General features: G+C 43.7%; 7 protein-coding genes across 16 annotated transcripts in view; 2 read left to right on the top strand and 5 right to left on the bottom strand.

Annotated features, from left to right (window-relative positions):
- Window positions 1–3,360, top strand: part of nfil3-2 (nuclear factor, interleukin 3 regulated, member 2) — a 9,580-nt gene extending 6,220 nt beyond the window's left edge. For all 3 annotated transcript variants that reach the window (XM_079281301.1, XM_079281302.1, XM_079281303.1), the window contains exon 2: window positions 1–3,360. This exon is cut by the window's left edge and continues 993 nt beyond it. In XM_079281301.1, coding sequence (XP_079137427.1) covers window positions 1–1,351 — 1,351 coding nt within the window. In that variant the 3' untranslated portion in view covers window positions 1,352–3,360.
- A 23,268-nt stretch (window positions 3,361–26,628) lies between these two features.
- Window positions 26,629–42,586, bottom strand: LOC306786461 (ral guanine nucleotide dissociation stimulator-like 1). Its single transcript, XM_079281239.1, has 17 exons — window positions 42,231–42,586; window positions 38,823–39,112; window positions 37,942–37,986; window positions 37,603–37,802; window positions 37,322–37,479; window positions 36,981–37,229; window positions 36,768–36,871; window positions 36,304–36,388; window positions 34,187–34,258; window positions 33,597–33,683; window positions 31,961–31,993; window positions 31,457–31,578; window positions 30,816–30,905; window positions 30,445–30,574; window positions 29,786–30,109; window positions 28,893–29,007; window positions 26,629–28,799 (listed from the first exon to the last, which is right to left on the bottom strand). Exons 1-17 carry the CDS (start codon window positions 42,252–42,254, stop codon window positions 28,660–28,662), a joined length of 2,268 nt encoding a protein of 755 aa, XP_079137365.1. The 5' UTR covers window positions 42,255–42,586; the 3' UTR covers window positions 26,629–28,659.
- A 7,466-nt stretch (window positions 42,587–50,052) lies between these two features.
- LOC306787168 (choline transporter-like protein 2) lies at window positions 50,053–67,864 on the bottom strand. 4 transcript variants are annotated; one of them, XM_079282242.1, is made up of 22 exons: window positions 67,706–67,864; window positions 61,764–61,812; window positions 61,597–61,670; window positions 61,427–61,511; window positions 60,192–60,276; window positions 59,895–60,008; window positions 59,711–59,771; window positions 59,485–59,608; window positions 59,256–59,339; window positions 59,059–59,171; window positions 57,774–57,905; window positions 57,578–57,677; window positions 57,346–57,438; window positions 56,018–56,102; window positions 55,505–55,767; window positions 55,317–55,411; window positions 55,124–55,227; window positions 54,944–55,017; window positions 54,762–54,832; window positions 54,111–54,199; window positions 53,920–54,004; window positions 50,053–50,816 (listed from the first exon to the last, which is right to left on the bottom strand). In XM_079282242.1, exons 1-22 carry the CDS (start codon window positions 67,731–67,733, stop codon window positions 50,710–50,712), a joined length of 2,115 nt encoding a protein of 704 aa, XP_079138368.1. In that variant the 5' UTR covers window positions 67,734–67,864; the 3' UTR covers window positions 50,053–50,709. The 4 variants fall into 4 exon arrangements, with proteins under 4 accessions (XP_079138368.1, XP_079138367.1, XP_079138366.1 ...); XM_079282241.1 differs by lacking the exon at window positions 67,706–67,864 and adding an exon at window positions 63,102–63,363; XM_079282240.1 differs by lacking the exon at window positions 50,053–50,816 and adding an exon at window positions 50,920–53,428.
- Window positions 67,865–70,119: 2,255 nt separating this feature from the next.
- On the top strand, window positions 70,120–74,879 carry gcdhb (glutaryl-CoA dehydrogenase b). Its single transcript, XM_079281357.1, has 12 exons — window positions 70,120–70,207; window positions 70,456–70,571; window positions 70,771–70,803; window positions 70,939–71,079; window positions 71,169–71,231; window positions 71,504–71,674; window positions 71,767–71,896; window positions 72,638–72,854; window positions 72,962–73,065; window positions 73,173–73,298; window positions 73,756–73,916; window positions 74,040–74,879. The coding sequence occupies exons 2-12, from the start codon at window positions 70,469–70,471 to the stop codon at window positions 74,111–74,113; spliced, it is 1,323 nt and encodes a 440-aa protein (XP_079137483.1). The 5' UTR covers window positions 70,120–70,207; window positions 70,456–70,468; the 3' UTR covers window positions 74,114–74,879.
- A 6,225-nt stretch (window positions 74,880–81,104) lies between these two features.
- farsa (phenylalanyl-tRNA synthetase subunit alpha) lies at window positions 81,105–91,105 on the bottom strand. The gene is made up of 13 exons (XM_079281810.1): window positions 90,941–91,105; window positions 90,560–90,697; window positions 86,767–86,865; window positions 86,550–86,668; window positions 85,975–86,067; window positions 85,023–85,151; window positions 84,813–84,928; window positions 84,638–84,722; window positions 83,581–83,680; window positions 82,954–83,122; window positions 82,725–82,802; window positions 81,944–82,058; window positions 81,105–81,503 (listed from the first exon to the last, which is right to left on the bottom strand). Exons 1-13 carry the CDS (start codon window positions 91,085–91,087, stop codon window positions 81,398–81,400), a joined length of 1,494 nt encoding a protein of 497 aa, XP_079137936.1. The 5' UTR covers window positions 91,088–91,105; the 3' UTR covers window positions 81,105–81,397.
- Window positions 91,106–91,817: 712 nt separating this feature from the next.
- Window positions 91,818–107,389, bottom strand: ilf3b (interleukin enhancer binding factor 3b). Of its 4 annotated transcripts, none has more exons than XM_079281877.1 (18): window positions 107,335–107,389; window positions 105,854–105,949; window positions 103,769–103,992; window positions 103,456–103,630; window positions 101,159–101,306; window positions 99,677–99,768; window positions 98,531–98,626; window positions 98,064–98,181; window positions 97,845–97,942; window positions 97,651–97,762; window positions 97,425–97,538; window positions 96,924–97,129; window positions 96,667–96,843; window positions 96,295–96,576; window positions 95,661–95,793; window positions 95,489–95,536; window positions 93,314–93,730; window positions 91,818–92,673 (listed from the first exon to the last, which is right to left on the bottom strand). In XM_079281877.1, the coding sequence occupies exons 2-18, from the start codon at window positions 105,854–105,856 to the stop codon at window positions 92,519–92,521; spliced, it is 2,598 nt and encodes an 865-aa protein (XP_079138003.1). In that variant the 5' UTR covers window positions 105,857–105,949; window positions 107,335–107,389; the 3' UTR covers window positions 91,818–92,518. The 4 variants fall into 4 exon arrangements, with proteins under 4 accessions (XP_079138003.1, XP_079138004.1, XP_079138005.1 ...); XM_079281878.1 differs by having other exon boundaries at window positions 96,295–96,561; XM_079281879.1 differs by lacking the exon at window positions 95,489–95,536.
- A 1,327-nt stretch (window positions 107,390–108,716) lies between these two features.
- Window positions 108,717–113,611, bottom strand: LOC306787260 (prostaglandin E2 receptor EP1 subtype-like). 2 transcript variants are annotated; one of them, XM_079282364.1, is made up of 3 exons: window positions 113,391–113,611; window positions 111,449–112,362; window positions 108,717–109,742 (listed from the first exon to the last, which is right to left on the bottom strand). In XM_079282364.1, exons 2-3 carry the CDS (start codon window positions 112,313–112,315, stop codon window positions 109,464–109,466), a joined length of 1,146 nt encoding a protein of 381 aa, XP_079138490.1. In that variant the 5' UTR covers window positions 112,316–112,362; window positions 113,391–113,611; the 3' UTR covers window positions 108,717–109,463. The 2 variants fall into 2 exon arrangements, with proteins under 2 accessions (XP_079138490.1, XP_079138491.1); XM_079282365.1 differs by having other exon boundaries at window positions 111,575–112,362.
- Window positions 113,612–143,336: the final 29,725 nt, after the last annotated feature.

The raw sequence follows: 143,336 nt of genomic DNA, 5'->3' as shown, positions 1-143,336 counted from the left end.
CGATTCCTCAGAAACTGAGCAGTCTGGACGCAGCGAGGGCCACAGGGAGATGGTGAAATACTCCCCATGCGGCTCCCTCTCCGACATGTCTGACGGCTCCTCCAGGGACAGCCCTGAGCCGCTTCCTTTCGAGATCAAACAGGAGGGCGATAGGCTGGAGATGGACATCGCCAATGGCGGCACCACCACCGAGATCATGTTCAACATCCAACATGGTCTGGCCTCGGTGCCCACTCCCAACCAGATCCAGCAGAATTCTCAGGATCTGGAGGCTGCATATCACGGCCAACAGCAGCAGCACCACCATCAACAACAACAACAACCCCATCAGGAGCCTGCGACCGCTATCAACACCGTCAGCCAGCCTGCCCCCCACCCACCCGCTGCCCAGAGGAGCGTCATTCTCTATGGCTCCAGCAGCGCTTCCTATCCTGTGGACGCCCTGACGAGGCACCAGGACATCGATGTGCCGGCAGGCCAGAAGCAGAGCGGCGGCAGCAGCCAGACCTGTGCCAGTCGGCTGCCCCAGTATATTACAGAGAGCTCCATAGAGACACTGGCTGAGGTGACGAAGCAGCTGGAGAGGAAGACATTAGACTCCCCTCCATACGAGCTCTCAGACAGCCGTGACGAGGCTGGAGAGAGACAGGGGTACAGAGTTTGCCAACCTCCCCAGCAGCACCTGCAGCAGGAGCAGCACCAGCAGGAGAGAGACTCGTCTGCAGAGATCCTCCACAAACAAGTCGAGGGGGTCAACCACTCCTACATGTACCACCCTCATCAGCAGCCCCATCATTCATACCTCAGTGCCCAAGACGAAGAGCCACCTGTGCTCACCTACGAGGGCGGGCACGGGGATGAGGCTTACTACCGAGGCCAATCAAATACAAAGGACACGTCATCCAGCGATGGAGATCACCGCAGCTCTGATAAAGACGCGTCCACGGACGATGAGGAGTCCCCCTCCTTGTCTTGCTCAGATTTGGGCAGCTACCACAGCCAGCATCTTACCAGCCTCCACCATCTTGCCTCGCCTCTGCCCTCCTCCCAGGGCTGCCCTCAGGCCCAGGGCCGGGATCCCCAAGGGGAGGTGAAGGGCACAGCGTTGCCCCACAAACTCAGACTCAAACACCGGGCCATGAGCACCGGGAGCAGCGGGGGCAACTGCTCCGGCCAGGAATCCCCGACAACCCCTCCATCTGCCACACCGCCTCCCCTGCCCCAGCACCCCTACTTGTCTCTCACGCCGCAGCAGAACATTATGCGAGAGATCCCCGCCGGAGGGGAGGGGGGCAGGGCGGAGAGCGGGAAAAAGGGGACGGGAGGACAACGAAACAAGAGGCAAGATTAGGTGAAAGACAATGTCTCCTCCAACTACCCTGCCATCATGCCTTTACCCTATAATCAAACCCCCTCCTCAAGCCCTTGGGACCTCTCTACTTTCTTATCCCCAACGTCACCAGAAAGGCTGGACATCTTGGAGGGCTGTATCATATTTGTATATATTGTACAGATTTGTCATTTCTTACATCCTCTCCATACTTACAGAAGCACTTTTTTTATGTGATGAGAGGAGGAATGGAACTACCTGCTTTTCTACTTTTGTTATCGAACAAAAACACAGCAGAGCACATTGACATTTAGATCACAAACGAGAAGTTTTGAGCTTTATCAGTACTACAAATTTGGTACAAATCCGACCGTAGACAAACATACACGTGTGGCTATCTGCCTTAATCGAATGCAAACGTACACTGGGGACATTCCCTCGACCAAAGAAGCACCAACACTACAAACACCGAGTTCCATACCTCTTCCCAGACCCTACCTCTATCAACCCATACTCTCCCCAACCATCTCCATTCGTTCACGAAAGATCGCAGTCACCTTTATTTTTTAAAGAGCACTTGGTTTGTATATTACTGTGATATATGAATATATGTATCTATTAAAAATATATATTTTACAAAGAAATTTGAATACAAATTCAACGTAAAGCGAGACACCTGCAATGGTAAAAGAGGGTTTTTGAAAGTGACCATCATATTATGAATCACAATTAACGTACAACCACGTCGTCCACTGTTGCTACAGGACCCATTAGAATTAAAGAAAACGCCTCTCTCTTGATTGCCAAGCTTCAGCATTAATCATTCATTAATGCCGTGTTTACACAGAAATGGCCGTCCGGTTTGGTGCGCCAACAGCACTGAATGGAGAACACGTTGTTTCCTGAGGCGAGGGCCTCATTAAAATGTTTGGATTACTTAACCTTTAACCAGCCTTTAACTAGTCGGTGGAATTCACCAGCTGCAGGCTACAGGCCTTTACTTTATTTGAGCTTTATCAACCATATCTTGTTGTTGTTACCATTCACCGGCCCGTTGTATTTATTTCCTCTTCACTGTAGAAAAGCCCACGGGGACATAGACGGGAGAATGTGTACAGACCTTTTTGAGATGCATCCTGCACAGCTTTGAGCTTGAACTGTAATGGAGGTATGGGATGCTCGGGGGGGGGGGGGGAGTAGTAACTACAGCGCAGTTCTGAACGAGTCCCCCCGCTTGTGTAAAGACCCAAGAAAGACCCATTGCGTCACTGTACATTGCGTCACTGTACATTGATTGAGATGACACATGGTTTTGTACTGCGACCAAGCACAACCCCTTCGCATTGGCTCCCAGATAGATGAGCTGTTGTGAAACCAAAATTCTCAAAAACCTCCAATTTGTGCCAGGGTTGAAATTGCCCCGCAACAATCTGAGATTAAATGAACGAAGAAGACAGCCTCCCTTGTCTCCCGCGTGCCTCCATTAATCACTTCAGGCGGTATTCATCCCTTTCTCATGGTAGCTCTGCTACTGGACAGCGATGAATTGCCTGCGTTGGATCCTAGTTTAGCAAGTCTATGTACCACGTTTGGCTTTTTGGTGCTTGTGTATAAATGTAAAGTCCCATCCCCCCAACCCTCGAACAACACTGTAATGTTTATTTCATTGGGTTTGTATCGTCTTTGTTTCTTCGTCGAGGTGTTGATCTGTTTTCTCTATACTGTGTCTTTTCTCCTATTGACTGTGATGACATGTAATTGCGTCATTTCCCCCCCACCCCCGCCACCCTTTTTCAGTGTGTATTAATCAGTAATGTTTGTGGTTTTGCTGATGGTTTTATGAAAAAGACAAGGAGAGAAAAAAAAAAAAAAGGAAGAACAAACAGGCGAAGGTAGTGTGGTGTTTAGAGATTGGTGGTGGTTGGTCTGGTCGGTCATTACCATCGCTTCCTTTTGACATGAATATGTATGTAAAGACACTAATGTTCATTGTGGAAGATGGCAGAATTTCAAGATCGAAAAAATAAAATAAAAACAATGTTGACCTGATCAACATATCATGAAAATGGCCTGTTATTCTCCCAGTTCTTTCAGTGTGGTTCGTCACAGTGACACACCCGATAGGTTGTTACACACACTTAAATCATCAACTGACTTTTACAGCCCGCAAAGCAACAGCAACATTCAACTGAGCAGCCGTCTGTCTAAGAGCAACGACACAGTCAACACAGCAATCGCAGTCTGTGGGCAACGTGTACGAACTGGCAGCACGACTCGCCATCACGCTCTATAGGCCTTGTGCCAGAAGCACCAGTAATGGTAATGCATTACTGAGTAGTCACTGATTGACATGAGAGAATGAATCACCATCAGTAACCAGACAGAATAAATTAGGGCTATGCAGCATTACGACCGTCCTTGGTTGTAATCTTCATTTTATATTACCTTGAGGACAATTAGAATGCTTCTTTAACAGTATGCCATGTTATATAAGGACATGCTCCTGTTTCCTGTAAGGTTTTTGCTGCTTCTCATTTTTGACTTTTCTCAAAAAACGAAGGCAAAAACCTCAGAGGCACAACCTGTTTCCATTGTGTAGGGATAGCCCTGGTGTAGAGCTGACCGTCCCCCCGTGGGCAACTAGTTGTTGTTTTTTTGGCACCAGAGGCTAATCTGCAACGAGAGGAGCTTCTCAATGACACACTCTGCCCGGTGGGGACAGCGGACTCCCTGGCGAGCCTGTCTGATGTAACACTGGCCTACGTCTACTGACAGACGGGAGCCTGAAACGCATGAAAATATACCAGCAAATGTTGCCACGCGGAGGTGTACACTCTTCTGATCATAGCATCTGCACGTGAGACTCATGTAACTCACTGAGTGGACATTAAATGTACTCGCTAAAAATGGATAAAATGGTCTAACGTGATCCCACTGATCACCGGCCTTCAAAGACAAAGGATCACTTTTTTTTTGTAACAACTTGAACAAGTGTGTGTGCCCCCCCAACCCCTCCCTCCGAAATCCAGAATATTTATAGCCGAGGAGCAGCACAAACTGGGCCATGTTTCAAACTAAAGAGCCTAAAGACTGAACGAAGAGTAGGGCTGGGTCTGTATGGAGAAAATGACATAACTTTAAAACCAGGAAAAGTAAACACTTCACCATATTAAGATATCTAAAATCTAAGTCGATATCTGGTCTCATGTCACGGTATCGATAGAATATCAATAAATCGGAGAGAGAGTCGGCTCTGTGTGATGTACGGCACAAAGCTGGGACAGAGCCAGTCTGAGCCTCCGACTGTCCCACTGCATTCTTTGTATGGACACAGAACAAGCCTGCTGTGCTATCAAAGTCCACACTCACAGGCTATATGGTCCCATATTGTTAGGCAGACTATACAGCTTGTATATGAATAGTTAGATCCCTGAAGTCAATATTCAATCATCTGATATCTTGCCTTCTTGATACATCGTGTGAAATTGTACTGGTTCTATTCCATAATTGGCCCCGAAAATGGGTGGATTATTGAGTAAGCACTTACAGTTTATCCTTTAATCCATTTTACTTTCTTCCTCACTCTTATAAACCCAAAAACGGGGTCATGTACATAACGAGACAAAGGGCAGAGGGAGGAGCAGTGAGAAGGGGGCGAGGAGGAGGGGAGGGAAGTTAACCCAGTGCACTAACTTGATCTAAGCTCGCAAACAAAGCGCCTCTTTGAGGCCGACGCATCAATGCCCTTCACAATGTTCTCACACACACACACACACACATACCGATGCACATTCCCTCACAAAGAAAAAAACACATTTTGTACCCGTAAGATTTTGGAGATGCTCAGTAAACATTAAATTCCTCGGAGTAGCCACCCTTTTGTAGCATCCGTGGGATGCCAGGGTGACACTCCCTGCGAGGCACGGCAAAGCCCGGCAGCGTTTTGCTGCGTCCCCCATTTCCCTGATCTGACTTGAGCGGCTGCTGCGCCAGAGCAGCTCGCACAAACAGGTCAGGAGGAAAGTAGGTCAGTGTGAGGGTGAGAGGGAGGGAGGGAGGGAGGAGAGAAGGCGAAGCAAACAGAGGCAGCGCGCTGGAGGGTGGATCGATGGAAGGTTAGGGCTCCATTCGTGTCACCCTTGTTTGTCTCTGGCAGCAGAGATGCTCTTGAGCATCTCTGCTGCCGAAAACAGGGCTCTCGTGTTACCTGGATCGCAGCCTGGGGGGGGGGGGGGGGTTGAGAGGGTTTAGTGGAGCAGGAGAGGGGAGATGGAGAGTTAACGAATGACGAGAGAGCAGATCAGAAGGGTAAACAGGGCTGCAGAGATCTGGTTTGTGTCCAAGATGACAGACTAGAAGCTCCTGTCAGGTATTCTGGGGCAGGTTCCAGGACACCTGCGACACCAGGTCGGATTCCGGGTAATGCGACGGAAGAATTCCTTGGAAAGTACAGCCGAGTCCAGGAAACTCAAATACTCCACAAGAGTGCGTCTGTCATTACAATCTTCGTCGGGTGTCCGGTGACCGGCGCCGTTTGCAAATGAGGCGCAACCTCGGGCAGCAGACCTGCCGACCGGCCCATTTCTCACCTGCACCTGCACTCTGCAGCTTCTGAGCAAACACACCTGTGCACACAAACGTGCGAACACGCAGCGTGCATGCGTAGCCCTGATGCACACTGGTGTTGAGATGACCAACTTCGCTCACCGGCCTGAAGGCGAGCGTTTACTGAGGGTCTCATTACGAGGTCTCCTCGGAACCATCATGACATAAACAGAACAGAGTGTTTCTAAAAAAGAAACTGTGCTTTCTTGGAAAAGTACGCCGGTACTCGAAGCCAGTCAAGAATAACAAGCATATGAAGAAGTCAAGATGAAAAACATTTTCTTCTTAGATAACTGGCTCGTAGCTTGAGGCTTGGCACACATCGACAGGAAGAGGGAGCGCTGTTGGATCAGAGGCAGCAGCAATGAACAGCTAAAACATGTGAGATGTGAGAAGCAAAGTTAGAGGTGGGTGGATAAAAGAAGCGCTAAATGTGATAAATAATGTGTTGAGGAAGAGGTAAGGCAATGGGCAAAAAGAATCGAGTGTTATTGAAAGGGTAACAGAGGAAGATGGGCTGAGTGACGCATTCAAACTGGTCTGAAGCGGCCGGCCGAGTGAATAGAGCTGGGACAGGGAGTGGCCTGGCCCCGATTTAGCTGTGGGCCCACTGTAGCCCCCACCCCCTTCACTGCATTCACCATACTTTCTAGGTCATGCACACACACACACACACACACACACACACACACACACACACACACAACTTGTTGCACTGCAGCCTCAACCGTGCCTCCCCTCTAGTGCGAGTTGACTTAAAGAGAATCACAGGAATGTCAGACTTTGACAAACAAGTTAGTCTAAAACCTCAAAGGAATTCCAATGATGTGGGTCTACGTATGTGTGTGTGTGTGTGTGTGTGTGTGTGTGAGTGTGCATGACCTAGAAAGTATGGTGAACTTCAAAAAAATGGGAGAGGCTTAAGAAAAGAAAAAAACAAAACCTGACTGGGTTCAATCCACAACCTCTGATCTGCTTATTACTATATCAGTATGACCCACTTTTAACAGCATCTCCTTATATAAATATCTGGTGGGTCAAATGTCGCCTCAATAACCTCTAACCACCCACACCTGCAGTCCCCACAACCCGTCCTTCCCCTTTGCGAAGCAGAATGCAAAGACGCAGCAGTGGACCTGCCCTGAGTGTAGGAGAAAGTAGTCCAGAGGGAGAGACACGGCGAGAGACAAGAGCTGGAGACAGAAAAGACAGGTGTGTGAGCATGAACCTGCAATAAGCAAAGAGGGAAACGGTCCAAGGGGGAGGCGGCGAGGACAGATAATGAATGAGGAGGGAGGCCCAGATGGCACAGAGAGAGAGAGAGAGAGAGAGAGAGAGAGGGAGAACCCTGGAGGGAGTAAACACTGAGAATGTGTGTAATTCACCCCATGGGCTTCCTTCCTGTTGGGCCACAAGCCAATCAGCTAACTAAAAGAAAACAAACAGAACGAGGAAGGTGCACTCAGTGAAGGCCCAATCCCAATGTCCACACTGAAGGGCTCAAAGAGTTCGAGGCACATTACCACAGAGTCGGGGGGAGGGGCTGGTCCATAAAATCACATGAAATCAGAAGAATGCAAGCGGAGGCTATATTGCACACCATCGGTTATTTATCAACCATTTCTTTTGGTTTTGCTTATTGAAGCTGTTTTTGACGAAAGCAAGTCAATACATTTGACAATTACCTCTCGTCGAGTAAAGCAAGAGCCTGGAAGATGTTCAAATCGGCCGGTATAATGTAAAATATATTCTTTCTTTGCAGACGTCCACAAAATGTATTATAAGCTGCTTAAAGCTAGTGTAAACAGGTCATAATTCATCTCTAATATCTATTTATGTTGTTGTGAAAACTTCTCCTTCAAACAAGTTCTTCAAGTTTCTCACCAACACTACATTTTACGAGATTATATGTGAACACATCATGATAATGTTATAATACAAATTTTCACTGAACAGAGTCTGAACTGATCACAATGTAAGTGAACGCAACCTTCGTTCTTTAGCGGTGCTGCTAACGTTACTAGCTCTCTTACTGTCAATTTAAACATATTGGTAGTTTACAATGTAACATTATCAGAGATCGGCGACTAGAAATGCATAAATGCCGATGTCCTGATCGCATATTTTACTGAATATTGGCAGATAACTATCGTCAGTAAAACTGTATTTCACACTGTGATGGTTAACGTTAAACTGTGTAATTAATCCGCGGTTCATTTACGTGTCAAACCGTGAGGGGGCGATCGGTACGGATCACGGATCGACGGTGGTCCGTTACACCACTAGTGCTGTCCCGATCGTATTTATGCCAGTTTAAGCCCTTTAAGCCTCTCACGCTCAACCATTTACCAGGTGTCATCAGTTAAGTCCCTGAAGGTTCAGGACTTAAGGCTTTAGGGGGGGGGGGCATCAGGATTGGGCCCAGATCTCCGCCAGATTTGTCTGCAACGACCATTGTTGTATTGTGTGACTGAATAATTACCTCCCGTCTTGACACCAGTGGGCAGTAAGGCGTCGTAAAAGACACTTCGTGCAAACTCAAAAACAAGCCGCAAACGTCACACAATCTTGCCAAAAACAGAATTAAACTCATCAAGCCGTCTGCCCGCGTAACAGAGGCCAAGTTGCGGCGATGCACTCAGCAGTGTGTGTACTGGTACGTTAGCTGTTAGCCAAACACATCGACCAAAACACTAAAAGTGAGCCAACTGTTGCATACCACACTGTGGGCGCAAGGTAGCGGTTGAGGGTCGGCGATGCACTCAGTTAGCTGCCGGCCCCTACCGGCCCCTACCGGCCAGGGGCTGGTTAAGAGTTGTGAGTGAGGAGTCAGCAGGCAGTCAATGGCAGTATGAAACAGGCAATAAAAAGGTGTTTCGAGAAAGTGTGAGTTGCGGCAACCACGAGAGGTCCTTGAGCATGCAGCCAAAATATTATGCAGTCTGCCACAGCACAATACCAGATTAGCAGTGGTCGGACAGAGGTCCATACACACACTTGCGAGCGATCGCATGATTCTCCTGGCGGGGCTAAAAATCTGCTCGGCATACCACCCCGCTGCAGCCCCACCCAAACACACACACACACACACACACACACACACACAGACAGCAGCCGCTCAGCCCCACCGGCACCTCCCCAGCCAAACAGTGAGTTAACTCACAGACGTGATGTAAGAGGTGGGGGGGTTGACACAAATACCACAAATTCAGTTGTTTGTGCATTCATCGCAGCTCTGGCGCACCCCCGCTGCTGCTCCACCCGAGCCCTCCAGAGCCACCCACACACTCCCTGCAACACCAGATGCCACCGCCCAGCGAGTCACTGTCCCAGGTGGAGATGCCACCCGGGGTATCAGATGTTTTGAAAGAGGTCTGCTGTGCAACACTCATGCCTGACATATTGTGAAACCATCTATCTCAAACTTGTCATTTCAAAGACCAAAACAATAAATCATAGCATGAAAAACATGTTTGGCAGTAGCGGGTCAACATTGTTGATTACGCCACTGCAATAACACTGAGCACAGCTGCTGCCAACATCAAATAGTCTGGCATCGAGTGATGAGAAAGAACGAAATGTTCTTCCAATCACTCCATCACCTATTACACAATGACTTGACTAAGATCGTAATCGTACATGAAGGCTCTAATTCTCGGTAAATGTTGAGAGGACGTTCGGGGCGTTTATTGTCTTTTAATGGTTTGCCATACGGAACAAAGAGTGACTAAGTAAATGAAAAGGAGCATGTTTATATCGTGAGACGATAAGCCGTAATACAATTATTGCAAAATTCAGTGAGAGAAGACAATGGCCCTGTGCTGCAGCTGAAGGACAGCGACCGTATAACACAAGAGTCATAAACTGAGCTAATCTCACCTCAATATTGACTTGATAGCGATCAACCGTTTTATGACACACCGTAATGAACGCTTTACTGGTAATGTCTAATACCACGGAAACACGCGGAGCTACGTGCACGCAGATAAAATGTGTGTCAAGAGAAGAAAAAAAATAAAGCCAGTGCCAAAGCCTTCCCTGTTTTTCATGGGAAAAACATCACGCTTCTGTTTTGTTCTAATCTCACAACTTCTGTAGTAGTAACAAAGCTTCTTCTTCACTCTGGCAGCGAAAGCACTGATTTCACAGAGAGCATATCTCAGGACAACAGTGTGGCTGTGTCGGTTGGAAAGCACAATGTTGGGCAACCTGCCGCCTGCAGTTATAACCTGAGTAGCCTGTGTTACTGAGGGATCTGGGCAGGGAGAGTGTGGAATGTTTGTTTCGATTTCAGAGGGCTCAGTCAGGGGCCCCAGGACTGTATCGTGTGTGTGTGTGTGCGTGAGCATGTTCGTGAGGTGAGGGTTCACTCGCGGCAAATTACCCTCACATTGCCTCCGTTTTTGTTTTCAATTCCGCTGTAAACGAGGTCAGCAGTCACATGTGACACGTCTCAGCCGGAGGCGCAATGAGAGAACGGGAAAAAAAGACAGAAAACACGAAACATTCTTTCACCTTTTTAACGGATATTTCTGTGACGGCTTGTAACGAAGCCTCAAACTCAAACGCTCAAAGCTCCACCTGCTGACTTTTTGAGGACACGTCTTCGTCACCCACAACAAGAATGTTTTTCTTTTTCACCGAGCTACTCAGAAAATGGCAGTTGGCCATGTGTGCTATGCTCACTGTTGACTTTGGACGGGCCCCAGTGTTCAGTGACCTTGTGGAAATTCACACTTGCAGGTTTTGCTGGTGTGTGTGTGTGTGTGTGTGATGCGAGTGTTTACAGGCAATGGGAGCGGCAGGAACGAGGAAACAAAGAGCAAAACATTAAGTGCCACAAGTATTGTGTGTCATCTTGACATTCATTAGAGAAGAACATACTTGAGATCAGTTCAAACTGCCACATTTTTATGGAAGGAGTCGCAGGAACAAAAAGCAAATCACACTGCGTGCCCGCCCCACATTTATACACAGACAATGAACGCATGGTAATTTGTAAAATGGCCTTGTTCCAAATATAAGCTTAATGAAGTTGAATAGAACACCAACAAAAAGGAGACATCTTACAGTTTATTCACATTTATTTTTGTCCGTCAGCCAACCCATGTGGAATGGACAGAATGTGGACAGTGAATATGCGCTGCATCGATATTCAGCGTCTAGACCTTGTCATTCCCTATAAGCTCAGCACAGCGGGGGAGGGACAATACCTTACCACCCACCCCCAAAACACGGATTTGAGCCTGCGGGGGATGCTGGGCAGAGGCTATGTGAAGAAGCAAGAGCTTTCAGGTGCCAAGCTTTCATGGCAATGACAGCTTGTGTGCACTGACCACAATCAGAAGGGTGGGCCGACTGACGGCATTGCTTAGTTTGAGTAATTCAACGAAAGTTTATAAATCATTGTCTTTGCTAATTCCTTGTGTTTGCCTGCAATAATGACGGGTTTAAGGGGAGGGTTATGATGTCATTGTCTGCTTCTCTTCACCTGTAGGCTTTGACAGGAGGGTGTAACATGCATGTGAGCTCACGAACTCTCCCCCTAATCACAACCTTTTTTTGTCTCACGTCACGCTCACGTCTATGTCTGTTAAATCACACGTGGTTTGTCTTGCTTCACCAGTTTAAACAAAGAAAACATGAAAAGATAAAAGCCTTCACATCTTCGGATGCCTCGCGGCCATATTTAGAACCGAGACTAGTTATTCGCCAATTGGCCCTTTGTGGGCATCCACGTACAGGCGAGCCTGGCAAAATGTAGGTCAGCTACGCCCACTTTCTTCGGCGCGGCCCCGCCCTGCTCTCACCCTTCCACCAAATAACTTGACAAGCAAGCGAGGCCTCGGGTGAACCGGAGTGTCTCGGCGAAGCAGCTGAGAGGCTGTGGGGTAACAGGGGGGAAGGGGTTCGTGTGGGGGGGGGGGGCATGCCCTAAAATGCAGGTTTGGCACTCCTAACAAGGCTCGGTCTCTTGGCGACCCCCCTTCCCCCCCTCTCCTCCCCTTTTTCCTCTCTGACTTGTGAGGAAACCTCCTCTCTGCTCCAAGAATCCTGACCATATACAGCCTGTGAGATCACAGACCGACACAGTAGACCTCAGTCACGTGGCCCAGCTGGCTTTGATTCCACCTCAACGGCCGAGTGCAGGAACGTCGCGTCTCTGAGGCGACCCGTCTCAGGAGCGGCCGGTTTTTCTGTTTTCAACGCTGTTAATGCAGAAGCAGAAACAGGGGGGGCCCCCTTTTAAGGAGACGAAAACAAGGGTGCTATTTCATGTCTGGTACAGGAGAGAGAGACGGAGAGGATGATGAGGGGGATCTATATTTTCTCCTCAGACTGGAATGTGAGCCGTTTTGGGGCCCTCCGGCAGCAGCTGACTGCATCAGTGTGAGTGGGTGACTACAGCTTTCCATTATGAGCCTAATGTTCGGGGCAGCGTGTCACACACCGGGGGGGGGGGAGCGCACTTTCCACACTGGCAGACGGCGCTGCAGCTAAGAAGTTAAATCATTCAGGTTCATGCGTCAACGGCTGAGCAGCAAGAACATGTTTTAAGGGGGGAGGAGTAAAGTCACCGGTGAGCAGTTAGGCCCTTTCTGTGCCTCCTCATCTTCTCCGCCGTGTGACCCGGAAACCGATCTCAGAGTTCAATCGTCAACAACAGTCCCGATTCCTAAAATGCCTTTTGGTGAGCGAGGAGGCTTGTTTGGAGGAGCTTAAAGCGTGGGTACACCGGTGTGTCCTCAGCGGGAGTCCCGTGACGAATGAAAGAGGCAAGAATAATCTCAAACCGTGGAAGGACTTTACGAATGTAACAGTTCTTTTTTTTCATAAATTGAAGTTATTTGAGCCCTTCCCTTGATGACACCTTGATGTTACTTATGTTTTTGTCCTGCTTGTGGGCTACACGTAATTCAACTCTAACAGTTGCAATGTTTACACGTAAAAACAGCTGCTGACGTCACATAATTACAGAAAGAACATTTGCTCGCAGTCAGCACTAATTTGCTGTACCTCATGTCGTTATTTAGATAGACAGGACCGTGTTTGTTTATATAACACATATTCATATCACTTACTCAGAGAATATACACCACTCTCTATTTGTTCAGCACTTTTCAAACAAAAACGTTGTCATGAACAGTGAAAGCGGAGAAGCTAAGCCGCATTGGGTGACCTGTTACACAACTAGGAACAAAAACAGCGTTTTGTATGTAGCTGAAAGCACACAACAAAGCAATCTAATCCAATCTAATCCTTCGCTTAGAAAAGGAGACGCGGCTCGCGAACAAATGCAAGGATTCAAAGGCGGTTGTTTACATTGTGCGCGGCCGCAAACCGGGCGGACCGCTACGTCTTATTCCATCCACCTGCATATGTGCTGTGACCTGCATCTAGTTATCTGCTGCTGAAATCATGTAAGAGTTCAACGTTTCCTCATACGACGGTTCGTATGACGTCTCACGAAAAGTTATTCCTCATTTTTTTCGCGTTTTTTCCTACGAAAGTCCAGCCACGCGTGTCAATTGGCGCTCGTTAAACGCATACGGCCTTCACAGGAAACAACTCTTTTTAGGCAACAAAACTAGTTTGCTAGGTTGAGGTTAAGATCATTGCTTGCGTTAAAATAACCACAGACGTGCCGTAACTAAATTGCGCAAGTTACGTGACCAACATTTGACTTCTCGTTTCACACGGGGAAGGAACAGCGGAGTCCTGGCTGAGAGAAGTTGTGTGGGCTTTTGCGGTCTTTATACTTCCTCGTTCATGATTACGTGGATAACATACATAATCAGTATGTGGGATACCAACGAATTACGGTACGTTATTTTACGTAGGTATAGCTACGAATGCCGGATGAGACTGGCCTAAAGAGTTCGTACAGACACACCTCGGTTAGTCGGCCATATTGGAAGGTTGGGTCGCAGGGTATGATCAGAAAGGAGCAGTTTTGGGGCCTCGCTTATTTTTTTTAGCCAGATGAACATGGATGTGTGTGTCAAATCTCTCTAGAGGAGAAGTTAGGGGATCACCAAAATAAATGAGATACATCTTTGGGGCACCGTGGACATCGAGATCACATTTCACGAAAAAACCATCCAATAGTCGTAGAGACTTTTCAGCCTGGACCAAAGTATCGACCAGCCTGGCAACACGTCAACATTGCCGTCTAAAGAGCCACGATGAAGAAAAATGAAACTCCTAAAGATAAAAAGATCAGCTTTATGTTTAGATAAAAGTCTTCAGATAGGAGTAAGTAGGAATCTAGCAGGGATGTCCCCAGCTCTAGTGGGGCCCATAGGAACACATCATGGACGCAGGTGTGGGAGAGTGTCCTGCTGACTGACATGTTTCAGGACGCGTTATCCCGTCACATAGTGGCGTTGGCCTTCCTGCCACAGACAAAAGGACTGGGCCGTGAGCCCGAATTCCTCACAGGCCTCCATGTGGATCTGGTTTATTGTGCCAGCCCGGCATTAGCTCTCAGACAAAGACGGGCCTTGTACCTCAGTCCATGTCTCTGTAGCTCACCATCACTCTCTATCACATGCTCGTCTTCTCTCCGTCGCTCTCGTGTCTCTTCCTGAACCAAAAAACAAGCGGTCATTGTTTACGCAGACATCTGCAGTAATACTAGGGCACAGCGGCTTCTTGTGAAATAAGGAAACATGTCTTTGTTTGGCAATTTTGTTTTCAGTGGGTCTGTTATGCAAACGGCTTGCACAGATGAAATATTCAAAAGATAGGTGAAATGTCAAGAGGCTCAAGTTTGAATCAGTTTTCCTGGATTATTATCGTGAAGGAATATATGACTTTTGAAATACATTAATACAGCGTCGGAAATACACGAGGGCAAAAGGCAAAAATGCCCCTAAGAAATATAATTTTGCCCCTGATATCACGAGGAGAGGGGCAAAACATGGCTCTATAATTTCCTCTAATAATAATGATAATTTAATGAACTTGTCAAAAACATCGTAGCCTATATGATCCAGTCCAGTTGCCATAGAATGGTTTTGATTTTCGCCTTGACTGATGTTGCGTGTGCGTGAAGAACCGAACTTTCGAAACAAATAAATAAATGGAGCGCTTCTTAATCAGATCTGTGACTGCAAGACTGCGGTCAACTGAGCAGACACTTACATGTTAGTGCACCTATATGCTGAAATTCACAGTAAACGCATTCAAACGGCGCAGATCGGGAGCGAGCGAAGGACTTTGAAAGCTAGCTGAAAGATTAACGTGAGATAACATCCGGTTTCTTCAGACGAATATCCGGTTTTCAGAATAAGATGCCAACAAAGTATACATATTGCATAATGGGAATTAGATTAAATGAATTATATTCACATTAAGTATAAAACATGCTACCTGCATCTCGTGAGTTAAAGGGAAAATACACCTAAATTGTGCGGAAAGTGTCTCTATTCTTTGATTTGAGGGTTGCTGGAAATGAATAATACCTGACTGACAGTCAATTAAGATATTTTACTCAGTAAAAACTCTGAACTGAAGTTGTACCTTCAAATGGCACATTTTTAAAAATGTTACGGTGCTATAAAAATATCTTTCTCAATAATTCCATACAATGACTGATATATATATATATATATATATATGTATATGTAATCAAGGCATCGTTGACTTAATAATTGTTAATAGTTGTTTAAAAAATGTAATAATAACAATACATAACCACAAAGAAATAAGAATACAATTGAATATGATTGTCTGATTTATGTTTGTTTTTTGTTCAAAAAATCTCAGAAAACACTTTGAATCTGTAGACTACTGCCTAATAGTCTTATTGCCATTTCATGACAATTGCTCATATACTGTAAGCCTAAATAAGAAAAATAAGTATTTCAAAAAGTGCCCCCAATTTCCTTTAAATGCCCCTGGATTTCAGTCAGTGGGGGCAAAAATTGCCCCCTAAACATATGTAAATTTCCTACCCTGCATTAATATTAGATAACCAAGAAAGACGATTCTCACCGTTATTACAGTTTTTTTACTGACCACCGATTACAGTGAAATTACACCTACATCTAACACACACACACACACACATTCACACGTTGGCAAACATTAAAGGATTAATTGATTTCATAAAAGCTACTACAAGGAACTTGATTTTGCCGTACACTGTGGACGAAAGTGGAAGTGTTTCCAAGCACCAGAGTCCCTTTTGAAAACCTCTCATTTTAATGGAGCAGATTCTAACAGCGAGTCCCCGCTCAGTTCTGGTTCTGGCCTTCCTGTGCCTCCCTTCCCCTCCAGCGGGCCCAGCATTACGGTCTGGGTCTCCTGCCGGTTGCTAGATTCCAGCTTCATGAACCCACTTTTATTCCCTCAAACAATCAGTGTCACTGCAGCAGGTCCTCTGTTTTTAGTTCAGTTATTTAGACCTCAGATGATCGTCTCCTCCAATAATGACACATAAACAGAGTCAGAGAAAAGAGATAAAGCCCACCTGTCCTCGATCGTCCGCTCTCTCTCTCTCTCTCTCTAATATCTTTGTGTACAAAGACTATGTTATATGTATCGTCTTTGTAGCAACACATAGGACCTTGGTGAACAGACGCAAGTCCTTGTTTCGTGTGGATAAGAAATATTAAAGACATAAAGAGGGCACAAGGACTTTTCGATAAATCTGTGAAAACAGTTTTGGTTTATGGAAAGGTGAAGATGTCAGTGGGTTTGTTATGCCGTCATAGGACTTCATGTGTAAAGTACACTAAAGATTGGTGAAATGTCATCAACTCAACCCCATTTAAATCAATCTGGATCTAGATATACTAACTGTTAAGGCTTAAAGTGACACCAACACCAATAGAGCACTTAAATTGATACCCATTTGTTTCTATATCATTCGATACTCATCATGTGAACGACAGCATACAGTTGCGTGAAATGCAGGCGGCAACCCCCGGGTATGAAATGTGAAGCCAATGCAAAAGTGTCTTAAATTTGCATTCTATCTACTGGCCAGCAGGGGGCGACTCCTCTGGTTGTAAAAAGAAGTGTGATTGTATAGAAGTCTATAGGGAAATGACTCTACTTCTCTCTTGATTTATTACCTCAGTAAACATTGTAAACATGAGTTTATGGTCTCAATCTATAGTTTCAAGTATTTTTCAATGAAGCATGATGTTCATTTAATAAATTATGATCCATTTAGAGTCAAATAAAGCAGTAGTATGCTACCTTGTGATTGACAGGTTACCTCTACCAGAGCTGTATACGGCATATCTATGTCACTCATCCGCTGTTCAAATAAGGTCACTTCCGTCCACTATTTGCAAAAAAACAAGATGGTGACAGCATAAATGCTGAACTCTGGGCTTCAAAGCCGCATTCCACAAACCAATGGGTGACACACAACTACATCCACTTCTGATATACAGTCTATGGTAAAATGGCACCAACACATTTGTATCTCGGCACTCATCCGCCAACTTCGTCGAAACCACTGCGCTTAACTTCACCACACCGTAGACTGAATGGCTTGTCGTGGGCCAATCGCACGTCACATCAAATCGAAGACCGTCTGGTTTTCCCAGATCTGGGTACAAGAGGATCGAACGCGGGTATCGTTCCTCCGGGGCCACCATGAGGTGTTACAAGAGTGGTTCCAGTGAAATGAGTCAATAAATATTGATCAACATTATAGTTTGACCAACACCTGCAACACTACTGACACTGTCATCAGCCTCAGCTGTACTTCGTGTGTTCAGAGCTACTATGCAAATACAAGCGTGTTAACTCTTGTTAGTTTCTCTTTCAACTCCTCCTACATTTGTTTCTGATTTATGTCGTGGACAAAACACAGATACATACACGTATAATCAAGAACATATAGCACAATCTTTTCTGATTCCCATAACTCCATCATCATCATTCCCAATGATTATTTAGCTTGTCTTGTGACGGGAGGTTGCTTCCAGTCCCCGTGTCTGGCATCCAGTGGCACTGGCAGTACATTTTGCAAATTAAACTTTACGAATAATTATAGATAACAACAATAGGCAGGGCATGCCTCGAAGAAACAACCTGTCTATCTCGGTCAAACCATTCCTTACGGTTGATCAGTGTCAACAGGTATACACACACACACACATTGTACTCCTGCCTAGTTTATTGTGGTAATTATGAACACATGAATCACTGAGCAAAGTTACTCATCCACACACACGCACACACACACAAATCCAACAACAAAGCACACACCCATGGAATTTGTTAATGATCAAATCAGGGTCACATCTCAACAAACCAACAAACGTTTATACTCGTAGCAGCAGGAGTGACAGTGTGACCAAAGCGCGTGCGCGCACACACACACACACACACACACTCACACACACACACACACAGTATCTGTCGGTCCCTTACGCTTCTGGGAAAGAACCAGTAAAAGTGTGTGTGTGTGTGTGTGTGTGTGTGTGTGTGTGTGTGCTCACTTGTTGGTTAAGTAGGTCAGTCAGTAAGTCAGGAGTGGCAGGGAAGCAGTGCACAAACAGGCTAACTCCATTACCTCATACAGTGGATGAGTGTCAACAGGCCTATCCATCTGTCTCGAGCCGTCCTGGTTCAAGTGACTGGAAGGAGAGCCCCCCCCCCCCCCCCTGTAAAACCACACAACCGCAAATGTACCTGTAAGGAATGCACACAAACAATTAAAGAGAAGGGGGGGGGGATTTCTTGTGCAATAACCTCATGAACAACCCTTCAAGAGTGTGTTGACTGCTGACATACACACATACAGGAACTTACAACTGCAAGTCACTGAAGTCAATAAAATGATAAGTTACACTGAGGAAGTTCACTCGTTTAACTCTTGTGCGTCACTTTAAAAAGTAAAGTTGCTCTGATGTCCTCAGAGGACAAAGATGATATACAGTCATATTATTTTCCACTTTCACGGAATTAAAAGTCCTGATCATAACTACCAAATATGCATTCATTTTCAGAATTGTAACCCTTTAAATGACACGGTTGTTTATTAAAAATGACAAAATTATTAAATTACTTTCTGTATACTAAATGCTCGTTTTTGTTTTTGTTTTTTTTAACAAATTGGGATATTTCAATTATTATTATAATTATTAACAAGAACACCGAAACACTGCAGCGCTCCATATTACAGCAGCAATGCCTTTAGGAAAATAGCATGTATTTGCCCCACAGTTTGTAAACAATGACGACAAATGCAACTGTGTGTTTGACAACAGCAGCACGGCGGAGTGCAACAGCTGGTCAAGCTACGCAAGGAGCATTAATCACCGAACATCGCAAATGCCTTGCTGGGTGTATTATTATTTTCATAACTTAGAAATTGATTGTCTAAAAAGAAAGTGAACATAATATTTCACCATTAATGTTGAATAAATTATTTTTATCGTTTACAGCTACAGAAAGAGATCTTTAACCCTAACGGTGGCAGCATAAACAAACTGTAAACACAACACTAACAAGTGATCACTCTTTAAAGGTGACGTGGTGAACTTGTTAGTGTGCCATTAACACATTCAACAGATATGGAGCAATACAAGGATTCATTTAAAGTCATTTGTTTCTGGCCACATGATGAACGTAAGGTCAATATTCATTCTCCTTTTAGCTGAGTTTTGGTCTCCACCAGCTCCTGAGATAAACATCTGGCTCTTCCGCTGCTAAATGTTGAATGTTGGAAACTATTTTCACCAGCTAGTTGATAACTTTGTCTGTCTTCTGTTTGGTGCTGGGCAGGTAGTGTACAGTGTGTTTTTTTATAGCTTGTTCACTGTAAACATCCAAAAACCCTGATAAGAGCCGTGAGAGTGAACCACAATAGTAAAGTACATACAACCGAAACAATGAACAAGAGGACAGAAGCTGTGGGTTTGTCACTAACAGACTTTCACATAGAGGCAATCATTGTTAAAATGCAAATGTAAATAATAACCACTTTATAAACATGCTTGGAATACGATATTAATGGTTAATATGGCTGAGAGGGCTAAAATACATTTTTGTATTATTTCCTTGCTTTGTTTCCAACATATATCATGTCTTCCCCGAGTCTTTTGTTTTTTATTCTTTTTTATTCACGGGACCACTTTCTAAGAGCGCACCCTTTATAAAGAGTTCATAAGCTGTGATCATACTGTATATAGGAAGTGGATGAGTCACGGTGACGTCACCTATTGGTTAGTAGACTACGATTTTCTTCGCCATCTTGGTTTTTTTTTTTTTTTAAACTGTAGAAAATAATTGACAGATATATTATGAATAACGATAATTGGAAGTTGCTGACCTACATTTATTTATGGATTACGAACATATATTTTATACAACCCGTCATCCCATGTATTGTTCTGAATCACTTCTTATAACTGATCTTTAAAGCGTCATTAAATAATTGATTTACCTTTATTAAAGCCATTAGATTATTCATCATATCTTTACAAACCTTAATAAAGGGTGCCTTGTTGGAAAGTGGTACAGATGTATAATCACTGTTATGCTGTCAGCTGGTTAATGATTACCTTGATGTCCTAATAACAGAATCAACAATGACATAACTTGGATCAAAGTCGAAAGAAATGTTCAGCGACCTAACGAACGGGCGTTACCGCGTGTTCGGAACAAACTGCTGAAGGTAAGATAACAGAAGCCCGAGAAATCAAGTCATTGCAGTCGACCGAAAGCTGCACATACAGTCTTGATGCAGACGGACAGGAAAGAGGCAGAAGTGTGCTAAAAGCGTACACAGAGGAGTCCGTTTACAATAAGGGCCTCCCTGCTCCTCCTCGCCACTCAATCCTTCCACTAATCCAAACACCTGGAGGTGGGGGGGCATGTGAGTGGTTGCTCACATGCGGTCGGCACACAACGTGTAACAGTAACACCTTTACTGGGGCCAAGGCGGGCGGTTGCGTAATGCATACATAGACACACACACACTATACATGCACAGAGGTGGTCGGGTTAGCAGGTGGGGAGTAAAATGGACGGAGGGGATCGGCAGTATCAGCTGCCGTCTGTATCTGCGATTACATGCTGTGTTAAAGTGTGCCTAAACCGGTGGTAAACACGAAGGCTGCGTTTCCAGAAGGCCTCTGCGAGAGACAAAGACGGGTTAAGCTGGGATTTCACTTGGGAGCACGTGGGTCACTGAACCAGTAAAGCCAGGTTTTTATGACCCTCTCATGTAATGATGGCGATGACGGTTTACAGTGCGGCCGTGCTTGTTCAAACACTTCACTGCCGAATGACAGTCATCCTTAGCCTTAAGCAAATAACTGCGAGGGCGATGGTCTTTGTTAACGTCTGGGAACCTAGTAGCTGTTGTGAGTTTACAAAGAACATTTGCAGGTTGAGAGGCTTACATTAGATTTGACCTCCAATGCGGTCCTCGTTCACCTCTTTTTCTAAGAAGCCCGACAGGAATTTGTGGTAAAAGTCCTGCACAGACAGATCTGTATTAATAGCAGCCGAGGCATGAGCAGCTCGGACGTGTTTACATTGAGCTCACGTTGCAACAGAGGCGATGAGAAGTCCGCCCAGCAACAGAACAAACTGTGCGTCACATTAATTGTGTGAAATGTAAAAGGGGGGGGAAAAAAATAACAGCTTGTCTCCTGCCTCCGGCGTGTTGTTTTTTCCAAGAGAAACGAGGTTATCGACAGGTACTTAAACCGGGGGAATAATGGCTGCCATTGTCTGTGAAGCAACAGGCAGAGAGCTGAGGAAATGGGTGGGCTCTTGCTAAAAGGCTAAAAGGCTGCAAAAGCTGGACGAGAGTGGGAGAGAGATGGGGGGGGGGGGGGGGGGAAGGGGAAGGGCGGAATGTGAAGGCAGGGAGTGTGTTGCCATGTGCTTGGGCCTGTTGTGCCAGTGACTGAAACACGTCACTGAGGTGACTCACGCTGGAGGAGGCCGAAGCGCTGCACACATCTCCATTCACACACAAACCTCCATCCATTAAGGTAACGCATGCGAGGACGGCCAAGCCTCTAAAAATAGACACGAAGGACATGCACACGGACATGGGAGTGCGCATGACACACAGCTATGGAAAAAAAACACTCGATACTGCAGAAAAACACACGCACTAAAGCAGAGGAAATAGGAAAGGTACAGACATTAAGCTCTCCAAGTGAGCGAGGAGAAAATGAAGTCTCGCCTGATTGGCCCGGAACACGGAGGACGCATTTCACCACATCTCATTGACTTATGGTTCTCGTGCAGGTAAAAACTTCTTTTTTTTTTTAAAGTAATGAATAAATACATGGCTAAATGCCTGTACTTTCGTGTAAATGTTTACGTTACGCCGTTAACAGGTTACGCTTGTGCATGCGCGACGGCCATGATCCTTGGCGACTCACATGTGTGGCTTAGTGTTCCAAATGAAGAGACATTTGGCAGGCGGGAACAGAAAAGCAACCGCAAGCGATGCATCCGAGACGAACAGCAAGCAGCCAAGAAGAACATATGATGACGCCTCTCTTGCTCTGGGTTTCACAGTGAACGCGGTAGGAGATGAGGAGAGACCAGTCTGTGTTTTATGTCTGAAAACTAGCTGCGGATAGTATGAAACTTGTTTTGTTTAGTTTTTCACAGGTTGCACTTTATTCTTGTCTTGAAAAGATGTTTAGTGCAAAACAGGTCAATTGCAGCCAATTGCAATAAGCTATTTTTTGCCAAATTGTAGTTATTTTTTGCACAGATATGACTTTATTTGCATTGTTCTAACAAAGTGATTGCACATTTTATTTGTTTTTGTCTGATGGAGCAATCTGGTTTACTTAAAAGTGATTGCAATTTTCTTTATTCTATTATTTGAAAAAGCACAGACGGAGGAGTCACAAAATGTTTCAATAAAAATTCAACATTTTGTTACAATTTTGTTGGGGCGGTGGGGCATGAACATTTTTCTTCCTCCAAAGTGGGGCGCGACAGAAAAAGTTTGAGAACCACTGCATTAACCTAAAGTTAATCTTCTTGATATGCCTCCGACAAAAAAGAATAGAGAGAGAAGTAGAGGTAGGGAAAGATAGAGGTGGAGAAAAAAATCAGTCCATGATGCTACACTGCCGCTTCCAACAGCAGACAGAGCTTCGTCACCGGCCTCTCCAGAACGCTGGTCCTGGTTTGAAGTCGGACGGCGCGCACCAGCCCCTTTGTATCTGGTCTTGCATCCAAAACTTTCCCCATCATCCAAGATCCTCTTGGAGCTGTGGAGTCTGCAACAAGGACAATGTCTCCAGTAGTGAGGCTTCTTCTTGGCCTTGTCCATCTTTGTCTCTCTTGCATCATAGGTGGGTACTCAGAGATCCATCTCTTCCAGAAGAGTTCAGCCATGTACTGTACTTGCTTCCACCTTTTCCTGATGTATAGATCACTTTGATCAAATAAGTCCTGGTGGCATGATTGGTTTGCGCTTTAACATTACAATGTGGTTTGGTGTGAGAGCTTCGAGGTCACCTGGGTCATCTGAGACTTTTGTGATGGGTCTGTGACCCATCAGTCTGGCTGTTCTGAATCATGGCAAAATTCAAAGGGCTTTGGTCCAGGAATTTAACACACCAGCAGCTTCCCATCAAGTCGGCAGCTGGGAGCGGCTGATTCGTTCAGTGCAGTGACCCATTTCAGACAGGCAGCTTTTTACCTTTTCAGTGAAGTCACAGAACATTGTCATTTTTTCTTTGAAGTACTGATTTTGCCTTTAACTTCATCTTGAGGTAAAGGTAAGTTCACAAAATATGCCTACATGTCATTTGCATCTTGGTAACACTTGATGAACATAGAAAGCTCGGCATTCACTGAATTTATATTTTCATTTGATGTCATGAAGGCACTGATGTTTCTCATACACCCTTTAGCTTGTTTACGTTTTTGCACTCCTCTTTTGCTGGTACATTTCCGTGTAGAACTCCAAGCCTTTAGAAGTCATTTTAATGTTTCTTTTTGCTGAAGGCGTTTCAACATCCTTCGCCTGAACGTAAGAGATTTTGAACGCTTATTCTAAACTGCTTGTCGCACATCAATCAAATAACAAAAACAAAATATAATATCAAATAAATAGCTCAAACACTGAGCACAAAGGAAAAAAATATATCAAAATCAGTTTTCAATAGCTTGAAGACACAAAGATCATGATTTACACTGTTGAAATACTTCCTCCTATAGTTTATATAGGACGGGTGAAGCTTTGCAGTCAAATGAGTCCACGCAGAGAGAAGCAGCAGCACCTCATTAGCACTGATGTAAATGTGGAAATCGTGCGATTAAAAATCTCAAAATAGAGCAATATAACTGCTCCGGCTCCACATGTGAGCTGCCGGTGCGTGACGAGGAAGCCGCCTCAAGGCAACGCTTACGTCTGGAGAGGAAAAAAGATCGACAATCTACGTCCCCACGTCCATGTCAGCCGTGAATGAGTCACGTGGGCAAATTTAAACGGGCGCGGAAACACATAAATGTCTGCATCGAGGTGGGGAGTCATTTTTAGCCCCTCATGCATAATGCACGAGTCCGTGCGCATATGGCACAATCTGCACCCTGCCAAGATTATCAAGGGGTGTCATGCTGATTCAATGTTGGTATACATATAGGCGTGTGCTTTTTTTTCTGTGTGTGTGTGGGGGGGGGGGTCCTGTACCTTCCTCTTCTGAGAACGGGGAACGAGGTTTATCAACAGTGTGCAGAGCTGGTGTTGATGCTTTGTTACAGCTTTTGCAGCCACTGGAACATGTGTAGCGTATATATAGGTTGTTGAAAACATGGCAGTAACTCACTGACCTCCACACACACACACACACTGTCGGACGCACACGTAAGCTGCCGACACACCTTTCTTCCTCGGGCTCTGAGCTGTAAATTGAGCTGAATGCCTCTCTTCTCCACAGGCGGTGGGGGGGGGGGGGGGGGGGGGGGTCGAGCAGAGATCAGAGGAAGCTGTTGCCTAACATCTTTGCAGCCTCCACGCCCGCGCACACACACAAACACACACCTGTGCGCAATCAGCGTGGTTGCGAAACAAACAAAATATTACACCAGAGGTGCGTTTGGAAGAGGCGAAGACGAGGCCTCTGCTTACACGAGCCTGAACTTCAGACCGGTGGCAGTAAGGAACTTGAGGGTCGTGACCTCCAATGGAAAAGCTACGAGTGAAGCGTCCTCACGCGCGTCCGTCTAACCCAGAATTTAAATAGTCCGTGAACCCCATGAGGATCTTGACATCCCATTTAAGAGGAAACAAAACGCTAAAGAGGCCCGAGACAGGCGCAGAAATGACTTCTGACCTCACAAGCTCAAGAATGCAAGCGACTGCGAAATATCCCCGACTTCCTCAAACACTCTCAGGTCAACAGAGGTGAAGGCCGTCGATTATATTGACAGCCAAAGTCCTCGTCTCATCAGTCCTCATTAAGAGACCGGCTTGGCACCGATTTCCTGTGGCGGATAAGAGCTGGAACGTCTCGTTCGTGGATCCCTCAGGGCTGTAAGGGCGGCAGTGATACGGGTGTGCACTTCCGAGGCTACATGCAGCGTACACACACACACACACAGCCAAACTCACGACCGGACATCCCAAGCATACATAATACATGAGAAAGTATGAGATGAGGGGTAGTGTCCCTTTTCTCCTCTAGAACTGCTGACCTGAGCATCCCCTCTCTCTCACACTCACACACACCACAAGGCAGGTTCTAACCTAATGAATTCAAACCCATATCCATCTGCTGAGTGTGCACCTACTGCAGCCAAGTGCACTGAGTGGCTGGATGGGCCGGCAGCACTCGATAGAGGACAGATTCTCTTTGGGTCAGTCTTCTACTGCGCAGATCATCTGATCAGGTGAGCAACCGAGCAGCTGCTCCATGAAAATGTTATTATGTTTTCTATTTATAAAAGAGGCTAATAAATTCCCCTCCATTCAAAAGCCAACGTCACATACAGGTTTGACGGAATGAAGCCGGGCCCTGAGGGTTCCGAGGTCCTGGCATACCTCTGTGGTGTTTAAAGCCACCTCAGCACTTTTACTTCCATACAGAACCAAACGTGTGTTTAGAGTTAGCCGACTTAGCTACCATTGCTAACATGCCACTGCTCCCGCGTGGCGTCTCGATGTCATTACAGTTTATTGGGGAATTTTGCTGAGCAGACAGCTCTCTCGCGCCATCCTGTGGCGACGTTTAATACACTTTCACCGTGGAGAGTTTTGTAAATATGAGGTGGACTATTTTAGCCACTGTACCTTACTTTTAAATTAGCAAGCTTAGTTAGAGGCGGCTAGCGCGGTGTCTTACCTTTGAGGAGCAGTCCGTGTCCCTGTGTCTGTCTCGAGGACATCGTTGGGTCTTTACTGGCGAGGACAACGCGGTTGTAGGAAGATTAGTCCACAACGTTACATTTATTTTTACATTAATATCAGCGCTGTCCACAGTTTTAAGTGTTTAAAACACGTCAAAGAAACAGGCCGCGATGCACCACGCGCGAGCGACAGTAGGGGTCAGTGACGTCATGTGAAACAGGAAAACAAAACCTGAAAATAAAAGTCTCCATGAAGCATTTCCTGAGTTGTTCAGTTAAAAAAATACTTTATTCAGTTAAAAACAAAAGTCTGTTTAGTGAATACAAACAGAAACAGAAAACGGATTTTTCAGTCAAAATAGACTCGACCCTGCACATTCTGAGACAGTTGTTGGGTTTTTATGCAGAACATTTTTATGGGACAAATATTGGAAGAAGTTTAACGAAGTTCACATTTGCATTCTATATAATATATCCTTCTAATTCCAATACATACAAATGTACCGACTAATCTAATATTCATGAAACTGATATTTGATATTCATTTAATCAAAAGTATGGTAGTTTCATGTCTTAATATTTTTTAAATGGACCTCAAATTGAACCTATGAAATCCATTGAAAACAAAAAAGGTTGAAGGCCGTGGGGTGGTCGAAAGATCTGGAAAAAGCGTGGAAGTGAGCTTTAATTTAGCCAACTATATTTCACCATGTTTTTTATTATTGCTTCTGTATATAAATCTTGTATGTAAATCCTGCTGTCTGTATTTCAGTTATTGATTGATTTTATTATCTACGTTTTATTTTGAATTTGTACTATTATTTATATCATGTTCTATATTGCCTATGCTGCATTTATTTTTCAATAAAAAAAAAGATTTTTTTATTAATTTGACTTTTTACTCAAATTTCTCTTATAAAATAGAATAATTATTTTCTCCGGGCTGTTACAATTCGTTTTGGCTTTCATTTGGGTTAAAAAAAAATATCTTGAGCTCTCATATGACAAAAAAACTGACACGTTGTCCACATGTGACAAGGAGTGAACATAAGAAGATAGAAAAAGAAAACTCGTTCTTGCCCCAACACTGATCCAAAGATAATGTTGATATCGCATTCAGGAAACACTTAACCCATGACTGGCTACATTGTGCTTCACAGCAGAAACCAGTCAGACAAATAGGACTGAAAAAGTGTTTATTAAACCGATTATTTCTCTTTCTTTTACAACTGTGACGCTTAATTCCTGGATCCCAAGAGTGAAAATAAGTGTTTAATAAGAGACGGGTTTTACTGTTTCAAAGTCCCAGATCTGTATGGAGAGCGTAGGTAGAGGAGATCAATGAGACCTCTGTTTCCTCCCTCTATGCCCTTGAGCAAGGCTCCTGACGCTCCGAGGGGGACGTTCAGAGGGATACAACTTGTGTTTTTACCAAGTGTGTCTGTACAATGTGCAACTCCTCCTCATCGCAAAGAGTCCCTGGAGCGCTAAGTGTGTTGAAATCTGGAGACATTGAAATGATTACATCTGAACTTTAAGCCATTTAAGCAGCCGCTACATCCAGGGTTCACAAGTCTGAACCAAATGTGTTTAATACAATTTAAGTTTAAAAAAAGACATTACTATTGAAATTTTAAATATTGTCATCATTAATATTTAAAATATCCTCAGAATTCATCAGAAAACAAGGCAACGATTACCTCACTGATCAAAGCTCAATCAAATGAAGGTGCAATCAAAACGAACCACAGTGAGAATAAATACAAAACACGAGGAAAACAATTATTCTAAACTCTGTTCGCCGTTATTGTCGTCTTATTTTAGAGACATTTGAACATGTGCATCCGGTCCCGTCCATCAAAAACGTCTCTGCTGCTGCTGCCATGGTTACCCCGACTCAGGAATGCCAACCTACCAGTCGGGGCCGCTCGCTTCACTCGATGAGGATCACAGCGAGCGGGAAGCCGAGGCTGAACTTCCCCCCCCGGGTACACGTCTCCCCCTCCCCCACTCCACAGACGGCCCCGGCGCACCCATCGCCTCCAGAGTGGCTGACAACCGACCCCAGGAGTTCATCGTTACGTTCCCTTTTTTTAAACCACACAGGTTATTATTGGCGGACAGCTGCGTCGGGAGACATTTCTCAGCGTTCCTGTTAGGTCAGCGATGCAGGCACGCGTTGACATCTAGCAGCACCATGCACTGAGAAGCATTTGAGAACACATCTCTGGGGGGGAATAAAAGTCAAGGAATTTTTGATCCAGATGTGTCTTCAAGCATCCATTTTCTGTTGAGGCGAGAGTTCTTCTTCATAAAGTGCTTTTGCATCCTCTTACCATTAAAAATGTCACATTTTTACCTTCTTTTTAATCTAAAAGAAGAAAGCTGGACCATCTTTGGTTTGGAGACGAGAGGTGCTACTTCGTGTACCGTCCCAGACTAGACGTGGCCCTCAGCGGTTTCTTCTGGCCTTTGGGGAACTGCCGCAAAAGGAAGTCAAAGTTCGACACCGTGGACATGGCATAGAAGACGTTGGCTTTGTCGGGTATGAGCAACTCTGAAAAACAGAAAAGAGAAATCGTCAAAAGGGGCACTTTCCCTTTTTTTCCAGCCTAACTTTCAAAGATTCTTTTGATTCTGTCTCACTGACCTCGTTCCTGAGAGATGACCTGAGTCAGGGTGAAGTCCTGCCAGTTCATGTGCTCAAGGTGATGCTTCTCCAGGGCCCTACGGATCACCTGGGTAGTTTTGTCCTGGCTGGTCAACTATGAGAGGCAAAGAATAAAAAAAAGTGGCATTAAAAACACACCGTAGTGAAGTTTTTGCTTGTGAAAGTCAACTGCAAGCATTGCACTTTCTGTGCACCGCTCTGGCTTGATGCTCGGAGAGTACAGTAGAAGTATTCAGAGGCTTTATTGAAGTCCGCCTTCACGCCAAAATGAGTTGCGCTGATCGTTACTTCACTTTGATGTTTGAGCTCCGCCGTGCAGAACGACGCATGTGCAGAGTTTGACACTCGACGGCTGTTTAATCTGCTGACGTGGGGAGTTTATCTACGCTCGCCTTAAAACTCAGTTCAACACGTGCGATGAACAGACATGATCTGTGACATCACAACTAGTTTAGAGCCAATCACAGTCCAGCTTGCAACTTACAAAATGTGATGTGTGATATGGAAACCTGACGTCTACAGCGCACACACACACACGATTTTTGATCATTCATTTCTGTGTATGTGTGTGTTTGTATATATGTATTTTATCTCTCTTTTTTGCAATTTAACTACTACATTTCTTCTGTATATTTTGATCTTTTTTTTAAATATATATTTTTAAAATACAATTTTGTTTTTTAGACCTCAGTTGCAGCCCTATTGACATCGGTATTGTCTCCAAAATGTATAAGTACAAACAGTACAATAAGTATCAAAAGTAAAAATGTGCAAATTAGAAATAAAAAAACTACATAAAATCTCCATCTTTGGATATGAAAAAAGAACACAAAGTGGTGAAGAGCTTGTATTTTGAAATCAGTGCTACTCACCAGGATGCTTTTGTACATGTTGCCGTTGTTGTGGCCCAGGTCCACGCTCACCCGCACGATACAGGAGTCAGCCACCTGGCGGTTGTACAGGGGCAGCGAGGTCATGGACACGGAGCGCTTGTGGTGGGAGGCCGGCGTGGGCTTCGGCCGAGCACTGCGGCAGAGATCAGCCCGGCAGGAGGAGGAAGAGGAGGAGGAGGAGGAGCTGGAAGGAGTGGGGGAGTCTGTGGTGGAAGCGGCGGAGGAGCAGGGGGAGGATGAGGAAGAGGAGGACGAGAAGGTAGAGAAGGCTTCGGACACATTGTTGCAAGAGCTGTGGAAGCACTGCGGAGAAGAAAGCGAGAAACATGGTGAAAACATTTGTATGCGCAGTGGAAGTGAGACGAACCCTCCTGCACGCTAGCTTCAATGGCCCTTTAGAGAGGATCTTTTGTGAAGGGAGATTACGCAAGTTTACCGGTTTCGAAAACCATTCGGAGTATTATACTCCTCTTTAGAAATGCTTTGGGGCTTGTTTGACTTCTCCGAAAAAAGAAGAAGAAAGAAACTATTATTTGTGAAGCGTAAATAGTGGACGTTGTGCTGAACACAAAGGCCCTTATGGGACGAAGGCGTGTGCACAGCCGAGGACAAAAGTGAAGACGACAAACAAGGTTTACCTGCAGTCTGATGGAGCAGGCCGTGTTGGGGGAGGACAGATCCTCCATCTCGGACCCACTGGATCCAGAGGACGAGACGCTGATCTGGTCCGCGGGGACTTTTTTAGACCCGTCGCTCACCGTCAGGAGACTGAGGACAAAAGAAGTTCAACGTGAGCACGCATCAGAGACAAAACCCCACGATGATAATGCCGTTTCATACATGATCGTATCATATAATAGACCCTATTCTTATGTATTGACACAGCACACAACAATTCATGCTCAAAACAATTGATTCCTTTCATGCTGAGGCAATGCAAATACTGTTCCGACCGGACGTGGCTTGCGTGCGTTTGAACATTCAAATGCGACCGCAGCAGCATACTCACGAGGAGAGCTTCTTTGAGAGCGTGCGGTGGCTCCAGGGGGTCGGCGAGCACACGTCCAACGGAGGCTCCAGCTCTCTGGACAGTTCGTAGCTGTGTGACAAACAGAGATGAGAACCTACCATCGATTTCCACGCACTGAGCACAACGTTGGGCTTGTTGCTAGTGTTCTTGCTGCAGGCATTTAACCCCTGAATACTCTTCTCTACGGCCCAGTTGTGTTATCTTGTTGAAACATTAGTTGTGGTTTTCTTGCTGCATCACCACCACAGTTAGGTCACATTAGTTTGTATCGAATTGTTGCATTATAAATGTCAAATGAGTGCTTTCTTTATGACGAGGCTTCGACAGTGACTGCGCTAAATCTCAACAGATAACGAGAACTGATTTGCTGACCATAAGTCGGGACTCAATATGACGGAACAATGTGATTAATGCGTACTGCACCTAACAATTAAATTATCAAAGCAACGCACCTTTATTTGTCCATTTGTAGATTTTACTCTTGAATGACAGATGAGGAATGTTTACCACGCATCCTTCAGATTATGTAACTGAACTTTTATTGGGCTTTCTGCAGGCTTTTCTCTACTTGTGATCCGCTCGTGGGCATGTCGTGCGGAGGTGGAAATAAAGCGTCTCACCTCTCCTGGTCGGTGAGCAGCTTGTGTCCCCGCAGCCAGGCAGCGATTCTGGGGTGATGGAGCAGGTTATACTGGGAGCAGGACGCCTGCAGCACACGGATCTGTGACAGAACCTCAAACTCCTGTAGGGAGAGAGACAAGCAGAGTGTTAGAGATGTCCTGACTCCCTACACCTGGTTTACAGGTTTATCAGGTTTACCTGGAGCAACGAGGTGAGACATTTCAAAAAGTAGCCAATGCTGCAGTAAAGTGTTCCTTGATGAGATATGTAAATGTAAAAAAAGGTCTCTAGCTTTCAGCGTGTCATGTGCCGAGGAGCCGGCCGGGAAATGTCCCTCTCAGTTTACTTTGACAATGCAAATATACTGAACGTGCCCAACTGCACCGTCATATAGTGCTGACAGAATGTTACACGGACACATTTGTACCTTTTTGACGACAATGGAAAAAAAGAATAAATGAAAGGGGAATGCATAAAAGATGACAGAAAGAGGAACCACTTACCCTCCTCCTCTTCTCAAAGTTGATGAGGCCACCCTGTCAAAAGAGAAATACTGATTTATTGCATTTACCAATGAATCATTGGATCAGAAAATGAACAAAAACACTGCGGTAACACTTTAACCTAACATCCCCCCAAGCAGTATATCAATGATTAGTACATGGTCTATAACACATTGATATGTTGTTTTAAGCATAAATAAGAACCTTTTTTGAAATGTTTTTTCATGTATTTGTTTGCAACCCACGTGAATCATCTAGAACTGGTTAACTCCGTTTTATCTCATTCCAATTATTATGCCATAGAAATATTATTTGAAAACAGCTTTATAAAACTTCGATAAAAACCGAAGTAACTGGACTCTGCGTTTGTAATTTATGGATTTGTTTTTGTGTAGACACGAGCACAAAGCAATAAAGCTATATCAAGCTAGCTGGTGATATAGCCACTGTTAGCCTTAGCTAAAGCTAAAACTAAATGTCCTCATGGCTTTTAAAAGAACTCGCATCGTGGTCATTTTATTCCACATTCCTAAATGAGTCAGTAACTAAACAATGAAGAATTAAAAAAAATCCTCAACTAAACTCCCGCTAAAAGTAGCTAACGTTAGCTTAGCAGAACTCAGTAGCTGACATCCCGCATTTGACTCGAGCCATGACATTTGGTGAGGTAAAGCTACCTCTAGATCAGTGATTCTCAACTGGTGGGTCGCGACCCACGTTTTCAGACCAAAAAGGTACAATGAGTGGCCTTTGCCTGACAAAAATAAATAAATAAATAAATAAATTGTGATTTTATTTTGAAGGGCATTTTTTTATGCAGCGGAATTATTCCAGCATTTACGGGACTTGTTCAGCGGTGCAGGAAAAACACGACCAATGTGTTGTGAATCACATCACGTGAATATATATGAGTATTCTGACAAGTTTCCTGACTTGAGTGAGATGTACAAACACCATGACACACGGGGAGAGACGAGGATACAGAGAGCAGAGCAGGACTGTTGTAGTGTGAGATGTGAAAGTCAAATCATAGGACGATTTCCAAAAGAGAGAAATGTCCAGAGAGACCAGAGTCATTAGACTCTGACTGGACAGACTCATAACACTAATTTCTCTTTTTAGAAGATGAGAAAAACACAATATTGTGGCTTTTTCACTTCACCCTGAATGGACTGAATTCAAAGCTGCAGGGCAATTCAGTTACGTAATTCATTTTTTAATCCAGCCGTTATTTTACTTGAAATGAGAAGAGCGTGTATTCATGTATTTCTATGTATTATTTATAATCCATCCAGTTAAATTTGAAAAACGAGAATAATATTTGTTAAAATATAATTGATAGACTAGACTTCTTGAATATAGATATACCCAAATTATATATATATATAATTTGGGTAGTGGGTCCCGGCTTGTCATTAAGGGGTGATGGTGGGTCCCGCAGCCAGACCAGTTGAGAACCACTGCTCTAGATGATATCTAAATTAATTAAGACCTAGCAAAACAAAGTTTAAATACTATCTACAGATGCTAAAAAGGGGGATTAAGTAAAGTTGATGACATTTTGCGGTACGGTACATGCCAAACTGTTATCACGGTCAAGCAGAGGGACTCAGGTTACTCAGGCTACATCAAGTACCTCCACTGTGTCCAGCAGAGCAGTGTCCAGCATGGTGAGGACGGTCAGATAGGTGCCCAGGTAAGGAACCAATCCACTGGAGGTACTCTGCAGAGAGACACGTAAGCACACTACCCATTAGGGTTACAGAAGTAGTTTCCTGTGTCACTGTGTCTGGTTATTTGTGTCTTTTGAATCCAGCCATTAGCTTTTTCTTTTTTCCACTAAATGGGTTGAGTTTGAACGACATTCACACAAGATAAGTCCCAGTCGGCCGCACTGTGGGCTCATGTTATGGCCCAGGAGAATGTGCGTAAGACTCATAAAAGATCCCCATGTAGTCTATTATTACCGTCCTATAATCCTGGTGATCTGGGACCATCTGAAACTTGTTCAACACAGAGCGAGGGCTAAAGATAGGTTTGGGTATCTGCCATGCCAGAGACACTCTGCCCACACATGCTCTCCTGTGGCTTTCAGAGTTATATGATATGGAATATTTCATGTGTAAACAAAAAAATTATCAAACTGTCAAACACTCCTGCTGTGAAACATTCGAAATATGGCAGAAAAGGAATGTTGCTTTTTCTTTCTCATTCTGTATGGCTTACCATATGTCTTGGGATCGGACACCGCTTGGATATCTTTGGAGAAATTTTATCCACGGTCGCTTGGCCTCCGTCCTGTAGAAGTAGGTCAGACAGAGCTATATTCAGTTATGATTAAAACAAAAAGGTATATAAACATTCAATTACATGCATGCACACAAGCACGTACAAGGTGGACTTTAAATGAAGTTTGTCGTTAAACTGTAAACTGGCTTATGCAGCAAGTTCTTCAAGACAATAATAAGACTTATTACACATTAACTTGGATATCCTGTTTAATCATTATCTTGCGAAAGGGAGGGAGGCCACAACTAAGCATTCTCTCTTAAGTCTTTGTGAGTAATATCTGTCAAAAACAGTGATTAGGCTATCAAACAAATGCACGAGTGACTGTGTTCACAAAGATAAAAAGCCTCCCTATTGTTAATAAAAGACACCGCCTGAATACAACCACATTGAAACGTGAAAAGGAGGTGAACAAGTTAACAAAAGTGAGGCGTATAAAATGATTTCCCTGGGAATAAAATCCCCTTTCAATGTTTTTGTGAAGCAGTAAATACTAGTGAAGGTTGCTCGGCTGTTGTATGCGGAGAATACAGGCCTATCTACTGTATGATCTATTAACCTTAGAGCCCAACTAGACACAAGTGGCCTCTGACGCAGTCGCCTAAAGGAGACTTCATAAAAGAAAAGAGGGAACACGGTGCGCTTGAGGCCTCTAGTTTCCCATTAACAATTCTGTAAATATTAAACTCAGAAATTAATGAGAAAAGAAAAAAATCCATGTGTAGAGGAAATTCATTGACAAACATGTTTTCAACATGGGAAACATTCTTCGTGACCTGTTATTTGTACAGTTCATACCCTGTTGTGTTTATGGTCACAAACATCTATATGCTACAAAAGTATTATCTATACCTTTTCACCTCAGAAAAAGTGATATTACTAAATCAAAAGTTGTAACATTTACACACCAACTACAAGGAGTTTAAAAAGCTTTGGCTATTATAATCCAATTCCTCTACTTTATAGCTGGCTAGCATTGGCTTGCGACGAGCATGCATGTAGCAATTGTGGATGAACTCCCTTATACAAGTAGGTTAGCTAGCTTAGTAGCATAACTTAAAGAGAGACTCTTAGACAATTACTATGTGAAGCATCCTGCAGTCATTATCAAACTACTCTTAAGCTATATTAGTTTGCTAGCTAACGTTACTGTTGTTGTGGATGGACTGTTGGCGACTAAGTCAGCTTACTTTGCCTTATAGCGGGCTAATATTGGCTTGCTAACTTACTACCAAGTAGCTTTAGAGCTTTGCTAGCTTTCTAACTCAGTAGGCGAGCATAACTAAGAGCGATATACTCTAAAATGTGCAAGTATACAGTATGTATATATATATATATATATATATATATATATATATATATATATATATATGTTAGGGGTGTAACAATACGCGTATTCGTATTGAACCGTTCGGTACGAGGCAATACGTTTGAATTTTAATTTTTTTTTAAACCTTTATTTAACCAGGTAGTCCCATTGAGATTAAAAATCTCTTTTGCAAGATGTAAGTAACAACACTACATAACATTAAGGAGCAGTTTTAGTTTTTTATGCTTATGTGTTGCTAAGAAGACACCCCAGAAGATGGGTCACTCAGGTATAGTTCCATCATTGTTAAAAGTCAAAGAATAACTTCATGATGTTAGTTGTAATGAATAAATATATTTTAAAATCAAGTACATTTCTCTGCCATTTATAGTTTTCTACTGTACCGAAACGTACCGAACCGTGGCTCCACTGTATCGGACCGAACCGTGAATTTTGTGAACCGTTACACCCCTAATATGTGTATATATATATATACAAACACACACACACATATATAATTAGATGGTAATTATGATAAACAAAAACTGTTAAATTATGATTTCGTAAAAATACAAATTGATATTTTGAGAATAATTAGGAAAATGGTGTGTATATATTAGCAACATGAACCCTTGATTCTGATGAGGGTTATTTTGTCCATCAGGTTTGCATGGACATGGATCATAGTCACTGTTAACACTGGAGTAAACCTATCTTTGTGTGCAACTCATGGTTTCCTTCTCACCTCCACCAGGAGCTCTCTGTTGGTCAGAACACAGTTCTCATCAGGGAAGGTTTCCCAGAGGTTATCAAACGTGGCCATGCTATCCCTACAACAAGAACAGAGACAATATGTAGTAAATATGCAGCAACTTACTCCAAAACCAGGTACTTTAATAATCAACTATTATATAACTGTACTTGGTCCTCGACCAGATGTTTACACCATAAAGAGAACAACATGAAGTTATGCTTCAGTTACCCATGACAATATAATGGCTTACTGGATTGTCCATGACCCTGCCTACTGAAGAATATAGGTAACCAAAAGGCAAGGACATTTGCTGACTTGCATTGTCTGTGACATTGAATTGCACTTAATGAGGGCTCAACGTCCTCATTAAAAGGACGTTTATGTAGAACAGAATATGAATGTAACCATAGAGACGGGCAAAAGTTGCCTTTGAAATGGCTATAACCCAACCCTACCTGCTGACAGCAGCCCAGGTCTTCCTCAGCCTGTAAACTGCGTTAGACTGAAGGGCCGACAGGATCGCCTTGAGAGAGGAGAAGTTCTTCAACAGACGACAATCCTGCAGAGGAAACAACTTGCTCTCAGTGGATTCACTTCAAATCAAATAGCAATGGTACCCGTGCTTTATGTTGATCACCGTTCTCCTTTTATAAAGGAATTCGACTGACCTGGGCTACTCCGATCCAGTTCTCTATGATGCGGGCCCTTTGAGCTGGTGTAGTGGGAGGCCGGCGGGAGGAGGTGGGGCTGGAGGTGGCGTCTGTCGGCTGACAGAGCAGGGACATGATGACCTGGTTGGTAACAGCATTGAAATGTGCAACGGTGGCTCGGATGGTTGGCGACATGTTTTCCTTCTTGTCTCTTTGCGACCACACACAGCCCAGACACTGGTATGGCACCACTTTGACAAACAGAGCCTGAAATGCCATGAGACCCAGTGAGCTGCCTTGAATCATCAATGTTAAACAAGAGAATTGTGGAACATTTCAAAATAAATTTGACCACGTACAGAGTCTGTTCGGGTGAGCTGTTCGGCAATGGCTCCAGTGGAGAAATCCATGATGCCACCTGGATCCAGAGAGTGTTCCCATCCCGAATCCTCATCACCAGAACCCTCCTCATCTTCCTCCATGTCTGCCGGGGCAGGACTCACATTTGTCTCGACTTCTGCTCAAGAAACACACAGATCAAGAAAACAGTGAGCCTGGCTTTTTGCAGGACGATTTGGCTTGATGGCCCGTGGGCAAAAAGCCTTATAATTTTTGGTCATGTCACGTGGGGGAGGGTCACCTTCTATCTGCAAACTCTTGAGCAGGGCCTCAGCTTGCCCAGCCAGCGAGCTGAAGTTGGGCTGGCTGCGCATATTGTTGTGAACTGCGGAGCTGATCCTCAGGTGGTCCAACAGCAGCCTGAGAGCCGGGTGCAAAGGACGATCCCTGAAGTCCTCGCTGTACTCATCCAACCATGTCTGGACAAAGGCCAACAGAGGGCTGAGGAGGCAGCGGAAGAATCATCACAGTTTAACTATTTAAGCAACACTTTAAGCCACATTGACGTAATAATAATTCAAATATTAACCAGATAAGGGTTCAAGCACACTGTAAACTGAAACAGAAGTCATCCACCTACCTCCTGTAGCATTCACTGTTGTACAGACCGGAGACAGCATTGTCTCTTTTGGGAGAAGAAAAAAAAACAGACATTCAAATAAATTATTATTTACTCCCGTCTTGGAGCCAACCTAAGCCTGATCCCGTTACATGCCCACCACAGTCTAAAACTGCTGTGTGCATAATTGTTGTTGTTGAAAGCCTCAGGATAATGAGCACCTGCTACGTGCTTATTACGCCATCAAAGCAGGCAAGAGATGGTCGCCTTGTCAGGTAAACAATGTATAAAAAGATCCTGACACAACATGGTGACTTTGCATATGCGACAACCCAAGTTGTTTTCCCAGATGCTAGCACAACGGAGATGGTTCTTCACCACGTTTGAAAAGGAGCCTGAACTTTCTGATTGGGGAAGATGACCAGAGAAAGAGGCTAAGCTATGCTAAACTGTTCGTATTCGGTAGTGGCTGAAAGAGTAATAGTAGCTTAACCCAAAGGAGAGAGAAACTGAAGCAGATTGAGTGTAAATTCAAATTTGAATGAGTGAGAACTGAAATAAAATGCATCATCAAACTGACCACTAAAGGCATAATTTGACATTTTGAGATGTACGCCTATTCGCTTCCTCGCAGGGAGTTCAATTTGAGGATGGACACTCTGCTGTCTGTATGCTAAATATAAAGCTACCGCCAGCAGCCAGTTAGCTTAGCATAAAAAATGGAAACAGGAGGGAACACTTAGCCAGTAACAATATCAATCTACCAAAACGTAAGTAGAATAAAGCTAACTAATTATTGTCATACTTTGGACCATTTTCAGTCTTTGTGCTAAGCTAAGCTAACTTTTACTATTTACTATACAGACATGAAAGTGGTATCAATCTTTTTTTCAGCATCGTACCTCTGGAACAGCAGCTCTATGAGCTTTGAGGTACCGGTGAAGGTTCTGTATGTGGAGAGGAAGATCCTGCCGTAGTCCTGCTCCTGGCTGCCGGGGTCGAGGAGGTGGTTCACCAGGAGCTCCAGGGTAGCAGCCTTCAGACGCCGCACCTTGCAGGTTCGGTACTGCATGAAAGCGCAGCACGGACTCTCTTCACTGGGTTCGAGGGAGGAGGGGACGGGCTCCCGGCGCAGAGTGACCCCATAAACCGCTCCGTCCTCGAACTCCTCGCCCCACTCCTGCACTGGGTTCTGGGGATGGCAGAGGTGGGAAATAATGTGGGTGTGGCTGCCAATCAATGTCCTGCTTGTGTCCTAAAAATATACAGCTACGGGTCACAACACCAAATATGTATGTATCTGGGATTGTTATCGGTCAAAACAGTGGGGTCAGAGGTTAAAAAAAAGAAGGCAAAAAAAACCAGCCAGGTGAACCAACACAAGCAAGTGACTCGACATCCCACTGAGACTCACACTAATCCCATGAGAGCTGCAATGATTGTGCAATATTTGCTACGGGCTACTCGTACCCATCATTCTGGGCCTAGAGCGACTGCACAAACAGTTTTAGTGTGTAATGATAACAATCATCAGATGCTCATTTCCCTGCTACACAGCCATCTGAAATTTCCCAGAATGTTGTAGGTTCATAGGAGTGTTTATGGACAAATAGAGGACGATCAAAGGTTATCACGACATAAGCAAAAGTATCAGCGAGTTTCATCATCAGTCGTCCTCCAACGACCGATAAAAAAAAAAGAGCCTCGGAGGTTTGTACAGGCTGTTGCTACAGCACCAAGTGTCGTGATATTGTTCAGACGTTTCTTTCTTTGGGTCGGACCTTGTTTGATCTCAGCGAGAGCTATTAATCAGTGTTGGAGCGGTAGCTCCTCCAGAATGCTTAACAGCACTTGACACGACAGGGCAACGGGGTTGCAGAGCGCCTCGTTCAGGCTCCCATTTTATGTGAAGTATACCGGCACAACAGCTGCGACACATAATTTGTGAAGACTGAACACCAGCTGCATTATTAGGTCAGTGCTGGCAAAGCGGGGTAACAAGACTGAAATGATGTCCCTTTCAAATTTCTTTCCATTTTTGGTCTTTGCGGCTGATTTCATCGTCAAAATCGAATTAAAGTCGGACATACCTGCAGAACGCAAGATATTCATTTAAGCCTAAAGACACCCATAGCTGCCATCTTTACCATCATTAAAGAAACAGCCTGACTTTTTGTTTCTAGTATGCGAGAGAAGGTCCAAAAATGCTGCATACTACATTTTCCATATTGCAACTTAATGGCATCTTGAGTCACTCTGTGTCAAATCTGATTTTCAGTTTTTAGTTTACATTGCATTTCAGATTTTGTATAAAAGACCACAAAAATAGAAAATATTTTTGCTGAATTTTGAGGAATTAAGTCCCCCCCCCCCCCTCCCCCTCCCCTGGGAATTATGTCACTTTTGTGCAAATGTGTTAGACAGGAAGCCATTTTTAGAAATATTTTCAGAAATGTCACTTCTGGAGCCATGCAGTTTGGTAAGGGCACAGACAAAATGGTGTGCAGCAGATCTAAGTGATTGAAAAGCACAAGCAGATGTCATACTTTTCATTACTGGCCCCTGGATATGGAAGACAAAGTGTAAAATGGGAGGTTTTGGGGCCCCAGGCAGTCCCTCAAAGTATGGGCGTTTCAATAATTCCAGTCGTTGATTGATGTGCCAAATTTCAGGGGATCTTACAGAAACGAAATTCGTGAAACGGCAAAATATTCAATGTGTGACTCATTCCTATAGGATCATGAATATTTGTGTGAAATGGGGAGTTATATGTCTGAAGATATCGAACCCTGAAAATGGCTTCCTGCCTAAGACCTTTTTTTTAGGGTGCAACAGTCCCAGTTTGGTCTCAAACAGCACATAGTGTACAAAATGTACAATGTAAAGAAAAACGACCTGCTTTGACATTCCACTCACCCTGCCTGCTGAAAGCCCGTCTTCAAAAACGTTTCAATCCCAAAGCATTGCTCAGGTAACCCTGATGACATCACCGTGACATCATCAGGGTTATTTTTCTTCCAGCTGTTTTCACAACAAGTGAACTAAACATGAGCAAAAATCAGTGGGGGTCCCTTTAAATGCCTCGTGCGTTATATAATAATAACAGCAGGAGTCAATGGCAGGTCTTACAGGACTCCAGTGGTTAACACCCAAATGATTCACAGATCTATAAAGATGCCCTGGAGTGAAAACAAGCAGACATTCAATATTAGTTCATATGCTGTATTTAAAATAGAAAATCAATGGTGTCATGAGCTGTTCGATCTGAATTATTCCATACAAATACACATCTTCTGGAGAATATGTGCAAACAGTCAGGAGATGAGAGAAGCGTCCTTCTCTCTCAGCAAGCATTTAAAGTCGGTCATCTTGATGAGGGGACTCACATCCTCATATGTAAATGATCATTTAAATGACTTCGTGCAAGGAGAGGAGTCTCAGGCTGCCGTGTCTGCCGGTGCCGACAAGCATCACACAAAACCCCATTGTCTCCCAGAGCTCGTTTGTTCGCTGCACAAATACGAAACTGTGCATTGTGTCTGTGGTGGTACCAAGCACTGCACTTACAGCCAAGTCTACAATCAGAAAACGTATCCATGAAGATGCGATTGTGTTGCCTCTGCAGCATTAAATATGAATGAAAAAGCAGATCATGGAGACAGAGTTAAACAAATGGAAGTAAACACCGTCAGCTTGTATTAACCGATTACCCGCTGACCCATGACATATTTTAAATATCAGTTATGTTTCTTCCCAGCATTCTTCATTGTTACACAAAATAAAGTTGTTGTTTTTTTACTAAAAACACACTTCATTTACAGCAAATGTATTCTGCAAATTAAAAAATCAAGCTAAGATTTGTTGTTGTTGTTGTGCAGAATATTGATTTTACATAGATGGCAAGGATTCTCCAGAACAACATTACATGTTTCTTAAAAAAGAACTTCTGGGTGTTTCAAACATTGACAGGTATTCAGTCTTCAGGGGGGGGGGGGGGGGGGGTGTATAATGGTAATACAAACTGAGGTTAGGCCTTTTGCAGTTTGAGTGCAACCAGCTCATTCCCACTCAAATTTAATTTACAGGGATTAAAAAAAAAGAAAAGAAGTATTTAAACATGAAGAGTGAGATTGAACTAAGTCGGACTTGTAGACCCAAATATCTCTTCTCATATTAATCATAAAAGCACCATTTATTCCATTACACAGAGTCCCTGACTCGCCCTGATTGGCTCTGTTGCAAATACATTACACAACAAGAACTCGACTGTTTAGCTGACTTCATTTCTGGATCACATGTAGTTGTCTTACCATTGTCAGCTCCCATTTCCCCATCTCGTCCGGTGTCCTAAGGAGCGCTGCTTTCCATCTTGACAGGAAGAGTTGGACTGAAGGAAAAAAATAACTTCCACCTCGCGAGACAGTGAGTTTATGGCTGCATCTTGATATAATAAAACCTTTTTTTTGGGGGGGGGGGGCGGTTAAATATCTTGTTTGGAACTACATCGATGCGCCTGTATTACAATCATGAAAGACGACTGCTGCAAAGTATTCGCTACATTCTCATGCGTGCATAGAAAGGTGGCTGTTCCCATGTGACGGGTCCTGTGAGGGAGCGAGAAACTAGACGAGGTCTAAACTGCTCCGACTCGTCCTCTCTCCTTCCTGCTGACTGTGGCCTGTCTGACTGACGCTCACCGGGCTTGGTGGTGGGAGGCGGCTCTCTGCACCGAGAGATCGAGTGGAGGAGGAGTGAGAGGAGGAGGAGGAGGAGGTGTGTCTGGCTGTGTGCTTGTGTGGGAACAGGCCCAGTCCCAACGTCCCACCACTAACGCCCTAAACCCTGAACCCTCAGGGACTCACTGACGTCACCTCGTAGGTGGTTGAGTGTGAGAGACAACGTCAAAAAATATGATGTACAATTGTGGGTATTTATTTTATACTTTGTCCTCCCTGATTTAAACGTCTTTCAGGCTCTTACCTCACAAGATGAGAGGTAACTTGATATAATCTATTTACTCGTTTTTGTCAAAACAGCTTCAATGACAAAATCAAATATTTGATGAATAAATAAATAAATATCTTATGATTTCATGTTTATTTTTTGTTCCATCTTTAACCCTTAATGTTTCTGAGTCAATTTATTATGACAGGCTGAACACAAGTGAGCCGTCCTCTTTGTTTACCTTTTTTTTACTTCTCCATGCGTCCACTGGTTACCCCGTGTTTAAAGTCACATTGCAACAGTGGTGGGCCGTCAAGGTAGACAGAATCACAAAGTTATAGCTATTTTATAATTGAATCATTTTTCAAAAATACACTACATGTATTATAATTTATTTTCCCATTATCTCATTTTCTCATTGCACAGCTACTGTCTTTCTCAGTTGCTCTGCTTCCAGTGCAGCTTGTTTTAAGTAGAGCTTTTATCCAATCAGATCTCACCTCTGTGTCTCCAGGTAAGAACAGAGGCCAAGGCCTGCAGACTCACAACTGAATCCCTTTGCAGTTTAAGTGAATGGGGACGATATTGTTGATTGTCAAAGTCTTCAACCAATCAGATCTTTAGTTTGACATGTTGGGCGTATTCTTTGACATGTCAGAGCCTGCTAGCTGGCCTACAAGTACGTGATTGGTCAGTGGGCTAGCGTGACATGTGGCAAGCTAAAGTGTGGGGAATATCTTATTCCCTTTTGCCGAGAGTTAGACTCGAAGATTGATACCATCCTCATGAATGTATGGTAGAAAAATACAGCAAGCAGCAGCCATTTAGCTTAGCTTAGCATAAAGACTGGAAACAGCTAGCCCCAGTTGAGAGGTAGGCTACATGCTAACCACTGGTTTCTCTATTTAACCGGCGATGTTTGGAAAAGCCATGAGGTCTTTTACAGTAACTTACCGGATATATTTATGACATTATTCCGTCACCGCCCCAATAAGAAATGATTTCTAACCTGTTACCCAAGTCGCGACTGTCACAGATACCGATAGATAGCAGGCTACCATCTTTGTTTTGATACAAAAAACAGAGAAACAATTTGGGAAACAGGTTGAAAATCTATTTCTTTTTTATTCAGCAAACTAAATATTTTTAATCCAGATGGTAAGAAGAGTCTGAGCGGATTCTAGAACTAGGAAGAAGTATTTTAAAAGCTGCTAGCTATTACTAAGCGTATTATTACAGTTATTAGAATATACAAAAGAAGCTGATACAAAGCAGTTCCATTTTGTTCCAACTCAGTGAAGTGCAACATTAAAGTTTGCTTAAATGCATCAATGATAAGGATCCGACAATATGATATATTCACATGCATTCTGCATGATGAGTACTTTTACTTTTGATGCTTTTGGGTCGAGCTGAAATGAAAAAAAGCCTCTTTGACCTTTTTAGATCACATCCCCGGTCGTACTGTACACCAATACATGCTCGTACAAAATGATCAATCTCTGCCTATTTTGTTTCTAAAAATCCAATCATCTTTTGTTCCTGTAAAACAAAAGTGTGCTTACGTGAGTACCAACCAATTCCAACTAATAACATCATGACATCCATCAATCAATCTGAGACTTTTAGCGATAAGGGAGGTGTGTGTGGCGCCACAGTCCTTTGTCGCCTCAAATCACGCTACATTCTAAGCACGCCCACTTTTTAGCGGTCCAATCAAATGTGAAGGATGTGATTTAAATACCTTTTGTAACTTTACACCGCTCAAATATTCAGTCTCATTGGCCAATATGTCACAGCACAGAAGATAAAGACGTTCTAACTTCCATTTAATTGTAAATATTATTACCGATACTTCTGTACTTTAACTTTTGTAAATGTAAATGGAGTACTTTCATAACTTCACCGCTGAACTTGACACAAGATGTCTCCACCTTCACTGGAGAGTCCATTCTCAGAATGGAAAATCCTGCTTGTAGGTACACGTCCTACACTGAGATTTAAAGAAAGCACAGATAAACTTTCCTCCTTCGGTCGACGAAGTGAGGCAACAAAAAGCGAAACACATTTTTGAGTGAAGGGGGACTTGTTGTTGACTGACCCAAAGGAGGTGTCAATGCACCTTTCCATAGTTTAAAGTTGTTTTAGGTGACGGCATCAGCTAAAAGTGTGAATGTTCTGCTCTCCGGCTTCTTGAGATATACAAGAACACAAGCACAGACAAATGAATGACGGTTCAAAGTGAGAACATGTTGTCAGGATCATGTGACCGCTCCTTCTCATGATCTATAACACTGATAAGATAACAGCAGATACCTGAGAGATCATTATCAAGCTGCAGGAGTTTGAAATACAGCTAATAAACTTGGTCAACTTCACGGCTCCCCTATATCCCATCCAAATGCAACCAGAACATCAAACGCTAATGCTAATTTAAAATGCTAATGATAATTTAAAATGCTAAATGCTAATCTAGTTAAGGCACGGATGTCCTCGTCTCATCCCTGCAGGGAACTGAGCTGGACGTGAAAGTTGGACGAACGTGTAATGTTAGTGATGTTTTGTATACTCATGCACCACACGCACAGGGGTCATATTTAAATCTTTTGTATTCACAATAGCACTGACACAAGAGACATTCATGTTTCCCATTTACCTCATAAGCCGCTGACGTGAACCCTCTGACGCCAATAGGTGTGGTCCATCCCCCTCGAGTGCATTTCATTGTTGACAGCGCCGGTGTCACATATTAATTATCCCGTTTCGACACCTACACCTGCCATTAACAAGTCATCTCTGAGAATAGAATGTATCAAATATATTGTGAGTTCAATTGAAGGTCGTTTCCCAAGGCGTTAGCAGACAGCTTATTCTGATTCTGGTGTTATGAAGCTTTTTCTGCTTAAAACAGAGTCAATCCAGTTTGTTTTTCCTGTAGGTTTGAACATTATCAGTCGAGGTGAAGGACAACTTTGGCATTACAGTCACGCGAGCGGCTCTGTGAGGCTGTAGGTAAGCACAGCAGGGCTTTGAGCTAAATGCTACGGTCAGCGCACAAACATCAACAATGACAATGCTAACATACCGGTGTTTAGCACCTGTTTTGTTTACCGTGTTCACAGCTCTTAGTTTAACATGTTAGCATGCTAACATTAGCAAATTAGCACTGAAAACACAAAGTGCAACTGGGGCTGATGGGAGTGCCATTAGTTTTGCAGGTGTTTGGTCGTAATCCAAAGTGTTGGACAAATTGAACAATTTCAATTCACGGCGATTCATCCTCACAGGAACAGGAATGTACCAAGTTTCATGGCAGTTCATCTAATAGCTGTTAATACACTAGCTAAATAATAAAAAAAAGATCAGGGGATCACCAGGGTGAGTAGGATTCATCCTCTGAGGACCATGAATGTGAACATTTCATCCAATACTGTAATTGTTGAGATATTTCAGTGGTTGACCACTCAACTCCCAAAAGCCATGTGGCTAGCTAAAAAAGTATGCTACATACTACACAATCTGCAGACATTTCACTGTATGACACAATCCAACCTCTGCATGCCGTCGATCAAGAGCTCTTCACATTGTGTAGCTCCTGAGCAGCAGCCCGCTGGACATTACAATCTTGCATTTATTATTACTCTCCAGAAGTGTTGGCCAATGAATACGATCTACAAAATCTCAGACAATTCGGAGACTTTGGTCTCTGTGTTCAGGAATTCAAAGACTTCAGTTCAAGGCTGACGCACTGTGGTTACACAAGTGGTGAGGAATGCAGACGGACTGTTTTTCTTTTTTTTTTTACCAACACAGCTCAAGAGATAAATACCTTTTGAAACTCTGAGCATTCATGAGACAGGGGCTTGCCTTCAGGGCACAGCACAGACATACAAGTATGTTCTCTGATCACGCGTTCATCGCTTCAGCACATTTGTATTTGACTAAAGTAAAATGGAAACGTGTTCCGAGTAGCCGCAATAAAAATGTATCACAAGCTAATTCTCTAAAGCTAGAAAAACAAAACAATGTAAGGTGGCAGTGGTGGCCTGAGGTTAGAGGAGCGAGCTTGTGACCGCGAGGTCGTCAGTTCAATGGGAAAGTCTGGATAAATGGGGCGGGGAAAGCTTGCCCCCTCCCTCATTACCACCACTGAGGTGCCCTTGGGCAAAGTGCTTAACCCTCAACCACTCAGAACAGGCTGTGTGGATATCACGGCGTTCCTTGCAAAAGAGGGTCTTCAGTGAAACTTCCTTGAAGGAATAAAGGTTAAATAAATGACGAGTCCAACAATTGTATGGCCCCTTTTATATTGCTTTTATACAAGCTAAAACATGTGCCAGCAGGTGAAAAGTGATAAGACGTGACTCAGACCGCACCAACCTTCCACTAACATAAAAATGCTGGAAATGTAAACACACCAAGGTATCACACTATTGTTCAGGGTTGCCAGGGCCGCAGGGGACACATATCAAGTGCATACCAGGCCACTCTCAAGAACTCTCACTCAGTAAGCACTCCTGCTTGATGACTCAGCCACTCAGGCCGTTCAGGTGTTCTCCATGGAGACTGGAATGAAAGACACCCTTCACCGCGTCCTCTGACGCAAACCGAAAACCGCATCTTTTGTGACTCGACGGATGAATAATGGCTCTGTCAAACTAAATGAAATGAAGCCACAGTGCTCGCGGACATCGGTGTTGCTGATGAGTCATACTGTAATCCTTTACAGCAGAGGTCTTCAACACGGGGTCCGCGACCCCTAGGGGGTCCGCGGAGGTACTGCAGGGGGTCCGCGATATTTTTGGTTGATTAGACAATTACATTTTTTTTGTTTTTTTTCTTAACATGAATCTGCCCATTATTTTAATCGTTCAGTATTGTATGAAAGATAACAGGTATGTTTATGCATGGCAGTGGCACTAATAGGCCATCACTCATTTTCGTTTCCACATTTATGTTTAAAATGAAAACATCAGTTTGAATATCTTGTATGCATGATTATCATGCAATTGACAGACAATGTTGATGTTGGCATTGGTATCAGCTGACAAGGTGTGCTTATAAAAGGCAGTAGCACGGCCTCCCTACTCACTGTACCTTGCACATGTAGAAAATGAATACATGAACCTGTGTATTATTTGAATAGCTTAGTACTGAATGCACAATAAAGAGGTATGTTTAGACATGGCACTCGGCCCAGTTTAATATAAAACACAATTTTATACAATATATATAGTCGGGGGTCCCTGCTCCATCTCTCTATCAATTTGGGGGTCCTTGGCCTGAAAAGCGTTGAAGACCCCTGCTTTACAGCATATGGGATGATGGGACTTCATCGTGCAAAGATAAAAAAAGAAAAAAAACCATTGGTGCTCAATGAACGTGACCTTTGGGAGAGGTGTGGCACAATGGGATGGAAAAGCTACACAAAGAGATTGATTCCTGGCACACCAAAAAATTACCCACAATAAAAATGGGTAATGTTTCTGAAAAATAGTGATGTATAGTAAGTTGTTTTTTTGGATATCTGTACTTTACTTTATTGTGTTCAAATCAGGCCCATAGGAGTTTACAAGGCAGGTGTCCTTTCTCTAAACACTGACCTGATGCATCAAGTGGATATGTTTTGCTGAACATAATATTATGCATTGGCCTCTACATCCTCTAGTCTAATGAGCAGACTTATAAACGCACTGTTACAACTCCTTCATAGTGTCATATTGCTTTTCGGAGAATTATGATGATAAGTTCATCGTAGATGCAAAAGTATACTTATGTACAATATATTATGTTGAACATTGTTGCTCCTGGATGGATCACAGCCAACCCAATTATGTTCAACACAGCTCCATAATTCATAATTCTCAAAATTCTGACCCTTTGATTTTTTATTAACAGCATTTACTTGTACTTTCAATACTTAAGTACATTTAATATCAGAAAATTACTTTTGAACTGAAGTACAATAAATATCAGATACTTTAAGACTTTTACTCAAGTAGTATTCTAATAGCTGACTTTTTACTAGAGTAGTTTTCCAGTAAGGTATCTTTACTTTTACTCAAGTATGGCTTTTGAGTACTTTATACACCACTGCTGAAAAATAATCTCTCAGTTGTGTTCATAAAGAATAGAGTTGACCCACCAAATGCAGTCAAGAGGTCAGACAGCGGCAGGTGCTATTTTTGCCTCGTTCTCGTGGCAAATATGTTGACTCAGTGCGCGTTACTGTGAGGTTTTGGTGAGCCGCTGTCGTTAAACTGGTTTAATGGCGTCACTCATGTCCCCGCTGTCGCTGTTCTTATGTCATTTGCACATTTGGTGTCGCCAATTCACCAGTCAGCAATTTAGAGTCTGACACACCTGACTAACATGCCGGCACAGAGTTAGAGTGACAGTAGCGTCCACGCATCAATACATGTGACCTACTTGTTGATGAGGTGCTGATATGAGTCTTAGAAAGGTGGTTGTGATCTCAGCAGGGCAGAACTTTAAATAGATTACACACTCCACCTCATGGGCAACAGTAGAACAGCACGAAGCATTTTAAGGCTGTTGTTACACTGTGTGTTATATGTTAGTATTCATTGAAACTATAATTCTTATATCTCGTACGCGTTTTTAGCGTTGTTTTTTGTATTCTAAAGCACTTTGTACCTTTGCTTTGAGAGGCACTGTATAAAACCTATACAATCTGTAATTCAAATTCACACTCGATAAAAGGTGAGAGGCAGAGCCTTGTACTCCAGTGAAGGGCAGTTCAGAGCAGGCTTCAATTTGAAGCTTACGGTTCAGGACATATTTGTCATGCATTTTGAAAAATGTAATCGATTGGTGGCTTTTTGGGGAGATAATTCTTGCTGTAAAAATGTTAAAGCTGGCATATGGTTAATAAAAGCACAAATATCAAGGTCAGTACGTCCATCTTCATTACAAAAGACTAAACGTATTCATTAGAATTAACTTAAATTGACAATCACAGTCCGTAATGTAGTTTAAGCTTTCTTCATTTAGGTGAAAAAGTTCATGCTCACAGTAAAGACTCATCAGAGTTCGACTGACCGCTCTGTTAAAGTCTGCAGTCTTAACAACTACAGGACTGGGTTCAGGGCACTGATCCAAGAGCTGTTGAAGCGTTTGGAACGGAAATGAATTATAGTTTTTATAAGAAGAGTCGGTCTCATACAATTATGTAAAAAACTATGTTTATTTCAAAAAAACATTCTCAATTTACCTCCACAATGATGAAATAAGTGCTAAAGTATATTCCTATACATCTATTACAATATACATTTTGCTTTGGTTCCCGTTTATATTTCTCTCCATATGTTGGCTGGTAAAACACACTAGTCTAATTTCTAGATGTAAATGACCTCCACTATGCATGAGTGGCAGCGTAATGGCTTTGATAACAAGGTTAAATATTTATTCAAATATAATAGAAGATTACAGTTATAAAAGCGCAAAGACATCTTAAAACAACCTTAGCAGATTGCATATGAACTAACCTTCATGTAACACAAATATATTAAATGAAAACATGCTCAAATGAAACCTTAAAATACTTCAAATTTACAGCTACAGTCAAAACGGAAATTTTAAATTCCACAACGCTCTAAATTGAAAACCAGACGGTTAAAAATGGAACTGTCGAATTCGTGAGAAACACGTGAGAATGAAACATTTGGCAGTAACAGAATAGAATGGATGACACAGCTGATCGTCACCTGTAGGCCCCTGGTGACTGATGGTGTTCTTGTCCAAGCAGTCTTCCACTGAGCAAAGAAATAAACCACGGTCCGGTCCACGGTCCGGTCCACGGTCTCGCCTCACAGAGGAGCGGCTCTAGTGAGCCGGCTCAGTCTTGTTCTTCTTGTTCAGGACTTTGCGGAGGCTCTCGGACATCAGGTAGGGCCTCTCGGCACTGCCATCGTTCCTCTCAAGATCCTCCACTGGAACGAGATTCAATAGAAACTTCAGCACCAAAGGTCATCAGAGCCTCAGAGACTAGTATTTGTAAAAAGGACAGTCAATTTGGCTCGTTTCCACTTTGAGTTAAAGTTTAATTTGCATTTAATAAACATAAATCTTTGATTAATAGTTCGGACAATCACCAACAGCATGAATCCATTCAAAGTGTTTAAATTACTGCCTCAGATACTGTTTATTGAACTAACTTTAATGCCACGCACACACACTCCCTCATCAAGACGCACTGAATGAAAAACACACATTTAAAAAAAAAAACCTGTTTGGTGTGAACAGAAATGAAAGTGTACCGATAATGCAGAACTTAACACTGATTATTACGTTTGCATGAACTTTGAACAAACGGACACACTAAGGTGCAAACAGACCTGCGTTAACACTGTAAATTAGGCACATGAACGGCTTCAAGTTTCTATTGGCCCGTGGCAGTGGGCGGGACCATCAAAAGACTTTTTAAAATGTCAGTTTGTGACAGAAATGTCACAGTAAGCTATTGATACAATTGTTTACGTTTGCAACACGTTCAAAGTACCAGAAACTAACTGGAGACATTTCAAGCACCATGTCATTAAGTGTGGATAGACCTGGCTGTTAAACTGTCTAAACTAAATCTTAACACCTCAGATCAGAGACCATTTCATCATTTAAACCAGGCAACAAATGACCCATATTTCAATGCACTCATTCCCTAGACACATGCTTGATGTTCAATTGACCAGTCGCTAAGCCCCCCCCCCCCCCCCCACACACACACACACACACAACACATCACACATGCACGCACACGCACAGTGATAATTGTGAGATCAATCACTCGAAATTCTTAGTCATTTTTGAGAAAGAGGAGCCTCTGTGTCAGACAGAGACAAAATCAGGCTCCTCATGTCGAGACACTTTGGCAACAACTGACAACTAATCAAAGAGCTAATTAAGCTAACGAGAGCTAACGTGAGCTGGTTGAAAAGGCTTGAGGGGTGTGTTCAATGACAGTCGATTAGAAGCTGTCATTAGTTGGAGACCCAGTGTAATTTAAAAAAATACTGTTTTTATTGCATGCGTAATAATATATTCCTGTTACCCTGAGTGATGTTAGTCAATATCTATTTATTTTTAGGAGCAAAATTTACTTTAAAGGAAAGTTTTCACTGTGTTTTTGTTTGTTTTCATATTGCATTGCAATAGCCCATTTAAAGCGATCATATGCCAAACAACTAATCAATGCAGAGATTGTATGCTAATAGATAAAAGGACAATACAGTGCATGCTTTGGTTTTCCGACGTGCATCTATGCAGTGTTCTGAGCCGTCCGGATTGCAGCCGATGAAATAACGCTCATTACAGCCACGAGAGACTCAAGAGTTGACTTGGACTCGCGGAAAAATGCCGTGTGAGCATCTGGGACGTACGCATTACAGAAGTTAGACGTATGCGTTATTGCTAGCATTGATACAAGCTTGTATTTTTAATAGTTCACTTGTAACGATCGGATGAGGACTAACCGATGTGTTTTGTGAACATAATGGTCTCTTGAATAATGAGTTTGGCTGTTTTTTGGAAAAAGGAAAGAGTCGATACGTTAGCTTACACTCTGATGTAGCATCCAGGAAATACTGCAGTAACTGTGCTGTCGTGAACTCAACCTGTAACCCCACAAGATCATGTAGCATGAAATGCTATTTTGTGTTGGAACCATCAATGGGTAAGTACTACAGGTTGGAAGCTAGTTAGCCCAACATGCTAACGATAAACAGAGCTTCAGCCCTCCCACAAACCATTGCTTTTAATGTAATTATAACCGTCGCACATATTTTATATATTGTGTTCAGTTTGGTTTGTTGATCTATTTTACAGCATGAAAACTACCGGCCCTGATTTTCATGCCACTTGGTGGAAGGGTGTAGCCAAGGAAGAAACAATCTAATTTCGGCACGGATCCGAATCACGGGGCGGATACACGTAACGGCCTTGGCAAGAGTTCTCCGAGCACCCTTCAAGTTCATTACTTAATGATACCGGTAATTTCCAAACTCCTAAAGCTATGACTGGACAATCACCGGTCGGGGGAGGGTTTTAGCAAATGGTCAATTAAGAAAACAAATCCTTCAACTCTTGTTTTCCACGTTTCCTTGTGCGGAAACGAGGAGGTAAAAGGAAATATGTCCGACTCTGCTGTGAACAAAGGAAACACTGAATCTCAGCTTTAAAGGCAAGGCGTTCTGGAACTGTACTCCAATCTAACTCTGGGATGAGTGGGTTAAGTGCAAAGGAGGGCATTCACAAAGTTCCAGCTCCTTACTATCATCGTTTAAGATCTTTAACTATAACCATTTAAAAAAAAGTGCTGCTGGGGTTTTGCTATGCCCGTAAATCCGTGTCCTTTCCCACAAAACTCCTCTTGTCTAAGCCGCGTCCTCCTCCTCCTGATCATGCTTCGGCCGGACGTCTCCGTCGTCTTGTTGCCGAGCAGAAGACGAAGACGCATCCTCAGCCGCGTTCTTCCACAGAATCTCACGAAGGGTTGAGGACATGTAATAAGGCCTTGCGGCTGAACCGTCATTGCGCTCCAGGTCTTCACCTTATTGTGTGTGTGTGTACGCGTTAATGGATGGAACAGAAAATTTGTATTGAATTCAAGGTTTACAAAAAAAAAAAAAAAAAAAAAAAAGATGTTAAAGGGCCAGTAGGAAGGAGAAAGGGAGGGGGTGAATTGTGGGAAGTGAGAAAAAAGGAGACAAAAAAAGAGAGTCAAATAGCAAGCAAGCAAAAGGCACCCACAGGCATTTTAAAAGTTAACAGTTCAACACCAAGCAGCCACAATTTTCAGAATAAGAAACTGGTTATTTTGAAGTGTGGCACACCGTACTCATGCAATTTAGAATTTGTGACAGTCCGACACCAAAAGCAATGGGAGACTTGTGAGGAAAGAAGTGAGGAAAGTTCTTAGCTGGTAACGAATGAGCTTTTCTTCTTCTTCTCACTACAACAGATCTGCAATTCTATTACCCGGCGTCCACATGACCCTGCAAAATCTAGAAGTAAGACGGGGACGGCTGCAATGTTACTTACAGAAACAGAGGAAGAGGGTGTCCACACACATGGCGTACACGCTGAAGAATCCGTGGGCAATGAGGTAGGAGCCAACCACCACAGTCTGAGGGCGGACGAGAAGAGCCGTGAATCACACATGGATCCACCAATTCTGTTGTGCGACTGTATAACACTACTGTTCCTGGGAAGAAACGGAGCGGCACACTCACCAGGATGGGCACCCAGTAATAGTGGAGATGGGGGGCTGTATTCTCAAAGGCCTTCACTCTCCCAGAGAAGAAGAAGAAGGCAAAGATCCCTGTGGAAGAGAGGACCAAAAAAAAAAAAAAAACCTCAAAGTCAAATCCCCATTGACATCCACTGTATTTCCTCGATATTCCAGCCGCAGCCTGTACACACTACAAACTCCAAGCATGCTTTAAAGCGCTCCATGTTTCACACAGATTGGTTGTGAATAAGCAAATTATGTCGATATAATTTACATCTCACATGAAAGTCTATGGAAATCCATTCAGGCTCATTGTGTTTCTATTGTGTTAGTATTCCATTGAAATATGAAAACCGCTCAGTATTCCAAAATTATCGAATGCAAATTCGCTCATTATGACAAATTGTATAATTTATGAGGTATACTTTGCATTGACGTCTGCGGAAGCCCATTCAGTCCAGCTGTGCTTGTAATGCAGCAGCCTGAGTGAGCTCATTGTGGTGACCTGTGCAGTTAAAACTGTCATGCTTTAAGCTTCAATGGGATTTGCAATTTGTTGTATTTAAGGAGTATATGCAGCCCTATTCTCTATCTAGAATACTGCATTTGTCTAGTGAAATATTCAAGCATGAAAAAATAAAAACAGACTCACCCACGAGCCCAACGACGAGCAGTTTGCCCAAAAACAAGAGGAAGTCTGTCACTTTGTCTAAGACGGCCACCCTGGAGGGATTAAAGAGGATCACTGATTCTTTGCAAGAGGGAGACTTCCAATCTTATGAAATCAAACGCTTAAAAAAATTATGCAAATCCAAAACCCCCGTGTCCACTCACCTGATCATGTTCCTCATGAGGAGGAGGAAGGCATCTCTGGCAGCGGTGCAAAAGTTTTTGCCGTAGATCGCCACCTGGAGGCCGAACACACTCATTACATTCAGATGATTCAACATGACGGAGAACGATGCATTTCTATTTTAATGATGGGATGAGTACAGCGACTTAAAAACCACCCACCATGATGTAGGCATTCCTGTTTATGAACTTGACACATTTCTCCATACACCAGAAGCAGCACTTCAGACAGCACAACAGGAACTTGGTAAACTTATTGTGGGCTCCTGGGAATGAGACGGTGATTGACAGGTAAGTGAAGGTCTGATCAACACTGAATTCAAAATATGGCTCGTAGCCTCGAGCAGCAATAGACCTTTCAGCTTGTGGTCCAGATACTCCAGCAAAACCCTGATGATCTGGATGATTGAGAGGATGAGGGATCCGAACGCCAGAGTTCCCGTGTGATACCTGAAACAAGATAGGGAAAATTGCACGCGTTTTGCACCCATTATACTTCAAATGTTAGGTGTGAGATGATGCCGAAACGTCCTCCACACACACCTGAGAGATCTCCCCAGGGCAGAAAAGACCGGGAAGGCGGGCATGTCGTCCGACTTGTTGACGGCCCAGTAGTACGAGGCGAAGGCCCCGGCCAGGGTCATCTGTCCCAGAGCCGTGACGAAGTTGGCGCACCAGAAGAAGAGGAAGACGTTGTAGAACTGCAGGCCGATCAGGTACTTGTGGTAGGCGGTCTCTCCGCCGTAGAAGGCGAAAAGGCACTCTGAGTCGGGGCAGTGCGCTTTTTCCTCACTGGTCGAGTAGTTCTGAGAACGGCTGCAGGTTATATCAGAGACCTCGTACGCACAGCGGGAATCCACGAGATTTCTATTTAACGAGCCCAGTCACTCAATATGAGAAGTCAAGAGAAGACTCAGGGTTCAAAAGGTCACTACGAGGATCACTTATTAACAGTTATGTTGTCTTAAAACTGCAGTAAGATCAAAAAACATGCTGCCTGCAGGATCAAACATAAATCTGAAATTAAATTAAATTAAATTAAATAAGACAACTTACCGCTGGGTCACAGGTTTTTCTAGAGTGGTCGCATACCGTCTCATTGAACACTTTGTAGATGGGTTCATTAGAGGTAGACAAGAAGCTGATCGGTTCCATTAAGGACAAACAATCCTAACAAATCTCATTCAACATCCAACCGCTCCGTATGACATCATTCATTTTGGCACACTGTTGGTTACTGTGCTGACCAGCTCTACCACCTGGGCTGAATTACTTATCCACATGTGCAAGCTTATTTCTGCTTCATACAGTTGCGCACACACATCTGGGAGCCTCCAGCAAGGAAAACTAAGGCTGAATCGAAATGTCTGGACTTCACTCGTAGACTTTATGTAAGAAGTGGACGTCGTCAGCGTAATGTCACACAGTTTGTGGACTACAGTTCTGAAGCCTTGAGTTCGGTATTTTGGCCGTCGCCATCTTGTTTTTTTTTGCAGAAGTGCCACGAGAGGGTGGAGCACAATCAAATGCTGAATGCAACATTTTTAGGCAACCAAACACAATTTACTTTCATGAACTGGAAACGCACTGTGAAATGGTTAAAGTCGTAATACAAAAACCCAGACAACTCCCTAGCGACCTGTCAATCACCGTGTAGCCCCGCCTTAAAGTATACTCTGCTTCATGGTCTATTTGACTCGAAATGGACCATAATTTACTAAATGAACTTCATGCTGTATTGAAGAAGACTTGACACTAGAGATTGAGACATAAACCCATGTTTACTGAGGTAATTAATCAAGAGAGAAGTAGAGTCATTTTCTCATAGACTTCTATACAACCAGAGGCGTCGCCCCCTGATGGCCATTAGAGAGAATGCAAGTAAGGCACTTCTGCATTGGCTTGACTTCCAAACTTAACCGGCGTATTCCCAAGAAGTGCTTAAAACTGTTCAAATCAAAATCCACAATATATGAAGTTCTCAAGGTGGTTCAGTTGAAAATTAACTGGATGGTTACTTTGTACATTGTTTTAACCACACATATGGATCTACTATACTGCTGTTTGTCAAGGTACTGATTTATCATCTTTATAGTTGCTGATGTGCCTCTGAGTCACACATCAGTCTCGTATATCAAAGTTCAAGCTGTTACTTATCGTTCATGATGAATTTGAAACAACCTGTGGCAAATAGGCCACGGAGTTATGTTCTTTGAAAGCAACCGCTCCGCTGAAAGAGCTGCTGGTTTAATGGGCAGCTCCACCAGTCTTAATGCTCTCCACCTGTTGCTCTTGCGTGTTGGGCCACGCTCGACCACAAACAACAACAACAACAACAACAACAACAACAACAACAACGGGCTGACAGCGAGTTGAAAGGATACACAGCAGTAACGGCCCAGAAGGCGATGACCATGGCCAGGAGGACGAACGTGAACAGAGGGTAGAAAAGGGAACTCATCACGTGAGCGACGGCTCTGTGAACACAACATCACAACCAATTACAATCAGTTGTAATTTGATTACCTCATCTGTGCCATTAGTCAGACACTTTAATCCACCACTATGATCATTATCGATCCGTCTTTCCACTCCTCCCATCCTGTGAAGTCTGACCTGCTGGCTTCTTTGATGAGAGCGATGGCGATGAGGATCCTCTTCCTGAGGAAGATGAGCAGCAGGATGATGATGACTTCCACGATGGCCAAGATGATCACTAAAAAAGGAGAGAAGGGTCGCAGAGGGAGAGGTCACAAGGGTGTTTCACGGCAACGTGTCAGAATCTTGAGTCGAGTTCGAGCGGTGGACTGACTGAAGGCCAGCCAGGTCTGTCTGATCTGCAGGTAGACCGCAAAGTCCGTCTGGAAGCCCAGGTCCTGTAGAGTCACATTGGCGCCCGCCTCTCCCTTCAGGGCGGCGTACTCCATGTAGCAGTGGAAGATACCTGGACAGCAAGACACACACACACACAGAGTTTTAAAGAAGCAGCGTGCACGCCTACAGTTAGGAGAAACATACAGGAGTAACAGAATGGCAGCAAAGCAATGTGCTGCTGTGGAAGAGGCATCAGTCAAATGGATTTTAGACATCTTTGAAAAAAAGCAATATCAGTTTAGAGGTATTCTTTATTTACAGTATTTTCACCTCTTTACTTCGCCATCAGACGTCAGTTTGAAGCCGCTCTCAAGACTCCTTGGATAAAAACAGTAGTTTCACCTTGCAGAACACTGGAGTTGCTGGTCTACTGCTGCCTCGAACTGTTAGTGTGGATTCACCAAAGTCACAAACTGATGGAGGCAGCAGTGGACCAGCAACTCCCGTGTTCTGTGAGGTAAAACTAATGTTTTTGTCAAAGGAGTCTCGGTGGCTTAAACTGGTTTTGATCTTTTTAGGCGTCTAAAATCGGTTCAGCAATGTGCAGCAGCACATTGCTTTGCTTCTGTGCTGGTACTCCAAAATCGGTTCCAGTAGCCATCGACTGGAGGTAATACACGGACTATGGAGAAGTACCTCCTACCAGCCCACTTCAAAACATCCAAATATCCAAACGGAGCGATAGAGAACAGCAGAGTTTTGATAGCGAGGATGAAGATGTTGATTTTCTCCTCTCACCGACTGATGGATTTTTAAAAAACAACTTAAAAGCACATCGACTCTTTTCTCCATTTACGCTGCAATTTTCTTCAGCAAAAAATGGCATCAACATATTCCACATGGGCATGTGTAAATATCTCAAGCTCCACCAGATTAGAATGGAGGCCCTGCTCTTTATTCACCCACTGCCATGGTGGAGCTGAGCATCGATGATGGCTTTGTTTTTATCCATCCACCAGAGACACGTGTTTAACTTCAAGATGAGTCCCGATATTATACCACACACCAACACTAAGCAGGTTCGGAGTGTGTAGTTGGTTCACACTGGAAAAGTGAAGAGAAGAAGAAAACTAAAACTCTCGGCATAGATCCTAGAAAACACATTTTCCGGTGTGCTGTTGATGGACACCATTCTCCCACAATGCAATGCACAAAGAAAACAAAAAACAATTGTGTCGGCGGTGGTACAACCTGCCTTCTACAACGTGTGCTTTGGCCCTTACCATATCCTATGACCAGTATCACCAAGACAATCATGACCCAGACCATGATCCCCGCCAGGAAGCGCAGCAGCACGATGAAGAGCAGGCTGGTGAGCATCGTGAGGACCAACCCTCTACAGAGAGTTGGAAGGTGTGAGGAGGGAAGGTGAGCACGATGTCACACACACACACACACACACAGTAGGCGGGTGACTTACATCAGGATCCAGTACCAGGACTGTGTGTAATCCTCGAAGATTTTCATGACCACCTGGCGAGCCTCGATAACCACGGTGGCGTTCCTGCGGAGAGATTCCAGAGTGTTTCATCCGTTTTCAGCGCGACGGAGTTCCTCGTCGGGTGCGGTTTGTAAAATAAATTAAATATATCTCACGTGTCGGGCCGGGGACACGTACACACAGCTGTTTACAAGAGCGACGCACTCACTTGACTCCATCCACGAGATCCTTGGCGTCTCTCATGGTTCCGCTCCCGTCATCGAAGTGAGAGTTGTTTCCCACGGTTACCACGCCTCCTTTCTGTCCCAAAGCTGGGAAACACCGGCGGGTGACTGAAGGAAAGCAGAAATGAGAGATGAGGCTGGTTGATTGATGTGTATGTGCCAGCAATCTGGATGTATACAACATGTAATATCATTTTTGATCCAACTCACATGGTCTGCTGGGGGTCAGCATGGCGGGACAGAGACCTAAACTGAGGATTTGTGGTATACCCTGAAACACAGCAAACAGACATGAAGGAGTGCGGAAACCTTTGGACAATCTAAATAGTCGAGGCAGCACAGGGGATATTTTAGAGGAGGAGGCTTCAACTCAACAACTTGGCTTTGAACGCACCATTGCGTTCGTCACACCGTCCTTGCAGAATATCTTGTAGTCCTCAAAGTCTTTTCTGTTGGTGTAGGCTTTCACCAACGTCATGAACTTGTCGGGGCACTTCTCCACGCACATCTAAAAAAAAGCAAGCAGGACACAAGTTACATTGCGAGCGGGAAAAGTATTCATTGGTGCGGATGTTGGACGCAGAAAGCAGCACAGCAGGTTAAAAAACAACCGCAGGAGCTGTGCCTGGTGTCCAGTCTACACACTGATAAGGTTTCCCCAAGGACCAGAGAAGAATACGTGAGTTCACACCTGCGTGGTGGGACACTGGAACTCCAGCAGCACCATGGGGCTGGCACACTTCATGATGTTGAAGTAGAACAGCAGTGGCTTGTTGCTGTTAAGACACACACACACACACAAAATGGTCAGAGGAAGAAAACGCTGACGGGAGGTGTTAAAGCCATGTCTGTGCATTTCTATGACCAACAGTGCACCTTTCTGTTTTTGGCTACACACAAACCAACATTATGATTGTTTCCTTATGAGGACGGTGCATCCATAGATATACAGGTACAATGGTTTTCCATGTGGTAAAGGGCGTGTAGGAAAAGTAACATAGCGGCACATTTAATGGAAATGAACCAACCCGTCTCTTCAATGGCATTTATGTGGAAGTTTGAGATCTCTTCAATGTGACAGATCGGTGCTCAGCTGTTTCCTTGTGTCCACATTTGACACTTCGATGCGACCCGCCTGGTCGGATAGTGATCGGAGATTCTTTGTGGTCAAAGGAGCCGCAGTAAAACGGTGATAAACGCATCGAATTTCCCAAAAAAACTCGACTCAGTAAAAGCAAAATAAAACCTTTGCTGCTTACGCTTCCTCCCTGCAGTATCAGCTGACTTGTTTTATTAAAGAATAGCCGCCAATGAAGCTCCGCTTATTCTGTGATGAATACCTTCTTTTGACATTTTTTTCCCTCGGTTACATTGGTATTTAAAAAGGATTTTATTTTGAAATGTTAAAAATCAGTTTTCATCAGCAGTAACTTAATAGGACTCAGACAGCAGGTCTCATCTGGGGCTCCAGTCCGGCCTTCCTCCTCTCTTCCATTTGCAGGGAGAAGACGAGTGTAACCACGGCCGCAGAGAGGGGAGGAGTTAGAGAAGGTGCTGCTTATGACGGAGGGATTCTGGATTCATAAAGTGGGCACTTTAAACCACAAAGAGTTAAATTTGAGTGTGCTGTGCTTTAAAAAATAAATTAGAAAAAAAGATGATGAGAGAATACAGAGTTTGTTGCCTGTAAAGCCATTTTCATGGGTTAAAGTGTGAAAGATTGTTAAATAATATGTTCCCTATTTATTAATTGATCTTTTTCTTGCAACGCTTGCATCAACTAATTGTATTCTGCGAAGAGTATTTTTGAGGTAAAGGACGATAACGTTTGTATATTTCACCTTCCCACACATTCACACAGTCGCTGCACTGAAGCTCACACCATTCAGCAAATTAATTATAATCATTGCGTGGAAAGCAACTCACGCCAGTGGGGTGCCAGCCTGCCCGCAGAACTGCCCTCGACTGTCCGTGGGATAGATCACCTTCCTGGGGTCGCCCTGGGACCAGGCTGGGAGCACAGAAACACAAGGTAAAGGTCAGATAAAAACCTCGATTTGTGTTAGAAAAGTTTTAGATTGTGTTTTCTTTCTTACCCAGTATTCCCACTGCGATATAAGCCAGTACGGCAATAATGAAGAGGATGCAGCACACGATGTCTGTGCAGCCCCTAGAGAGGACAGAGCAAAGGGTGAGGGTGAGGGGGGGAGGGTCGAAAAAAGAAAAACTCTTTGTGATACCCAGAAGCCACACCCCCTCTCACCTGTTCTGGATCGGGCCCTTGAAGCTCGGGTCATACTTCCTCGGCTCGCCTGCAGAAGGAAAAGAAGAAGTGCATTTGTCACTCTATGCAAACCGACTACTGATCTCTACAACCGTACGTGCAACACCATGTGTTCAAAATAGAGATGCACCCGGGTTATTTTTAAAAGAGCAGTGGATTTAAAGTTAAGAGACGGTATGTCTCTCCCCCCCCCATTCTTCTGTCAGATTACTTTTCACTCCAGGCAAGACACGCCTGGCAACACAACAAATTCCTCCCTGGTGACTAAGCAGAGGCAAACCCATGTGCTAGACGGAGCCCACACTTTCGACAGTGTCGTATGTTCATTTAAGTTGAAACTTTGATGCGATATACTTTACTATCGTGTCAAATGATGCTCTGTGGGTTCTGATAACTATTCAGGTACGTTTGCTGCAGGTTACCAGAGGTCAGCGTGTCAGAAGCAGCAGAATAGAAGCTTCTATTATCCGAGCAAATTCATCTTTTGGCTCCGAGCTAAATTCATCGTGGGAGCGTTAGCTTCACTTAGCAGGTCAGTGCTCTCCAGGGGCAGACATAAGAAACCAATGCGACACATTAGTGATGGAGAGCAAAGAAGAAAGAAAAGTCACAGATGGGCAGGCAGCACAGCCACCGCTCCAACACAAAAAGAATATTGGTTTTATATCCAAATGAATCAATATCTTGGCTGCTTTTTCAAGCACCACCACCACTTCCTGTTTAGAAGGAGCATGGGTGCTGCCGTTCATAAACAGGATGCTACGTCCGTGTCGTCACTCCGGGGTGCAATGTTGTTGCCAATTTCAAAGTCAAGTTGAACTTGTTTTAATATTTTCAGAGATGAATCAAAAGGTCAGACTCGCCAAAGGAGAGGGAGGCCTCGTTCAGGTTGATATGTAGCTGTAGGAACCAGTGAAAGGCTTAATGAATCATGGATTTGTTACAAGTGAAGCCTGCTCCCTGTAATGATTATCCAAACACAAACTCATGGCGCAGTAATATTTGTGCAAAGAGAGAAAACACTGATAAAAGGGCTCCCAGATCTCGCACACACACACACCTGTATAATCAGTGTTAGCAGGCTCTCCACACACACACACACACACACACACATTCCTGCCCCGCAGCGTTGACATGCTGATACTGACACTCCGGTTTCTCTCAACACAATTTAGACACTTGATGAGACGGATTCCTCGTTCGGGCTATAGATGAACCAATAATCCCTTGTTCATTTGACTTCTCTTCGATGAATGCAGAATGAAACAAGAACAGAGCTGAGAATCAGCAGAAAACTGAAGCAAAGAGAGCGGTTACCATTCTTTCCGTAGAACTCTCCTTCTCCTTCTCCTTCCTCGGGCATGTTGATTCCCTCTCTCTGGGTCAAATGTGCAAATGCACAGAGAGCTCTCTTAACTCTGTTCTACAGACACTTCACTTCTTTCTCGCTCTCTCTGCCGGTACGAATGAGCGGGAGGGAGAACACGGGTAGTGAGGAGGTAGAAACCAGTCCAACCTGTCCCAGTGAATAGCAGTGAGTTCAGGGCAGCAGCCAGCAGACTCCCCCCCCCTGTGTGTTAATGCTGAATCAACTGCCTCTTTCCAATCTGGGCCCCACCTGTGCATCTCCTTTTATCTCCTCCCACTTCCAAAGAAAGACCTGTCTGTCTGTCTGCTTTTTCCACTTTGTTTCTGTCCCTAAAACAGGCAAATTTACTGTTCCACAGGAAGTGCGAGGGAGAGGGAGAGAGAGAGAGAGAGAGAGAGAGAGAGAGAGCGAGAGGAGGCGTGGGTGTGAATGTGAGGGTGGAGACTAAAGTCAAAGTCCTTAGATGTTATCAGAAACATGTGTTTAGAGACAACAAGGAGGAACTCCGCCTGCACCGCTGCCTCCAGTGGTGTTCTGTGTAGCTGCAGAGGAAGAGGGGGCATGATTACATTCTGGATATTTAATTCATTTTGTTGCATATTTTTTATAGATATACTGATAATATTAGGTTAAAAAGAGCCATAGTTTTGATGTTGAATAATTTCCATTAAATTGCCATGTGGAGCAGCTGAAATAGGATCAATTGAAATCTCTTCCTCCTCAAAGTGGTTTCTCCCATCTTGTGGGGACATGGCAGTATTGCACTGGGGCCAAATGCTTTCAGGCACTCGAAACTTTGGACCCCTCTCTGTTCTGTACCCAACCAGAGTGTGTTAGATGAATTCATAATTCCAACAAAGAGTCCACAGAAGGACTAAATGCCACAGATGTTTTTAACAGATGCTGACAAGAGACTTTCATTCCAGCTGGAATGGCTGAAAGTTTCCAAACACTCTGTTTTTGGTTCAGGGCCAATGTTGCTGTGAATGGGAATTCCCTGCTGTGATTTCCAGAACGCAACAAACTTTTTTTCAACAAGTGACTCTGAAACAGAGGCCGGTAGCTTCAGGGGGAATTCGATTTCTTGGACGACGATACGAGAGTTCTTACTTCCATCTATTGTCCTTTCACTGTTGGACGGATGCTACAGGTTCGACGTCGATGTGCAATTAATCCTGAGCCGTTAGCTTGGACCGGCTGACAGCGAGTTGGGACGGTGCAGTGAGCGACGTGTGGTGCAAAGTAAAACCAACTATTCTGTTTTGTAAACAGGCTTAAATAAATTATTGGTAATATTTTTTCCTTGGTGGCAGTGAGCGATTGTTTTTATCTGTTAAAAGCTCTCCAAGGGATCTAATCTAATTCCACTGAGCCACCGCTGTGCAACCAGACAACCTTTGAGCCTTCACTAAAATCATGAAAAAAAACACAGATGAAATGTGCTACATGTGTCAGAGCTTTGATTTAATTATGAAATGCCATACTGTCTTTTTTAGGGACAGACAATCTGTCTTCATATTGTGCTTTTGTTTGTTTACATGTATCTGGTCATTGGAGAGCACTGTTTTCACTGAAACAAAATCAAAACTGAAACTGAAACTCAACTTGATGTCTCGCATTGTTTCGCCTTGAGTTTCTTCCTCTGGTACAGGATTTGTTTTGTTCATTGTGTTACGTGTCTTTCCCCTGCTTCATTTTCTTGCCACCGCTCTAACCGTCCTGAGTAGCAGAAATCCGGTACTGTACAGATGTACAGTATCTATCGTCTTGTGGTTCCTATTTTTAATCATGCTCCCCTTTTTGGTAATTCCATCCTATCCCTTAGACGCGGAAACTTAATTCTATATATATTGTTGTCAATCAGCAACAATACTGAGTATGCTAGTAACAAGTTGCACTTCATTGATATATTATTAGCAACACCTGTTTTATTTAGCAGCAGACATTGTGACTTGTGAAAGCAGGAAAAGCTCAGGTGGAGCTTATTACGTTAACGATGACTCCATCCCAGCAATCAATACTTTGTTCCAGTGTTTGACAGGTATACATGTTGTGCAACAGTACAATCATACTTTAATTGTTTTTCAGGTCCTGGGAACTAAAAGAAGCAGAAGAAATGGTCAAATAAAATAGCGGGAGTAAAAAAGAAAGTAATACAATCGAGACATTAAAGGGCTATATTTAAAAGGATTGTGATTTCATAGCCAGATGGCACAGACGGAAGACTTTAATAACATCTCAAGGTTGCTGCTGCGCTCCCACATCTCTTTCGTTGCAGTAGGAGGGTGTGGAGTGTGTTGGAAAGGAAGCAACGCCACAATCACACACATCCTCGGTACACCCACAGTAAAATGTTGTATCCTTTGGCACATCTTGTCTCGTTATATATTGGAGTCCATGTTTCTCGAAAAAGTCCTGATAGTTGGATCTGCCATCCAAACCTACACCAAGTTACACCAAGTGCGGTTGTTTCTTTAACTCAGACACGGACGACAGAAAGTGAAACCAAGATCCAATTCATACATTTAGGCTGAATCACACAGAATGAGCAAAACAACAAGTGGCCAACAGGAAGCCATTCTCTAAACAACACATACTATCTGAGACTTCAGTCCTCGGACACAATTAATGCACCGTCCTCACCACAGCAGAAGACACTTCGAGGGACATTTGAGAGATATAATAGCTGGTAAAATTCCCAAAAGATGTGTTGCTTTCGTATTAACAAAGAGAAATATTTCTCAGGGCCAGCAAGGTCAGCCAAGATCAACAAACAGAGCTACAGACCGGTAAAGAAACGCACTAACGAGTGAGGGCGGCTCACTGGGGTGGTCTCGCTCTCAAAATCCAAATGACTGCATTTGTGTCGCCTCCTCTCCGCCAAACTCATCCTCCCAGACCTCAATAAGCAGTCTCACACTGCCCCGGTCATGCCTGTTGTATCTCAGGCAGAGTCTCGTGATCCTGTTCGGGTTGTTAGGGTATGACGAGGACGAAGCGCTTTGAAGTGGAAGCGTGTCGGCTGCAATGACGGAGATGTTTTTGGCCGTTTGTTAGTCGCGGGGAGGAAAAGCTGTAGCATGCAGGAGCTGAAAGGAAAACTGAATCAGGACTAAATCTGCACATGTAGCGCACGTAAACTCGAACAAACCGCAAGGACCTGAAAGAGAGACCGGAGGAGCTCAGCATCGGGTTTCAAAACCACTCTCCTAAATATGGCTTATAATTACTAATCTGCACCATGGGCATGGCTGCCTGGAATCCTGTCATTGAGGTTTCTTGTTATGTCTCGGCCTGAAATTACTCCAACATGTGAAACTATAGATGTTCCTGCAGAATGTTCTGGAGGTTTAGATTACTGTCATTGTGTCCTTTTTTGAGCTGGTTTCACTCTATAGCCTCGAGACGCACTGATAAATATTAGTCTTTGCACTGAAGGTTTACTTCTCTCAAGCCTCAGCCGTCTCTTAAGTGAGTTTGTGGCCTGAGTCACAACCGTCTTCTCCTTTAAGGTCCAACAAACACAATCATGTATTCAGTGTGGTGCTGCCTCCCGGGGAGGGGTTGGTAATGTGAGTGATGGTGTGGCGGGCGGACGGGTGGAGAAGGGTGTGTGCAGAGAAGAGAAAAAAACACAATTAAGCCACATCGTGAAAGAAGCCAGCGGACAGAAGAAGTGCCTCCTGTTGTTTTCATGCCTACTCGTCAGAACATCCTGCTCGACATGCTCAACACGTCGCTGCAGAACAACATCAATTGCAAAATCTTTGTTTTTGAAGTATCTCAATACAAAAAGAAACAATGTAATTTGCCCGAAAACGAATTGGTTTACGCTTTGTGAAATCCCTTGTAAGAAGCAAAGAGCTGCACATCTCACGTTGCATGTTCTCAATATGCAACAATGCATCTTCACTATTATAAGACATATTTGTGGTAAGCAGGACATAATTAAAAAGCAGTGGCAATCCAAACATCAAGGATACTGTTTTGAACAATACAGATGTAAATATATGGATATTATGCATTCTTGTGTGACACTAACAGACGTCCACCACATGCCTCACACGTTTGAGGCATTTTTCTAATGAGCTCCATAGATAGCTGGGCGTCAGCTATAAGCTCCTGTTGTTGCCATACCAGTCTGAGGAATGTGGCAGCAACTGGACAAGCAGCGGGTAAAGCGGGACATTGTACACACAATGCACGAGGCACCCTGTACATACTGACCTGGCTTTTTAAAACAAAAAAACCCGGCATATACGTGCACTGAATATGTTAATAAAAAGGGAACTCACAATTTTCAGGAGCGTACAAGTTAATATTTAGGTTTGAGTAAGTTAAAAAAAAAAGGGAAAGTGGTCGGCTGGTAGCAAACTAAACACAAAAGCACGTCTTACTGTAAATACTGAAAGTATTTGCAGTTACCACAAATATTACCGTTATCGTCTTGCGCCAAAAATAAAGTCTCTCACGTTGTTTACAGTTGTAACGTTAGTTCGCAGCTATCCCGGGACGAGGCAGAGCGTGCCTCTGTTGGACTTTAAATAATTACCATATTTCGGTTTCTCCTCCAGTTCCATGATAACGGAGTGTGTCTTCCGAGCCAAAGGTGTTGTTTTATGTTGTTTTATGTTTTTATTTTCGGCGACGACTAACTACAGCATACTTCCAGTCTTGGCGGAGGCTCCCCTGTCTTCTTCTGACACTTTGACCACCCCAGTAGAAGTCCGCTCCAAAATCTGCAAACGTTCAAAGCGAGATTCCGCAAGAGGAGAGAGCTGGCCAATGAAAACGCAGGACACCGTGATCGACAGGGCGCTGAGCCAATCGCTGAGTCAAGGCGGGAGTTTACGTTCCTGGACTGGTTAAATTCTCGTACCGTTAACTGATACAGACATAACTGTCCAATGAGCTGCTATAACCGTCTAACAAGCGTCAATTACAATTAAACTCAATATTTTATGTGATATAACGAGGTATATGTCACTTGTGTTTGTCAATCCTACTCATTCACAGCGGAAATGAATTTACATCAAGCCAAGAGTAGAGTAAATCATTGGCATAGCATAACTTTTATTTGCCTGATGAAATTCAAGACATTAATTATAAAATCAAATCTATTCATTCATTATTCAACTTACATGCCTAACATTGCCTGGTATGACTCTGCACTCTGTGAGTCAGCACGGCCGCAGAGGAGGAAGAGAAAATCCAAATAGTAAAACAAGAGATACCACAAAGTAGAAATCTAAATGTTACTTTAGTGATAATACAGAGGTATTATGTGCAAAATGTAACAAGCGTCTTTCATGTAAAATCATTCACGGACACTCAGAAGATTATATCAATGTAATGCATGGATCGTACCATATTTGGGTAAACATCAAGTGCAGTTTACTCACAGAGCATAGCCTGATATTAAAACTGTGACAATGGTTCTATCATGTCTTCTGTGGCTCTGGAGGGAGCTGTCTGAAAAATATAACCCTGATGATGTCATCATAGGCTCGGTGACGACAAACTGGGCTTGGAGACGACACGTGTTTAAGCCAGTGTCACAAGCTGGGGTGGTGGAGTTTGAAAGACACTGGCCTTTACCAGGCAGTAAAAACACCACTGGGTTGCATCATTGAACGTGTAGAATCCAGAGAGTTTTAGGATGGACTCATCCCAGTGAGCACCAAACCAGCTTTCAACGTGGATTTCTGGTTGAAATTCAGTCTGAACACCCAAGACCTATTTTCCACGTCTTTTCAACTGGCTTGAATGCGGTTACAACATCGACGTGTCACAAAATACCAATATGTTTGAAAGTATTGATGGTTTGTTCAGTTGTAAGAGACACAATGGTTACTTTGAACGTATTTCTCCAAAATCATATTACGCTGGCCGGTGAAAGGTGGTCTACACGAAGATGTGATTTCAACACATTTAATGTTTCATATAAAACGTCGTAAATATGGAACTACAGACTCTGTGCTGCCAACAAGAAGCTCCCATGATATGGTGATGAGAGCAGAGCACATTCTGTCTGTACGTTCATGTAAAATACGTGTCTGTGTTTACTGCTGGAAGTTTGAGACTAAAAGTCAAGATATCTCAGGCTTTGACTTTAACAATCGAAAAATGTATGTTTGATACAACTTTACTGAATTGCAATACTAACAAACTGCTGCATATTCCATTGAATATGTAAGCTACGTGTTGTAGCTGCTACAGATGGAGACAGTGTAATGTATCATGCTGTATAGTTGTAATAGTTGTAGGAGAAACTATTGCTGTCAGATTAATATGGTGGAGCAAAACATTTGTTTGTCTATGAAAGAAAATGATTTAAAGTTGTCTTCCTTTATTCATGGGGGATTATTTGATTGAATGCTGCACCCTTCTGGTTTCGTCGTTTGCACTTCTGGGAGAAGGGTTCCATTGCAAACATTTTGTTGTCCTCCTGCACAGAAACTTTTAAAATGTTCAGACAACTTGTCCCTGAGTAGCTCTGTTCATGACAGCGTGTGAACGTCTGCCAGCAGAGAGGAGCGCTGGGAACAACTGTGTCTGCTGCCAGGACTGGAGGGAGGGCTGAACTTATTGGGCAAATGGCAGCAACCGTCAACCTCCTTTGGCACTTTATAATTCTGGGAACTGAAACATGATTACAGCCCACACAGCCACAAGTATCCGCTCCTCCTGCCAATGAGCCAATCACAGTCGTCTGCAGCTGCTGAAGTTTCCCCTAAAGGCAGCCATCTTCGATGATGATGATGATGGACGGCCACGAACACACATTCAAAATGTTTATGTCACAGTCTCAATCAGTAATATGCACTTCTGCTTTCACATAGAGAACATGATTGGGTATGTGAAAAAAAAGTTGGTCGTGGTTTAATCACTGGCATATGGTGGCACGTCCAGCTTGGCGTGCTTTACGTGATGACGTCGGTGGCGTGCTTTACGTGATGACGTCGGGTTGTGTTGTGCGCCGAGTGAGTGCGCCATCAACCTTAGTGGCAAAACAGGGAAGCCAGAACACGGACTGTCGTCCCACTTAACACAGGTGAACGCTCCTTACACGACTGACAGCATGTTTCTACTGCTGTTCTCAACGCACAGCGCTCACACAGTACGTCGTTACCGTGGTCATACGGACGTTACGTCGTTTACGCCCGAGTTACTAGCTAGCTTTCGTGAGCTAGCGCTGTTAGCTTGTAGCTACAGTTATGTCAGTGGACACACAGGGTCACGTTAGGTGAGCTATGATAGCTTAGCTATGAATGTGAATGAATTATGGATTTCTTTGAATAGATTCCTCTTCATCATGGCATTGAGAAGCGCCGTGTGTCGTCTCTTGGCGAACTCGCACAGATGTGCCATCATCTCAGCCTCCAGAGCACAGGGAACTGCAGCGGCTTCCAGATGTGGTAAGTGCTGTGATACCAAGTCTTTCCATCCAGGTGGTTTCCGTGTAATTTGTTGTGTGTAACTAAATTCACCTGAGACAGTAGTATAATTATACTACATAGGACTTGTAGTTTGCTGAACTATTTTAGATTTCTAGGGAAAACAGTGCTATATCGTTTCTTGCCTCATCATCATTTTTCTGGTTTGAATCTTCCACAGATGCCGAGAAGGTTGAGGCGAAGTCTAAAACACGTAGGTGTTAACGGCTCCTTATTTCTGAAATGGTCGTCCGACGTTATGTTTTGAATTTGAGGCGCTCACCACAACGTGTTTGTATCCGCGGTTGAAAGGTTTCTGAACCGTAACCCTCTTCTAAATGTCTGACAGCGAAGGTCCAGTTCAACTGGCGCGACGGCCTGAACCTGGAGGGCCTTCTGACGGAGGAGGAGGTCATGATCAGAGACTCCTTCCGGACCTACTGCCAAGAGAAGCTCATGCCTCGCATCGTTATGGCGAACAGAAATGAAGGTGCGAGACCGAATGAGATCTTGATATTTTGTTTGTCGACACACTCTTAGTTGGAATAACGTCACAGCTGCTTGTGTTGATTCCTTCAGTGTTCCACAGAGAAATAGTGTCAGAGATGGGAGAGATGGGGGTCCTGGGCCCGACCATTAAAGGTGAGTCTGCTTTATGTTACAGGCTGTGAACACAATGGATAATAAATGTGTGTTTATTGTAGCATTTCTTTGTGAACTATAAACTGTCTATTTGTACTTCTGTGACTGTCTGAGCTGGACTTTGGCCATGTGCACAGCGGACCTGTGTGTTTTGTTTGTTCTCTGATGAAAGTTTTTCAGCCCATTAAACCTGACTTTACTTCCTCACTTTGATTCTTTGAACGTGAGTTTGATGCTTCACGGTAACTCCTCTCCCCGTGTGTCACGTGAAGGCTACGGCTGTGCCGGGACGAGCTACGTGGCCTACGGGTTGATCGCCAGAGAGGTGGAGGCCGTGGACAGCGGCTATCGCTCCGTCATGAGCGTGCAGTCGTCGCTGGTCATGCACCCGATCAACGCCTACGGCACCGAGGAGCAGAAACAGAAGTACCTCCCCAAGCTGGGTGAGAGGAGGAAGCGGCAACCACGGATATGAATGCGTTAGTCACAATGTGAGTGACTGAGCTCTCGGTTTACTCCCCTCTGTCTCTCCCAGCTCGGGGGGAGATCCTGGGCTGCTTTGGCTTGACGGAGCCAAACCACGGCAGCGACCCGAGCGGCATGGAAACCAGAGCCAAGTACAATCCATCCAGTCGCACCTACTCTCTCACCGGCTCTAAGACCTGGTGAGTAACAATGAAATCAAACAAATACCATCAAAATAGAACAATAAGAGATGTTTCTAGAGCAATGTGAAGACCTCAAGTCAGGATTTATTGTCATCGCAGGGTTTGGACTTTGCAGTTTTACTCATGACGTTACATTAACAACTCTTACCTTGCTCTGTGATTGAAGGAAGAAATCTAAAATACATTGTAAACCAGTGCCTGGTTTGTTTGTTAACCCACTACAGACTCTGATGACGTCAGTAATATTAACACCCAAGTGAATGTTTTCATGTTGCATCAAATTAGGCACTTTTTTATTACGTTAAGAGCAGACGCACGTGTGCGCCGTGTTACTTTGAGTCTTTGGAGGATTATTTCAAGGCGGCGCGGAACAGCTGCATCAAAAATAGAGGAACCGGTGCGATGCGTCTGATGGGGAAGAGCTCATTTAAGTTGTCGAACCGAGCACCGGTATGTCTGTAATGACGTGGTTGCATTAAGTATCTGATGTGAATATCGGGTATATTTACACGAGTGTTCTGAATGAATTCTCTGTAAAGCGCACGGTACAGAACAAACACTGACTGGTGATCTTAGTATTATGTTTTGTTTTCTAGTCATCTGATAAATTGTTTAACATCTGATGATAAAGTCTTCAGATGTGAAGTACAGCTGTAAAGTACTCACCGTTTACTCTGTATGGTATAAATCCGGCCTACCAGTGTGCCTCCCTAACGCTCCCTTTGCCTCCACCCTCAGGATCACCAACTCCCCGGTGGCGGACATCGCCGTCGTCTGGGCCAAGTGCGACGACGGGAAGATCCGCGGCTTCATCTTGGAGCGCGGCATGAAGGGCCTGACGACGCCCAAGATCGAGGGGAAGTTCTCCCTGAGAGCCTCCGCCACCGGCATGATCGTCATGGACGAGGTGGAGGTGCCCGAGGAGAACCTGCTGCCCAATGTCTCCGGCCTCGCGGTGAGTGGAGCGAAAACAGTCCGGTGATGCTGGCGATGTGTTTGTGGAACATGGTTAACTTCACACCTTTTCTCTCAGTGTTTTACTCACATTGCTGCTGCTTCCAGGGTCCCTTCGGCTGCCTGAACAACGCTCGCTACGGGATCGCCTGGGGCGCTCTGGGTGCGGCCGAGTTCTGCTTCCACGCAGCTCGACAGTACACACTCGACAGGTCGGACGTCCCAGTTGTCTCTGCGATGTCATATTTTCCATTTCACTTTTGATTGTTTCTTAATAAACATGTGGCTAACACGGCGCCGTTGTTGTCGTCTGCACCAGAATCCAGTTTGGCGTGCCGCTGGCGAGGAATCAGCTGATGCAGAAGAAAATGGCCGACATGCTGACGGAGATCACCATCGGCCTGCAGGCCTGTCTGCAGCTGGGAAGGCTCATCGATGCTAAAAGGTAAAGACGACTTCATCCTCTGAAGGGGTGTGACGGGGTGTCGGCACTTTCCTGAGGGGCCCAACCATCAAACACTGTGACCTTTTTCAGGTGGAGGAGGAGGAAGTATTCTCTCCTTTGGTTCCCAACAGGGTCATAAAATAGTTTGATGGGCTGCTGTGTCTCATTTTGGTGTCAGGTACAGACTTTGCAGATCCAACTAAACACAAAGTGCATCTGAGGCTGCTGGGATTTATAAGTTTTGCAGGTATTTTGTCATAAAGCAAAAGTACCGGAAAATGAAAATTTGACCAGATGGTGGCGCAAGATGAAAGGGTTAAAGGGATCACCCAAGTTATTCTAATCCATCCTGAGAGAAGTAGTTTGTAGTTGTTGAAATAGTTCCGCTGGGACCAGAGCGGTTGACGCCAGAGTCTGCCGAACTAACGCGGAACTAACGCCGTTGTTCTGGTCCCAGAGCGGCTCCAGAGATGATCTCCATGCTGAAGAGGAACAGCTGCGGTAAAAGCCTCGACATCGCCAGGCAGGCCAGAGACATGCTGGGAGGAAACGGCATCTCCGACGAGTACCACATCATCCGCCACGTCATGAACCTGGAGGCGGTCAACACGTACGAAGGTGAGGAGGATGAGAAATGCTTACACACACACAATAACGTGGATGTACCAATGTCTGATTTTGAGCAGATTATGCAATTATTTACATTTGATAAATTTGATCATGGTCTGTCTCCTCCTCCAGGTACCCATGACATCCACGCCCTGATCCTGGGCCGAGCCATCACAGGACTGCAGTCCTTCACTGTGGGCAAATAGAGCCGACCTTTAATCGCCAAAACAACAGGAAGCCGCCGGCAGAAATGTAACTCGCATGTCACCTCATGAGTTCCCATCTGTATAGTGACGATGTTTGTTGTCACTCAGATTCATTCAGAAGTTGATTTTTCCAACTCCAAAAAAAGGCTATTTTTCTACTCTCAATCACAACCCTATCAGAGATCTCCTCAGCTCCCAGAATGCACCGGTGTACGGACAAAGTCAAATTCACTGTACAGACTTTCATGGACTCTCTTGTCGTGACGCATTGATGGTTGTGAATGAGGTCACGTTCTAGATTTGCTGCTGGTTACTTTAACATGATATTATAAAAAGGAAAAGGCATAAACACACTTGTTGGAAACATGTGAAGCGTTTCTATGGTGTGAGAGAACATCGATGAAAAGGTCAGTTACTACTGTGAGACATTTTGTCACTAAGACGTCATAACTTTGCGTGGTTTGCCAGGAGTCAAGGATGGAGATCAGAGCGTAACTAAATCAAAGTTATTTAAGTTTAAGGAATGTGAGTTTGATACATTAAGCCACACCCCTCCAGCCAGCTGTTCGTCCACTGTCAGTACAAGAGGGAGGGGTCGTGAGACGAATAATGAGGGAGGAAAGAACAGTGTTCTGCTTTGTGTTCACATTTTGGACTTTTCTCTATTCTGACTTAAAAAGTGAAAATTCAAAGAATCTTTAAACTGTCTTGACGTGTCATAAATCTGTCTAAAAGAAGTTGTAATTCTGACATAAAGCAAACACAGATTTGTACTAAAGTGTTGTGACTTGTTTCATTATGAAATATTGTGTGAAACTGGTATTTAGAAAAAAACATCTGAGAAGTTCAGAGAGGAGCTGCTAATAATAGACGTCCGTTTGATCTTTACCATCGTGTCGTATTCAATAAGCACATCAGTGTTTAAGTGCAATCTTGAACTGAAAAGTCACCGCAGCTGTTCAATATGCAGCGCAGTAAACAGGACTGTGTCTCACTGCCTCTTGTGTAAAGTAAGAGACTGTAGCAGCTCCACGGGGGGCCTAACACACTAAATACTCAAAAGCTTTCTATTGCTGATAATTCAACTTTGAACAATGAAATGATAAGCATGTGCAAAAGTCAGATGTCAGTCGGTCAATTGAGATCCAACACTGTTGATAGGGAAATGAATAATCCAATAATAACTGCCATCAGGAGTCAAGTGTCCTCCCCTGGGGTTGCACCCTGTCCACATCATCCTATTTGATTTCTGCATGTGAATACATGCACATAGAACGCAGCATCCACCTGCTTCAAGAGGACAGGAAACATCACTGGTGCAAGACGTTCAGTGATATCACCTGTGCACAGTGGAGGGGTTTCAACTGACCGTAGCATGAACAGGTGTTATCTGGAAGATCCAGCGTATGGTGAGTTAGCATCGAGGCAAAGCCTGCACCACGAAGACAAAAGAACACTCCAAGCACTGAATTCAACAGACTCCACCCTGAATTGTTTTCTCGAGATACTCTACTGTGACTTGTTTCTTGGGAGTCCAGTGAAGTAAATCATTGAGAAATAGAAACCAACAAATTATCTGATAATTAGGATTATTTTCACATCACATAATCAACTGGACTATAACCTCAGTGAAGCTGAGGAGCTCCGTCATAATGGACTGAACAGTCAATGAATCGTTTGACATGACAAAACATACTAACCCTCTGACTGCACTGAAATGCAAGATTAGGATTCGGTATTAGTGGGTATGAGTGTGAGATAGGTCGAGACATCTTCAATTTAAATCGGGTTTAGTGGACGCGGATGATTTGGACGTAGATCTTACTTCCTGGTGTGAATTGGTCCTGGATGTGGATCTGAGTTGAAATCATCAATCGTACCAACCTTCCAGCAATCTTGTTCATCTGCAATAAACTTAAATTCTGCAAAGAAGGCACCAGGTGCGAGCCAATCAGAGGCAGAGTAGGGCGGGGCTTCACGGAAAGCGGCTTGGAGGGCAAAAAAAGATGTTGTGACGAAGACCTTTGAGCACATCTTTGAGCACATCTCATGTCAGCTGCCCCCAGCTGTGGATCTGACCAAGACTTTGATGAGGAAAGCGTTGGTTGGTCTGCTCTCAGTGGCGCCCCAGGCCTGCCCAATGTGGTGCCAGGCAGGGTCTAGCAGAGGGTCTCACCCTGCCCCTTGATGCACCAACAGGTCCTGCCTCCGGTGGTGGGTCCCATCCCTGGATGCATTTCTGCCAATTTGTCGAAGGAGCCAATCGCGAAACTGCAACGGAAAAAAAATGTCATCCCAAATATGCAAATACCACCCTTTTGTAAAAGTCAGTTTCTTTCATTATTTGTATTTATGTATTTATTTTATTTCCATTTATTTATTTTATTTTCTATTATGTATGTATTCAGTATTTGCTAAATTATTATGACTATTATTATTATTTTATCACGTGCCTTGTTTTTGAGGACTTATGTCAGGGACTGTTCTATTCTGTTCAAAATGTAAAAATTAAATATAAAGTAAAAATTTAAATTTTAAAAATTAAAAAAAACATTTGACAAATAAAAAACAAGGTGAATGCATTTATAGGCCTCAAGAATTCATACAATTTGTTTTGGTGAGAAACGTTGAATGTAAACATAACTTTTATTTGTTTGCAAAAAAAACCCCAAAAGACTCCACAGGTCGCCTTAAAACCACTTCAGCATAAACAAGATGTCCAGCTGCTGGGCACCACTTGGGCCACATCAAGGAAACTCCCTAACCGGCTTGGACCGGCTCTCACATCGGAAACAAAGGGCCTGATTGATTTTCCTACGAGGTGATTTCTTGGTAATTTGTGGGAATTAAGGACACGACACCGGCGCGTGCACCTGTGTTTAGCGGACGGACTGGAAGGCAGACGAGTCGTCCGAGTGGGCGGAGCTGACAAGTTTATACCCGCCGGCGAGGAGGGCGCGCGCTCTATTTCAGCACCAAGGACAGAGGCAGAGGGGGCAGAGCGGCTCGCGCACTGAACGCGTCACACGAGGAACACGAGCAACTTACCTGCTGAACTCTTGGCACTCAGTTAACCGACAATTAGCATTCACTCACACATTTGGATGGATTTGGAGCTTCGAAATAAGGTTAGAAGTGAAGTTCAAAGTATTAAGAGTTGTTACTCAAGTTCCTTTTTTGTCTTTTTTACACATTTTCTCTTTCTTCTTTGTAGGAATTGACCATCTTCTCCTGACCATCTCTCTCATGACTCCAGGTCTGAGTGAGGAGGAAGAAGACGAAAAGAAGTCGCTGTCGGTTGGAATAACACGTCCCTAATCATGAACGGCAACGTTATACCCGGCTCGAACTTCACCATTCCAGCGAAGGGTTACGTGTTATTACCGCCCACAGAAGAGCCTATGTACAGGCAGTACAAGCCCGCAGCGAAGGACATCGTCCCTCTGCCCAATGCGGTGTTGTATATGCTCATGGCGGTGCTGGTAGTCGTTGGTGTCGCCTATGCCATCGTGGGACATCTCATCAAGGATCTGGCCATTGATTTAGCAGGTAATCGCTGACTGAAAATTAAAGTTGTAAGAGGTCATTTAGAGTTTTTAAGTCAAGTATTTAACAGAGAGTGAAGTGTATGGATTTACATTCTAATATCTCATACGAGGCTTCAGTAGCCAAGCTGTTGGTGATCAATATGATAATAATGTGTCTAATCACATGGACCCACAACAAACAACCCTTTATTAACATGTTCATTTGAGCTTAAACTGGATGTTATTTATCACTATTAATGATATAAATAAGTGGATATTGTTACAATATTTGTTGTGTGTTTAGGTTAGTTTGGTCAAGGTTGCATTTGCGCTAACATTACTTGTAGCAGAAGCATTTTCTGTTATTTATCCGTTACTTTTAGCCAACGAACATTTATCTATTTAATTTAACATTTGCTAACTATTCAGCGTTGTTCACTTATTCATTTTAGATAATATTTTACATTTTAACCTCGAGGCTACTTTGAGCTAACTATTACGGTTCTATTTAGCTAATGTAACGTTAGCTATTTCAACTGTTTATTCATTTCATTTAGCTAATTAGCATTATTCACCATTTCAGTCATTTCAGCAGCTTTTTCACCATTTAGCTAACTTAGCTTAACCGTTTACTCGCTACTTTAAGTTAACTATTTCAGCTACACCGCCATTTAATTATACAATTAACTGTTTCAGCTATTTATTCATTACGTTTAGCTAAAGTTAACAGTTTGAACTTACCTGCTCGCTTGCTAATTGTTGTAACTACTTTAACACTTGGTGTTCAGGTGTTTCAGTGGACTCAATACGTGAATATCTTTTTTATCAAACACATATATCGTTAACTTTAAATCAAAAACAATTCTCTCCAACAATTTGAGCTAACGTTACTCTACAGTCTGCAGAAGTACCGTTACCCCCTGAGGTAGATAATGTCTTACAGATATAAGTTATTATCTTTACAGCAAACCGTACCCTTTCATTATTGGTGATATTAAATCAATAATCTCTGTCTGTCTTATTTAGAGTGTGTGTTGGGCCCGACCGGTGATGAAGAGGAGAAGGAAAATAACCCCCAGACCATGGCCTCCAGCCAGCCCCCTGTAGTGCACCCGTTCGCCTACAACGCCTTCCACGTGTGGGACCAGGACGGCGTGGTCATCGCTCTGCCCCTGACCGAGAGCCCCCAGGTCAGCCCCATGCTGCTGGCCTCCATCCCCTACATCCCCTCTTTCCTCCCGCACACGCACAGCCCAACGAGTCACAGCTCGCAAGCGTTATTCAACAGCCCGGGGCCGGTCCAGGACCTCAGCATTTGACGGTGACGGAACAGGAACAGCCTTGAGGATGAGGTGTTGGAACCGACAGCACACATAAAACACAAGCAGATATGACTTTTAATGCGTTACAGAGGAGGCCGGTAAGATACGGTTGTCCCAGTCTCATGTCGACTTCCTTCTTACATGTTAAAGATTTCTCATAATTACGCAACCTGACTGGAGATTGTCTCACACATCATGTCAACAGAGAAGTCAACCCCCTGAGGGGAACCCAAGGACAAGAGGCCTTAGCTGAAACATGGACATTGTCTCTGCGTGCCTGAGTTTCATAGAGAAGCTGTTAGACGTGTTGGATTATGTTCACAGATAGATATTTTCTTTCTCTCAGAGTATAAAGTGTGTCCTATTGACGGATCCTGGATGTTTCGTCTGTTACTCTTGTTCTTGCTCCTAAGGTCTACCATATGCTCTGCAAAAACAAAACAAAGGCCCAGCAGATCAGACTGTTTGGCGAAGGTTTTCTACATGATCAGAGTCAACAAAGACGTGTCCAGGCTGTAAAGCAACCAGCTGGCCGTCTCCCACACTGAGAGTAAAATGTTATTTCAAGGTACCGAAGGATTAGTTTAAGAGGGAGACTTAACGGAGTTCCAGCAATTCAAAGTACAAAACACGACTTAATCCCCGCGGCCTTTACCTGCAGCTGTCACGCTCACTCACGGATTCGCCCCCGTTGCTGATTTGCAGAGGCCAGCGGCGCGGCTCATAGCACATAAACTACACGTTATGTGGCATGCTGGGAAAGGGAGACAATTTCTCATTCAGAACAAGCTCACAGCAACTTCTATTCTCAGATGTCATGTTATTAATAAATCACTTAAATTGAATCACAACTTATTTTGCAGCTTCGGTTTGTTTGGCTGCTTTTATTTCAGTTATGAACAAAATTCCAATCCAATTTTTAAAGCTCCAAATTGGTCTAAAACATATTTGAAATGCAGAACTACAAAATCCAAAACAGTGGGCATGGTCTACGGTACTTGAGTTTAGTAATTTAAAAAAATTATTTTTGGGAAAGAAACTCATAATCAGAGGTCAAATATTCTTGGAAGTTTTGATGCTTTGCAGCAAATTGAACCCAGAAAGTGAACAACTCAGGTCCAGCTGATGTCATGTGAGATTAGGAAGTTACTTTCAGCGCTGAACCGTCTCTGAACTTGAGGAGCAGTGAAATGAAAACTTCACAGGGCGCCTTCATTGGAAGTGAGATGAATTGCTTTCAACACATGGCCCGATATTGAAACTCAGGGAGACAAACGTTACAGGACGTAAGGTTGTTAAAGGAGGTGTGAAGATCAACTGTAATCCCACAATCCCAAACATAGCCGCAGCTTCTTTTCCATCACAGACACGACAAACCTGCGATGCAACTGGATGTAAAAACGTACGATAATATGAATCTGTAAATCAACACAAATCCAAACATCTGGACGTTTGAATCATAAATTTACATTTGCGATCTGGGTGGTTTAGAGACATTGAGGATTCAAAGGTTTCGCATTCTAAAAGAACTTAAATATACTCCAACTATATCAAATCACGATCCATTCATATTATAAATAGTTCTCTACATCAGGTGTTTATCAGATACTTAGAGGTCACAGTCCCGTCACCCTGGTGCGTCTGCTGCGTTAGTTATAAACACACAGACAGCAACAGCTCACTTAAACGTTCCTCAACCAGCAGCTGCAAAACCTGAACTTAAATCCTCACTTTCAGTTAGAATCAAACAGTTTGTTCTTGTGGTAGGAGGTGCTTGATACCGATAAGCTATTCCACTGAGACAGCATGCTAAGAGCCCAACCATCATTCATGTTGTTGAATACACCTGGGCCAAAAACAGACATCCGCAAGCTAGCAGTCTAGCATGGCAGCTAACCGCTCAAACGAGACTCGTCATGTGCAGCACTTTTGAGGTTTCAAACCTTCTTCTCGGTCACGGAGCAGCCAGGGGAGGAGGCGGGACTTGGTTGGTCCCGTCTTTGTAGGTCCAACCTCACAGCACCAAGTCAGACAGGAGATGTGAAAGATAATATTAACTTTCATGTTTTAAGCGTCGTACAGAACCTCAGATCATAACACGTCACGTTTACGACAACAAACACACAAGTCGGCTTGTACTGGTATGTTGAAAAAGTGTTTTATTTTTTCATGTACGAGTAGAAACTGGGTCACGGTGACGTAAAGGAGAAAAGATGACGCTGTTCTCGCACTGATGTGTTCTCCAGTAATAAGTTCATACAAACGCTGCTCCTGTGTGTTAAAAGGCCTTTGTAAAACAGCTTCCTGTGGTCTGTCTCAAGAGTTCAGGGATAAACAGACCCTCCTCCTGCTGCAGACCAACTGGCTTTTACCAGCCCGGCTCCGACCGGGAGCAGCAACTGAGTTGAGGCGGGGGGGGGGGGGGGGGGGGGGCCTCAGGACTCCAGTCGACATATGGGGCTGTCGTAGACCATCTGCAGGTTCACCTTGTGTCCCACTAGCTCCCTGATGTTGTTGATGCCGTATTTGATCATGGTGGGCCTGCGGGTCAGAGGAGAAGCTGTTGTTGTTGTTGTTGTTGCGTGTAAACGCAGCCATCACTGAGGCTAAAGTGTTTGTTGTGTCCTATTCCAGGTCTGATGTGTCCGAGCAAAGACACAGCTCAGCTCACTCGCTCCATGTTAGCCATGACGGTTAAAACTTAGGATAAATAATGTGAATTTGACATTGTTTCTAAGCAGGAATAACCCTGATCAGGTAATGACTCTAAACATGTGAGATGTGGGTCAGACAGACGGGAGCTCTGTGGCTGCACAGCGAGAGCACTGAAGACGTCTGTAGACGGACTGGATCGCACGCCTTTATCCTCTTCAATGGAATGAGGTTAACATCGAGGTGAAGTCTGTACAGACAGACATACAGATGTGCTCCTGGCTGTAAAATACAGACCAGGTCAGTTTTGTGTGTGTGTGTGTGTTCACCTCTCCAGAGACAGCCCCCAGGCGATTACAGACACGTCCTCAGGGAGACCCATGGGCAGCAGCATCTCTGGTCTGAAGACCCCGGAGTTCCCCAGCTCCACCCACTTCTTCAGTCCTGCATGAACGGAGACAGATTACACTCAAAGTACACACGAACCACAAAAACAGAACGGCCCTCTAACAGGCAGGGAGAAGTTGATTCACGGGATTAAAGGTTTTCAGGCGACAACAGATCGAAAGGTTCATTTTTAGGGGGGTTATTCAACCTAAAGCTACGATGTTCCTAAAAACACTCGGACTGCACAGTCCCTGTGATCAGCTCCACAGAATGTGGTCTTTGTTGTAAGTAGTTTTACATCGATTATTTACAGTCTGTGTCTTTGTCTGTTCATATTTAAATCAATACAACACGTTGAGAGCAGTAGCAGCGAGAGTCAGAAGCAGAGACGGCAGCTACTGTGACCTTGTGACCTGCTAAGCTAGTTAGCATTAGCAGGTGTTTACTTGGGGGCTTTTCCTCAGTCGTGATTGGATTTAGCTGCTGTCTAAGTTAGTTACGCAGAAACAAAGAGTTTCACTTCGTTTACAGGCGACATCTCGGGCACATTTAGTTCAAGACATTTTAACTCGTGTTTGAATATGTAGTTACTACTGTTGACCTTTGTAGAGCAGAACACCTTTAAATGTTTCATACAAACAAATAATAACATATTATATATATATTTTTAAAGCCGGCCCCCGGTATAAAGAGCTTGGGCCACACTGCTGTGGAGCACTTTACCTTCGTGGTAGCTGAACACTTCCATGCTGGGCTCTGTGTACGGGTTGTAGGCAGGCTTGAAGCGCAGTTTGGTAATTCCTAGAAAAGGAAACAAGGAAAGGACCGATCAGTGTGGCGTGAAAAAAGAACAAGACAGACAACAATCAGCAAACCTCAGTGTTCAGACCACTGCGTTTGATGCCTCTAGTAACACAACGTAGTTCATGCAGTCACCCCCCCCCCCCCTCACCTAGCTTGGTGAAGAACTCGTGCAGGGTGCCCATGAGGTCCCCCAGTGTGAGCCCGCGGTCGACCACCATGCCCTCGATCTGGTGGAACTCGGCCAGATGCGTGGCGTCCAGGGTCTCGTTCCTGAACACGCGGTCAATGGAGAAATACTTGACGGGGGTGAACTTCTCCTGGTGGGGGGGAGAGAAGAGCGTCACGCGTACAGTACACAGCATATACTGACGCACGGTCAGAAGTGTGTGGACGCCTGAACGTGGTTGGTGAACATCTTAGTTTAAACTAAGTAAAAAAAAATGATATTCCTGCTGCTGAGAATGTCTGAAGTTTGCTGTTTTCTTTTTATAATTTGTTTTGTTTTTTTACACAAGATTTGTAATGAAATGGAAATGATTACACGGAAATGAAAACAAAAACTATTTATTTTCAATGGTGAGCAGAGGATGAGTTGGGAGAAGAAGCTGCTCTGGTGACGTTTTCTTCGAGTCTCCTTTTTCACGACACGGTTGAAGATTTCAATCCTATTAGTATCTATTTTTGGGAACTTGCCAAGCCGTGTATGTGAAGCAGCCACGTCGTCAGCGTGGTTTAAAAAGTCCGCAGTGACTTCCCGGGCGTTAAATCGACTCACCTGCTGAGCCAGTTTGTACAGCATGCGTGCGCTGACGGCCGTGGTGTGAGTGCGGAGGATGTTCTTCTGAGCCTCCTCGATCTTCCAGTCGTATTTGTACCTGAAACACAGCAGCGCATTAGTCACAGGCTGTGTTGAGAGCTGTTTAAAAGGGGAAAGGGAAGAGCAGCTGCGTGTCATGTGGATGTCCGATCAGTGTTGGTGGTCAATGTAGTCGATCGAGTCCTTTATGAGTGTTGTGTTGACTGAGAAACTTTTATCACAGGAGCGACTATGACTTCTAGAGATCAGGCTCATAGGCTTCCAATAACAATCGCAGATCAGATGATCCTTAAATCAGTGGAGACCAACTTCTAAATGTTTTCTTTTACATTGTTATAATCATAAAATTCTAATTATGGATTAGGAAATAAAAGATTACATATTTCTATTGAAAAATGTGTAGTTTTAATGCTGCATCAAAAGCTGCTTAGAGCTCGTGTTAGGTGAAGTTAAACAGATAATTCATCTCGAATATCTATTTTAGAACGCTGTTAAAATATCTCCTTCAAACAACTGCATTTATTCAGGTTCCCGCCAAAATCGACATTTTACAAGATTACATTTGAACACATCGTGACAATAGTCCAATACTCATTTTACTGAATGGAGCATGAACGCATCATAGCAGAACTCAATGGAACCTCTGTTAGCTGTTGCTGCGAACGCTACTAGCGCTCCTCCTGCTGATTTCACACGGTTACGTTGACTAGAAAGCGTCGATGCTGATCTCCTGGCTGCATCTCTGACTGAACAGACAGTAAAACTGTATTTCACACTTTGATTAAACTGTGTCAATAATCCGCGATGAGGAATCCTTCCGGATCAACGACAGTCCGTTACGCCACCAGCTGCCAGCGGTCACAGCGAGAGGGAGAACGTCTTCAGTGGATACAGCTCACACTGAGGGTGTTGTTGCTTCACTCGACTACATTTCCCATCAACACCGGCTGGACATTCACATAAAAAAGGTGCTGAATCGTCCCTTTTTAAAATTTGACCGATGCTCGTGTCTCACCCTTGTGAGCCGTAGCCTCCCTCTGAGTGGACCTTCTTCACTCTCTCCAGGTAGTCCTGAGGGAACTCATGGGCGAGCGCTGGGTCTGGGGAAGAAAACGACATGTTGCGGTGTAAGCGATCATGAACAGTGACTTGGACACAGTCGGGAGCGACAGAGAGAAACGGAGCCTCACCGGACAGGAAGAAGGTGTCGTGCTGGTCTCGGGCCGGGTGCTGCTGGGGCTGGAACAGGGAGTCGAAGTTCCAGAAAGAGCTCTCTATGAAGTTGTTGGTCGGCATCTCCGTGAAGCTACGGGAAGCAGAGAGTCAGTGTGACGTTTTTATTTGTTTGTGTGCGTGTGTTTTTTGAAGCGTGATATTTGAAGCGTGAGCTGCCCGCTCACCCCATCTCCAGGAAGATCTGCCTGAACTGTGTTCGCACCTTCATCAGTGGGTGCATGTGGCCGCAGTCCGGGGCCACGCCCATGGCCTCGAAGTTGTAGGGCTTAAACTTCTTCTCTTTCCAGCTGCCACTGCAACACAACGCGAGCGAGACGATTAGGGGGGGGAGGAGTCTGAAAAGGGGGAGAGGGACTGACTGCTGTGACCTCGGCTGTTTGTCCTTAATTCTTCATCGTCAGCAGGTTTTAACCGACGACACGTAATATTTCTCCCGACTTGTTTGAGCATGTTTTTAATCTGCAGCTGAGGTGATTGAGAGCATCACTCGGCGCAGAGAAGTAAAAGCAGCGGCACGCTGAAATATTTGGGGCGGGGGAAGAAGGAACATCTGGATGCTGCTTTTAGCTAAATCCCCTCTGTGATGCGATTTCATAAAAAACGTTTAATTCCGCTCGCATTTCAATGCCTCATCCTCAGCATGAAAACAGCACAAGCTGTATGATGAGCGTGTCTGTTATTTATTTATCTTTGCTTATTTCCTATTTCAACGTATCGTACAGACACAGTGACGATTTTAAGGTTTCAGTTAATTGCCAATTTAGAAATGGAAGAGTCAGTGTTTGGTTTGTCTCTTCTGGGCTACCGTAGGAACATGGAACACCGTGTTGTTGAGGTGGTCAACATGTCCGTCTTAAATGAATCGTTTGCTTCCGTTACGTCGGTTTGGTCGTGTCATATTTGTCGTGGTCGCGATCATTCTGTCCAGCCCTGCCTTTAGCGCAAAGTCCTCGTCTTTGGACTTGCACCCTTTTTATGGGCGGAGGTTTCTCTGTGTCCTTCTGTCCGAATCCCTGAACACACCGTCACTGACAGACGGAGGAGGGCAGACGGGACACACTTTTTATTAATGTTGTGTTTACATTTTAAAGTGAAACTAAACGGGACTGCACTCACTTGGCAATCATCTCAGGAGTGAGCTCTGTCTCCTGTTTGGTGATGGTGGTGCTGAAGGAGCTGCCCTTAGTGATCCAGTACGACTTCACCGTCCTAAACAGAGAACAAACATGTTGAGACGTATTTTCTTTTCATTGTCAGTGGTCAACATGTCCTGATAATATCTTCCCTCAGGAGAAGGATGCTCGCTGACATCGGCTTAGTGCATCTGTAGTCTGGCTGCAACCCAGAGCATATTCCAGTAGCTTTTATGTTTCCCCCATGTGCATTCTAAATGTACGGTTCTTGACTTGCTGTTCTCCAGAAGTAGAGGAGTTATTACAAACGTCGTTTGAATATTTAGATATCAGCAACAACAGATTCAAACTGCAACGTGAAGTCTTCTTTTCCCTCCATTTAAGGGCATCGGTTTCTTTATCTGTAAATTATCTTCAACGCAGTTATTGAAAACTGAGAACATATACAGATGTGGTCCCAACATAATTCTGACTCATGTAGGGTCAACACTGATCCACAACAAACCTTCTACTGCCACCTACTGGTGGACAAAGGTACACAAAGATGTGAGGACTTACACTTCAGAGAGCAGCTTTCTCTTCTTCAGCTCATTCTTCTCTTTCTCTTCCAGCTGAGAGGAGTTGCCTCTCTGAACCAGGAGCAGCCTCTCCCTGACCTGGTCCTCTATGCTCTCCACCTGGAGGGGGGGGAGGGACGGACCACACACACTTTACTTAGAATCCACCGCTCACAAAGGGCCGTGATAATAAGAGTCGATGTCGTCTTGACGCGTACCGTCCTGAATATCCTGGGGCCGCCCTCGTGTGCCTTGTCCACTCGGATCCACTTGCTGGACATGGCCTTGCTGAAGCCGATCTTCCCGAAGGACAGTTTCTGCACGGGGACGGGAGGAAGAGCAATGTCGGCGGAAACATCAAACAGCATGTGCATTATGTGTTTATAGAAGAACAACGAGATGAATGAACCCCCACATGTTTTTTTCAAGTTCTTGGATTTTGCCTTCATGTTGGATGTTGAAACTTGTGACTGTAAGCAAACGTTTCCACCTTTCCTTTATCATTTCATCTCCATGCTGTCCTGTACTTTCTGATAAATCATGGGAGCAAGAAAGTAACAACGGGAGAGGGAGAGAGCGTTTAACTTCAAGTTATAAGTTACATCTATGAATGTGTTGACATTTTAGAGAGCGTAGAATTTTATTCATCTTTGAATTTCCTATTTCAGATAAATATTGTTTTTAGATCCAGTGTCAGAGGCACCAGGTTTCATGTGCATTCCCCTAAAATGGAAACACGAGCGAGCACTTGCTTTTATATTATTCATAGCTAATATGTACATTTCAACAATTAGTGAGGCATCCCGTCACCATTCAAATTCCACTGATCCCAGTTTCAGGACTGCACCTCACAATTCTTTTTTTTTTTATTATCTGTTAATCTGCCAATTTTCCTGTTTTATCCCATTTTGCCTATAAAATGCCAGAAGTGTGAAAAACAATATCATAAATTCCACAAACTAAGGTGAAATTTGGAAATGTCTCGTCAGTCCAAAATCCAAAGATCCTCAGTTTATCAAGACAAAGACAATCGTAAAATCCTCACATTTTAGAAACTAGGATCAACAATCCTTTCAAAAAAATATACTAAACAATTATTAGATGGATTTTCTGTCAGTATATTGAAGCAATACATCAACCTTTTGAGATGCAGGTTTAGGAAACCTTCCTGCAGTGCAGGATTCAGAAGAGCATACACCAGGGATTCTTAACCTTTTTGACCTCGGGGCCCAACTTTTCAAGCACAAAGTGGCCCGGGGCCCATTCAAATATTAACACTGTATTAGTTTAACGAATTGATCTCACATGGTTTGATTTGTATTCAATGACTATATTAAATCCACTTACAGTTTAAAAAGCAAAACCCTTGTCAAATAAATGAGATGATACAATGTGATGATCACAAAGACATTTATTCATCAAGTGTATGTAAACCTGCATACACAACAAGAAGCCCAACAGGCTAACAAATCATGGAACAAATCAAGCAATACAAGAACAAATTGAAAGGCTCAAGTCAGGCTTATTAACTCAAAAATAATCAATAATTAGATTTCACTAAAAGAAAGAAAAAATGAGGGACTCTCAAAAAATCTGAGAAAAAAATGGAAATTTGATAAATAATATGTGGTAATAACATAAATACATTCAAAATAATAAGTTTCAAATTAAATAAAACTATAAATAAAATTTGAATAAAGTGCAAATGAAAATATAGCCTCACGTGAACTCATATATGTGTCCACCTCTTAATGAGACACTTGGGCCTGCCTCTCAGACACGATCAGATCCAGTCTGGGTGGAATGGGGGAAAGGCTCACTCTCAGAGTAGCCTCCAGTGTTGCTCTGAGTCTGTTTCGGGCTTTGGTCTTAGTTGTGGCCACACTGGAGAATCCTGATTCACACAGGTATGTGGTCGTGAATGGGAGAAGGTGTTTCACAGCCCTCAGTGCTAGACATGGGTACTCCTTTGAGACAGCAATCCAGAAGGAGCCCAGGTCCAGTTTGCCCCACTGCAACTTTAAAGTGCTGTCGGTGGAAACTTCCAGAAGCTGGGATTCCAGATGTGAGGGCAAAGCAACATCTTCTTCAGTGGGATCCACAGAAAATGGGTCCAAAATCCACATGTGTCCGTCTCTGGGATCCTCAGGAAAGTAGTCATCGAATTTCTCTGCCAGTTGTGAGAGGTGCTGAGAGACTGAGTCACTGATCTGCACCTGAGGAGAGTTTTCCAAAATGTCAGACAAAAGTGGAAACATGTCCATCCTCTTTTCCTGGGCCCTCTTTGTCCACAAAGCAAGTTTTTTTTGGAAAGCTTGAACTTTGTCTGCAACAACAAATATGTTGGTATTTCTCCCTTGAAGTGAGATGTTCAGCTGGTTCAGCAGTGAAAAAATGTCACAGAGGTAGGCAAGTTTAGCTGTGAACTTTGTGTCAGCATAGTAATGTGCCAGAGGAGATTTTTTCTCAGTGAGAAAAGAGAAGACCTCATTCCTCAGCTCAAACAAACGACTGAGGACCAGTCCTCTTGAGAGCCATCTCACCTCACTGTGATAGAGCAGCTGGACATGATCTGCTTCCATGTCCTCACAAAGCTTGGCAAAACATCTGGAGTTCACAGCTCTACTTTTAATGAAGTTGATGGTTTTCACACTCACATCCATCACCTCATGGAACTCTGGGGACATATTTTTAGCTGCAAGGCTTTCACGGTGGAGAAAGCAGTGGGTCCATTTAGCTTCTGGTGCACGATCAAGTATCTGCTTGACGACGCCGTTATGCCTGCCGGTCATTGACGCTGCACCATCACTGCACACCCCAACACAGTTCTGCCAGTCCAGGCCGTTCTCAGTGAAGTAGTTATCCATGCAGCCGAAACATTCCTGAGCCGTAGCTCGTGTTGGTAGCTCTCCACAAACAGTATGTCTTCGTGCAAACTACTGTCCCAGCGATAGCGAACAAAAACCAGCAGCAGTGCGGCATTCGTGACATCAGTGGACTCGTCTAGTTGCAAAGAGTAAAATGGGCTACTTTTTATTCTTTCCAGAAGCTGAAGCTTTATGTCTGAGGCCATGTCCGCGATACGGTGACTCACGGTGTCGTTTGAGTGGGATGGTCAGCAGCTTCTTTGCAGCAGCCTCCCCAATCATCTCACGGCACATATCCACAGCGGCAGGCAGAACCAACTCCTCCGCTATGGTGAATGCTTTCTTACTTTGTGCCACACGTCTGGCTACGAGGTAGCTGGCTTTCAAAGCACATTTTGAGTTACCAGTCAGTGACACGACAGACAGTTTCTGCATTTGTAGCCCATTTTCCTTTCTCTTGAAAAATTCCACCGGCTTTCCCACGAGCGTTGGATGTTTCGTCGCTACGTGTCGCTTTATTTTTGAAGGCTTCAGTGCTTCGTTTGATAGCATTAGCTCACATTCCACACACTGAGCCCTCGGCTCTGCCTCGTTGCCTCCGTTCACAAAGCCGTACTTTATAAAGTCAGGGTTGTACTTGCGCACACATTTATACTTTTGGGGGGGTATGGCACCACTGTCATCGTCATTTTTTCTTTTTAAAAACGTATCCATACCTTTCGCTACAGGCTAGCGGCTAGCTGAGTGTCTTCTTCTGCTTATTGCAGCTTGTTAAACAACTGACTGACGCATTACCGCCACCCGGTGGTGGGAAGCTATATCGTAACTGAGCGTCTCATGGATAACAGTGATATCTCTGGTGTCTTCAATTGATAACCTATGCGGTCCCGCGGCCCTCGCGGCCCACAGGTGAAAAACTGAAATTGTTTCGCGGCCCTCTAGGTGGCGCTCGCGGCCCACTGGTATACACTAAACTAGTAGAATGACGCCCTGACATTATTTAGGCACGCTTCATGCCTGTTACATGCTCGCGTGCTATCCTTCCGCATTGTGTTTACACCTGAAACACAACCAGAACCCCCACCAGAACCTCTTCACTTCCAGCTCCGCGGATGACCCGTCCCTCCCGCCTGTCAACACTCACCATGAGCTCGCTCTGTGCCAGACCCTCCGGCGGGACGGCGCCGAAGACCCGGGCTTCGTGGCTGCCCTGCTCGGCTATCTCCGTGCCCTCACCCGACAGCTCCCAGTGCTTGGAGGAGCGCAGCTCGGCCGAGATTAACTGGAGAGCGGGGGACAAAGTGAGACTTCAAAGTGTGAATATTCATGCTAACTGGCTAAATTAACTGTGTTTTACTCCACTGCTTGTCACACAATACAAAGCTAAACTAAAAACCGGTCAGCCCGAACAGCTCTGACTGACACTTGTCTCTTTAACGTCGACGTTATTGCATCAGTCGCACTGTATGCCCAATGTTGACGCTGACGGTCGGACATCCGCTGCCGCTCAGCCCGGGAAACTCACGTCGCCGAGAGCCTGCAGACTCTTCACGGCTCCGACGAGGACCTGGTGGTCCACCCCGAGGCTGTTGGCCGCTTCGACGCTGTCCACGCCGTCGTCCGCCTTTTCAATGCGCTGTAGGAGCGTCTCCACCACACCGGTGTCCGCCATGCTGGAGCCGTGCGAAGCCCGAAAGAGACCGGAGATGACGTCGCGTTACCGAAGGCCGAATGTCTTTGAGTAGCGAGACGTCAAAAAGGTGGAAATGGTTTACCGTAAATACTATAGTTAATTTGTTTTTGTGGTGCCCTTTTAGTCCTTTTTTAATGAATGAACTTTTTTGCTGTTACAATATAATTAAATAATAATTTTACAGATGTAAATTTCTGATATTTAAATTGTATTAGCCTAATAATAAATTCAAAGTTAAAAACCTAATTAAAGGACAGTCACAAAGCTCAAAGAGTACATTGATTTGATTAATTTCAATCTGAATTTGAAAAAATTAAAGACTTGTATTTAGTATTTAAGTCTCTATATGACTTGGAACTCCTCCCTATTTTAACAGTAGCCCATCACAACTATATAGAGCCGCTGAAGTCTATATTATGTTATTTTCATAATTTACCTGTCTTATAGATAAAACCTTTTAGTTTTACCCCTTTCTAATAAGACATTTCATGAACTAGCCGTATCAGTTGCAACTAATATTAAAAACCCATGTTTTAGAGATAAGTTATTAGCCATTAATAGGAGCACGTTTTGGGTTGCCAGGTTGTGAAAACTGTAGCTGGTGAGCCCTTAACAGTGAAGTAAATCATGGTTAATCTGGTCATTATTAGGTCATGTATTTCCCACTTTATAATAATAGTATCAATGGTACAAATACTTGGTATTTTAATAAAGACTTATATTCAAAATAAAAATAATTTTTAATACAAACACTTTGTTCTACATTAACAGGAACAAATCCAACCCAATGAAAAAGCTACATTGAGCAGAAATGTGGATGTGACATCAGAATGTAAGTATAATTCCCAGGAATCTCCAAAACACTTCTTAAAATAACTACATCACATCAGGTAAATTACAAAATAAGCCAAAATTACAAGCAATGCAGAACAGAACAAGCTATTCGGGGTCTAATGAATTATTACAAAAAAGTACAACATGCTTTGTAGTTTTAAAACTACAAGATTTGACTAGTTTCACAGGAGAAAAGAAAATGGCTGTCCCCACACAACTCTTCATAGTAAAAGGTAACAGAATCAGAGCCAGTGAGTAGTTTGAAGAATCAGCCTTCAATATTTAGTGATGAAGCAGAGGACTGGAAGCATAGATTTAAAACAAATCATAAGAATAACCTAAAAACACAAGACTAAGCACTGACCAGACCACTGAATTCAGCCGCGACTCATCTCTTGACTCTTAAAAAAGTCCACACAACTCTATTTGTGTCCCACAATGTGCCACATTTAAACCCAAAAGCACATAAGAAGCAAAAACGGAAAAAGGCAGAGAGCACAGGCAGTCGCTTTCTTTGGAGACGGCTCCAGACACCGACGCTTGGTGCCGAGGATTCACAGGCGGAGTGATTAGAGTTTATCTGTACTGGTAGTTCATGCTGCCGTCTCCCCTGCCGTAGCCCACTGGGTTCTGGTACTGAGAGTGGTTGGTGCCGAAGCCCTGGTTGTTGTTGGCTCCTCCACCTCCTGCTACTCCCCCCTGTGAGTTGTAATTGGACTGGTTGTTGAAACCTACGAGGAAAGCGTGTGGTAGTTAGTGAAAATATTTTCCAAAAGAAAAAAAGGTATAACAACATCTTCTATCTTATAAAGATGGAAAAACTGCAATAAATCATATTTTTGGCCACTTATGGGCAGCGGAAACAAGCATCGTTGTGAACACGTATGTTATTACAACAGAATAGAAGACGGAATCATTTAGTATGTAGTTATACCGAGAAAGATGTGGTAACATGAAGTATACCATAGCGTGAAAAGGATCTTCTTAAAACAAGAATATCTTCTCGTTATTCCAAGAAATATATTATTTTATTTTAACGATAATAAAAATGTCAGTTTTAATTTTTTTGCCACATCCAAGGTCAAGCATGTCAAAAAACCCTAAACAGGGTAGTGTCTTTTCTTTAGGCATTGAATGGATTTCTTTCATTTTAAACAACTGAAGTTTTTAAACAACAAACCAGCTCATCCCTTTCAACAAGAAATGTTCGTTTTAATGAGACACATCGGTTTTCTGTTTTAACGTGATATGGACTTTCTCGTGACAAACAGATGCAGTGCTACAGTACTGCCATCACGCTGTTGAAACGTAAAATCTAATTCTGTATCAAAATTGTTTCGACCATGAACAACAACAATCCCCTTAACTCGCCTTCATAGCTGTAGTCTTGGCTGCCTCCGGCGCCCCCCGTCACCTGGCTGGGGTAGGCGGTGCTGTACGGGTATCCGCCCGTTCCCCCCTGGTTCTGGTTGAAAGTCTTCCCCTGCCCGTAGCCCTGGACGTACTGGTTATAGGAGCCCTGCCCGGGGGGGTTGCTGGACTGGTACCCCCCTGTGGCTCCACTGTTCGCCCCTGGGGGACCTGTAAAGGGTGCCTTCCCTCCCTTGTTCATGGGGGGTTTCTTTTTGGCAGTTCTCGCAGCGGACGTGGCGGTGTAGGCGCCGTCGTTCTGGTAGTACGAGCCGTAGGAGCCCTGAGCTGATCCCGGCGCTGGGCTGGCTGGGGGGCCACCCGACGGGCTGTTCGATGCCCCGCCTCCTCCGTTCGTGCCACCGTTGTTGTAGTAATCTGGGAAATAACAGCATGGCACAATCTTAAAATGGGCACGACTCGGCATATTTTGAAAAGCTACTACTTGCATACACTCGACATGTACTCTGGAATTAATTCGGAGTAACAGTGATTAATGGTGACGTCACATTTATTTATAAAAAAAAGAACATATAAAAGCAAGGAGTCTTCCCTTCCCAAACATTCAGATTCCCCAATTCACAAAGTCTGTGTGTGTGCAAACCTAGTGGCAAACAGCCTCAGTTCATCAACGCCTACTGCTGTTACAGATGGGATACTGTGACACGGCCAAAGTTAAGACAATCATGCATTCAGTGGAGCCATGACTCAACAGTGTAGCCGATATGACACAGAAATGGCAGATTCTACATAAAAAACAGATGAAACAGACATCTCAATCGTGTTTGGAAGGGACAGAATATGAAAATGAAAAAAACAAATCATGTTCACATTTTTCTCAGTATTCTCATCTAAGTAAACAGTTTGGAGAGAGAGAGATGTAGAGAGAGACAGAGAGAGACAGAGAGCGAGAGACAGAGAGAGTCACAGAGACAGAGAGACAGAGACAGAGAGAGAGACAGAGAGAGTCACAGAGACAGAGAGAGTCACAGAGACAGAGAGTCACAGAGACAGAGAGAGAGAGACAGCGAGAGTCACAGAGACAGAGAGAGAGACAGAGAGAGTCACAGAGACAGAGAGAGAGACAGAAAGGACAGGCTGTTGCAGTCTTGACAATAATCCAAAAGGCAGTATGTTGTCCAGCTCCCACAGGCCTTCAGTTAATCGTGATCCAAATAAACGGAGACAAATCCCTCTGCCGGGTCTGACACATGGAGTCAATCGACAATAAATCAGCCCTGTGGTTTGGGCGGGGGTGGGGGGGGTCCAGGCGCTTAGGTACATCCACAGTGGGTGACTTATGTCTACACGCATGCAGTGGCAGATCGTCTCCCCCGAAGTGTCACGACGTGACAAGTGGACCGGCAAGACAAGGTGGAGGGGGGGGTCACTTTATTCCCAGGCTTGCGGACTTGACGGTGAAGACAGTTCATGATGCTGCTGGAACACTACTGAGAAGTTTGTCCTTTTTTTGTTGTTCTCCTTTCTACAGGACAGTTTTTGATTTGTATAAGACTGGGGAAGATCTATGTCGCAAACTCGTGGTAGCCATAGCAGTCTGAGACAAAGTCACCTAAAGAGTGAGACAGGGCAGAGAAGGGGGGGGGGGAAATATCAAAATTAGATTGGTTTATTTGGATTTTTTTTTTTAAATTTCTGCCATAAAATAGGCAGTTGTGTGACTCATTTGGTCAGGGTTTTTTTAGTTGTCTTTTTTAGATTTCTCTGCTCCTGTCACGCTCAGGTAGGTCAGTCCTCAGAACGAGCTGCCAGAGGGAAGAAATGGGTTCTCATAAGGGAGGGGGGGTGGGGGGGGGGTTGTCAAAAACAGATTCTATCCTGTGGCTTAAAGCAGAGAAATGTAAAATCATTGAACTGGGACCGTCCCAACATGGTTTATCATGACGTGGTCCTGTTTGCACTGCAGTGGAACCGTCTTCTAGAATAAGCCACGTCCTCTAGTTCTGTAGCTATGAACACAGGTAACAGTGTTTTCTTTACGGTCCGGGCCAGATGCACCATCCCGCCCCCAGGACACAACATCCATTTCTTACATGAAAGCTTCACTGCAGCCCAGACAAAGAGCAGCTATCCAGTCAAACCAGGATTATCATAACGGGTGAAATGAATACTCACTGTATCCGGAGACAGTGTTGTTCCCGTAGCCGTATGTTCCGAAGCCACCTGGCCGGATGACACTCAGTTTAATATGCCGACTTTAAAGCCCCCGTCGATCTCAATAATGACGTCTTCTCATGTTTTACCAGAACACAGAGTACGTCTGCTACGGTGAAAGCTGTGTTTTTACCTCCTTGGCCGTAGCCTCCTCCGTTGTTGAAGCCCCTCCCCCTCCCACGACCTCGCCCCGCTCTCCCTCGGCCCCTGGGCGAAGCGGCGTCTCCGGCCCCGGAGGCTCCCATCATGCCGAAGCCTGGCGCGTGCTGACGGGGAGACAAACTGAAATCAGACGCTGAACAGCAATTTTCCTCTCTGTGAGGACGTTCAACCCCGTAAAGCATCACGCGTTAAATAATTAGATATTCTGTTTGGAAAAGAAAAGAAACATATTTGAACTGATTTCAGCATTTATGGCAATCTATATACCTCAGATTTTACATATACATAATATGTATATATACACACACTATACCTAACATATATACACATGCATATTGTCAATAACAATTGGCTTTATTTTTATTGATTTATTTGGATATCTATATTTTATACTAAATACAATCATAACCATCACATTCTCTTCACAAATGCACATAAAGAGGATTTTTATACATTTTTATTTAATATTGCACCGTACACAGCTTCCTAATTTATTGAATAGTTCTTCTTGTTATGGTTTACTTTCCCCGACAGCGTCATATTTGATAAATACCTTTAAAACACGAGATCACATTGTGATTTAAACCTGGAGAGTTTGTTCTTACCATGGGCGGCCCTTTTTTCTTTTTAGCGGCCTCGGCCATGGAGCCCTCTGGGAAGAGCCGCTCCAGAGCGGCCAGGGCGGCGTAGGCCTTGGCCACCTTCTTATTGGACCCCGACCCCTGGAACTTCTGCCCGTCGATCTCCACCTCCATGACGAAGCGCTTGTCGTGGCTGCCGCCGGTCTCGGAGATGAGCTCGTACTTCAGACCGCGCCGCTTCTCGTTCAGCTCCATCACGGGGTTCTTGCCGTGCTTGGTTAGTATTGGTCCCTGTTGGCGAGCGCTCTGACAGTTATAGAGACATGGTCAGTAATAAAAAATATATAAATAAATCAGCCCAAACTTCTCGCCGACACACGGGGAGGAGCATTGTACCTCTGCGGCATCAGCGGTGTCTGCATTGGCGGCTCCTGCGGCGGCAGCGGTGGTTTCGATGGGTGCTACGACTGGCTTCAGTTCCTCCACAGTGACCGGTACTACCACCTCCTCTAATTTCACCGACTCAGCGGTCTTTAGTTCCACTCCTGTGGGCAGGCCCATGTCCTGGAGGACCTGCAGTTGTACACACGGAGTCATCGTAAATATAAAATAAAAAACTTAAATTATATAGGGGAAAAACAACTATTTCTTACCTTTACAGCTACGTGCAGCTTGGCAGTGCGTTTGGACGGACCAGACGCCTCAAAGGTCTTGCTGTCCACTTCGACAGCCATGGTGAAGACCGGGACGTGAATCGGGCCGGTCTGAGAGATCAGCTTGTACTGGAGACCCGGCTTCAGCTGATTGAGCCTCATCAGAGCGTTCATTGCCTGGGGGGGCTCCGCCTTCTCCTCTGGAGCTGGTTTAACAGCAGGACATACGGTTAGAAACTTACCTGTTGCATAGATTATATCTCATCAATCAGTTCATTCATCATTTCAACGATACAGTCACAAAATGATGAAAAATCACAAGTTCTAAGAGGTGACATTTTCTAATTGAAAAACCATTAATCTATTATCAAAGTTGTTTCTTACTTTCTGTTGATTAACAGACTAATTCAATGAGCACAGCTGTTTTCTTGGTTCATTCTGATGTAGGAAAACTTTCTTTCAGTAAGTTTCAACAAATACAGGAGCTGAACGAGCTCTTACATTTCTTCTGCAGCTTTTTCTTCTTCTTATTTGGACTCTTGTCATCAATTCCCTCCTCTTCCTCGATGGGCCTTTTCATTGGTGGGGCGTACGCCGTGCTCGGTGGGATTTGCACTGCAACACACACACACACACACGAGGCATTGCATTGACACCATAAATCTAAAAACAAAATAACCGACAGTCAGAATTGTTTGAGTGTCACAGGTGAGCCGGCCTGGTTTACCTGTGTAATCAATGGGAGTCTCGCTACGGGGTTTCTTGGGCATCTTTGAAGGGAGGGGATCCATCCCAAGCACTTTGTGAAGCTGTCCGAAAGCCGACAGCCTTAAGGCATGCTGAAGGAACGAGAGACGCCACGTCAATTCCACGTTCACTACATTGTGAATATGCACACGAAACAACTGGTCTCTCACTCACTTGTGCGCTCGCCGTGATGTCTTCTCTCTGCTGGTGGTCCAAGTGACCGATGGCGTCTGTGGCCTCCTTCTCACACGGATCAGAGATCCCAGCACCGTCTACAGCGAGAGGGAAACGACATAAGGGAGCACTTAGAAGTGATAAGAAAGAATAAATAAAAACGCAAATAAAACTCAAATTAAAATTTAAAAAAAGAGAGAGAGAGGATGCTTCACATACATATACCATCCATGAGGATGCCTGAAGCCAGACACTCTAGAACTCTCCGCAGAGCTTCCCCTGCCCCCATGGGCCGGTTCCCTGTGCCGATGGCTTTCTCACAGATCAGCTCCAGCGGCTGCAGAGAGGGGGAGAGAGAGGGAGGAAGGGCGTGGGAGAGAGAGGGAGACGTGTCGTTTGAGGGTGCTATTTTTAAGCTCGGCTACTAACAGAGAGATTTTAGGTCACTGCGTTAGACAGGATCTCAGCAGTTTAACAACTGTGACGGTGGCGTCTTTTTTGCTGTATCCAGGCAGACAAAGCTTTATCAAAAGAAAATCTGAATTCTGACAATAATATAATAATAATAATAATAATAATAGCTTTGGGGTCTTGATAAAACTCCATCCTACATATCTCTAGGTTCCCAGAAGCCACATTCACCTGCTTCATAAAGACTATAAAGCTATACTGAGGCTCTCACTCACCCAGCCACGGAGCGGGGCCCATGTGGGGACGCGGGCGCAGAGGTCCCGTAGGATCCGGATGACGATGACGCAGGAGCGCAGCCCGTTGGCTCTGGCCTGAGGACACAAGCAGGGAGGGGCACGGGGAGGACAAGCGGCCTTAGTCGACGAGGACGACCATGTGAGGCCCAAAGCAACACTAACGGCAAAATAAATGAAAGTCAATAAAAAAGGAAGCCACACAGACTGGAACAGCTTAGCTTTGTCATTATGGATAATGATAGAACAATGTTTGGAGACCCTAAACATGATCAGTCGCATTCGCGGCTGGATAGCCGGCGTGGTTATCAGACGTGAGACAACATGCTCATGAATTACGTTTGAAGTGTGAATAAAGACACCTCAAACTCAATGCCAGCTTTAATGTGCGATAAAGAAATCTATGCTCCTGTGCGTCGTCATCGAAAGGCGTTAGTGAAGTCAGTGGTAGCTTCAAAAAAAATTAAAACTGGAGGTGCAATAGTCCTGTTGATTTTGTGGCACACAGAACGACAGAAGAGCCAGGGGAAAGTCGAGGCCACATACTCTGCAGAGATGGAGCACTGATTGTTACGGTGTGAAAGAGAAAAGATGACACGCACACTAGAATGAGTTATTATCAACACGGCCCACTCCTAAAAAACAACAACCGCGTCGTCAAAACTACAGAAGGGGCAGCGGGGCTCTACGAGCGGCTTGTAGAAATGTGAAAACAGCGACACTCACTCACACCAACACTGACATGAGAGAAATATTACACCTGGATACACGGTGTATTAGTCCCAGATGTTTGTTGTTGTTGAGTAAAGCAGCTGTGAGGGAGACTACGGCAGACAGGTACTAAAAAGCAGCATTGAACTTGTTTTAAAGAAAAGAAACAAAAGGCACGGCAGTGGAACCTGTTAAGTTAGCAAAGCAACGCTAAAACAGTGTAATGACAAAGGTTTCCTAAGAAACACACATTCAGATCATCAAGTATTACTACAGGAAGTACACTTCAAAAGAGTGAAGAAAAAGAAGAAAAAAAACAAAAAAACATGGAACGCCCAAATCAAAAGACAAAAAGAACAAACGGCATGAAACCAAAACTACTTCAGTTTTAGAGACAAATAAAGACAAGATCCAAACCTGGAACCACTTAGCGTGGCGGAGAGACGCCAAGGCAGTTAGGCATTTCTGCCTGTCCAGAACTTCCGGGGGATCGTTGACTGAAAGCGATTCTATTGGCAGGTGGAATAAGAAGACAAGGTACAGTTTGACCAAGGGGAGTTCTGTCAGCCGGCCAGGGGGAACACAGGCAGCCTTCCCAGACCACAGGCTGGAAGGGGGAAGGGGAGGGGGACCCCTCCACTGCAGAACCACTAGTCGCTCTCAACCTCCCAGTTAATATCGCTTTTGTACGGCCCGGCACACACAAGGTTGGACTTAAAACCCACCAGAACGACAGAGTTGTGAAGTGGGTTGTAACCTGACTTAGTAAAAAAAGACAATAAAAACGTCCCTGTCATCACAAAATGTGCATTTCTTAAGGGCTAGTAGGTCATATCAAATGGGAGGTTGTCGTTACGTGGTTGTTTCAGAGCTTTTTTTTAAGGTTCTGCTTTTCCTTTTCTGCCGTTAACGGGAGGCAGAGCCCCTCCCCTTTGCCCCTACACTGGGTGCGCTGCACTTTGCCCCTTCCGAGACAGAGAGCGGCCAGTTGGTCAAAGGTCCAGCGTCCCTAAAAATTGACAAACTAGAAGGCTTGACAGAGAGAATCAGAATTGGAACCACAGGCAGAAGTTATCAGATGCACAAAAAGTGGGGTATCAAAACAAGTCCACACTGCAGCAAAACTGATGGCTTAAAATAAGAAAGAAAACAAAAGGAAACCCAAACTGGGCATCACTGTTCGCACGGGGCGACAGATAAGGTCGAGGCTGAACACCTGCTGAAACAGATCCTCACCACTGCTTTCCAAAACAACGGCGTCTGTAATTGTACAGCTGCAGTCAGGCTCAATGATTACACGCACATCTCCCATGATGCCTTAGTCTGTGGCTTTCTAACAACTTGGGGTCGAACCCCTGCGTTTGTTTTGAGTGTGCAGAATCCCTCGTCGTTATCTGTAGCACCCGAGCATTCCCTGCTAATGAACACCAGAGACGGTCAACAGCCCGCTGGTGGGTCCAACGACCGCGGACAGTTTCATCACATGTTCTGCTACTCATTTTTGCTGCAATGCGAACCGTTCACCATCAATGATAAGACACATGCAAACAAAGTGGTCTCTCTTTTTTTTTTTTGGGTTAACTTCTCAGTAAGCCTTCATTTCGTTGGTGCCCTTGGTCGTTAAAGAAGTCAGTAAACTACCTGCCCTATACTGTATATTGGGCCATCAAAAATGTACAATTACATCACATGGAACTACGAGAGAGAGAGATGGAGAGAGAGTCTAGGTAGCTATAAGCATAGCGCAGTTTCATTACATGACGGTGCATTCTTGTCCCCCGGCTCCATTGAAGGCCCAATAAACAATATCTATCTAGCCTGGCTGCCGGCCGGACCTCCCTGCTTGGAGGAGGTGGCGGCGCTGAAGAAGCACCGAGGCCCCCGGGGGTCGGAGCTTACCTCCGGACACGGCCCTCTCGATCTCCTCGCGGACCAGTGGGGACGTCAGGTGGATGGTGAGGGTGAGAGGGGGCTCCTTGGTGTTCTTGATGACGATGCTGGCCTCGAGGATGTCCTGGGTCACCGCGTACTTGTCTTCTGTGATCGCCTGTGAGAGAGCAACGCGTTTAAGGCGCGACAAAGGCCGCGTTTGTGTTGAAGATTAGACTATTATGAAAATAAGAGGATTGTTATTATTTCCTTCATTCTTTTTTGGGACCAAATACATTCATATTCGGTCTAACTAGGCCTGGTATCATATGAATGAGAGCCAAGCAGAAGAATTGGCAGACCGATGATCCAATCAGAGAGCTATGGTATCGAGTATCGGTTTAATGTATATGCACACTGATAAGTAACAAAACAGAAATATAGTTGTATCGAGCCAGTGTCAACATTACATAGATTGTCCGCCAGAGAGCAATGACCTGGTTATTTTTATCCGTAAAACATCTCGCTTATCTGTCACAATTATTCAACAACCAACGATAAGTGATCTTTATTTAAGTTGATGTGTTTTTTATGTGGAAATGGATATACCGTACTTTTCGGACTATAAGCCGCTACTTTTTACCCCACGCTTTGAGATAAAGCAGACTATGAAAACACATATATTACTCGCATGCTGTGGGGTGGGGGGGGTACAGTTAGGACAATGTTTAGAAAAGTGTAGCATTCAGCGTGTTGTTGAAAGCATTTGTCACGTGACAAATGCTCCATATGGTCCATGGTGAGACGGCGGAGAGAGCGCCATACAGCGATCATAGTTCATTGATTGTTGGCCACAATTGTGGCAAATCTTCTAGATATCTTCCAGATATGATCTTAGTTCATGTATAATTGTGTTTACAATGGCTAGTATGATGATAGTCTGCTTTATCTCAGCCATTCGTTGTTATTCAGCCATGAAGGTACCGTACATGATGTGGTGTGTTCAAGGACCCAAATGCAGACTCCGGACAGCAAAGTTATATTGCAAACCTCAAAAACACGCACACAAAAACACGCATTACGCTGTCCCCTTAATCTAGTACTATCCCAGACTTTCGGAAGCCGTTGGTGATGGTGGATTCTGTCACACTGTTCCGCGCTGTTAGGGTCCACTGGCAGACTCGAGAAAAAGCTGATCTTCTCATGCAGCGTGTGGACGTTGCTCATAGCTCTGAATAGCATTTACGGCTAACTGGCAACAACAGCTATTCAGAGCTATGAGCAACAACAGGTATTGCCTCATTGCTTTTCGTTTGGTAGCCGTGAGAGACCTTAGTCTGCAATGCAAGTATGTCTGCATGAAAAGATGTACAAAGATATATTATATATTCGCTAATGCTAATCGCGGTTAGCATTTCCCCATTGGCCGTAATGTTAAAATTAGCTTAGAAGCTAGCGACATGTTATGATGTTCATAGAAGACAACTTTAGTACGGTACTGTTAAAAGCATCTTGCTGTTCAACGGGGACACCTGCGGCTTATAGACCAGTGCGGCTTATCTGTGTACAAATTCTTTATTCTGTTAAAAATCAGCTGGCGCGGCCTATATACCGGTGCGCTCTATGGTCCGGAAAGTACGGTATGCAAATATATTGTCTCGTAAACACTAAAACTAACATCTGCATCGACCTCACAAACCCAGCATCAGTTTGACTCTATAATGAAAACGTTATCACATTTATTCAACACACTCAATTATACTTAGTTTAGTTTATACTCGCCATGGGGAAGTCGGCGCGTGCCAGAAAATGGCGTGATCGCGGCCGGCGTGTGGAGCGCTTGGCCGTGCACCTGAATTTTTGTCAGTTGGCGTGCGCGATCACGTGACCGTAGTTCACTGATAAAAGCACTATCTACATGTCTGGAGGTTATACAACGAAGGCCAACTCATGTTCAGATGCTTCAGAAACAGCAGGTGTTATACATTTATACATATATATTTTGCAGCAAAAACAAATTGTTTCGGGATATTTAACCTTTGTTTGTTTTTTAATAATGCATCTAATACTTGACATGTTTCTTTACAGGGCTTGTATTAAGGCAATATAGTAGTCCATGAATATGAGACAATTACAATCCCTCCTCTGCATTGTGGAGGTTGGTTGAAGGCGTTTCGCCGGTTACATCTACAGTCTCTGTGCATATCTCTGGCGTGCACTTGTAACATAAACCATTCATGCTCAGAACTCGCACGCCGTCTGCGGATGCTCGCGCTACGGTGCCAAGCGTGAGTATAACCAAAGCTTCAGCTGAGCCGTGTTCTCACCTTGAGCTGCGCCACAAGGTTTTCAGACACTTTCTTCAGCAGGTTGATGGTCGGCTTTTCCTTACAGAGGAGCACCAGCTCCAGGTCCAGGTCCCCCTTCAGCAGCAGGCCCTTGGCAACCAGGCCCACCCTCATTACGCCACGCAGAGAGCGCGTTGCCTGATCTCTGTGCTCACTACACAGCAGACACATGGGAGAAGCACAAGAAAGACAAAGACAGTGGTTTGAGAAGAGGAATCGAGACATGTCTTACTGACTGACTCATTGTCCTCACGGCTGAACATGAGGAACGGCAGCCCCGACATCTCCTCACCTCTCCTTATCGGTGTCTGCGCTATCAGAGTCCGACTTGGGGGACACCTTCTCCTGCTTATCCAGCCAGTCGGAGACGGCCTTGAGGGCCCGCTCCATGTGGGACACCATGTTCTGTACGCTCTCCAGCTCCTCCTGAGTCGGGTAGATGACGGAGTGTTTGGCCATGACGTGGCGGTCATCGTTCATGAAGACTCGCATGGAGCGGTGGCGCATTGGAGGGGGCTGGGGGGGGGAGACACGAGATCGTTAATGCAGAAGAAAATACCAGAGTGGTTCGTGCTGCGCCCGGGTTAGCAAAAACAGACACGGTGCTTTGTGAATTAAAACAAAAGATCATTACTATTTACCGTACTTTTCGGACTATAAGCCGCTACTTTTTACCCCCCGCTTTGAGGCGTCGGCTTATAGTCAGGTGCGCTTTATATACGGATTTTTCCGTAGCTTTTCTCCGCCACAACAACCGCAACTTCCGGTTCCGGTCTAACACAACATTTACTAGCTCCCGACACAGAACAGTTGCTACCAGCAACCCCTCTGCTACCAGCTGTTACTGACAGGGTCGCTACAATATGGATGAAGTACCTTTGACCTACCTCTCACTAGGACTGTTAACAAAAAAGGTTGAACGGCAAGATGCTTTTAACAGTACATGTCCGACTCGCTAGCCTCTAAGCTAATTTTAACATTACGGCCAATGGGGAAATGCTAACCGCGATTAGCATTAGCGAATATATAATATATCTTTATATATTCTCGTTTATATAGACTCGTTTATTCCATTTTTCCCCCCAGTTCTACAAAACTTGTTCTACAAAACTTGTTAAAGAGTTTTTTTGTGTGTGTGTTTTTGAGTGAGAGAAATAAATGTTTTGTAGAACAAGTTTTGTAGAACTGTTTAAAAAAAAAAAAAAACGAGTCTGCATTTGGGTCCTTGAACACACCACATCATGAACCGGGGCAAATCCGCCCTTGAGCTTGTGTTGTCCTCCTCATTGCGCTATCCCCTTAATCTCATAGTATCCCAGCCTTTCAGAACCCACTGGTGATGATGGATTCTTTCACACTGTTCCGGGCTGTTAGGATCCACTGGCAGACTTGAGAAAAAGCTGATCTTCTCTGCTCATAGCTCTGAATAGCATTTACGGCTAACTGGCTTGGCCAGTTGTTGCTAGCACAACAGCTATTCAGAGCTATGAGCAACAACAGTTATTGCCTCATTGCTTTTCGTTTGGTAGCTTTGAGAGACCTTAGTCTGTAATGCAAGTATGTCTGCATGAAAAGATGTACAAAGATATGTTATATATTCGCTAATGCTAATCACGGTTAGCATTTCCCCATTGGCCGTAATGTTAAAATTAGCTTAGAAGCTAGCGACATGTTATGATGTTCATAGAAGACAACTTTAGTACTGTTGAAAGCATCTTGCTGTTCAACAGGGACACCTGCGGCTTATAGACCAGTGCGACTTATCTATGTACACATTCTTTTTTCTTTTAAAAATCAGCTGGTGCGGCCTATATACCGGTGTGCTCTATAGTCCGGAAAGTACGGTACATAGAACAGAGACCTGTATCTAGGAAGCAGGATTATTGAGCTACCTGGATAACTAGACAGAAAAAAGCAGATCAGCTCAACTTCAGTCCATGTTGCAGTTTGGAAAATGTTCTAGGTGTTATTCAGAACAGTTATTAATCCTGCTTTATGGGACAGGCTTATGGCCGACCTGCAAAACGCTCATTCTCTTGCCTATGATTAATAATAATAATACAAAAGAAAAGCAACAAGGTCTCCTGTCTGGGCCTAGCTTCTAACACCCGTGATTACACAAGCCCCGTGTACACATAGGCAGCCAAAGCCAATTTAGAGGAGAGCGGTGGTGTAGAAGCTGGAGCATGTGTTCCTAAAGCCCCAGGCAGACTGGAGAGACGCTGGCACCAGCCCTGTGACTTAAATTAGAGGCGCCGCGTTTATTTGTCCCGTTGCCAGTGATATCCCACGCTGAGGCAAGTGTGCCCCGTGCTTTGGCTGCTGCCAGCCTATTGTCACGCGTACAAACACAGAGATGCTTAAATTAAGTCATTACCATTGTTGTTCCAGAGACCGTGGCGACACCCTTATCCAGTGAACCGCAGAGTTGAAAAAGATCTTCTCTGCAGCCGATGACAATGTTGCAGTCCGTCTGTACAGCCGGGGGGGGGGGGGGGGGGGCACAGACACACATTTTTAACATAACTTAAAAAAGGAGAGGGGAGGGAAAATGTGCAGCCAACTAAAAACTAAGATAGCTCCACGGGGGGTGAATGGCATTTTTGATTTGAACACTGAAACGGGTAAAACCCTTCACACTCAGCCACTGACGACCTTCTCTTATCCATCAGTGACATAAAGTCGATACTAGCTGGAGTAACTGGGGAGGATTGTTGGCACGCCAACGCATTCCTCGGGGATTAAACACAACCAGACTTTCCCAGGTAGAAAGGCTGCAACTTGTAATAAATCAGGCTTTTAAGCACACATTCCTCTTCGAGTGAGCAAGGCGTGGACATTTTTCAGATTCCTAGCAGGCAGGTGTGTGATCTTAAAACGCAGTGTTCCTGCTGGACTTATACGTGAAACAGACAAGTGAGGGCTGTGCTGCTCGATGTGATGGATCTCCGAGTAGAGGTCAACACGAGTCATCCACGGATGACTGGCTCTTCATTCCGTGGGGCCTCAAAACAACAACAACAACGTCGAAGCCATGTGATCCGGGAGAGTTAGTGGGGTTAAGTCAACAGGCAGCACATCGCACTCATTTATCGATGACACACCCACCGCGCGCCAGCGCTGACTTTTTAAAGATAATTTGCAGCATTACAGATGATTTACGATAGTTTACAGTTGAGGTAAAGAGGGTGAACAATAACTAGTATAAACATTGCTCCCTATTTTTTATGTTTTAGTCAACAAGTTGCTAACATGTAGCTCCTGGACCAACAAGCCGCCGGCACACCTGTTAAACCTACGTTGACACACAATTTGTGTTCTTCCAGGCGGAAGAGTGAGTTCCTAAGAAATAGACCCCGCAGCTCCATCAGGGGAATATAAAAACAGACGCCATTTTAATTCAGTGCAGAGCTCGACTGGTCCTCGGCAGCTAGCTAGCTAGCAACCTAGCAACCCCCACGAGAATAGAAAACGGATCAGGCATCGTTTATAGCTGCGCAGACATGCTCACCGAGCCGCAACACACACAAACACCACGTACCGGTCATGTTTGTCGACTGGGGGACTATGTAGAAGTGCAAAGACTCAACGGTAGATTATGTTTGGACGTTGGTCTGTCACGTAAAGACAGCAAAATGGTCGAGGAGACAAGACCGAGACCCCATTGAATGTTCAGCTAACAGTTAGCAGGTTAGCTTAGCCGAACAAAGCCAGATGGATACATTTATGACGCACATATAAAATAAACACACTAAGAAAAAAGTAACAAGCGTCGTTGGTTCTCTTAGCGTTCAACGGCCACATAATACCTCATTCAGTTTGTGTTGAGGGATGAATTTATGTATTTTTCTTGCTCACCGTGGTGTCGTTGCTGTTTATGGACGGCTGCTACACGCTAGCTCCTCCAGGAGTGTGCACGGAAACGCCCACGATGTGAAAAACGATGACGCTCATTGGACAGAGATTACTGGCGACTGCAAATGCAGCCAATCGGGAAAGGGGGAACGGAACCAGGGGGCGTGGCTAGTAATAAAGGACTGAATTTAATCGTCTCGCTGCAACTGGCTGCCTTGCTGATCGCATCAGTTAAAACACGATCATTACACCGGTGTAGCCTTTAGATCACATCCGTGTATTATTAGTGTGGGAATTCTCCAGTTTGACCCCCAAGGATGTTGATTGACTCCTGATTATTTTAAACACACTGTGAGTGACCACTTACTTTGGGTGCTCTGAAACCCATGTGACAATTTATTTACACAGTCAGTGTGTCTTGTCTTGAATCATGGAAGATTCACATTCGTACCCTGATTCAGAGCATAAAGGCATCACATGACAGCAAGTCAGCTCACATCCTTTGTTTTGTTTTGAAGGACCAGCAAAGAACAAACACAAATCTGTCACTACTAAATGACACATGAAATAAATAAGAATAGATAATCTTGTGAAAGATATCAGTGATTCTTGTATGCTGACTCAAAATTTAGTGCAACCAACTGCAGGTGCTGGAACAAAAATGTGCAGCTCACACATGCTGGGTGGGGCAAGTTCTTCAGGGGTTAGCAAAATGCATTGTCTGTTTTCATATTATGTAACATGTGAATCCCGCCAACCAGTCCCATCCACTGGTCTTACTTGCAAGTCAGCGTCATCGTTTCTGTGTTGGAAATCTCTTTTCCGAGCAGGTTAGGAGTTCACCTGTGGAGTTCCACAAAGATCCATACTTGGTCCCCTTGTAATTAGTCTATGTTTCTATTTAGCCAGATTTAGTAAAAATGTCAAACTTAATTACCATGTTTATGCAGATGACACTCGAGAATACTTTTCTCTTTCACCAAATATATCCCATTGATGCTCATTGTCAATGCTATTTTAGCAGATTGATGACAGAATGTGTGAGAATGATCTCTTGCTAAGAGAAATCTGAAAGACATAAATAATTGGCTGATGATCTTAGACATTGTGCAAATAGCACTACATTAGATTAGTGAGCTTTAAAGGTGTTGTTACCTTAAGATGGAGCCACCAAGCTGTTTCCTCGTTTCCAGTCTTTGTGCTAAGCTAACAGGCTGCCAACAAGACGAGACATGAGAGTGCCTTGCCTTATTACTCAGAATAAGTGGATTACTGGAAAAATAACCTGATCTCGACAAAAGCTTCAAAACAGGGCATCAATCATAAACCAGAATGAGACGAAACATTAACAGATAAACATTTATTATCCAATCGTACATTCGCTTTTGTTAACAATATCACATTCAATTAGCTTTTGCAGCTTCACTTCAGTCCCGATTGACTCGCGGAAAAATAGTGCAGACACATTTCCAAATAATCAATCAATAACAGACGCACGTTCACATTCATGTCACAGCACAACATTGTGTTTTTCACATCTTTAAGCTGAGGTAACAGCACAGATTCTTTTCTTTTTTGGGCTCTCTTATGTGAGCATTTATACAAGTCATTGACTTTTACACTGTTGTCGGAGAACAAAGCGAACGAAACCCTTTGAGTTGAGATGTTTGCTTTAAGACGATAGATACAGTCTCCACTTCAACAAAAAAAAAACGTTAACACGTTATCCTTCAACCGACGGAATCCTTTTCATTTACGTCCACTCTCGTCGAGGACAGGCTGCCGTGCATGTTGCATTATGGGCCATGTTGCAATCTGATAAACACTATTAGCAGTTCATAATGAGCTGTTTTTCTTGATTCATTTGTAGCATAACACTGGCTCATACTGTACATACAACAACACAAGAGCTGGTCGGTGATATTTCAAATCTGGAACACGTTCCATTTGTTTTCGTTCCCAACACATTTACTTCACCTAAACCAGAGTGGCTGTCATTCCCACCAGACAACCCTTTTCGTAGGAAACCTTTCAACACTGAATTTGAATCCAGATGATGGACTGCTGGACTCAGTGGCGATCCCGCTGCCGAGAGAAGACCCGTCTCCTCTCTTTCCTCCATATAGGTCCATTTAAATGTTACCAACACTGTTTTTTTTCTCTGAGCTCTGAAAGGAGCCCACGTCCCAGCGAATGGAGCGGAACGTGCTCCCCTTGAAACTGGCCTTTCTCTTGGTGATGCGGTAGATCTTCCTGAGGACGGCGCGCCGCAGCAAGATGTAGACCCACGGGTCCAGGATCTGGTTGCAGGTCGCCATCCTGACACCTATCACCATCAGACTACTGTAAGCGTCTCTGTCACCGGCAGGGAAGCCACTGTAGGACTTTGTGGCTGAGATCAGTGCAAAGACCTGAAAATAAAGAAAAATTTAAACAAGTTTAGCTTCATCTATTAAATTCATACAAAGATCTTAAATTGAAACTCAACAATATATATTGTTTAACCTCTTAAACCTCACTCATTCATTACAATATTATACCATACAGCTTCACATTGTTCAAACCCACAGAACATTAATTAACTGAAATTTGGTGGAGATCCGAAAGTTTCCAACAATGCCAAATATATCAGTCTGAAACTTCGGGAAATGTGTATAAAATTAAACAAAAGATAATATCTTTTGTTTGGAGCGTATATAAGGGAATATATACATTTGATGGAACGGAGCAGCCATAAAATATTCATTTGTAAACGTCATTTAGCTCCAATAAAAGAGTCGGAACAAAAAGATTGTAGGAACAATTTGCCGGACCTTAAAGATACAATGAATCGAACGGTTCGTGTTCAGGGGATTGAAAAAATAGTTTGGCAGAATTTAAGAAAAATACATTTCACAAGTCGTTTTTTTTTTGCTCAAGGGCGGTTCTAGGGTAGTCCAGAGGGGGCCGATGCCCCTGAAAGAGTAAGCCTGGCCCCCGCTCTGGCTCCGCTGACTGTGGCAATTATTTTCTTACATTTCCCCCCCCACATTTATCCCCAGAGAGGTGAAATTGTAATTATTCATAACAATGATAAATTGGTCGTTAGAACTGAATGAGTATGGTTGTGTTTATTTCAATGTGCATCATAAGTATTTTGAAAAAAACAAACCTATGGGTTAAATTCATATTTATTTCGCGCTTAAAGCACTCGGAGCACTTTACAACACAAGTAAGTGTTCATCCATTCACACTCCCATTCATACACAAGGGGCCATCTGTCCCTCAGGAGCCACAGACACTCACAGCACTTTGGGGTTCAGTATGTTGCCAAAGGACACTTTCAAATGTTTACTGCAGGGGCCAAGGATTGAACCACCGACCTTCTGCTTAGTGGACTACTGCTCTTTCTCCTGAGGCAACCATTATCCAATGCCCCCCCCCCCCCAATTGAAATGGTCTAGAACGGCCACTAACCAAACTCTTCTCAGTGTTAAAGGTGTCATGGACAGACATCCGTCAGTGCTCATTATTGTGAATTTCAACGTAACTTCCAGATGGACTGGAGGGACTGCATTTACAAAAACACAGAAAGCAAACAGGCAGTGGTGCTACTCTGTTGAACTTGTTGTGGAATTCAACACTTCCTGTTTCCTGCTGTTCTGAACCGCTTGGCTGTGGTGATGCAAAGCGGCGAGCTGTACATTACGTCCGTTGTGCGATAATAAGCATTGCACAACCGGATTATTTGAATCCTCCTAAACAGTTTCAACGTTTAATTAAAGGGTCTGCTCATCACTTTGTCCTTTGGTATGAAATGCCATGTATAAAAATCTACGAATGTTCTGCTGTTAAAAATCAATCAGCTGCAGAGAATTAATGTAGTTTTAAAGTTTTAAAGTTTTAAAGAGAGAGTATGAAATCTCACGCAAATAAGAGAAGGAATTAAATGTTCACTGTATTGCATTTTAGGGGGCATGCAGATGATTTTAGAATAGATTCTTAATATGTAATATGATGTTCATGATGACATGTTTATCTACATTAAACAATTAGTAAAAACACAACAACTTAGTTGCTATATCTTTGCTATATTTTATGCTGATAAAGCCCAGTAAATGTTTTCCCCAATGCTCACCAGCAGAGGGCTCCAGCAGATGCAGGAGGTGACCATGATGCCAACCAGCTGCACCACCATCTCAGTGTCCTGGGAGCCACCTGAGCCCCGTCGTGAACACAAACTTTTCTTTAGCCGGGCTCTCACCAGCGTGATCCCACTGACGGTGTTGCACACGAAGGCCGAGGCCAGGGAGCTCAAAGCCAGTCCGGAGAAGAGCGTCACGAAGGCCAGGTCCTTCGCTCCGGTGCCCTCCATCACCCTGATGAAGCACCACGTCCCCGGGTACTGGTAAGTGTAGGCGCCCAGGCTGAAGAAGGGCAGGAGGGCCACGCACAAAGCCAGCAGCCAGATCAGGGCCAGCGCCATCTTTGTCCGCGCCATGGTCACCAGACGGGCGTGCAGCAAAGGCCTGATGATGCCCAGGCAGCGCTCGGCAGCCATGGCGCAGCCCAGGAAGAGCGGGCACAGGCCGAAGAACACCATGCAACTTCCCAGGAACAGACAAGACCAATCCGGATTGGCGGAGGCGTTCTGAAAGCTGGAGACGGGGTTCGCCGCCGACCCGGTGCCCGCCGAATATCTCCTCAGCACGAGAGCTCCGAGGATGACGTGTCCGGCCAGGTCCGTTGCCACCAGGGAGCTGGCGAAGAGCAGGAACGTGGCCTTCGAGCGCCGCCGGAAGCGGTTGTAAGCCTTGGCGAGAATGATGAGGGCCACCACGTTGAACAGGATGCCCAGAGTCATGGTGAGGACGGCGGATGTGGGTTTGTTCTGTGGGCGGGTGGCGTCACATGCCACGGCCTCCACCTTCTTTGCCCCATGGGTGTCGTTGAAGAAGGGAAGGGGGGCGGTAACGGAGGAGTTGTTGTGCTGCATGGCCAGCATCACCGACGGGCTCCGGGCCTGGTGTGGTTCTTCTGGTTGAGATGACACTGGAAAAGAAAAAACAAGGCCGCGGTCAGCGCACTTAAACTCGTCACACCCTCTCCCTTCCATGTCCTCCTTTTCCACCCGAATAATGTTCATACGGTCCCTCACAGGTAACCCGTCTCTTACGGGCAAACAAAGCTCCTCAAGGCAAAGTGGCTCAACTTCAAATCCCTACAAATGACTTCTCATACCACTCTTGAGGTCTGGGTGCAAAGAGCCTCAATTTCTTCTTTGTTCGAGGCATCGCTCCAAACGTCTGAGCAAGTTCTGACAGATGTTGTTGACACTGAAAGCTCCTGCACACATTCCTGTAAGAGTGACGTTACCGTGCTGCAGCGGCGGTAGCGGCAGCGGCAGCAGCAGCGGCAGCGGCAGCGGCAGCGGCTATATACATGCAGACATGCGAGCTGAAGGATTGAACATTTATTTACACACAGATGTATTGCTCAGTATAAAAATTTAGCTTTCAAAGTGGTTCTATATATGGTCCTGTGTTTAATTTTGTCGGTTTCCTTTTTGTGTATTGATTTACTATATTTTTTATTTACCTAAATATGATTTGAATTGCACCTTTTCCATATTCTTTAGTTGGAATCTCTATGTTCATCATTTTTCCCTTTTCTTTGTAAGTATTGATTGTTTATTTTTTGGAAGACACATTTTTATGCTTAAATGTTATTATCTGTGCATACCGACTATAAAAGCTACTAATATATTGTTGTAAATATGATGAAAACGTCATAATTTACTAAATATAATGATGATATTATATAATGATACACACACAATGCCAAACATATATCTCTGTAGCCCCAAAGAGTTTAAAAGAGCATTTCCCTTCCAACAAAACCTGTTTTTGTAATTAATATGAGGGTGTTTCACTTCGTTTATGTTCAAGGTTTTGATATTTGAAGTTTCTTCAAATAGTCTCAACAAATCCAGATCTTTAAACACAATAAAGCACATTTAACTTGGAGCAATAGCCTCGGGGCATCCCGTCTGTCCTGTACGTGAAATATATTCAACCTACCTTTGAAATAATAAATCCATGGGGGTGAACAGGATCACTCTGATCTGGACTGTTGCTCATAACTGCAGCTGCATAAAAACAAATGAATCCAGGTTGTGCTCTCGTGTTGCTCCAAAGTAAGACGACGACTTCTTCTTCTTCACCTGAACTGTTTCCCCTTTCGCAGACGATGTAGAAACTCTCCTCTCGGAGCAGGCAGCCTCCCCGTCGCATTGCACAAGCTCGTCCTCTGTCACTCGAGCTGCGTCTGACTGCTTTTATACTGAGGAGCTGCACCGCGCTCACGTGGCCCCTGGGTGTCTCAGTGGGTGGAAACCCTGTCCCATCCTCCCAGCATGAGACTCCCTGGAGCAGGTCACAAGTGATGCTCCTCTATATGTCGAATATCTACAACCCCAGCTGACTCACCCATAACTCCACCTCACCTCACAATCATGAAGGTAGGGGCTTAACTGTTAAAGCCTGTAACTACAACAACCTGAAGAATTAAACCTGCCTGAGGCTGGGGGAATAAAACTCCATTCAAGTATCACGTTTATAAGCAGTGATGTAGTTTTTCACTGAAATAAGCATGACTTCATATCACAAAAGCAAAATAACATTCTTATTAAAGCCAGATTAGACTCTTCAAAGCAAAAGCCCGGATGCATTGAGGAGTTGAACCTGCATGTATTATGCTGTTGCTGCTCGAGATAGTTACCCCCTTGTTTGTTAGTTGTAGATACAACAACACTCCCCTGCTCTCTACAGAGCCGCATTTGAACAAACTCACCATCCTTGTGGTCGGCTCTCATCAATGCAAACCACCCGCCCCTACAAACACCGCTGTCACATGCAGTCTGTAAGCTGTAGCTGTGACTGCCAGTGCTTTCCCAGTCCTCCAAAGGGACGGTTCACCCCAATGTCAAAAATTCATATTTTGCCTCTTACCTACAGTACTATTCATCACTCTGGGTTGTTTTGGTGTGAGTTGCCTAGTTTTAGAGATATTGGCCGTAGAGATTTCCGCCTTGTGGCCCAAAGAAATGTAATAAAGACAATTGGAAAAACTCAAAAGAAAAGTTTCCGATTCCAGAAATCCTGCCCTGATTACTTCGGATAACCCACAGGCCTCGTTGAGATCAGTTTCAGGTTGGGACCATGTCACCGCGCAGGAAGAAGCAAGCGTCTACTCACGGACGTTTACAGTGCAAGGTGTAAACACTAATGGCGTCCTCCTCGGCTGCGCGGGAACGTTAAGTAGCTCAGTGGTGCTAGGTGTGCTAACCGTATCGAGTATAGATTCCTTCAGTGCTGTGAACAGGTTGGCGGGTGTAGTTTGGTGGATAGAAAATAGCTCCTATACGAAACTGTTCACAACAAGGTCTGTGGATTATCTTGAGTAACAGGGTCATGATTTCTGTAGAGAGACAGCTAGGTCAATAAATAGCACTACAGGTAAGAGGCCAAATGTGTATATTTGATTTTGGGGGTGAACTGTCCCTTTAATGTGAGCAGAAAAAGCTGCTGTGTCAAATCAGGAAAAGAATCTGGAGCTTCTCCGGTTCCCATCATTACCAGGCGGGCGTATCGTTGCACTCATCTGAAGTTCCTCCTCCAGCGAGAGGTCTTCCTGCTTCACCGACACCATAGTATGTCAAAACAGCTAACGCGCTAATGTACACAACACACAACAAAAGAGTCCTCTTTGCACCGGGGCAAAGGACCTGAACATGCGTGCATGTATTAACCGCGTACGCCGGTGCATTCCAATAGAGGGCTGTTTTAATCATTAGAATGTGTTTCAAAAGCACACACCTGAGTCTGGAATGTCTGCCTGTACATGTTTGAAGGGTGCATGCAGGTTTGAATGAGGTCAGACGGCATGCCATTAGAGACAGGCGTGTCCACCGTGTCCGTCTGCTGTGCTGTGGAACCTGGCTGGGGTTAACACCTGAGATGGTTAAATGGAAGGACTCACCATGAATGCTTGAGGAGTCGGCTGAGAGACGGGCCCATTGGGATTAGGAGGCAGGAAGCAAGTCTGCCTTCGAAAAAGAGCAAAACAATAGAGGGGAGCCATTTATTATTAACCACAGCGAGAGCAGAAATGTTCTTTCTTTGTTTGCAGCAACAGATGTGCTCATGTTTACATTTTTTTCCCTCTTAACTCACCGGATTAACAGCAAAAAAATAAAAATCTACGAGCAAAGGAGGTGACTTCAGGTTAGATGTAAAAACATTACAACGTTTTAGGCAGTGTCAAAAAAATGCGACGAACTTCTTTAAATCAAAGAAAAAGGTTGTTCGTAAAGAGTCTTACAACGTGTCACTTCAATGAATGGACTTTTCTTTACCTTGTGCCATTAAGACACACTTGCGTAAAGACGATCACAGCGTGGCAGAGGAAGAAGTGTCCTTTTGAGATGTTCGGTCTTTGCTGCTGTATCGCAGCTCCACATGGATGCTATTTGCTTGTGCAGCCATGTTAATTGCACGTTTTTATTTGCACCAAAGGGACCCGCCATAAAACTGGAAAACCACACGGCAGAAAGCAGCTGTAAATAAGTCTTTACGAGAGGTTTCGCATTGTACACTGCACCGGACCACGACGTGCATCAGCTCAATAGCGACTCGAACCTTTCTGACAAACACCCACCGACCTGCCTGAGAGGCGTCGGAGACACCGGAACAATGCCCGGGAAAACTTCTCTTTTTCCAGAGGCCCATCTTTTGCTAAATTTCCACTTTCGACCGCGCCGTACCGATGACAAGACACCTTCCTCAGCATTCAGCCTCAAATAATCCACAGTAGCAGAAGCAGTTTGCTTGTCGCACCATTCTCCGCATTGTTGTACAACACAGCCACAAAAACAAATTCCAGGATTTATTTGTTGAAAACCTAATTACCAGGCTTTTAGTCCAGACATTTTTGTATAATTATGCATGTCATGCTTTTTTTTTAATGTAGGTTCAATTGTTCGCTGTCTCAGTGAACGTGCATTTTGTTAAAGTAGGCGCTAGTCTTGGTAATGAGGTGAGATTACACCTTGTTGCAAGGTCTTGATTTATCTATCTTTATAGGCCCAGCTGGATGACGTTTTCAAGACTCCGGAAAAAATCTTGGACGTGGATACTATATATAGCGGGGATTGACACATAAAGTATTGTATTTAAATAATAATACTCCCCTCTCGACTGACCACATGCAGTGAAAGCATGTCTGTCCGTCCTTCCCGGCAGTGTGGTTGGGCGGTCTTGGGGAGAGGAGAGAAGTTATGGAGTACTGTGTTTCTGAGGAACATTTCGAAGCAGATAAAAGTCTGTAGAACCACTGTGTGTGGCCAGGCGGTAATCAAAGAAATCCCCTCTCTTGTATTTTGCCCTTTTTTGGTCTACCAACAGTGGATGGGCCTATCATTCATGGGTAGATAACTAAAATAAACCTACATGCCTCCGCTGGACTTAATAGTTTTGCGGCTAGTAGCCTATTTGTTTGGTTGTTTTTTTGGGTCAAATTATCAAATAAATCTGCTTTAAGGGGACTAAAACAAAAACATTAACAAAAGATCGTAATGAATGCGGGACTGTACATACAAATTCGTAGAACTTGTTTAATTATTTGTGTTGCAGTGTGGTTTGTGGTGAGAGATAGCAACATGGGGCTATAGCTATAGAGCTCCCGGTTAGCCGGTTAGCTCAGAAAGTCAACGCTGGATAACAGATTTCCAGCCTGTTACTTTACTGTACAGTACAATGCCAGGTCTCCACTACATTCACTAAACATCCATGAGCAGTGGAACGTAACCCGCACCACCCTGTTACCGATGAGAGTTCTCTCTTGTGTATGTCGGTCGGTTTTAGTCATGGGCGGATCGATACTTCGATACAAACAAGCTACTAATGAAAAATACTACTAAAATATTGATGCATCTTTTTTTTTACACTTAGTGGCACAAACATTTTGATGTAATTGTGAGTGTTATTATCTTTCTTTTCTTCTGAAAATGACCGTTATTTTTGAAAAATCCCATCTCCATTGAATAAATGATCAAACTAAAGAAAGGCACCACCTTAAAGGCACAACTCTGTGGCTGTAACAGTGTACCTCACCAAATATCTTTGGAACAATAATCATAATAGCCACCAATGCACATGTTGGAAATGGGAAATTACCAGACTAATACAAACAAGAACATTTGAATATTCCAGCTCATTTTATCCATTTTTTCATACGAATGAATGCCATTTTGTAAAAGGTGACTGTCCATCATACACCCAACACAATACCTTAGTTGCATAACCTTAATGTAGCTGGATTTATGTAACTAATACCAACATCAAAGAGCGGCTAAAATACAAGACCTCATGTTCTCCCTGAAAAGTCAAACTATGATTTATTGCTTCGATCTATTATTTTTTATCGCTCCAAGACATCTTGTATTCCTGCTGATTCTATTGCAAAGTATTCCTGCATGTAAAAAAACGACATACACAAAGAAATAAAAACAGCATCAAAAGTAATTCGTCCAGGCGGCTGCAGGCTCAAGAGATGTCTTGCTCAGGCATCCGGGGAGTTGATTTAAACACATGGGATATTCTTGACACCCTCAACAACTGACCAGTAAACCGCAGCTTCCTTGTTACTGTTTGTTCCAGGAGCATGGGAACTTACACACATATACCCTGCACATATGTTCAAGTATATATACACACACACACACACACACACACACGCACACACATGCATGGTCAGCAGCTGGTGGTGGATTGAACCGTGTCTGTGTGAAATAGTTGTGTAAAGATGACTATTCAACCTTAAAGCTGCATTGTAATGTTTTTTTTTATCGACAATGGAGCCAATGACTATGTTATATACAAGGTCGCTTGTAGGAATGAACCTGCAGAGAATTATCACCAGTCTCAGCAGCTCCGTCAGCTCCACATAGCTATTTAGCGTTTTTTAGCTTGTTTTTGACGTGTTAACGTACTATCCTAATGTAGCTCTACAGTTTTTTGGGAACATATATATCCTTCCAGCCTATCCGGGTAACGAGTATCACTATTACACAACATTTAACCAGGACGAGCTCCAAATCCACAAAACCAGCCATAAATGAAGTCAATCTGAAACAGCCGTTGGACCCTGGCTATGCTAAGACTGGCCAAGCGCGGAGCTTAGTGACGGGTCAAAAACGTAATCGTAATGTTGCGTCTACAGCTTGTTCCGCTCCCAAGTGGCCAAAACAAATTTGTATTCCACTGTTTTTTTTCTTTGAAGCAAATGTGCATCATCATCATCCAATTTTTGGATCCAATTAATTTATGTTCAATCATTGATTGGTCCAAAACCATGCCATTATTCTAGATTACAGATTTGTTTTAATAGTTTCTAATCCGACCGGAAGATGCAAAGGGCCTCAGCTGACCTATCCTCAGGGCGACACACATCATCATCGTGTTAGTCATTGCAGAACTGAACCTCCTCCATTATTCATTCCGTGGTGACGCACCTGCTATATTGGCATATTTGATTTGCTGTCAACACATTGTACACATTCAAGCATGTAAAACACACTCATACGACATCTGTTTTGCTTCCTGTCCTTCATGTATGCCCGGCTATGCCAATGTAATCTCCACTGCTTGAACGAATGTGATGATAACGGCCGCTTCCTTGCCTCACGAAGTGTGAAATAGCCCGCAGCACAAGAGCAGAGGCCGCTTATCATTCAGTTACTGCATAAATCAAATGAAAACTCCATTACTGAATATGAATGTGGACAAAGGCTCTATCCAGTGTGTGAGCGAGACTGCATCGCTCTGAGAGAAAAAAAGAAAATGTATTTATTTTCTTTTTTTTTTAAGTTAGAATTGATAATAAAAATATCCCCATAGTCGAAATTATGAGATAGAAAGTCGAAGTTATGAGATAGAAAGTCATAACTATGATAGAAAGTCAAAACTATGATAGAAAGACATAATGATGAGATACTTAAACACAGAAGCAGCTCTTTGGCTGGTTACTGTACATTTGAAATGGAAATGTATTGTGAGTACATTGAAGACTACTTTAAACGTGGCTTTAAAACACATGAAATACTTCATGATTGTGCAAACGCACCCTTGAAAGGATTTTAAGCTTTGAACAAAGCTAATGTAATAACTTGTGTTTGACATTTGTCTTTGCTATGTTCTTTAATAGTTTGATCTTTGATAGAGTAATGTGGGTTTCTTAACCCTAAATTAAAAGGATTTAAGTTATAATAACAGAAATGTGCTTAAATATATGTTTACATTTATATAACTGTCATCAAATGCAGAGACAGTTATTTACCAATATGTTGGGAGTAGTTACATTTACACAGTCTTACATTTACAACCGGCCCTTTGAGGCCGACCGTGATGCTGATGTGGCCCAGAGTGAAAATGAGTTTGAGACCCCTGCTGTGGGACATGTGCATCATCAAGGGAATGAATGTCCCGCTCTGACACACAAAGTTCAACTTTATTGAGAACCAGTAAGAAATATTTCCATAATTAAGTGGATTATTTTTATCTAAGTGGTTGTTATTATTATTACATGCTATTACAAAGTTTGAAAATGCAAGCTCGCTGGTGGTAAGAGAGTCCTTATTCATCAGTATTTTCACCCTTTAACAGACCCTTGTTCCTTAGGGAAACACTGGGTGTTCCAGCTAGTTTTTCCTGTTCTTAAACACACAGACGTGTGTTGAGTCTGAGCTACTTTAAACTTCACTGCTGGTCTCCGCTCCAGGTAGTTACATTAATCTTGTTCCAACTTGTCCTTGCCCTTAACCGCCGGTGTGTCACTTAGCTCAGTGTCTCAGTGGTAGAAATGGAGGTTGATTACTATTATTATTAGGGCCCGAGCACCGACGTAGTCGGAGCGGAGGACCTATTGAATTTCGAATGTTTATTAGGGCCCGAGCACCGACGTAGTCGGAGCGGAGGACCTATTGAATTTCGAATGTTTATTATTATTATTCTTATTATTTTATGTGTTTCGTCGCAAAAAGGAGGTGCTTGGGATATTGGGAATGTTGTGAAATTTGGCACGCAAGCCAGAATTTGCGAAAATTGCAGTCTGATTGGGGTGCCCAGCTGCGGTATGAAATATTGGCTCGCTAGCGCCCCCTATTGAGTAGCCCCAACATCAGGTTTCACCCAGCTGTATGAAAGTTAGTAGGTATGTGGAACGTGATGAGACGCACCAAAAATCCTCTTGGAAGTTTTCTCTAAACCAAACAGGAAGTCGGCCATTTTTACTTTTATGACGGTTTTTGACCGTTTCAAGGCGTCATACTTTAACGAACTCCTCCCAGAGATTTGACCCGATTGACTTCAGATTCGGCTAGTCTGCTCTTGAGACCTTGGCAGTGAAAAGTTACTCAAAGATCAAAAAGTTATCGAACTATGTGGCCGTGGCGTGGCGTCAAAGAAACACTATTCGCCACGAAACAGGAAGTTGTTGTAACTCGGCCGTACATTGTCGAATCTGCTCCAAATCTTTCATATGTCATAACATCCTGACCCGGAACACATCTATATGATAATTTTGAATCAAACTGATAGCGCCACCTAGTGGCAACCGGAAGTTGTACGCTGCGTACTTTGACATCCTGCTCCTCACAGATTAATCAGATCCCTCTCAAATGTTGTCAAACAAGCCTTAAGACCTTGATAATGCTTCATTGTGAAGATTGTAAGAAGTTACTGAAGGACGGCGACGTGGCGGCTCGGCGAATTTCGATCCTTCGCCATGAACGAATAAACTGATGTATCTCGACTCCACATCATCAGATCTTTACCAGATTTCACGTGTTTGATTAGACTCCAGGCCTGAAGACAACTGCAGGCCAATTTCGAATCATAGTCATAGCGCCACCTACTGGTAACAGGAAGTTAAAGTCTTTATACTTTGGCTTGTTTCTCTTAGTAGGTAAATCAAATCAATATCAAATTTGTTCCACACAAATACAAGAAGTTCATAATGCCAGATCATGAAGCTTTTGATGTTTCGTCGAACGCCGTTGCCGTGGCGATGTGGTCTTCGCCGTGAACAACGAAGGTCATTTTGAGAGGCTAAAAATGCTCGAAACATAAGCAAACTTGGCATACACATTTAAAGCCCAAAATGTAGTTGTATAATATGATTTTATTGGTTCAGAGTGGCAAATCGGCTCAATAGCGCCCCCTACAAAATTTCGACGAAGCAGCCCTCGCAGTACGTTTGACCTAGATGTATGACATGTTGTAGGAACATGTATCGCATATGGACTTCAATAAAAGTCTCTTGGGGCTATGTTTTAAACCCAACCGGAAGTCAGCCATTTTGCATTTTTTATGAATTTCTCATGTCGTTTTTGTCATTTCCAGGCGCTGCACTTTAACGAACTCCTCCTAGGAAATTCATCAGATCAACTTCAAATTTGGTCGGTACAGTCTCAAGACCTTTGTGATGAAAAGTTACTCAAAGCTTGTTGTTTCATGAAAAGCTGTTGCCGTGGCGACGGAATTTCGATCCTTCGCCATGAACGAATAAACTGATGTAACTCGACTCCACATCATCAGATCTTTACCAGATTTCACGTGTTTGATTAGACTCCAGGCCTGAAGACATATGCAGGCCAATTTTGAATCATAGTCATAGCGCCACCTACTGGTAACAGGAAGTTAAAGTCTTGATACTTTGGCTTGTTTCTCTTAGTAGGTAAATCAAATCAATATCAAATTCGTTCCACACAAATAGTTCATAATGCCAGATCATGAAGCTTTTGATGTTTCGTCGAACGCCGTTGCCGTGGCGATGCAGTCTTCGCCGTTAACAACGAAGGTCATTTTGAGAGGCTAAAAATGCTCGAAACATAAGCAAACTTGGCATACACATTTAAAGCCCAAAATGTAGTTGTATAATATGATTTTATTGGTTCAGAGTGGCAAATCGGCTCAATAGCGCCCCCTACAACATTTCAACGAAGCAGCCCTCGCAGTACGTTTCACCTAGATGTATGAAATTTGGTAGGAACATGTATCACATATGGACTTAAATAAAAGTATATTGGGGCCATGCTCTGAACCTGCATGCAGTGTCTGACGGTCACGGAACTGAATGACAGCATCAACCAGAGTCCTCGCGCAGTCCGACGGTCGCGGACGTTCTCGGCCGCGCAGGCCGGAGTCCCGCCGGCACCCCGACGTGCATGCACCCCGACGTGCATATTGCGAGGGCCCGCCCATCGCTGCTCGCAGCTTTAATTATTATTATTCTTATTATTTTATGTGTTTCGTCGCAAAAAGGAGGTGCTTGGGATATTGGGAATGTTGTGAAATTTGGCACGCAAGCCAGAATTTGCGAAAATTGCAGTCTGATTGGGGTGTCCAGCTGCAGTATGAAATATTGGCTCGCTAGCGCCCCCTATTGAGTAGCCCCGACATCAGGATTCACCCAGCTGTATGAAAGTTGGTAGTTATGTGGAACGTGATGAGACGCACCAAAAATCCTCTTGGCCGTTTTCTCTAAACCAAACAGGAAGTCGGCCATTTTTGCTTTTATGACGTTTTTTGACCGTTTCAAGGCGTCATACTTTAACGAACTCCTCCCAGAGATTTGACCCGATTGACTTCAGATTCGGCGAGTCTGCTCTTGAGACCTTGACAGTGAAAAGTTACTCAAAGATCAAAAAGTTATCGAACTATGTGGCCGTGGCGTGGCGTCAAAGAAACACCATTCGCCACGAAACAGGAAGTTGTTGTAACTCGGCCGTACATTGTCGAATCTGCTCAAAGTCTCTCATATGTCATAACATCCTGACCCGGAACACATCTGTATGATAATTTTGAATCAAACTGATAGCGCCACCTAGTGGCAACCGGAAGTTGTACGCTGCGTACTTTGACATCCTGCTCCTAACAGATTAATCAGATCCCTCTCAAATGTTGTCATACAAGCCTTAAGACCTTGATAATGCTTCATTGTGAAAATTGTAAGAAGTTACTGAAGGGCGGCGACGTGGCGGCTCGGCGAATTTCGATCCTTCGCCATGAACGAATAAACTGATGTATCTCGACTCCACATCATCAGATCTTTACCAGATTTCACATGCTTGATTAGACTCCAGGCCTGAAGACATCTGCAGGCCAATTTCGAATCATAGTCATAGCGCCACCTACTGGTAACAGGAAGTTAAAGTCTTTATACTTTGGCTTGTTTCTCTTAGCAGGTAAATCAAATCAATATCAAATTTGTTCCACACAAATACAAGAAGTTCATAATGCCAGATCATGAAGCTTTTGATGTTTCGTCCAACGCCGTTGCCGTGGCGATGCAGTCTTCGCCGTGAACAACGAAGGTCATTTTGAGAGGCTAAAAATGCTCGAAACATAAGCAAACTTGGCAAGTAGATTACAAGGCCGAAATGTAGTTACAGAATCTGATTTTATTGGTTCAGAGTGGCAAATCGGCTCAATAGCGCCCCCTACAAAATTTCGACGAAGCAGCCCTCGCAGTACGTTTGACCTAGATGTATGAAATGTGGTAGGAACATGTATCGCATATGGACTTCAATAAAAGTCTCTTGGGGCTATGCTCTAAACCCAACCGGAAGTCACCTACTTTGCATTTCTTCTGAATTTCTAGTGTCGTTTTTGTCATTTACAGCCGCTGCACTTTAACGAACTCCTCCTAGGGAATTAATCAGATCAACTTCAAATGTGGTCGGTACAGTCTAAAGACCTTTGTGATGAAAAGTTACTCAAAGGTTGTTGTTTCGTGAAAAGCTGTTGCCGTGGCGACGGAATTTCGATCCTTCGCCATAAACGAATAAACTGATGTAACTCGACTCCACATCATCAGATCTTTACCAGATTTCACGTGTTTGATTAGACTCCAGGCCTGAAGACATATGCAGGCCAATTTTGAATCATAGTCATAGCGCCACCTACTGGTAACAGGAAGTTAAAGTCTTGATACTATGGCTTGTTTCTCTTAGTAGGTAAATCAAATCAATATCAAATTTGTTCCACACAAATAGTTCATAATGCCAGATCATGAAGCTTTTGATGTTTCGTCGAACGCCGTTGCCGTGGCGATGCAGTCTTCGCCGTTAACAACGAAGGTCATTTTGAGAGGCTAAAAATGCTCGAAACATAAGCAAACTTGGCATACACATTTAAAGCCCAAAATGTAGTTGTATAATATGATTTTATTGGTTCAGAGTGGCAAATCGGCTCAATAGCGCCCCCTACAAAATTTCAACGAAGCAGCCCTCGCAGTACGTTTCACCTAGATGTATGAAATTTGGTAGGAACATGTATCACATATGGACTTAAATAAAAGTATATTGGGGCCATGCTCTGAACCTGCATGCAGTGTCTGACGGTCACGGAACTGAATGACAGCATCAACCAGAGTCCTCGCGCCGTCCGACGGTCGCGGACGTTCTCGGCCACGCAGGCCGGAGTCCCGCCGGCACCCCGACGTGCATGCACCCCGACGTGCATATAGCGAGGGCCCGCCCATCGCTGCTCGCAGCTTTAATTATTATTATTGTTTATTTAATTTTTTATTTTTTACTTTTTACTTTTCTCTGTGTATATCATTTATTGACCCTAGGGTCACATTGTGTTTTTATGCTTTTAAATGTCTGCTCTGTTAAGCACTTTGTGATATTATTGTCTGTGAAAAGCGCAATATACCGGTAAATAAAATTCATTCATTCATTCATTCATTACAGCAGAAAAGCAAGAGCTCTTAAAGTCATCATGATTTGGTTGTTTAATTACTTGTGATACGCTGTGTAATAAAAGTGATTTTTTTTGACACGCATATTTAATATGTTTTTTGCTTTTTATTTCATCTCAATAATGTAGCTGGAAGAGATACAGTGAATCAAAATGAATCCTACAAATTCATTAAAGCTGCATTGATTGATTATTTTGTGTGGGCCAGTTGGAGGCAACACAACAAGCTGACATTCACATTTAAGAAAACACCTGACATAATCATAATTAATAAACAGCGAACATAGCTATTGTTTGTAGGCTACGTACAACTGTCAAGCTAGCACATTAGTATTTGGAAGTTTCGTCTGCCTAGTGGGAGACTCCGGTGACAAAGCGCACAATGAGTCAGAGTCAGTGACGGCAGGTAGGCCGTCCAATCATTTCATGTGGGCCGTATTCAATGATATTGCTTATTGATTGGTGTCGGCATGTAAAGAGAATTCCAACAAATATATCAAAGACTGCTTTTAAAATAAGTTTCCTACCCGATAGCTTTAAGTGTTACATTCCTGTGTCATGCTATGTAAAAAGGGGGGAAACAAAGAGCAAAACAGCAGTCAATATAAAGTATAGATCCTCTGATTATGCTGGCATTTCTCATCAGACTTACCATCACAGCTGAAAAGGGACCTTTAGGAAATCAAGGGAAGACTTTCACTCAAGCGTGAAGTCCAAATTGTCTGTCGTGTGGAATTACTTTTTGAATGAATTCGTTTTTTTTTACTCTCTGCTCTCAGTTTTTCCACAGAGGAGTTGAGTCACTTGCTGGACTCATGGTGTGCAGAGCCCCAAAGCTTGTCAACACGAGTCAAACATAATGGCAAAGCAAAGACTGCTGAGAGCTGCTGTGGACACGCAGAGGGAACATTTAGTCGTCATGTCTTTTTGGACCAGGTGTTACATTATGTAAGACCTAATCCTCTTCTGTGGGACCTATACATGTGTAGAGATCATCTATGAATATGAAATCAGCATACAGTTGTGGCCATTCATTGCCTTTACAATGACATCATTGTCATAATACAATTTATTTTGCATTGGCCCAAACTTGAACTTGTGAATCACAATTTATTAGTCAGTTAGTTGTCAGAAAACAACTGATATTAACACATTTATTTCCCAGTTTTTATTTGTTTTATCCAATGCAAAAATAAACAATGTAATCTCACAGAAAGGACAGGACCGCAACCTCAGCGCAATAGCTGACACGTAGAATGTAATGTTGGCACTACGTAAACAATTTAACATTTAGGCAACGAAACCATATAGTTCGATTTAGGAAAAACATCATGGTTGGGCTTCAAATAATTACGTAAACATAGAATTCGGCAACAAAACCACTTAGTTAGCTCTGAGAAAATCATCTCAAATGTAACTTCACAATCACTCAATCACAATTTGGGACACCAACGACGGTCTCGAACAGTGTGTTCGTTCCCATTGTCGAAGGTCCTGTGTTTTTTGACCTTTCCAACTCCCCTACCGCCCACAGTTAGTGGTCTTTCTCGCTGTTTATACTACGTCCTCAGCTCTGACTGTTGCATCTACAGTCCCGCTGATGCATTTCATTTGTGTGTCCACCATAAAAAAAAGTCCTTTGACGTGCTGGTATGTAACGTTTTTAGCTAGCTGGAGGCATTTTGTTAGCGTTTCAGCCCTTGGTTGCATATTGTGACGTGTTTTTCTCCTCCGGTGGGTGTGCTTTTTCAGAGTACGGCGCTTTGTCTCTCACCACCAGGCTGTAAATTAAATTAAAAATGTATCAGGCTGAATCAGAATTTTGTTTTTCATTTTTTGGCCTTTTGTTTCTGTAAAATTGCGCAACAGTGTGTCCCGCCGTTGTGCGTGCATCTTACAGACTTGTGCAGTTATAAAAACTGTACACAGAACTCCTCCACAAATATTCACTGACCTGGCCAACAAGTTCCCAGAGCAGTGAGCTAAAGGTCCCTTTGTTGGAATCTGGCCTTGACATCAATCTGGTCTTTCATCGTTGATGGAAACACACTTAGCTTGTCCTTACAGTGAACCTCGCCCAGTGAGGGGCTCACAGGCACAGCTTGTTAAATGGTGGAGTTTTTTAGCACAGAGCTGGAGTGCTTACAACTTTCAAATTGTTCGTTTTTACTAAACATTGGAACTCCCAAATGAGAACATGCCTCTTTGCCTCAGATCATTACACTTAATGGGCGAATCTACAATTTTACGACAACACCTGCTCACTGTATTCGCATCATAAACCATATGAGCTCGGTAAGATATGAATCATACCCTTGATTCATAAGAAGATACATCATCAGTGTTACGCCTTAGATCAGGGGTCTTCAACGTTTTACAGGCCAAGGACCCCCAAACTGATAGAGAGATGGAGCAGGGACCCCCGACTATATATATTGCATAAAATTGTGTTTTATATTAAATGGGCCTCGTGCCATGTATAAACATACCTCTTTATTGTGCATTCAGTACTAAGCTATTCAAATAATACACAGGTTCATATATTCATGTTTTCATTTTAAACAGGTACAGTGAGTAGGGAGGCCGTGCTACTGCCTTTTATAAACACACCTTGTCAGCTGATACCAATGCCAATATCAACATTGTCTGTCAATTGCATGATAATCATGCACACAAGCTATTCAAACTGATGTTTTCATTTAACGTGGAAACGAAAAATGAGTGATGGCCTATTAGTACCACTGCCATGCATAAAGACACCCGTTATCGTTCATACAATACTGAACTATTAAAATAATGGACAGATTCATGTTTAGAGAATTTTTTCATTTTTTTCTTTAAAATGTTCTAATCAACCAAACATTTCGCGGACCCCCTGCAGTACCTCCGCGGACCCCCTGTTGAAGACCTCTGCCTTAGATTATTTAACAGTGAAGTCATGCGAACACAACCAAGGCAGCAAAGAGTACAAGTCGTAGTGGTTTTACTTTACATGACTATTGTGTTGGGTTGTTGGTGTCCTCATTGTGAGCCATTCATAGAATTCACCCGGAGCGATTTTTATCATTAATTCTCCACCACAAGAGCACAGGAACTCAGACACCACACCTTTACATCTGTAATTCCTGTCAGTCCTGCAAAACAGTAATGCATGTCTCTGTAGAAACACGCTCACAAAGAATACACAGACATGCATGATTGATCAAAAACAATTTGAGTTGTTACAGCAAAAGCTACACGTCACATCTGTCAAACAGAGAGAACTTCTAGTTGATCGTTGAATCATTTGTAACATGATGATACTCATTATGAGATAGCATGTCACTAAGTAAATACATCATAATATTGACTGGAAAAGCATAATTATGACTTAGTATTAAATATTTTCAACCTAATAACTCAAAATGATGACTTCATTTAAAAAGTCTGTTTTGAATTATTATTTCATAATGACTTAAAGAGTCACCGTTTGAAATCATTATCTCACGTGTACCAAATCATTTCTTGCTTAAAAGTCAAAGGCTTGACTTCAGTATTCACAATTATACGCTCCCAGATTGAAACCAGATGCTGCCGATTCTTCCCCCTGCAGCACATCAGCCCTCTATCTCTATCTTCTATCACTTCCTGTTGTAGTTGACGACCAGGCTTAACATTTGCATTTCACCTTTCTTGAGTTGAGAAATCTGATTGAACTGATCCAGATACTGCATGAAAGCAATACTTCTGTGATGATTAAATGGCAACAACTTGTGGAGGTTTAAAGTCCTATAGCTGGAAAAAAAATGCTAACACTGGTGCCTCAAGTAGTTGCTCAACTGGTGGCTTTGCTTACATTCGCTCATAAAAAAACGGCCCTTTGCTACTCCTGTTTTTTGCACTTTTACGGTGCGTAAACATTTTACAATCACAGGCAGATTCACCACTCGAAATCTGTTAGTAGTAGGTCCTTGATTTCAGACAGACCTCGATAAAAGTAGCTCATCGTCTCAAGCCGAGATATTTAATTTGGTCGGTTGAGCTAGCTAACAAGCTAACTACTCGAGCTGACTTTAGCTCCATGAGTTGGCTGAAAACACAAGAGAGAACCTCCAGTGCTGAGAAATGAAACCAATGTGGAGGTGCCAAAAACTGCAATTCCTCAAATGGCCACTTGAGGCCGGCTCCAAAAGGGAGTCAATCCCCATGGACTGTATAAAACATGGACGTTCTCTCCGTCATCCATGGGTTTATAAAGAGCTAAAATGAAGCTCAAAGTGGGTGGCTCCGGTGGTTGTAGTCTTGGCAGTGAAGACACAGTCTAACTCCCAGCCTATCCAAAAATGTGCAAAGAGGTGCAGCGTGGATGGAGCTGAGGTCGAATGAAGCCTGGTTGCGGAAATACGCCCAACAAGCTCGATGTTTCCAAGCTAGCCAAGGCTAACAAGCTAGGGTGTCGCTAGCTAGCGTTCACCCTAGCTATTCAAAATAAGTGCCTGTATGTGCCTATATGAGCTGCGATATCATATATTCGTGCATGACAGATGATGGAAGTAGTCATTTATCACATTTATGAAATGCTATTCGTTGGGGGAATTACGAAGGCCAGTTTGTGTGAGAAGTCACATGAGAAAAATCTGCAGTTGCTAGGGTTTGAACAAAGAGAAAGTAAAAAGTCCAGTATCAGCTCAGTGATTGGCTGAAATCCAATAGTCTCCTCCTCGACTTTTGACCTGCTGTCCGTCCTCCTCGCTGACCACTTCCTGTTGACGGTGTCTCTGCATGCTCAGCTTAACATCATACTTGGTCATCTTCTGAAAAGCCTCACTCAAATCCCTCTCTGTCCTTTATGGCTCAAAACATTCAGTGACTACAGTATTCAGTGACGATACTTTTTAGTTTAATACATTCAATGATTATGCTTTTATGGTTTAACACTTCTATAAGTAAAGATATTGTAAACATATAATACATTCCACAAGTAAATATACTGTGACATTTAACATATTGTGACATTTTATATCCACCCCATGGGTGCCATTAATTATACTAAGAATGCTTTTCATACTTAAATTCCTCACACAGTCCCCTCAGACGTGAGGTTATTGTGAGTCCTAAAACAATAACACCATTAAGAGATGCTATCTGTCATTGTTTTGTTCGCTTTCCTTAAAACGTCAAACTGTTTAGATTTGTGTTCACTCTCATTTCTGTAGCATTCATCCAATCACTTGTTGCAATTTCCTCTTGGCCTCCAAAGATAATGGGCCCTTGTCAGGGGATAAGGGCCTCTTATATTTGAGCACCATGGTCCACACAACAATTTGGGACACTTCCCCCGGATGTCCTACTTGCATAGTTTTATTTACAGAAGGCTAAACCTAAGGAGCATACAGACAGACAGGACAAGCTCTGCTGTCGCCGTGTTAGCATCTGTAGAGCAGCCATAAGAGTAGCCCAGAGCTCAAAAACTCACTGACTGAGTGCTTGTTGTTCCACTTTAGTATCCTTATGCAGACAAGGTTGTCAGCAGCTGCAGGGACTCCATTTGTCACTCATGACATTATATGTTTTTGAACCTTGCAGCGCAGACGGGAATGACACAGCGGAGAAGCTTTGTACTGTGTTTGTGAGGGTGAAAACAAATGATCGCCATCAATGTGTGGGCAAATAGGATGGATCATTGCATTCCATCCACCGATAAGGTTGTTACTCTTGCTCAGTTTCAGGTTTGCAATTTAGTCCTGGAAGCTTCTGCTGTCTCACATAGATGTCCTTTGAAACTCTGGTGCCTTCAGCTTATTAGCACAGCAACAGTTCATAGTGTGGATCAGACAGTGTGTGCCTCACAAAAGGCCATTTGTGACCTGGAATCAGCCTAATGCTGTGTCCACACTGCAAGAGACAAAAGCAACCAAACGGCCAATCGTGGCCGGCAACATTGTTGACAAGTTGCCATTTAAGTGTTGCCCGAGCGCTCGTTGATGTAGTTAGGTCGTTAAATAGCACTGAGAACTGGCGAACGGCATTTGTATTTGATGAAACGGAACAGGGTGAAACAAAACCATATGATTGGCTGATGCTTTAATGCATCATTGAGCGCTGAAAAAAGTTGGAGCTAACATAAGCATGCTAACATGCTCACAGTGACAGAATTCAGTGACATGCTGATGGTCACCATCTTAGTTTAGCGTGTAGCGTAGCAACATTTGCTCATTGGCGCTGAACACAAAGTCTAGCGGACGATGACGGGAGTTAAAATTTCGACCTGATGATGGCACGGGATGATTCTGAGGGGAGAGTGAATGTCTGAACCAAATTTCATGACAATGCGTCCAATGGCTGTTGAGACATTGCACTACAAACTAAAAATGTCAACCTGCTGTGGCAGTCATGGATCACCAAAGTCATAAGGACACATCCTCTGGGGACCATGAAGGCACAAAATTGTATGGCAATCCATCCAATGGTATGGATATTAGATATTCCCGTTTGGACTAAAGTGGCGAAGCAACAGAACAACATTGCCATCCACAGCGCCATGCCGCTAGCGAGGCTGTTGGTGTCTTCATTGTGAGCCATTTACAGAATTCACCCTGAGAGATTTTCATCATTATTTCTCCACCACAGGAGCACAGGAGCACAGGAACACCACCCCTTTTCATCTGTAATTCCTGTCAGTCCTGCAAACTCTCATGCCCGTTTCTGGAAAAAAAAACGTGCATGATTGATCGAAAACTATTTGAGTTGAGCAAAAGCTACACGTCACATCTGTCACACAGAGAGAACTTCTAGTTGATCGTTGAATCATTTGTAACATGATGATACTCATTATGAGATAGCATGTCACTAAGTAAATACATCATAATATTGACTGCAAAAGCATAATTATGACTTAGTATTAAATATTTTCAACCTAATAACTCAAAATGATGACTTCATTTAAAACTATGACAAAAAAGCATACGTTTTTAATTATTATTTCATAATGACTTAAAGAGTCACCGTTTGAAATCATTATCTCACGTGTACCACATCATTTCTTGCTTAAAAGTCAAAGGATTGACTTCAGTATTCACAAATGTTTGACTTAGTATTTACGAATTCTGAGTTTATTATTTACTTTTCTTTAACATTTGATCATTTATCTCTTCCTAGCATAAATGTACCTGTGAGACTCTCTTTGACATAATTATTTTAGGATACGGTGTAAAGTGTAAAGTACTTAAATATAATCACACATACAGTATTACAGACATAAAAGTGCATTCAGTGCCAGTCTGCTCTAAAGAAACAAGAGCGCCACACTCACCCCCACCTCCCAAAATGCTTGTGCATTTGTGGCAGCATGACATGCTCATGGCCAAAAACAAATTTAAATGTCAGAGTACGGCTCAAACTGGCTGTTTTTTCCAGTGCTGATTCAGCATGTTTACCGATGCGACCATGTTAATTTTACAGCGAATCCCTGTAAAAACGAACCACTCTTTTGATACGATCACGTGATGGTGTAATTTAGGCCTCCATGGTAAAAACATGTTGAGTGATTCATTTTCAGTCAGATGTTTTTAAAATCACCTGACAAATAAGCACAGCCACTCCCACACCAACTGGCAAATGAGCTCATACACCCAATGCCTTTCGATGAGGTAATGGTTACAGATTCAACCTGCCACATCATGACACACCAAAGAAAGTTGCCATCATGATCAGTCAATGATCAAACAAATGTTTTTTAGACAGGACCGCTGCGATAACACAACCTCAAAGATTGGGAACAGAAAGAGCTGAGTCACATCTGAGAAAACAACTTTTCAGGTGATGATTTTTAACACTGGGGTGTTTTCCAAAACAATGGGCCCTTGTCTAGAAACCAGACAGTGAGAAGTCTCGAAGACTGTAACTTGGAGGGAAAATAACAAAATCAAACAAACCACTAAATTGTAGTCCTTCTGGAAGCATAAACATTACTTGACTTGAAAAATATGGGGGGGGGGGGGGGGGGGGCTGTGGAAGGGAGATTTCCATCAATTGAGGTCTTTACACAGTGGAATCTAAACAAAGATTTTTTTTCTGCAGTGTTAAGCCCGGCCAGAAGCCTGAAATATGGATTTGTTTTGCGTCGTAGCAGTCCGTGTTTTTATAGCCGGGCTATTGCAGTCTTGGTCCGTCAGGATTTTAAATAGAGGGAGAGTATTGGTGCTCTGGTTGCTTCCAGCTACCCTAATAATAATACAAATAATAATATTCTATTTGTTTATTTACCATATTTTAATATTTCATTGTAAACGTATATGTTTCTATTTTTAAATCATGTCTTGTATTTTGCACTGTGTTGATTGTTTAATGTTATGCACCATCCACCACGTCAAATTCCTTGTATGTGCAACAAACAGGACAAATAAACAGTTCTGATTGTGATTCTGATAATAGCTGAGCTATGAGCTTCACTTACAGTTTGTGATTAAAAAAACAAAAACAAATAAACATGCCTTTTCAGGATTATCAGATGAAAAGCCAATGCTCCCTCACATGGGCTTCATCAAGTATTTTTTGTACAGATATGAGAAACAGACAAAAATGATGGAACCATGGTGCATCTAAGCATGTGTGCTGCACATTGAGAATGTGGTGCAACCTCATTGCATGAAGCTGCCAGGGAAGCAGGCAACAGAGCAAAAGAGCAAAAGAGCGGGCAACTTACAAGGTGACAGTGAGGTTGCAATACAAATATGGTGACTCACATTCTAAAGCAGTGTAAGGAATTGGTTGTGTAGCTACAGCATTTAGCTAACTAGCGTAGTAAGTTGAGCGTTTTCATATTAACTTTTAAAAAGCCCATCTCACAACTAGAACATCCACCGTGTAGTATTCTCTGTGTGTGAGCGCTACCTGAATGCTATCAGTTTAGGCTAGCTAACATTAGCAGCTCTGTCCTGTTTGTAATGTTAAAAGAGAAAACATGCTGTTTGAAAGAAACTTGCCGCAATTTGCCGCACCTTAAAATGACATGCACCCCCCTTCAAAAACCAGAAATGATTATCTTGCTGAACAAAACTTGTAAGTATCATGAACTTGTGTTTGCCACAGAGCTTATTTTATGCAATAATCCAAAATACAATGGAAAAAAGGCAGTTGCCTTTTTGTCGAGGGACCCGGTGCGAAGCTAACCTCCGGATTGCCCGACAAATTTATGTCACTCTATGACTGCAATTAAAGAACCGTGCTGCTTCTTTATTTCTATATGCGGACTGCTTTTACATTTCAGTAATTGCTCACTAAAAAAACACTGATTCATGCAGCTTCTGCCACACCAACAACTGGCATGTTGTTTTTAGGTCTAGACTCCAGACTAATCCAAAAACAGAGAGAAAAGGACGATTAACAGCAAAGTCTTTTCAGTGGGAATCAGTGGCTAAATATCACATTTGTCTGTAATGATCCAAACTCTGATTGCGTTTCGGGGGAAGGAAAAGGTCAAATAAATAGTGCACGGACATGATTTCGTTTTTGATGCAACTGAGCTCATTGTGAGTTGCTGAGGAACAAAGGATGTGTGGAACACACGAAAGTCATCAAGAATATGATTACTGGAGCCCAAATATATAGTTGCACAGATCGCACGCTTCAGTGTTCATTACACAAGCCTGACTTCATTCTCCCGTAGTAATCTTCTCGCTCTCTTGACACTTACTGTGTGACTGTGTGAGTCCCTACTGGATTTTTCCTTTTGTGGTCAGGCTACGACCCCGTGTTCATCCACACAGCTGTGGAGCCTCACTGAAGAAAGCCTCCTCTGCCCCTACACTACATTAAAACTGTCACGAAGTGAAGGACCAAGGGCCGTGCATCTTAAGAAACCAGACACTTCTTGTAGTCTAGAGCAGGGATTCCCAAAGTGGGGTGCGCACACCCCTGGGGGTGCGCGAGCTGCCTCTAGGGGGTGCGCGAGAGGAAAAGTGTAATGGCGGTCTGATGGTGTAATAATATTAAATATTTAAAAAAAATGTAATTTTAATTTAAAAACTGTCAGGTGGGACATCTGAAGCTATCAGTCGTAAAAGAGGAGAGGGACAGAGAGAGAGAGAGGAATCGGAGGCGAGGGGAACGGAGAGGTGCAGCACAGACAAATCGGGAGCACATCGGCCCATCGCGGAGTCAAGGTGAAAAAGAGGAAACGAGAGTGAGCATCAGACTGGGAAAAATAAGAGGAAATATGATGAAAAGTATCTGTGTCTGGGCTTCACTTGGATTGGCAACGCAGATTCCCCAAAGCCACAGTGCGTGGTGTGCAGTGAGGTTCTGGCTAACAGTCTGAAGCTCTTATTTACGTCGCCACCTGAACACCAAGCATGCCAGTGCAAGTCAAAAGCCCCTTACATTGTTTATATCGAAATTGGAGGAGTTACAAAACAGCCAAAAACAACTGCAGTCTCATTCATGTGTTGGGTCTATAAATGACGCACTACGGGTTTCATATCTGGTTACAGAATAGCGAGAAAGGGGCTACCGCACACAATCGCCGAAGACGTGAGCTCGCCAGCTGCCAGAGAGATGGTGGAATGTATGATTGGGGAGAAAGAAGCAAAAGAGTTGGACATGATCCCGGTGTCCAACAACACTGTGTCGCTGCATCGATGCTTTGTCCGAAGACATCCTGGCTGCATTAGTCGCTCATTAATTGTAAATTAAATGTGATAATCTGCCTCTGAGCCTGTGCGTGTGTGCTCGCCATCCGTATTGCTCTTTAAAAGTGACGCCTTGTGTCACTGAAAGTTATTGAAACTTTGTTGCAGTGTTTCAGGGCGTTTTCACACCTTCAGTTCATTTGCTTTGTTGCAGTTGCTCCCTTGTTCGGTTTGTGTTCACACTGCAACATTTAACAGCGGACTAAATCTTGTAAACAAATGCCACGCGCGAGCAAACTGTTCTCTCATTGGTCCGATTCTTATGCGGCTATGAAGGCTTAAAAGGCTCTGTTGCTTATTTTTTTATTTTTTTTTATTAAGGGGGGGGTGCGCGAACCCAGTCGGGATGTAGAAGGGGGTGCGCGGCCTAAAAAGTTTGGGAACCGCTGGTCTAGAGGAATGAGGAAAGAGCCCGATTACTGGATCTTGGCCTCACATATTTCCATTTCTATTCCTGTTCAGTTTATTTTTTATTTTTTTGGGAAGTATCTTGCCATCACGCTGTATAGTTTTGGGGAGCTCTGGATCAGGAATGACAGGATGATGACAAGTAATTAGTATGTAGGTCGGCAAACTGAGCATTTCCATCTACTTTAATTACAGAAGTCAGACAGGTTAGCATACCTTCTGTAAGCCAAATGACCTCTGACCTCTCTGCACCATGTACTCTAAAAACAGAACGAACACCAGCGCCATTGTGCAACATTTTTGGAGGGGAATTTACAGTTAGCAACAAACAAAAGCAATATATGGTTGATGCAACTCAGCAAACTTGGGCATGCCACCATGACTGTACATAATAAGCGGACGTCGTCACCATGATGTCACCCATTGGTTTGTGGACTGCCGTTTCAAAGCATTTAGGTCTTGATGTGTTGTCCGTCGCCATCTTGGTTTTTGTCCGTCGCCATCTTGGTTTTTGGCAAGCAAAAGTGACACGAGAGGGTGGAGCTCAGTACAACCAATTCTCACTCTTAAACTAACAGGTTACAATTGTCTGACCCGTACATTGCTGCCTGCCTGCCACGCAAGACTATAATTAATTTTCCAACACTGCTGGGAATGGTCTAACCTTTGAATGTCGAGTAATCTATGAGTCCCAATGGGGAATTATGAATGCTAGGTGGGCTAACTTTAGCTGATAGTGAAACATGTTTAAAAAGTTTTAACAAATACATTGCTAAAACACAATATATATGTACCTCGTGCATTAAAACTTACCTTCAACAAAAATCACTTCCTTACAAAAAAACAATAAAAAAACACCTGCCACCTAAAGTAAAACGATCCTGGGAAAAACTCTTTCACAGAAGAAAAAAAATAGAAGTAGGAATTTAGAAGAATTATCTTAATCACCAGACTTTCCACTCAGGGCTTCCGTACAATTACAATGGTGTTGGTCATAAAACTTTGATGAGCCACTTGATTGAGCTTTGAGCAACTTCCCCCGACGTTAAGCAAAACAGAACAGTGTTCGATATAAGTGTCATTTTGCAGCCGCAGAAAATATAAACAACCCCAAAATATACTTGTTTGCAGCGTCACCACCTCAGCTGGTGTTATTTTTACCCCCCCCCCCCCCCCCCCATCTATATTTAAAATTGAAGTCTTGTTCAAAGTCACTTCTATGGCAGCCGTCATGTCTCTCATTGCAATGTGGAAAGGAGCCATTATGGTGCCATTAGTTTACATAATTTGTTATTCCCAGCAGCGCTCACAATCTTACCTCTGTTCAGCCTTCCGCTCTGAGAGGAGAGACCGCAGGTCAGGCAAGGATAGCAGGCGGGCCAAACACAGCACATGCTGAAAATATTGAGTCGAAACGAGTCATTCCTTTCTAAAAAAAATGAAGCTAATTTTAATACCACGGCTGCATGTTACTTTAAAAAATCTGACGATCAGACAGTGGAGGTCAAAGTTGCCCCAAATGCCAGTTGTGTTTCAAAGCTCTTCATCTTCCTTAACCCTTCCAATCTAAAGGTTAGCAGAGGTGTTTTCTCCTACACTGCTCACCGGTCCTTTGGGGGGGGGGGGGGGGGGGGGGCATTGCGGGAAAGGGAGATGAGAAACCCTGAGAGCGTGACTCTCACTGACAAAACACACAAACATCTGGAATCTAAATAAAGTTAGCTCGAGCAGCGTTACATCAGGCAGACGATGTCGACGATGAAATATGGTGTGGAATTTCGAGAACAAAAAAGCACCCCCCCCAACTCGAGTGAGGCCTACCCGATGAGTAAACAGTCGAGAATTACTCACACAAACACTTTAATTTGATCAGGTACATGCGAGTCAAAGGACGAAAAACATGTTGTGTTGCCCCAACACAGTCGCTGTTGTTAGACTAGGTTGCGAACACAGAATAAAGGACTAAACCTCTTTGGGGATTACAGCATTACACAATACAAGGCTTTTCAGAAACATCAGACAATAGCCAAAAAATAATGTCAAGTGATAAAGCCAGTATGTGTTTCCTTTTGAACGGGGAAGTTGGGATACATACCGGCCTTCATCTTATTTCCAATACTTTCATTTGGCACAAACATCTCAGTAATTGCCCCCATGCAGCACATGTTTGGCCCCATTTCAAACAAACACTTTTGCCTGTAAGTGGGCATTGATGACTTTAAGATCTGAGTAAATAAAGTAAAAAAAACTTTACATGTGAAAATGAATGAGGCCTGTGAGTGAGAAGAGACGAGCGGAGGGGAATTTATGGGAATCATATTTCTTTCCTGTTGGTGCGCTAAGTGTTGTTTCCTTCAAACAGAGGATGACAAAGACATTTTAGATGGCACGTTCACCGCTGTGTTGTAGTAACATAATTACATTTCAGGGAAGAATATGCACCATATAGAGAGCAGTCACTGGGAATAAATGCTTGTATTTGTGTAAAAATTAACTCATCAACCCTGTAAGCTGATACAATTGATTTGTAGCTGAGTGGATTTTAGAGGCACTGACAAAATACTGTAAATAATATCACAATTAAGTGTGAATGACGTTGCACAGACTCACTCCTGACCACAGAAAGAGATTCCAAAAGAAGGATAAACAGGAAAGCAGCAGAGGAGTACCCACAACTGGGAAAGCAATCAAACTGAGACCGCCTGCAGGCTTTCCCAGAATAAGAAGCCAGTGGGGCAATTTGTTGTTTTTCAGAGGGTTTAATCCAGGGGTCTCATACTCCCGGCCCGCGGGCCAAATCCGGCCCGCCATGTCATTTTAATCCACCAGCAAAAAAACAACAACAAAAAAAAAAGTATTTTTTTTTCTTTTTTTTTTTTTAAGTTCAACTTGATAATAAAAATATCCCCATAGTCGAAATTATGAGATATAAAGTGGAAGTTATGAGATAGAAAGTCATAACTATGATAGAAAGTCATAATTCTCAGATAGAAAGTCAAAATGATAAGATACTTAAACACAGAAGGCAAGGCAAGTGTATTTGTAGAGCACATTTCAACAACAAGGTAATTCAAAGTGCTTCACATAAAACCATTAAAAGCATCAAAACATAAGGCAAAATAAAATGAGATTTAAAAACAATTAAAGAAACAGTAAGAAATAAAATGCAGTAGTAAAATGCAGAAATGCAGGAAATTGATTAATATATGAATTGAACGTGGTTCAATTAAAGGCAGCAGCAAACAGAAAAGTCTTCAATCTTGATTTAAATGAGCTGAGGGTCTCAGCAGACCTGCAGCTTTCTTGGACTTTGTTCCAGATATGTGGAGCAGAAAAACTGAACGCTGCTTCTCCATGTTTAGTTCTGACTCTGGGAACAGAAAGTAGACCGGTCCCAGACGACCTGAGGGGTCGGGATGGTTCATAAGGTAGCAGCAGATCAGAGATGTATTTTGGCCCTAAACCATTCAGTGCTTTGTAAACCAACAGCAGGATTTTAAAGTCAATTCTTTGTTGGACAGGAAGCCAGTGCAAAGACATCAGAACTGGAGTGATGTGATCCACCCTCCTGGTCTTAGTGAGGACTCGAGCTGCAGCGTTCTGAATCAGCTGCAGCTTTCTGACGGACTTTTTACAGAGACCTGTAAACACACCGTTACAGTAGTCCAGTCTGCTGAAGATAAATGCATGGACAAGTTTTTCCAAATCCTGTTGAGACATAAATCCTCTAATCCTTGATATATTCTTCAGGTGATAGTAGGCTGATTTTGTAATTGTCTTGATATGGCTGTTCAGGTTGAGGTCTGAATCCATAACTACACCTAGATTTCTGGCTTGGTTTGTGGGTTTTAACATCAGTGATTGAAGCTGAGCGGTGATTTTCAATTGTTCGTCCTTGGTACCGAAAACAATTACTTCTGTTTTATCTTTGTTTAATTGAAGAAAATTCTGGCACATCCAGTTGTTGATTTATTCAATGCAGTTACCCAGCCCTTGTATGGGATTATAGTCCCCTGGTGACATAGTTATGTAGATTTGTCTAATTTTCTGAATTTTGTCAGTAAAAAAGGAGGCAAATTGATTGCATGCCCAGGTGGATTGGAGCTCAGCAGCTACCGACACTGGAGGGTTTGTTAGCCTGTCGACGGTAGCAAATAAGGCGCGTGTATTGTTCTTGTTTTTGATGTCAGAGAAGAATGACTGCCTTGCATTTCTAAGTTCCAAATTATAATTGCGAAGTCTCTCTTTATAGATGTCACAGTGAACCTGGAGATTAGTTTTTCGCCACCTGCGCTCAGCTTTCCGACACTCTCGTTTCTCTATTTTGACCAGCGTAGCATTTCTCCAAGGAGATCTTTGCTTACCCGAGACAACCTTCACTTTAGTGGGTGCAATGGCATCAATAATATTTTTTACTTTAAAATTGAAGCCATCTACAAGCTCATTGACTGAGAGGCAAGAGAGGGCTGGTGTGGAGGAGAACTTCTGAATAAATAGTTCACTGGTGTTTTCAGAGATGTAACGCTTTGTCACAACCTTGGTTTGGACATTTGTGTGCAAGGAGATTGCACTCTCAAAGAAAACACAGAAATGATCAGAGAGTGCAACATCAGTCACAGCAACCTTGGAAATGTTTACACCTTTGGTGATGATTAGGTCCAGAGTGTGCCCCCTGTTGTGGGTGGGTCCTGTCACATGCTGAGTCAGATCATAGTTATCAAGGACACCACATAGTTCTATAGACTCTCTGTCCTGGGGATTATCAACATGGATATTAAAATCACCAACAATAACAACACAGTCAAAATCAATACAGATTACAGACAGCAGTTCAGTAAACTCATCAAAGAAGGTTGCACAGTATTTAGGCGGTCTGTAAATGTTTAGGAATAAAGCTCGAATGGAATTCAGAGCCACATATTCAAAAGAACTAAAATGACCAAAGGACATCTGCTTGCATTGAAGAGAATCATTAAATAAAATAGCAACTCCACCTCCTTTCTTATGCGCTCTTGTTTCGCTCATGAAACTGAAGTTGTGAGGTGTTGATTCAATAAGAACAGCTGCACTGTTATCTTGATTTAACCAAGTTTCAGTTAAAAACAAAATGTCCAGTTTGTGCCCAACAATAAAATCATTGATTAAAAATGTTTTTCCTGACAGAGACCTGACATTTAATAAAGCTAAGTTTAATGTGGTTCAAGCTTTCTTTGCCCAATTTATTTGGACAGGCTGACGAGGAATGTATGCTAAGTTTGATAAGTTTGCATGTTTACTATTGTTTCTTCGCAGCCTCACCTTTCTTTTTCTATAAACTTGCAGGACAGGAATTGAGACGGCTAGCTGCATACAGGGCCCCGACTTTTCCTGGAGAGAGTCATTGGTGTCATTAGCCTTGTAGCCTGGACCCAGAAGATATCAATTATTTCCTTTATCAGGTAGGGGAGACAGAGGATGGTTGTGGAACCGTCGGGGAGTGTGAAGAGGTGTGTGTTTGGTTCCAGCAGTGACCAGCTCTTTCATGTTGTCAGTGAACTCCAGGTGGGGGGACGATGGGGAGAGTGTGAGAGAGGATTGCGATCCAAAGTATGGACCCGAAATAGCTGGGGAGGGAGGTAAAGACTCCTCGTCTAGGAAGGGTGGGGAAAGTGGGAGATCGGAGGCGAAGGCGGTCTCTGATGATGAGGTTGGAGACTCCTCCTTTTGACTGTCGTTAGGCGGGGGCATCCTTCCCGTAAGGTCTCCATGGCGATGCTGTGTGGTTATCTCTTGTTTAGACTCCTCTTGTGTCTTGTCCTTGGCAGTAGGGACAGACGGGTGACGCAGGGAGAAAAATAGGTTTGAGGTAAACAGTTTTACCCCTGACTTGTTCAGGCAAATTCCATGCGCTGCAAAAAGATGTCTGCGCTCCCAGAAAAGGTAGAAATTGTTGATAAAATGTACTGAATGGTCAGCACATGCAGTTGACAGCCAGTCGTTCAGTGCAAACAGCCTGCTGAATCCTTCATCTCCTCCTCTGACTGGTGGAAGGAGGCCACTGATGAACACCTCAGCCTTGACAGAGCTGACTGTGTTTAACAGATCAATAAAGTCTCGCTTCAGAACTTCAGACTGTTGTTTCACAATATCACAGCTTCCTGTATGCACGATGATGTTTTTCGCTGTGGGATAGTCAGCCACGATGTCCAGGAATTTGTCTCTCATGTCAGAGACCATATCTTTTGGAAAGCAGAGTATTTTGGTGTTCTTGCTGCACAATTTTCTGACATCTTTTACAGCATAGTCACCAACAATCAGAGTCTCAGGCCCAGTCACTCGCTTTGCCTGCGGCCTTTTCTCACATTTACTCTCAGTTCTTACCCTGCTTTGAGGAGATAGCTGCTTATCCAGGTCATCAGATGGAGATTTAGGATCCTGCGACAATGGAGCAAATCTGTTTTGAAGTTGTAGGCTTGGTTGTTGTGGAGGTATTTTGCTGGTTTTACTTTCCTTAGCTGTCCTTGGCTTTGTCCATCTGGGTGCAGGGGTTGAGGAGGAGTTCTGCCCGTGTGCTAGTGCAGGCCAGCCAGTCGCATAAGATTCATTATCTGCTCTCTCCTCCTGTTTCTTGGTAGGCCTGGTTGTGCTAGTTAGCTGCGTCTTAGCTTGCGTTTGTCCAGTGTTTTGAGTCCATGGTAAAGTGGTATCATTCCCACACAGTCCATTTACTTCCGCGTTTACTTCTAGTCGGTAGATTTTTGTTTCCAAGACTGCAATCTTCTGTAGGAGTTTGTAGTAGTCATCCGTGGAGAAGGGAGGCATCTTGCTGCTACTTAGCTTTAACTTAGCTGCCAGTTAGCATTAGCCAACAATCCAAATAGCTCGACGACTTTCTGGATTTGTCTTCACAGAAACGTTGACGAGTGATATATGTGATATATCTGGCAGGATATATGTGATACATCTGGCAGGATATATGTGATATATCTGGCAAATTGAAGCAAGAAAATGCAAGAAAATGCAAGCAGAGGCAAGCAGAGGCAAGAGCAAGCAGCAACGCGACTGCACTCTCTCATCAAGGTCGTTGAATGTCTCAGAAGCAGCTCTTTGGCTGGTTACTGTACATTTGACATGGAAATGTATTGAGAGT

The sequence above is a fragment of the Melanostigma gelatinosum genome, assembly GCF_949748355.1.
Source record: "Melanostigma gelatinosum genome assembly, chromosome: 13".
Classification (NCBI taxonomy): domain Eukaryota; kingdom Metazoa; phylum Chordata; class Actinopteri; order Perciformes; family Zoarcidae; genus Melanostigma; species Melanostigma gelatinosum.
This window is presented reverse-complemented; position numbering and strand designations above follow the sequence as displayed.

Excerpts from the sequence above, each read along its gene's own strand:
- LOC306786461 (XM_079281239.1), bottom strand. The coding sequence starts at position 42,254 with ATGGGGAAATGGGAGCTGACAATG. Across the intron at positions 37,803-37,941 it reads AACAGTGAATGCTACAGGAG|CCCTCTGTTGGCCTTTGTCC; the intron begins GTAGGTGGATGA and ends CTGCCTCCTCAG. Across the intron at positions 36,872-36,980 it reads ACTGGATCGGAGTAGCCCAG|GATTGTCGTCTGTTGAAGAA; the intron begins GTCAGTCGAATT and ends TTTCCTCTGCAG.
- LOC306787168 (XM_079282239.1), bottom strand. The coding sequence starts at position 63,147 with ATGCCCGAGGAAGGAGAAGGAGAAGGAGAGTTCTACGGAAAGAATG. Across the intron at positions 59,772-59,894 it reads ACGGTGTGACGAACGCAATG|GGTATACCACAAATCCTCAG; the intron begins GTGCGTTCAAAG and ends GCTGTGTTTCAG. Across the intron at positions 54,005-54,110 it reads ATTACTGGGTGCCCATCCTG|ACTGTGGTGGTTGGCTCCTA; the intron begins GTGAGTGTGCCG and ends GTCCGCCCTCAG.
- gcdhb (XM_079281357.1), top strand. The coding sequence starts at position 70,469 with ATGGCATTGAGAAGCGCCGTGTGTCGTCTCTTGGCGAACTCGCACAGA. Across the intron at positions 71,080-71,168 it reads TATGGCGAACAGAAATGAAG|TGTTCCACAGAGAAATAGTG; the intron begins GTGCGAGACCGA and ends TGATTCCTTCAG. Across the intron at positions 72,855-72,961 it reads CCAATGTCTCCGGCCTCGCG|GGTCCCTTCGGCTGCCTGAA; the intron begins GTGAGTGGAGCG and ends TGCTGCTTCCAG.
- farsa (XM_079281810.1), bottom strand. The coding sequence starts at position 91,087 with ATGGCGGACACCGGTGTGGTGGAGACGCTCCTACAGCGCATTGAAAAG. Across the intron at positions 85,152-85,974 it reads ACTCCTGAGATGATTGCCAA|TGGCAGCTGGAAAGAGAAGA; the intron begins GTGAGTGCAGTC and ends GTTGTGTTGCAG. Across the intron at positions 82,059-82,724 it reads AGTGTTCAGCTACCACGAAG|GACTGAAGAAGTGGGTGGAG; the intron begins GTAAAGTGCTCC and ends CCGTTCATGCAG.
- ilf3b (XM_079281877.1), bottom strand. Across the intron at positions 101,307-103,455 it reads ACCTTGTGGCGCAGCTCAAG|GCGATCACAGAAGACAAGTA; the intron begins GTGAGAACACGG and ends GCTCTCTCACAG. Across the intron at positions 93,731-95,488 it reads CAACACTGTCTCCGGATACA|ATTACTACAACAACGGTGGC; the intron begins GTGAGTATTCAT and ends GTTATTTCCCAG.
- LOC306787260 (XM_079282364.1), bottom strand. The coding sequence starts at position 112,315 with ATGCTGGCCATGCAGCACAACAACTCCTCCGTTACCGCCCCCCTTCCC. Across the intron at positions 109,743-111,448 it reads TCTGCTGGAGCCCTCTGCTG|GTCTTTGCACTGATCTCAGC; the intron begins GTGAGCATTGGG and ends CTTTATTTTCAG.